The following is a 144,179-nucleotide window of genomic DNA, read 5'->3' on the forward strand; positions in this document are numbered from 1 at the left end:
GAGAAGAGAAGTTTGTGGCACAACTTGACCAGAAGAAGGGATCGGTTGGTAGGACATGTTCTGAGGCATCAAGGGATCACCAATTTAGTATTGGAGGGCAGCGTGGAGGGTAAAAATCATAGGGGGAGACCAAGAGATGAATACACTAAGCAGATTCAGAAGAATGTAGGTTGCAGTAGGTACTGGGAGATGAAGAAGCTTGCACAGGATAGAGTAGCATGGGGAGCTGCGTCGAACCAGTCTCGGGACTGAGGACCACAACAACAACAACAACATGATTACTGAAGTACATGGCACAGATAAAACAAGTAGAATGATTTGTACTTTCAGTAAACTAGAGAAAGTGGCAGTCTGTCATATCCCAAACAAGCTCTCAAAAAAAAAAAAAAAATAAATAAATAAATAAACATCTGGGGAGGAACAGTTAGAGGAACTGTGTCCCAAGTTAAAAAAAATGGTTTACCATGTACCTAGTTGAACAGTTTGTGATTGGAGGCCCCTCCATGATGTAACCACTACAAGGAAACTTCGAAAGAAACGTTGACTGCTGCATAACAGGTGTAAAACAAAGCATAGGTCTACAGATAGTGATATACTGAATGAAACATACCTGGTTGTGCAGAGGCCAACGCGTTGAAGCCGTTAATGATTACAGTAACAGAATATCGTGAAAGATCTCGCACAAAACCCAAAGAAATTCTGACCTGGTGTAAAAGCTGTCAGTGGCGGTGAGTTAGTGCTCAAACTGAAATTGAATATGGCAAATCAAAAGCAGAAATGCTTAACTTTGTTTTCAAATTTTACTTTACAAGGTAATGTCCAGGAGTATATCGTAGTCCCAATTTAACTCTTATACCACTGCAAAAATTAGTGAAAGTCATATTAGTGTCAGTGGCATTGAAAAAACAGACAAAATCGTTAAAATTGAACAAAGCTGTAGGGCCCAATGGAATCCTCATTGAGATCCTATACTGAATTTGAAGCTGAGTTTGCTCCTCTTTCAACCATAAAATACCAAAGATCTTGTGAACAAAACATTTTGCCCAGAGGTTGATAAAAAGCACAGATCACACATATCTACAGGAAGGGCAGCAGAAGTGATCCACAAAATCATCCAGTACCTTTGACAACTATTTGTTGTAGAATCTTAAAACATATTCTGAGCTCAAACACAATGACCAGTGTGAAAAAAACTACATATAATAAATGATGTGTAATTATCTATTTAATCAAGGTGTTGCACTTTTTTAAATGGGGTATCTTATTGGTGTGTTTTTGGTGCTGTTTTGCAAGTGAACAATTAAGCATCTCTTGTTTATTGCACTAGCCTTAACTGTTTTTTTTTCCTTTTTTTTATTTTTTTCCCCATGCAACCTGAAAAACACATCACGGGATGTTAAGCAATAATGTTGTCCCTCTCTTGCAGCTCTTATTTTTGCACTTTGTATTTTTCTACTTTCAGTCACGCCTTCTTGTAGCATCTTTCTGTAATTATTTTATCAACTATCTGGAGTAAACATTCCGTTAAGCCCTGAGGTTGCAAAAAAAGCTGTTGCTCTGCTGGAAAGTGGTTGCAGCTTGCTTTGTGTTGGAGAAGTGTTTTGAACAACACCTCCCATGGTTTCCAGAACCATAAAAAAAGTACAGGAAAACTTGGGCTACTCAAGGAAATGAGAACCAGGCCCAGGAAGAGCAATTTTAGCAAGAGGTAATCACTTCTTACAAATTCAAGTTCTCTGCAACCATCAGACCACTGCCTTCGAAGCACAAAAATCAGCTCCACCAAGTCTGAGGTGTGGATAGTAGTGAGATAACTTCCAAAGAAGACTGGAAGAAGCCAATCTTCAGTCAAGAAGACCAACCCCAGAACTCACCAGAGAGAATCACACAGCTCAACTATATTTTGCAAGGGAATTTTGCAGATGGCGAGTACAACATGGGAGCAACTGGTGTTCACAGATGACTAACGATTTAGCCCATGATCTGATGGAAGAAAGAGGTTATGGAGACGGCCTGGGAAAGGGTATTCCCCTTGCACATTCTCATCCAGGACACCTTTTCAGAGTGTTTCTCTGGTGGTGTTGGGAGGAATCTGTATGATTGCAAGGACGGATTTGGTCTCTTACAGCACTTCAGTATGTGGAAGAAATCCATTTGGAACATGTTGTGTCTTGTCTCCATTTATCAGTGATGTTTTTACACTAATGCATGCCCACATGCCATGAGAATTGTGCAAGAGATATTCGATGAAGTGAGATTCGTGCTCTGGCTTGGCCTGCTCAGAGCTCTTGATTTGAATTCTGTTGATCAAGTATGGGATGAGGTGGGCAGAAGGACCTGCCAGCATTACTTGGAGACCCTACAGGAAGCCCTCGTGAAAGTATGGGAGCTGATGCATCAAGAGTATGTTGCAGCATTAAGCAGGAGCATGCCTGCATGGTTGGATGTCATGACTGGTGAAAGAGGAGGTAGAACAAGCTATTGAATGTGTGAAGATAGATCGTAAGAAAACCAAAGCAAAGACGCACATACCTTCATGAACTTCCTCAAAATGTGCTTGAACTGTGAATCTGTTCATGTTATTTCCACATTGCTAGCATTATTTGTTTATAAAAGTCTTTTTTTCTATTAATACGCATGTGGGACCATATCAGAATAAATCATGAAATTGTATATTTGTGCCTAATGAGGAATTTGGAACTGAATGGCCTCTTCCATGCCAACCAGTGAGGATTACAAAAACATACATCCCATGAAACCCAACTACCACTTTTTTCACATGACATCCTGAAACCCATGGATCGAGATAGTCAGGTAGATCCATGGTTTCTTGACTTCCAAAAGGTGTTTAACTCAATACTACACGTACATTTATTATTATTGAAAGTACAATCATGGGTTAACAAGCTAGATTTGTGAACGGATCGACAATTTCTTAGTGGAGGGGACACAGCAAGTGATCTTGGATGGAGAACCATTGACAGATGTAGAAGTAACTTCAGGGAAGTGTATTGGGGTCTTTACTGTTCATGTTGTATATTAATGCCCTTGCAGACAGTATTAACAGTAACTTCAGGTGGTGCAGCTGTCTATAATGAAACATTGACAAAGTCTGCACAAATGTTCAGTTGGACCTTGATAAAATTTCAAAGTGGTACTGATATATCTAAAAACAAAGATGATGAGACTTACCAAACAAAAGCGCTGGCAGGTCGATAGACACACAAACAAACACAAACATACACACAAAATTCAAGCTTTCGCAACAAACGGTTGCTTCATCAGGAAAGAGGGAAGGAGAGGGAAAGACGAAAGGATGTGGGTTTTAAGGGAGAGGGTAAGGAGTCATTCCAATCCCGGGAGTGGAAAGACTTACCTTAGGGGGAAAAAGGACAGGTATACACTCGCACACACACACATATCCATCTGCACATACACAGACACAAGCAGACATTTGTAAAGCCCTCCTTGTGTCTGTGTATGTGTGGATGGACACGTGTGTGTGTGCGAGTGTATACCTGTCCTTTTTTCCCCCTAAGATAAGTCTTTCCACTCCCGGGATTGGAATGACTCCTTACCCTCTCCCTTAAAACCCACATCCTTTCGTCTTTCCCTCTCCTTCCCTCCTTCCCTCTTTCCTGATGAAGCAACTGTTTGTTGCGAAAGCTTGAATTTTGTGTGTATGTTTGTGTTTGTTTGTGTGTCTATCGACCTGCCAGCGCTTTTGTTTGGTAAGTCTCATCATCTTTGTTTTTAGATATATTTTTCCCATGTGGAATGTTTCCCTCTATTATATTCATATCAAAGTGGTACTAACATTGACAACTTGCTTTAAATGTTCAGAAATGTAAAATTGTGCATTTCACAAAACAAAACAAAAAATGTAAAATCCTATGATTACAGTATCAATGAGTCACAGTTGGAATCAGTCAGTTGATACAAATACTTGGTCAAACACTTTGTAGGGATATGAAATAGAACAATCACATAGGTTCAGTCATAGTTAAAGTCTCTTTCTTCCTCACTATGTCCAGAAAGTTTCCCCATATCTGGGGTTTTCTATAACTTACCACTTCCTTAACCTCATCAGCCTTTTCATTTCCCATTTGGCGCCAAGAGCTCAAACGTACCCATATCTTTGATGTGTGTTTTCTCTTGCCACCATTTGGTGGGTATATCTTTTTAACTGCACATATTATATTTCCAAACATTGACTATTTTCATTTCTGAATTTTATTTGTAATGTATGGGTACTTGAAAACCTGACAGACTTCAGGGCACTAAGTCCACTCACATGGATACACACCTTCACAAAAATTTTAATTACAATCGCAAGTAGGAATGAAGAATGATTAAAACATTGGTGAACTGGAATAAAGAATCTGTGAGCCACAATACTTGAATAAACAGTCCAATAAATTAAGAGATACTTTCAGAAGAAATGGCTACTCTGATAAAGAGAGAAATAAGGCACCATACTCTAAAATATTCATAGCTTCTTGTGAAAAAGAACCATCTAAAGGGAAAGCTTTCTTCCTTATCAAAAACAAAGATTCCATTTACCAGAATTGCAAGAACTGTGCTTTGTACTGACACATTGTTTAAACCAACATTACACGTATCTTGATATTTGAACACTGCAAAAGTGTTGGACCACAGCCTAGTGCATATACAACAAAAAGTCACCAAGGATTTAGTGTGTAGTTCTTGTTTCCCTGACATGTTCCATTTGAACATGTCACTTGCAACAGCAGGTGTGTAGAAAGTTCCTTGCACATGTGGTAAAGTGCAACACAAACTACAAAAAGGAACATTAACACAAGGCTTAAAGAATACAAGAGTAACCATCATGTGGACTACATGGTTAAATCAGCTGCAGCAGATCATGTACTGTGAACAGAAAACAACCAAATTTGTTTCTCTGATGCTTTAGGTTTATCAAGGTCCAATCATTACAAACTGGGACATACATAGTGGCCATAGAAATTCAAAAATACAAAACACAACTAAAAAATAAAAAGGAGAAGAATTGCAATTAGAAACAACAAACTCCATAGCACATTTATGCAACTTCGCAACCTTAGGACACGGTCTTGCGGTCAGTCATGTCATGAACCTGCTGTTGCATAGATTGTATAAACAATCTGGCTTGCTGAGCTTTTTTTAAGTCTTTGACAACAGACTGAGTCTTTATAGCTACTGGTGATGTCTTCAGCATTAGGAGATGAAACATTAGGCATAAAAATGTGCCTTGGACCATGTCCTAATGCCCCTACAACAAAATGCCACCAAGAATTTAGTGTGTATTTTTGTTTTTCTGACGTGTTATTTAAATTGCTCTTCAACACTTGAACTTTTTGTAATTCTCTTTTATAAAGTAGGTTTTTCTGCCTTCTTAACTCAATCTGTCATTTCAGTTTGGTATAGATTTTGCATATGTGAATATGAAGTAACAGTACAAATACAAAGGCTTCGTAAAGGTGCTCACTTTTAAGTACAAGCTTTACCTGATTTCCAATGATTTAGTCTTCCTGCAACAGGCTGTCTTTATTCTACTTCACAATTATAGGATATACTGAAAATCCAATGAACTCTGAGCAAGATTAACAAAGTTTTCTCACCAATGTTGGCATATACTGAGATTGGTCTAAATCAGGCATTTCCAACCTTGTAGCCTGTCTGGGCCACAATGGAAAAAAGACATATATTTCTGGGCTGCATATAACTTAGCAATAGCAATAATCATTGAGAAAAAAAGAACAGGATGGTCCAATGTAGTGTAGTAGGAGTAGGAGTAGTAGTAGGAGTATCAAATTGAAAATATTTAGTTTTTTATAACTTAACATAAACTTTTTTTCTGATAGTGTGATAAATGCTCACTCCTTTGGCTGCACTGATACTTGCTTTGGGTGGCCTGTGGGCTGTGGGTTGGACACCCATGGCCTAAATCATGTTGACTTGAGTTTATTCAAGTTCATTCATTGAGGCTCTTCCCAAATGAGTTACAATGTGTTTAAAAGAGATAATTGGGAGTAGTTTGTCGTGAACTCTTCAATAATTTTACTATAGTAACACCAATCAATAAAAAGTAGCAAAGTTCCTCAAACATTGATTAACAGTTATTAGTATTTGAAAAAGCATTTTGTGATCTCTGTGGACTGTGTAATGCCTGATAATGAATATTTATTTGGAAGACTGGGGAGGGTAACGCTTATTACATCCATGCCACTTAAAGGACTGCATGTGCCTCAGGAGTCATGCTAAATGGTTAGCATCTCAGGTAGCTCAGTCTTTGGTGTCTGGGTATGGCTTCGGTGAAATGGGGATGCTTGAGCTTGGGACTAATGAGTGCCAACAGTGCTCTGTAACCTTAAACTCTGAGCATCCTTCAGTCACCACCAGTGCATAGGTGGAAGGTTATGTGTCACAGGTAGTAGGGGTCTTGGCTTAACTGCCAGTATCATAAGCCTTGAACAGACTTCTAAAAAATACTCAATGTGAAGATTTGCCACACACTGATAAAATGGATGGTTGTTGAGGCATAACAGTTACTAGTGTGCAACCTGTAGGGAACCCTTTGGATTTGAGTACTATAAGACTTACCTATTGGAGCCAGATGGTGACAAAAAATTATGACTTCAGCAGGCACACAGCTAGAGGTGGAGTGGCCATGTGAATGACTTACATCAAGCAGTTGCTACAGAGGTAAACATTCCATATAATGCTACATTATATGACACTTATTTGCATCCAATGAAGCACTGAATGGAAAGACTTTCTCTGACCTAATTTTGCAACTCTCCCAATCATTCTTATTTGTGCAAGATTTTAATGCACAATGTGATCTACATCGACTTGCTCCAGTGGTTGACTTGTTGAAAGCTTCATTGTGTCAAAAGAGCTTTGTCTTCTAAACACTGGTAGTAGCATGCACTTTAGCACTGCAACATGGTCATTCTATACCATAGATCCCATTTTTTGCTCTCTTGCCCTTGCAGATGCACTTACAAGGGGAGGCCGCCAATTGTGAAATTCAGATTGCATTCATACTGCGCATAATAAAAGCTCATGGCCAGAGGTGTAATGTGGCAAAGCACCAAGATGCACTTCTCAGCCGTTGTCGAGAAAATCGACAGTTAAAAGAAACGGTTGCGGTGAAATACTCTCTACGATTAATAGATTTCTACAGCGTTGTGGCGCAGCGGTAAGCGCTGGGGTTCGTAATCCGAAGGTCGCCAGATCGAATCTCGCGCCATGCAATTTTTTTTATTATTAGTTTTTTGTAAAACTATTAATGAATTGCTTATGCACGCTGGATCGCTCTCCAATTGTACCGCCTCCATTTTTCCGTTTTTTTAACAGGGTGTACCAAAGCTCTCCCGTCCCCACTGATTTTCGACGATGTTATAAGTTGCGCTAGGGACCGCATCTACCTTCTTTCGAAGTTAGCAGGCAACTACGCTGTTATGCGGCGACTCGTTTCGGCCCATTCAACATCTGTCCTTCAAGTGTAACGAGCGAGTAACGGAGTTTATATTTCATACCTGCCACAGCGAATTTGTGTTCGTGGGGTCTCTATTCTAATTCGAACGTTTGACTTACGCTATACGTATTCGTTTCGGAATATCGTTTCTACGTCTTCCATTAACTATACGTGGTTAACATTATGAAGACAATTAATAACATTTGTGAAATACAACTTTGTTTGCGGAAAAAATAATGATGTTCGAAGTCGCCAGTTTTTCCACGACAAACGACTTTCAACAACTTATTATATGCATAATTGTTGCAACTGATTCCCAGGAATTATATATATATAGATTCGATCTGGCGACATTCGGATTACAAACCCGAGCGCTTACCGCTGCGCCACGATGCTGCTGAAAGTCATTAATCGTAGAAAGTATTTCACCACAACGGTTTCTTTTAACTGTCGATTTTCTCGACAACGGCTGAGAAGTGCATCTTGGTGCTTTGCCACATTACACCTCTGGCCACGAGCTTTTATTATGCGCAGTATGAATCGAATCTGAATTTCACAATTGACGGCCTCCCCTTGTTAGTGGAAAGCAATAGATGACTTGCACCCTAGTGATCACATCCCCATCTGAATCTACTTTTCAGACAGAGCAGTGGGTGGAAAGAAGTTACTACATTTGATTCTCTGCAGAGAAAACTTGGTGCTGTACATTCAATTCACTGTTTTTGAACACCAACTGAACTGAGTGTTGCATATTATGAACGTGATCCACCATGCAACTGATTAACTAATCCAAAGTCCTCAGGGTAACTTCAGAGGCCACAGGTCCCATGGTAGAACAATAAGTGTCACTCTGCAATCAGGACCAGGTTCATGGCTTTGTGACAGTTCAAAACTTAACCATCTGCTGTGAACCTGACAGCCTTTCAGGTCATGAGAGCAAAGGCACAAAGGACAACCAAAGAGGGCAGGAAGAGAACTTGCCAAGTGTTTTTCAACTTGATAAATTGTTCCACCATCTCTTCAAAAGTATAGCAAGTTGTGAGTAGAATATCTGGCAAACATGCCAGGCCACTAAAAACAACTAAACTAAAGAAGGGATGTTTCCAGTTTTCACCTGGAGCCATCCATCAGACTTGTAGTGGCTGAGTACTTGAGTACTTCAGTTTGATAACTGGCACTGAATACCAACATAGAAGTTTACACCACATCGAGCAGCAGAGAAACAACTGTATTTTCCATTCCACAAACGCTAGTAATAAAACTGTCCATTTTCCATGTGGGAGCTGGATTGTGTATTGTCTAAGGCCAATGATCATATGTGGTACTGCACATTACAAAATATAAAAAAGAATGCAGTGGAAAGTGTCCCACCTCTTTTCAGTAAAAATTGGATTACTGAAGACTTCCTCACCCTGTGAAGAGAAGCAATTTTGGCATGCCTTCTGAATTCAGGAAAAGATCACACCTCTTCCAGCAGATACCATTGTGTGATTCTCACTAGCTGCATAGGAAAGACATTGGAATTTATGGTCAGCTGGCATTGACCTGGGTCTTAGACCACTTAGTTGCCTTCAGTATGGGTTCAGGAGGTATTGTTCAACCCTTAACAACCTCACCCTGTTAGAGCTAGATATGCAACAATCTTTCTTATATAGACATTGCCTCATAGATATATTCCTTGACTTTGAAGGGGTCTATGACACTACTTGGATGCGTAATGTCATATGAAGGCAGGAGACGAGGCACTGGCAGAAGTAGAGCTGTGAGGATGGGTCATGAGACATGCTTGTGTAGTTCAGTCAGTGGAACACTTGCCTGCGAAAGGCTGAAGTCCCATGTTCTAGTCTTGGTCCAGCTCACAGTTTTAATCTTCTAAGAAGTTTCATGTCAGTGAACTCCACTGCATAGTTAAAGTTTCATTCTGGTATCATTGGGTAGTTCCACAAATCACGATTTTTATCCTTTGTTTCATTATGTGCTTTTAGATACCACATTGGTGGTGCTATGTCAGAGCAATGTGAGTGGGACAATAATGTTCATCACAGATATATTTGGGCATGACTCTGCTGTAGCAATCAACAGTATTACATCCAAAGTCAAATCTGCCATCCAATGTTCATTGTTTGTGGATGACTGCTGTTCTCTGGTCATTCTCTAACCTCACATAAATTACTTGTCAGTTGCAACTGATGGAGAAAGTTGGAGGAGTGGGCTAATAGTATTGGTTTAAAATTCTCTCAGGGAAATGTGTGGATGTTAACTGTAATTGTTCCTGACCTCGATAGATAATTAGGTAGATGATGTTAGTCTGTTTTCAGAGCACTGGGTTCATCCCATTTTTCACATTGATTAGCTAGTCGTGGTACCCTGTTACAATATTTGGCTATAGTTCAGGAATAGTACTTGTATTTTGACACAGGATTTTACAAATTAACTGTCGTCTGAGCCTAATGTATTTTATGCTTCTGTGTGAAAGTTTGATTGTAAAATAGTGATAAAGGGGCAGAGTGAATCAGATTCTCAGTCAATATTTTTATTTTCAAATGTAATTAAAATTTGCTGAACAACATTCATCTCAAATTATTTTAGTAGGGTTGAACAACACCAATAATTCCTATTCTGTATCATTATTGGTGATGAGAAATGGTATCTTTATATTAAAACAAGGAAAGGAAAGGAATGGTCGAGCCCAAACAAAGCAGCAACTCCCCATACAAGGACTTGTGCATGTCCACAGAAGGTAACATTATGCACTTGGTGAGACAGCGATGGTGTGGTGTACTAAGAATAGCTGTTGATCTTGTGCCCTTAGATTTCCACCTTTTTTGCTCTCTATCAAGCAGCCATCATGGAACTTCCTTTCTGGATGAAAATGCGCTCCAAGAACTTCTTGGCGAGTTCTTCACTTCAGAATCGCACGATTTCTGCAGCTGTAAATTCAAAAAGCTTCCCCAACATTGGTAGACTGATGTAAATGGTGAAGGAGGAGACATTAATGATGACTAAAGTCTTTGTATGCGTATGTTTTGTGTTTATTAAACTTATGGAGAAACAAGATATGGTTCCTTATACAGCCACAACTGAGAGGCATGATAATTAATTTAGAGAGATCTGCTTCCATTGTTTTAGTTATATACTATTAGTACAATTGAAATTGATCTCTCTAAATTCATTATTAAGGAAAAAATATTATGAACTTGTGCACCAACCCAATACATTTGAAGAACAGTATAAACAGCGATGCCATCAAATATGTCAGTTGGTAAAATATTATGAGCAATTTTTTATGCCTCTTTGTTAATTGAGAAGTTACATAAACAAGGGAAAACTACAGTTATATTTCCCAAGGAAATGCTGCTCTACCGTGAGGCATAATGATGATGGGCATCCTCCTTTGTAAAGTATACTGGAAGAAAATCAGTCTCCCATTTGGATCTCTGGCTCGGAGACTATTAAGAAGGACTTTATCAACCAAAAAAAAAATGGTGTTCTACAGCCTGGAGTGTGGAATGTCAGATCTATTAATCCATTAGGTGAGTTAGTTAACATGAAAAGAGAAACAGACTAGTTGAAGGTAGTGAAGTGTGGTGGCAGGAAAAACAGGGTATATGGTCGAGTGAGTACAGGGTTATTAACATAAAATAATATTGGTATACTGTAGGATTAAGTGTAATAACAAACAAGAAACCAGAAATACAGCTAAACAGCTGTGAACAGCATAGTGATGGATCATCACAGTGACGGTTCACCATAGCCAAGTAAATGAAAAAAGTAACAATGCACCACAGTGGTGCAAGAATAGAGGCTTATCATTTCTGCAGATATTGGAAAAATGAATGATGGCATTAAAGAAATTATTCCATATGTTAAGTGTAATTGTGATGATATAACAGTAATCAATAGAAGGAAAAAGAAGATAAGCAGGATATGGATTGGGGAAAAGAAATGAAGTAGGCTGTAATTTATTAGTATGAAATGCAGACTAAAGAAACTAAGGAGATATTTGGAAAAGGAATAAAAGTTCGGAGAGAAGAAATAAAAACCTCAAGTTTCACCAAAAACATTATAGTTCAATTAAAGATGACAAAGGAACTGGAGGATCAGTTTAGTGGAATACATAGTGTCTTGAAAAGAGGTTATAAGATGAGTATCAATAAAAGTAAAATAAGGGTAATAGAATGCAATCAAATTAAATCAGGTGAGTCTGGGGGAATCAGCTTAAGAAATGAGATGTTGAAACCAGCAGACAAGTTTTGCTATTGTGCAGTGAAAGTAACATGATAATGGAAGTAAAGATGATTAAAATATAGACTGTAAATAAGAAGAAAATCTTTTCTGAAAATGAGAAATATGTTAATGTTATATATAATTTAATTGTTAGGAAGTCTTTGCAGGATGTGTTTCTCTGGAATGTAGCCTCTTTCAAAAGCAAAATATGGACTATCTATGGATAAGAAGGCAATAGAAGCTTTCAAAAACTGGTGTTACAGGAGAATCTTTGATTAAATTGATGGATAGAATAGGCAATGAAAATATACTGAACTGAATAGGGGAGAAAAGCAAGTTATGTCAGAATTTGAATAAAACAAGAAAGAGATTGGTACACACATCCTGAAACATCAAGGAATAATTAATTTGGTAAGGGAGGGAAGTATGGGGGACTAAAAACTGTATAGGAAGACCAAGACGAGTATACAGTAAGCAGTTGCAAATGGATGTAAGTTGCAGTAATTATGTATAGACGAAGATTTTCTCAGAATAGACTTGTTAGAAGAGCTGCATTTAACCAATAGTTGCACTGAAAACAACAAGATGTTACGTATAAGAGGCAAGGCATATATTGCAATTACATAAAGACAGAAAATCTACAAACTAAGAAACAGCAGAGATGTGCACGTAAAAAAGATGGGGCACTCTACCCTTTGGAAAAAAAGCAGAAAATGTTGGCAGAAATTACATTAGTAATGACTGAAGTAGAGGAGAATCCCAGAAACCTCAGTAAACATGTGTCAGCAGTATATGGTGTGAGAGAATTAACTATAGTATGATCAAGAATTGTCACCGTTTTTGATGTAAAGGCCATTTAAAAACAGTTGAGACAACTGAAAATAAGAGTACAAGACCTGGCTCTTACATGGCTACAAGATGTATGGTATGAAAGACAACTCTACAGTCTCATATTGTGGTTTAGAGTTGAGTTTGCCGTAGTTCATACACTGGTCAGCCAAAACATTATGATCACCTATCTACAAGGGCAGTCTGAAAAGTTCTCGGAACAGAATACAAAAAAAGTACTCACATCACTGAAACTTTTTTATTTTTCAATGTAGTCTCCTTGTAGATTGATGCACTTGGTCCAACAGTGTTCCAGTGCCTTGATCCCATCTTGAAAATGAGTTTCCTCCGGGCCTGCAAAATAGTTGTCAACTCCGGCTATCAGTTCTTCATTTGAAGTGTATCCTCATCCACCAAGAAAAATTTTCAGTTTTGGGAAGAGATAGAAGACTGATGGAGCCACATCAGGTGAAGCAAGGTGGGTGTGGTAACAATTCATACCTTAGTTTATGTAATTTTGCCATGTCCATTCTCATGCATAAAGAGTCGGGGCATCCATCTTGCAGATAATTTTTTCATTTCTAATTCTTCAGTTAAAATGTGATATATACTTTTAGATGACATCTGGTATGCATGAGCAATTTCATGCACTTTCAATCAGTGAACCTCCATTACCATTTTGTGCACTTTTGCAATGATTTCTGGAATAGTGACATGTCTTGTCCTACCACTGTGTGAATCATCATCTAAGCTCTACCGACACATTTAAATTCATTTGTCCACTTGGTAACAGTTGAATATGAAGGAGCAGTGTCCCTCAGTGTATTCTGTAAATTGGCATGAATGTCCTTTGCTTTCATACCTTTCTTTATAAAGTACTTAATCACTGCTCGAATCTCGATTTTTTTCCATCTTCGCAAATCGCTACGTGGGAACAAGAAGAGAGCCATGTCACCACCACAGTTCCCTTCCAAGAGCACTGATGTGGCACAAGTTTACAGGCAACAGTCCAATGAATATCACATGAACAGCTCGTTGCACTAGTGCTGACATCTTGTGGTGATTCCGAGAACTATTCAAACCACCCTTATAATAGCTGGTATGTCCACCTTTGTCATGGAAGTAGTGAGGCCCTGATAGGTCACTATAGGGAGTTGGTACCACATCTGTACACACAAGTCACCTGTTGTTGTTGTTGTGGTGGGCTTCAGCCCTGAGACTGGTTTGATGCAGCTCTCCATGCTAATCTATCCTGTGCTAGTTCCTTCATCTCCCAGTACCTACTGCAACCTATATCCCTCTGAATCTGCTTAGTGTATTCATCTCTTGGTCTCCCTCTACAATTTTCACCCTCCACGCTGCCCTCCAATGCTAAATTTGTGATCCCTTGATGCCTCAGGACATGTCCTACCAGCCGATCCCTTCTTCTAGTCAAGTTGTGCCACAAACTTCTCTTCTCCCCAGTCCTATTCAATACCTCCTCATTAGTTACGTGATCTACCCACCTAATCTTCAACATTCTTCTGTAGCACCACATTTCGAAAGCTTCTATTCTCTTCTTGTCCAAACTATTTATTGTCCATGTTTCACTTCCATACATGGCTGCACTCCATACAAATATTTTCAGAAACGCCTTCCTGACACTTAAATCTATACTCGATGTTAACAAATTTCTCTTCTTCAGAAACGCTTTCCTTGCCATTGCCAGTCTACATTTTATATTCTCTCTACTTCGACCATCATCAGTTATTTTGCTTCCCAAACAGCAAAACTCCTTTACTACTTTAAGTGTCTCATTTCCTAATCTAATTCCCTTGGCATCACCCGACTTAATTCGACTACATTCCATTATCCTTGTTTTGCTTTTGTTGATGTTCATCTTATATCCTCCTTTCAAGACACTGTCCATTCCATTCAACTGCTCTTCCAAGTCCTTTGCTGCCTCTGACAGAATTACAATGTCATCGGCGAACCTCGAAGTTTTTATTTCTTCTCCCTGGATTTTAATACCTACTCCAAATTTTTCTTTTGTTTCCTTTACTGCTTGCTCAATATACAGATTGAATAACATTGGGGAGAGGCTACAACCCTGTCTCACTCTCTTCCCAACCACTGCTTCCCTTTCATGCCCCTCGACTCTTGTAACTTCCATCTGCTTTCTGTACAAATTGTAAATAGCCTTTCGCTCCCTGTATTTTACCCCTGCCGCCTTTAGAATTTGAAAGAGAGTATTGCAGTCAACATTGTTAAAAGCTTTCTCTAAGTCTACAAATGCTAGAAACGTAGGTTTGCCTTTCCTTAATCTTTCTTCTAAGATAAGTCACAAGGTCAGTATTGCCTCACGTGTTCCAACATTTCTACGGAATCCAAACTGATCTTCCCCAAGGTCGGCTTCTATCAGTTTTTCCATTCATCTGTAAATAATTCGTCACCTAGTTTCTGTAAATTCTGGGGAGTAGGGCGATGTGCTCTGAAGCCACATGCAATCACATCCCAGATCATCAACCGAAACTCACCACTGTGTTCCACAAATCACTCCATCACACTCCTGGCTTTGTTAAACGATGCATCTTCTTGTTGAAAAGTGCCACTGCTGTCAGGTAACATGATCGTCATGAAGGGCTGTACGTGGTCTGCAAGCAGTGTACGCTATTACTTGGTCATCGTGGTGCCTCACACGAGCTCCACTGGGCCCATAGATGTTCACGTGAATGTTCCCCAGAGCTTACTGGAGCTGCTGTCAGCTTGTCTCCATCCCACTGTACAGGTGTCAAGGAGCTGTTTCCCTGGAAGACAGCCGGCCGCTGTGGCTGAGTGGTTCTAGGCACTTCAGTCTGGAACCATGCAACTGCTACGGTCACAGATTTGAATCCTGCCTCAGGCATGGATGTGTGTGATGTCCTTAGGTTAGTTAGGTTTAAGTAGTTCTAAGTTCTAAGGGACAGATGACCTCAGATGTTAAGTCCCAGAGTGCTCTAAGCCATTTGAACCATTTTGAACCGGGGAGACAACAGATTTGCACCTTCCCATCAGCTTGAAGAAGAAGGTATTTGGATTCATCAGACCTTGCAACACTCAGCCAATATGCCATCACCCCGCGCCAATGATCATATGCCCAAGTCGTAGATGCTGATGTCGTGGTGTTAACATTGGCACATGAATGGGTCTTCAGCTGCAGAGGCCCATCATTATGAGTGTTCAGTGCACTGTGTGTTCAGACACACTTGTACTCTGCCCCGTATTAAAGTCTGATGTAACTTCCGCTACAGTTCACCGCCTGTCCTTTTTTACTAGTCTGCCCAACCTGTAACATCCGACATATGTACTGAGAGGTGACCACCCAACCCCACGACATCTGGATGTGGTTTCCCCATGTGTTGAAGACACTCACCACAGCACTCCTCAAACACGCAGCAAGTTGTGCAGTTTCTGAAATGCTCGTGCTGAATGTCTGGGCCATCAAAAAGTGCTCTCGCTCAAACTCAGGTAGATTGTGGGCCTTCTCCATTCTACACATGGGCAGCACACTCACACACACTACATGCAACGTGCATGTGTCTGACTAGCAGCCATTCTTCACCAGGTGATGCTGCTATTGCCTGGGTGGGTTTATATCGATAGTAGGTTGGTAGGCATAATGTTCTGGCTGATCGGTGTATGTAAAGCTGTTGAACAGATATCAAGGTTTTTTTGATAAAACTTATTGTTGGGTTTCACGATGAACTAAATAATGGATTATTGATAGACCTTGGGCTGCTGTAGTGGAACAGCATAAAAAAGGTGGAGAGACAAATGACTTCCTCACTTTGTGGAGATCGACAAGCTTCTTGGAGCTGCATCAAGGAAGAATCCAGTGGCAATGATGTCTAACCAACCACAGAATTGCTGTTATATAATATAAATGTAATGGTAACCATAGTGTTAGGATTATGCAGATAGAAGAAATTATTGGAGAAGTAGCCACAAGTGAAATACGAGTAACTTGGAAGAAGTTCTCAATGTTTGGGATCGTGTATCAAAATTGTGCTGAATAGAACTGGAAAAAAAATTACAGTAAAAGAAAATGTAACATGGTATATTTGGGTCAGATGAGAACCACATAATCTGGCACAAAAACAACCCAGATAAAGGGCAAACATTAAAACCCAACTTTGGAGTAAATACATTCAGCAGATTGTAATTCACACAATTCAGAAAATAAGGAGGCAGAAATATCACACATTCAGTTTGACAACTCACTCATCCAAGTTGCTGACCAGAATAATATATAAAAAACTGGAAATTAAAGTTGAGTTTACGTTAGTCATCTAACAGGAAAGGTGAAGTTCTGCTTTATAGTGGAAGCAAGACTTTAAGAAAAATCAAGATATTTTCATAGGGTTTTTCAAGCTAAATATGTCATTCAACATTGTAAAATGGCACAAGGTGTTTGAAATCATCACAAAACTAGCTATAAGCTACATGGAAAGACAGGTAAAGTACAAAGTGTACAAGAACCAAGATATAAGAATAAGAGACCAAGAAAGGAGTTCTTGGATTAGAATCGGTGTAAAGCAGGCAAGCAGTCTCTCTCTCTCTCTTCTACTGTTCAACCTGTATATCTCAGAAAAAAATTACAGTTCTTTGAGAAAGAAATTTCTAAGAATTATAGTGCTACCTCACAGCTTACTATAAAAGTGGACCAGGGTGCAGCAGTCAGTCATATGAAATCACAATGATGCCATCAAGGAAAGTTGATCATATTTCAGTTCATGCCAGAACATGGCACATAAACAGTCTGATATTCCTCAACTAAGGAAACAGTTGTTGGACTCCATCCATTGAGATTGCTCTGGCTTGAGGAATTGAGACGATAGGATGACTGTAGCCATGCCACCGCATCATTCACATAGAGCTGCCTGCAAGAGCTGTGTGGAAGGTCACTTCCTGACACTTATACATCATCAATAAATGGTTTGGATGAGTGGGTCTGGAGTTGGATTTTTAGAGTCCATCTAATGCTGCCGCATCCTAAGCTCCTGCTCTGCACTCTAATGCACAGCTGCTGCCAACATTTAGTCCCCAACCATTACCTGCATGGTTGATGTCAGTTGACAATCTTAATTATACCTACAGCCATATGGGATATTATAATCTGGTGTTAGAAGTGGCAAGAAGCGTCAGGTCTGGAGCTCCTGTGGAGATCAGCAGCAGCAGTATTTGCAGCACTGTCACAGTGCAATGGATGTGCTTGTATATTGCACTTCCCTTGGTTTTTTGGCACAGTCTAAATTGATTACAGAAATTAAGAAAGAATGCAGGCACTGCTGCACAGCAGGCAGTTTTGTAGTCATAATTTAACTTGTACTTAATGAGGTAGCAAGTCAGAAAGAAAGTGAGAAAGTGGAAGTTCCAGTTAGTACTGCTCCAAAAGCCTTACAGCTGGAGTGTTAACCTAGTTATCCTGTTCTCTATAATGCCCCAGGAAAATGCAATGTTTTTTGAGAATCTGCAAGTGACAACTACTTTGTGAAAATGGAATGAAGGTTGTTCATTTATCAGGTGCCATGAAAAACTGAGGGAAGCAGGCACCTTTGACAATTATGGGTAGGTCATTGGAATGCTATCAATTCGAGAACATGAGTTGGCAGTACAGTTCTACCAAGAATAGCATTGAAGGTCTTGAGGCAATCATGGATTACATATGGGGAGTAAATGCTAAGCTCTGTGAACTCGCAAATACGGAAGTGAGAATGACACTACTAGCCATGAAACAGAGCAGCGAGCATTTGATGGCTTTCTGATTTGATTGCCAGCAGAGTACTGCTCTAAGTAAGGGCAGAATCCCTACAGACTTCATCATTTGCGAAGACTGAGTCTTGCTCAAAGCCTAGGAAAAGGAGGAATGTTTTCCATGTAAAGGCAAAATACTACAGTAACAGATGAATGGGACACACTCCCCACTGCAATAGTTGTAGAAGACATGGCATGCCAAACAACAGTATGGGGGACATTTCCAGAGGCAGTGAAATGGATGTGAATGTGAAATAGATGTGAATGGCCCACAGATTGAGGTTGTTAAGATGGAATGGTGTCAGTCTGGCCACTGGATAGCACTCGCAATAAATATGACTACTACAGTGCTTGGTGGAAGTGGCAGAATTTTGTGTGGTGGGTGAAGGGTGAGGAATCAACTGTTTCTTAGATATATGTTCACAGATATCAATAATTACTACTCATTTGTTGTTTGGATCTGGCAATATGGGCCTACTCAAGTACAAGACATGTGGAGTGGGTGGAAGTAAAATAAGCACTGGGCTGCACATTGGCAGATACACTCCTGGAAATTGAAATAAGAACACCGTGAATTCATTGTCCCAGGAAGGGGAAACTTTATTGACACATTCCTGGGGTCAGATACATCACATGATCACACTGACAGAACCACAGGCACATAAACACAGGCAACAGAGCATGCACAATGTCGGCACTAGTACAGTGTATATCCACCTTTCGCAGCAATGCAGGTTGCTATTCTCCCATGGAGACGATCGTAGAGATGCTGGATGTAGTCCTGTGGAACGGCTTGCCATGCCATTTCCACCTGGCGCCTCAGTTGGACCAGCGTTCGCACTGGACGTGCAGACCGCGTGAGACGACGCTTCATCCAGTCCCAAACATGCTCAATGGGGGACAGATCCGGAGATCTTGCTGGCCAGGGTAGTTGACTTACACCTTCTAGAGCACGTTGGGTGGCACGGGAACATGTGGACGTGCATTGTCCTGTTGGAACAGCAAGTTCCCTTGCCGGTCTAGGAATGGTAGAACGATGGGTTCGATGACGGTTTGGATGTACCGTGCACTATTCAGTGTCCCCTCGACGATCACCAGTGGTGTACGGCCAGTGTAGGAGATCGCTCCCCACACCATGATGCCGGGTGTTGGCCCTGTGTGCCTCGGTCGTATGCAGTCCTGATTGTGGCGCTCACCTGCACGGCGCCAAACACGCATACGACCATCATTGGCACCAAGGCAGAAGCGACTCTCATCGCTGAAGACGACACGTCTCCATTCGTCCCTCCATTCACGCCTGTCGCGACACCACTGGAGGCGGGCTGCACGATGTTGGGGCGTGAGCGGAAGACGGCCTAACGGTGTGCGGGACCGTAGCCCAGCTTCATGGAGACGGTTGCGAATGGTCCTCGCCGATACCCCAGGAGCAACGGTGTCCCTAATTTGCTGGGAAGTGGCGGTGCGGTCCCCTACGGCACTGCGTAGGATCCTACGGTCTTGGCGTGCATCCGTGCATCGCTGCGGTCCGGTCCCAGGTTGATGGGCACGTGCACCTTCCGCCGACCACTGGCAACAACATCGATATACTGTGGAGACCTCACGCCCCACGTGTTGAGCAATTCGGCGGTACGTCCACCCGGCCTCCCGCATGCCCACTATACGCCCTCGCTCAAAGTCCGTCAACTGCACATACGGTTCACGTCCACACTGTCGCGGCATGCTACCAGTGTTAAAGACTGCGATGGAGCTCCGTATGCCATGGCAAACTGGCTGACACTGACGGCGGCAGTGCACAAATGCTGCGCAGCTAGCGCCATTCGACGGCCAACACCGCGGTTCCTGGTGTGTCCGCTGTGCCGTGCGTGTGATCATTGCTTGTACAGCCCTCTCGCAGTGTCCGGAGCAAGTATGGTGGGTCTGACACACCGGTGTCAATGTGTTCTTTTTTCCATTTCCAGGAGTGTTATTTAGATTACCAGGAATAGCTTCCAGGCATGGACAGAAGTACTTCCCTGTGTGAGGAGTGGTTATGACACCATTCTCAAAGTATATTTCATAGTACTATATTAGGACAGCTCATCATCTTAAGTTTCACTCCATCGACAGCAGTTACATCTAGGCACTTGGGGACCCAGCTAAACTATGAGCTTGGTTCCTTTAGCTCCCCACAAAAGTTCCCGTAAAAAATGGGAAGATATTCTGCATGGTTGTTGGCACCAAACTGCTAGCAAATGAATTATTTGTTGCAGACGTCCTGGCAGAAAATGAGGAACTGAACACAAGGAAATGTTTTGTGCGATGAAGTACACTTTGTGTGATTCCAGCTTTACGGGGCCTGGGGAGTTGACAATTCTGGTGAGGAGGACGTAAAGCTATCACATGGCCTCATTAACAGTTGGATCTAGTAGAAGTGGACTCACATTCCACAATGGAACTGCAGCTGCTCGTTTGTTAAAATTCTAAGAGATCAGACACATTCAGGGGCAAGTGCTAAAGCAAATATACAATTCGATGAAGACCTTTGATTCCTATCAGCTGATGAATAGGGCAAAGCCTGACACTGGAAGAAACATGCACTTAAAAGGAAGTGGGGGAAGGAACCAGATGGTGCAGGCTATGAAACACTCACTGAAGTGGAGAATGTTGTGTTGGGCAGTGTGCTCAGCAACTGGGTGGTCCAGCTGTCTATTGTCCATGGTTTGTCAATGGCCATTCATGTAGACAGACAGCTTGTTGGTTGTCATGCCCACGTAGAATGCAGCACAGTGGCAGAACACCACTGTGGAAGGGGTGGGACGGATAGTGGGAAGGATAGACATCCTCCCACCATTGCCTACTCCTGCCTGGCCACAAACATCACCTATCCCCTCAAGGCAGGACTATCTGCAAAAACAATCATGTGATCTACAAACTAAATTGCAACCACTGAGCTGTGTTCTATGTGGGCATGCCAACCAACAAGCTGTCGGTGTGAATGGCCACTGACACACTATGGGCAATAGACAGCTGGACCACCCAGGTGCTGAGCACGCTATCCAACACAACGTTCTTCACTTCCAATGACTGCTTCACAGCCTTTGCCATCTGGATCCTTTCTACCAACACCAGCTTTTCTGAACTGTGCAGATGGGAACACTCCACAATATACCACTACATTCCTGTAACCTGACTGGCCTCTACCTTCGCTAATTGCTGTATTTCACCCTTCACCTCCCCCTATCCCCTTATCCGCTCCCACTCTAGCACTACACAGCCTTCTATTCTAACAATGCACCCACAGAGCTTTTACTTCTCCCCCCCCCCCCCCCCCCCCCCCCGGCGTCTAACCTCCAGACTGCACATACCTGCCATTAATTACACTGCTGTCCCTCCCTGTCCCCACTCCAACCTCCTCCATCACCCAGATTGCTGCTCCCGTTATGCACAGCTTCTTGCAGTCCAGTGTGTGTGTGTGTGTGTGTGTGTGTGTGTGTGTGTGTGTGTGTGTGTGTTTTCTACTTCAGAAGAAGGCCTTTTGGCCAAAAGCTCACTTTGTTTAGCAACCTTTCTGTTGTGCCTGTCTGCAACTCAACATCTCCACTATATGGTGAGTAGCAATCTATCCTTTCATAATATTGTTATTATTGCATCACAGATTTTTCATTGTTTAAAAAATTTTTAGTTGATTTCATTACCAAATGATACATTCAAAAATGTACTGATTACATGTCATTAGACATTAAGGAGCAGTTAATAGAAAGGATATACATGTCACATATTTATTCACTGTAATTGGATGAATACACGAAGATATGCTCATGTCATACACACTATACAAGAAGTGGTCTTTGGAACATTGATGATGACTGACAGCCATTCAAAATTAGACTGAAATAAATTTGCTGAATGCGAAGAACTTGGTGTCAGCTATATTAGGTACAGATGTTCTACACGTTGGTGGCATATAAAAATTCGTTTCGAACTCGGACCTGGACCCAGATTTGTCGATGTCATGAGCAGTAAGCAGGAAATGCGATTTCGAGTCCCAGGCCATCACAAAGTATCACGATTTCGAATCCCAGTCCATCACAAAGTTTCACGTCATCAACAGGTAGAACATCTGTACCTGTGTGTGTGTGTGTGTGTGTGTGTGTGTGTGTGTGTGTGTGTGTGTGTGTGTACACACACATTGTTGATTTGACATTGACTTCATAAAAGTAGCTAGAGAACATAAAAATTTAGATAAACATTAAATAAGTGGTACTTCATATTGTCACTTCTGATTTAAATTGAAAACTATTTGAACAGTTTAATAATTACAGCAATACAAAGTCTGTTGGCCATCAAAGTCCAAGAACTAAAACATTTCTTTTTGCCGAGAGCCAATTTAGCTATTTCCTCCAATGTGACTTCTAAATCTTGGTTAAGTTTCACATATATTTTTATATTTAAACACGACACCTTTGTCTCCAAAGAGAAGTTAAGAGTATTTGAAGTGGGACATAGAAATGAAGCTATGATAAGGTAATTAGAACCCTAGGAATGACACGCCTGAAACAGAAACTATGATTCATTTTACACTCTCCTGAATTCACTTTCGTCTACAAAACTAGCAATCTTAACAACACATGTTACTAGGCATCATGCAATGAATTTGTACAGTTTATGACAAAATATTCAGTACACTGGGTCAGAAAATATTGTTATTAGAGATCTGCTTTCTGTTGACATGATGGAAAAGCAAGATCTGATGTCTGCAGCACATGAGAGTTTGGCAAAATTATCTAAGATAGAGCTGTAAAACATAGGTTTGAGGAGTAAAATAACGTGAATTGTTGGATTTTTTAAATATGGGAACTGTCATTCTTTAGCAAAGAAACAACTGAAAGTTATGACACCACTTGTGTGAAAATTCATTTTCTGGCCTGGTTTATGTGAAAAGTAAATAAAGGACAAGATTAAAAATGATTAACATAATTTCAGGTTACACTTGTAAGGAATTCAAACTGACCGTAGTAAGCTTGTTAATGAGATACAAGATAAATTTTCTCAATTTTTTTACCTGTAATACATGCAATCATCACCAATAACTTAACAATTTATTATACATCTATATTAGATGCAATGCTGTGTTGGATCAATAATTACCATCTCTGTTTTATTAAGGTGTAAAAACGGAACAATTGTATCCAAGGGTGATAGTTCTGGTTGTCTAGAATTACTAATCTTTCTTGTTGGTAGGACAAGGACATTGTACATTCAGCAGCCACCTTTTTCCTGTCTGCAAGCCAGCTAGAGTGAATTATATCCCACGTTGAATTAATAAATTTAAAAAACATTTGGAGCATTTACGAAGAACATTATCTGCATTATTTTTTTAGCAGGATGTTTTTTCTCCTGTGACTGAGTAACCCCAATAACAACCTTTTTGAATATTAAGATACATGTGTGGCACTTTGTACATTCGTTTGCCAGTTCTTAGTCATTTAATGTGTAGTTAGGTAAATGCAAAACAAAGACGACATTAACAAATAAGTGTTTATTTCATTTGTTTTCCAAAATTAATTACAAAAATATAAATACATAGATAGTCATAAATATAAATTTCATCACAGTGTAAACAGCTTTATGTACATATTCAATGACAACAACAAAATTATTTTAAAATCTTTGTACATAATTACCACCATATTACACTCTGTCTCTTATATTTATCAGAGTGATAAAAATTTATCTCAGTGTTACATTTTTGTACCAAGACACATAGTAGCCCTGCATGAGACACGCAGAGTTTAGTTATTACATTACATTTCCACACAAGAACACCAGTGAATACACCAATACACATAAGAACCAGCAGTATTACATTTTCTCCTGTGTAAGGAAAGTAAACAGGTTTTGTTCTCTCATTCCCAAGGAGAATAAAATGTTCTCGTTTTTTTAATAATGTTTGCCAACGATCATATGCTAGAAAAGTCTAGATCCAGATAAATTACAATAATATATACAGTGTACAACACTTAGATATACCTAAATCACTCATCCTCAAAATGTACATTGTGTTACAGGTCATATTAGGCTTCTGCTTCCTTTGAAATAGGAACAAAATCACTGTGCTATTCGAACAAACAAAGTGTGACACATTGTATAATGAATTCTGTGGACTGTTCCACACTTAGAAGACTCCATTTGAATCTTAAAGTGAATGGTACTGGGAGAGGGGAGGGGGAGAGTGAGTGCAAAATGTGTGTAAAAGAATGTATTACACAGTTAACAGACCATATAAATGGAAATAATTTTTGCATAACTCTATCCTTCTTCAATAAAATTATTTTTAATCCACTTTGTAAATCTCACAGACAAAAATGCAAACTGACAAAATTCACACATTTTTTATGCAGACAAAAGCTTTGTATTAAATGGTTCTGTGTCACTGTTGTTCTGCATGAACAGACTGTAATTAGTGAACTACTTTGCTGCATTTTATTTTTAATAGAGTAAAAAGATGATGCACAATGGAACCTTTTTCACACTTTAACGGTGTCTAATTGGTCTAGTCTCTGTGTACAAGTAGTGACTATGTTATAGACCTCCAAAATAATGTAAAAATTGTGGGTCAGTGCAAGGTAGAGGGAAAATACTGTAATTCTACTTGGAAATACTGTGATCCACTCATGTGTAGTGCATCATTCATAAAATGAATACACATTTTGCTTCTAAATGATATCTTATCACTCAAGGCTAAATCAAGTGCCACATAATTACTGATGATCACATTCATTGTAACTTCAATTCTTTCCACCATTCTCAACAATTTGTGGCTTGCTTATTGCTGTCCTTGTGCCACTTCAATAGTCTCCAAGCTTTTGTAGTTTTGAACCCTTACTCCAGGTGACCAAACTATATGATTCAGCATCCACAGTTGGTTCTGTAAAAGAAATAACATAAAAAATACAAAATCACCATTTATCAAAAATAAAATGAATGGTACATGATTAAAACATACAACCAGCACAATATTTTGACAAGTAGTATGTAAAGCCATGCCTCAATATACATTTAACTTGAAGAGCAATCACAGCCCGATTCTGAGAAATCAGCAGCGTGCATTGAAAGTTACTTCAGTTTTGTGTCTGATAAATTATGAAACATTAACCTGATGGTACTTTACCACCACATAATCATACATATAACTACAGCATCATTACTTCTAAATGTTATGTTACTAAGACAAGTGCTCTCTCATTATCCTCGCACTCTTCTGTATTAGAACAATATGGTTCATGTTAGTTTACCATTGTTAATGGTTACTAAGCTCGATGTATATGAATTGAATTATTTAAAGAAATACAGAAACAAGGCACTTTTTAAATAGCTCATCATGCCAAGCCATGTTTTGGGCTTTCACCTATCTTCATCGGAGAAATAAATTTATACATTCATCAATACAACTTTTTACCAACTGCATTCTGAATTCTGCAGCTGCCTTTTATTCTGTAATTTGTGGCTCCTTTCACTGACTTTATATGCAGAATGCAAACACTTTTAGGCTCAGGGCATTAGTGATCTTAATGGTAGATACTGCTCACAGGGGGAAAAAAAGCCATGTACATTTATGCACATCCCTTATATTACATGCACTTGCTTACCATGTATCTGTGCTACGAAAATGAACAAATATATATTTAAATAATTTTGAAACTTCCTGGCAGATTAAAACTGTGTGCTGGGCCGAGACTCGAAGCCGGGACCTTTGCCTTTCACAGGCAAGTGCTCCACCAACTGAGCTATGCAAGCACGACTCATGGCCCGTCCTCACAGCTTTACTTCTGCCAGTGAGCTGTGAGGACGGGCTGTGAGTCGTGCTTGCGTAGCTCAGTTGGTAGAGCACTTGCCCGCGAAAGGTAAAGGTCCCGGGTTCGAGTCTCGGCCCGGCACACAGTTTTAATTTGCCAGGAAGTTTCATATCAGTGCACACTCCGCTGCAGAGTGAAAATCTCATTCTTAAATAATTTTGTTTCACTGAATATTGGGTGAAACCACAGATGTGAAGTTCATGATATAAACTAAGGTGTAAAAATTCAAGTTCCAACACAAAAAGTGATAGATATGAAAGCTAGTTCTGTCATGTGTGGCTCTGTAAGAGCTCTCAACAAAGAGAGGTGTACTGAACATTGGAGTGTACTGGGTTTGAGTTGTTTAGTTGAACCACAGTAACATTCTCTGTTTAAAGAAACTTTGTGGTGATGGGAACAACCAGTTCTGTATGCTCTGAAATGTGAAAAACATCATAGAGGAACTGGCACTACCAAGTAATTCACTTGATTAACATGTTTTGCTATAGTATGAACAGTGCAGACCAATTTAAGTGATTAATAAGATTACAACAATTACTTTATTAAATTCAATGAAGTCATATTTGAGAAAGAGTGTTCTCACCCACTGTGAACTGCTAAAAGGAATGGTCCAACTCACTGCAAAATCGAAGGATGTGTAGAACAGTGGGACCATAATATGTGATTAAGATTGCACAGAGATAGGTGCATGTAGGACCAGCAGCTCAGTCTTTTGTGTGACTGTACCGGTCAGTGTTATGCCCCGCATAAACAGTGAAGAGCCGTCAAACCACGTGGAAATATGTGAGCAAGTGTCGGAATTACTAGTCAATGTCAAAGTGCACAATATCAACATGAGAGCGAGTTTGAACAGGGCAAAACGATTGGTCTCCAGGAAACAGGTTTTCCATTAATGGGACACTGCAGCTCCTATAGGGCATACTACTACAACAGTGATTTGTTTCTGGAACTGGAAGACAGTCCTACACATCAATGTGTGGGTACTTGAGCACACAAAGTGACCACAATGTAGGATAAAAACTAAGAGAACAGTCTCATTAACAGTGTTGACTTCATAGTGGATCACTGTAAAGTGTGTGGTCATGTCTGCATTGACAGTATACACCATATGCTGAGGAGTTGACTTGTGGAATTCATGCCATTATGTTGGCCCCTACTGAAAAGATAGCAACAACACCTAAGACTGCAATGAGCTTGTGAACAACAGCTCACTGCTGGTGGATCGAAAAACGAAGTGTTTCCTGATGAGTCCCACTTCAACTTGTCCAACAGTGATGGCTGTGTACGTGTTACAACACTAATGTGGTGAGTGCAACTGGGCGGACTGCATTTTGAGCAGTGTAGGAGACTAATACCTAATGTGATGGTTTGGAATCCCGTTGCTTATAACAAGTTACCTTGTCTCTTACTTTGTGAAGGCAGCTGGAACAGCATCCACCAGATCAGTAGATTTTATAGCCTGATGCACTACCCCACATGCAGGCAGCTTTACATGCCATATTTCAGCAGGACAAGGTCCAGCCATCTGTGGCATGTTCTTTGAAGAACAACAGGTACCACTGCTCTCCTGAGCTGCATGTTCACCCGACAAGTCATCCTTCGAATAAGTCTGGGTTGATCAGCAACTTGTTCCTGCCGTCACTGGTGTTGCTTTTGAACACGCCTACCAACCATGTGGCAGTGTACACTCTGGCAACTTTTCCAAGCCCTCTTTGATTCCATGCCATGATATCTGGAGGCTAAGATTGTAGCACATAGTGGCTTCACACTGTACTGCAGTCTAAAGTTCACAATGCATGTATAATTCTGCAATCCTAATCATCTGTGTATTGTCATGTCCCTCTATGGAATAAATTTCATTGTAACTGCATGTCGTGTTCTTGGTGTTCCAATTTTCATACACAGCAGTGTACTTTACAGCACCTGTTTTTGAGAATGTTGTGCAGTGAAAGAGTGGGAGACAACTAGGAGCAACCGTCAAGTGCTGCAGGTAGGTTTTTCCATTAGGCACCCGTCAGAACTACAACAGTAATATCCGAATGTAGTGTTGCGTCTAATGGTGAATGTAAGAACCTTCACAGTGTCAACCAGCTGGGTCTACTATAGAAAAGAAAAGTTACTGGAATAGAAACCCCATCCCCCTCCACCCCCCACCGAACCAATCACATGCAACAGAGCCAACTGAATAAAGTCTGATGAAACGAAACAAGGGTATCCGTTGCAGTATGTGTAAAAAGAGTTACACATTTCCACTTACCGTAACACCTAATGTCAGTGGCTGTCCATGAATTGTACTTCAGATAACAGCAATAAAGTCTTTGGAAGTGGCCTCGGCTGGGGGCTCAGTACTGTCAAACTTTGCCTTTCCATGTCAACATTTGTTCTGGAACACACAAAGAAGATATTTCAATGACGACTGAAATATATGCATTCAAGTACATGAGATTACAATTTAATGAAATTGGAGCATTAAGCACAACAAGATACTGTCTTTTACAACACATACAATGGTGTGCAAAACTTAAGGACAAAAATAACTTTTGCATGATGCGTCATTGCCAAGAATCGTTACAGTATGGTGCAAAAGACAACTGAAAGAAATATGCAATTTGACAAGCAGAAATGACATTTTTATTCAATTACAATAATTATACTGAGGCCAACTTGATTCACAATAGTTCTCTGGACATTACAAATGGTGTGACAGGGAGGGTGTGTGATCACCATGGATGGCAATGTATGCTCTGCGAAGTGCTCCCATGCTGGTCACAGGGTTAGTAAGGAGTTCTTGTGGTAGAGTGTTCCACTTCTCCAAAAGCATGGCTGATGACTGCTGGGTGGCCATTAGTGCATGTTGACATGCTGCAATCTGTTTTTCCAATACACTCCACATGTGCACAAAGGGACTTAAATCAAGGGGAATGGGCAGGCCAGTCCATTTTCAGAATATCTTCTCATTCTAATAGCTTCTCCACTAAAGGTGTTTAAAGTGGTCACACACTGTCACACATAAAAATGAAACCTGGGCTGAATGCACACAAGAAAAGATACACATGCAGGAAGAATACAGTGTCACAATAACACCGACTGGTGACCTAATGGGTTCAAAGATATGGAAATCATTATGCCCATCCAAAATTATGCCTCCCCAAATTATATAGCACCTGAACCACCAAAACTATCATGCTCAACAATGTTCCTGGGTGCGTTACTTGTTCCCACATCTAGTCAATATATCCAGGGTATATTCAGAATTTCATTTTTATGGATGACAATGCATGACCACATTGACCAGCACAGGTAGAGGAGCTCTTTGAACAAAAGAATATTTGGCAAAGGGACTGGCTAGCCCATTCTTTCGAACTAAATAGCATCAAACACATGTGTTATACATTGGGGAGATGTACTGCAGCAGATGCACATGCACCAACGACCATTCAGCGGTTGTCAAGCGTGGTGGTGGAGGAATGGAGAACCCTACCACAAGAACTATCTACCAACCTTGTAGCCAGCATGGGAGCATGTTTCAGAGCATGCTTTGCTGTTTGTAATTATCACATGCCCTATTAAGAATCATGTCTCACATTTTGTAATGCCCAGAGGTCCATCATGAATTGTGGTGACTTGAGGATAATTACTGTCTTTTAATAAATGTGTCATTTCTGTTTGTCTCATTGCCTAGTTCTTTCAGTTACCTTCTTCATTATACCGAAGCAGTTCTTTCTATGTAGGGTCTATGTGAAAGGCATGCTCAAGAGGGACAACACTGCCAGGTATCATCATCTAAAATTAGAAGAAGAAATCATTCTTTCATGCCTCTAAGGAGGGAAGGGAGATCAGAGTTTAGTGTTCAATAGATTAAGTCATTATAGATGGAGCACAAGCTTTGATTTGGAGAAGGAATCGTCTTATTATTTGGATTACAAGATTCACGAAAACAGAGAAAACACAAATCTGGATGACATAACAGTGATTCAAACCATCACCCTCCCAAATGCGAGTCACATCTTTATGATCTGTGCAATTCAAGACAGATATGGAACTTGGGAATGTTAGTTAAACAGCCAGTTTCAAATAAATTAATCTGATTATGAAGAGTATTTCTCTCATATCAGTTTTGGAAAATTGCATATCATTTATTAGTTCCATTTGCCATCTTCTAAAGTGTGTAGTTACTAGTTCTCTGGGAATGTTTCTTTCTTTAAACAATGGAAATGCATGTTGGTTATACAGATGATTTAAATGCAGTATCCTCCCTCCTTTAAGTACCACATGATGTCATTTTAGGTTATAAATTGTACCATGGCAAAAGACTAACAAATTTGTAACACATTATTTAAATTATCAACTTACAATATTATTTTTTAATTTTAGCCCTAAAATTAGTTGCGAGAACTTAATTAAATTCACTTGTGTCCAGAACTGACAAACTGGAACAAAGAAAACCAGTTTCATCTTTCCATCTTTCTTTAATTAGATATATTTAAGCACACATGTACAATACAAGATGTAATGTTACATTTTATATGTCAAAGGCACATTCACTACTACAAAAAGATGGATAAATATCAAACACGAGTCTGCTACACTTCCATAAGCCTGTAAAGAATACTAGCTCTTCATAATACAATATGCAAGGATGTAGTCTGGAAGCCTGTGACAAAAAAGTGCAACTATTGTATACTACTTGACATTTTAGTATGTTATTGCTGACGACTTAGCAAAAGTCTATTACCAAAAATTTTGGATTATGGGACCCACAAGGCCCAAGCACTTTCAAATGTGTCAAATGTGCTTTTTAGAAATACTTTATACTAGATAAAACTTTTTTATGTATTATTCACAATATAAATTGTCCACAGAAAATGTCAGCAAGAACCCAACTGGAACAACACTATCAGCAATGTTCAAAAAGGTGTCAAAAGTGTACGTGTTGTAACTATTTTATACTCTTTGAAATCTTTCTCTTTCTTTTTCTTCATTCTCAACAAATTATTATTATTATTGAAAAAAATAAATTAATTAAAATTTTCAAGTTCCAACAGTCAGCAACACCTAAAGCAAAAATGCATGCATGTTGTACACCAAACCTAAGTTTAATTGTTTTTTCATACTAAGTATTTTATTTATAAATACTTCGATTGTTTCAAACATTTATGAAGATAAAAAACATCTATTCTTAATCTAAGTTACTTTTTTAGTATTTGCAATGCAATGTTGGTACTATTAACAACATTTGTAATGTTACAATGTATATTATGTTAATAGTATACAGACTCCTGATTTTTTTCTATCAAAAATTTATATTGCTAAAAAGTGTTGGTATAAGGTAGTTTTCAGATTTTATATTTTACGACACGTTTGAAAGTGCACGGACATCATATGTCCCAATTCCAAACTTTTTAATAATAGGTTTTTGTTTGTTAAGTTGTCAATGACAATAATATTAAAATACTAAGCAGTATAAAATAGTTGCGTCTTTCCTGACAGGAGGCGCTCAGATTAATCCTTAAATTGCCTCCTAACAAATATGACTGATTTCTACTAAAATCTGAGCTTTCGACATGATCCATTATTACCTCGGACATGAAATAAACTGAGGGTCAAGTAAGTAACAAAATCACACAGATGTAAATGATGTAGTAGTGCTCATTGGCGCCAATGACGAAATGTTTCTGCACTTCAATTTCCAAGTCCTCTTTGTTGACTGAATCCTAAAGTTGAAGTGTACAGCTTGTAACTATTCATCAAGATACATTCACATGCACCATGTGTGTGTGTGTGTGTGTGTGTGTGTGTGTGTGTGTGTGTGTGTGTGTTTGTTCCCTTTTCTGAAGAAAGCTTTGGCCAAAAGCTAAATATGTAACAGTCGTTTTTTGTTGTGCATGTCTACACGTCAATGTGTCATCTTTATGGTGATTAGTGATCCATCCTTTCCCTTGTATTGTTAATATCTGTCAATGTTTACTCAGAACTCAAAACTCCTCGTAATAGCTGAACATCGTATACTGACAGCTTGGTTCTTCTGTCATGGACACACACTCCTGCAGTACCAACAACTCCACTGATCTACAGATCAGAACACTGATACAAACTAAAAAGTGGAGCAAAGGAAAGATGTTTCTTAAACGATTAGTACTCGGCGACGAATGGGGGTACTGATGTGGCAGACAGCTCAGACAATGCAGTTTCAGTTGCTATGGAGCATAGATCATCATGTATTTGCAGTCGAGCGGTTCTTTAGAAACAATGATTCCGTCATCATGATTCAACAGCTTTTTCTGTCAACTGTTGGACAGTGAGTTTCAGTCAAAAATTGAAACAATATACTGCAATGGGTTGCAGCATTTAGAAGTACTGCATCTGTGATGAAAAAGAAACCACTAGCCTTCCCCATTCAGTTCACACTCTAGAAAACATGGACAATGTGAGAACGGCAGTTCCTGCTAGTCCAAAATGATCTGCTAGGCGAGAAGCTGTATTGCTGAGTGTGTCACGTCATTCCCTTCTATGCATCTTACATGTGGGCTCAAGATTAAGAAAAAGTTTTGGCATAGCGGATGCTGTTTTAACAGAAGATACAGATGTCCCAGTATTCAGGAGTGATGAAGCCCATTTTCATCTGGATGGTTATGTTAATGTAGGGAACTGTCAATACCAGGCATCGGAGAACAAAGGACACCACCAAAAACCTTTCCACAGCTCAAAAGTAACAGTTTTGTGTGGTATCTCCAAGATAGGGATTGCTGGACCTCACTTTTTGGAAGACGGAGGAACCACAGTTACTGTTATATCAGCACACTACTATTTCAATATGTTAGACGACTTCCTTTACCCAGAACTTGAAACTTGTCGAGTGAACATGATAGATATGTGGTTCCAACAGAATAGTGCCACAGCTCACATGGCAAGAACATCCATGGAAGTGGTTCGACAAATGTTGCTTGGCCCCCACGTTTACCCGATCTGTAACTATTTTTACTGGGCCTACTTGAAATCAGAAATCGGTATGAACAAGTCCCGTACAATCGATGACCTCAAGGTTTCCATTCATCACGAAACTGAAGCTGTGCCAAATGAAATGTTGGAGAGAGCCATGTGTAGCTTTTAGGAGAAGATCCAAATTTGTGTCCAGCAAGGAGGACATAATCTTAATGAAATTATTTTACAAACCGAATTCAGGTATGTAGATTTCAAAAGTGCAATAAAAGTACTATTACTGAATGTAAGATTTTTTTTAAAAAAACAAAGCCGGTTTCTATTATTCAATACTTAGAAACATTCATTTTCTTTCGACCATTCTGTATAATGCTCCAAACATGTCTATCATCATTTTTCCTGCCAATATCAAACAACGGAAAATCCAGGATGGCACGTAAAAATATTTTGAAAAGGATAGTTGCTAAACACGACACAGTGGAGATGCTGAATCGCAGACAGGCACAATAAAAAGTGAGCTTGCTGCCAACATGGCTTTTGTCGGAAACACACACACACACACACACACACACACACACACACACACACAAGCAAACGTAACTCACACACATATGACCACAGTCTCTGGCGGCTTAGGCCATGTGGTCATGTCCATGTGAGTTGCGTTTGCACCAGTATGTATCTGTATGTTGTCTATTTCTGATGAAGGCCTTGTTCCACAAAATTTCGGGAGAACCGCTGGATGTTTGTAACTTCCTGCCACAATACTTCGGCGCAGAGTCTTATGGCCATCTTCAGGTGATAATGGCAAAAACGCACTGAGCTCTGGTATTTAAGGCCCACCGGCACATGCGTGGTGGATTCACTTGGCACTGCACGTGTGCTAGTTGAGCGCATTCGATTCTGCGGCACCGTGATCCCTCCATGGCGAAAACTCACTGCATCGATTTCAATTCGATTGTCTTCCTGGGGTTCCATCATAGAACTACGCTGGCTATGGAGGACAAGAAGTTTTTCAATGATTGGATTCCATGCCGAATTCAACTGAAAACCACTGTCTCCATTAATAAGAGACTCACTGTCAGACAGTCGTATTTCCATGGATTCATGAATAGAAGGACTCCAAAAGTTAGATATATGTGCCACAATATTTGTCTCACTGTAGTCGATGACATGACCAGTGGAAATACAGTGTTCAGTGATAGCAATCTTATAAGGCTGAAGATGGCGAGTATGCCGCTGATTTTCTACGATGCGATCCTGCACAGTACATGTCGTTTGCTCTATATAAGATTTGCCGCATTCACACAGAATCCTGTAAACATCTGCCTTACGCAGCTCTAAGTCGTCTTTGACAGACCCCAACAGCAACGAAATTTTTGCAGAAGGGCGAAAGATCGCTTTCACTTATATTTTCTTAGTATTCTGCCCATTTGCCCTGAAATATTACCAATATATGGTAAAAAGGCAGTCATTTTAATGGCCTCTTCCTCCTCTTTGCTCCGTCGTTTACAGGTCTGCAGCGCTTTCTCCACTTGCTGGGATGAATACCCATTCTTCAGAAATACAATCTACAGGAGCTTCAGTTCCGTTTGCAAACTATCGGTGTCAGAGATGACGTGGGCTCGGTGAATCAATGTCTTCAAACACCCATTGTTTGTGCCGGATGGTGGCTACTAGCGGCTTGCAAGTAAATGTCTGTGTGAGTGGACTTTCTATATATTGAATGACCACGTGTGCCATCACTCTTATGTCGCACCAAGACATCTAGAAACGACAGGCAACCATCCTTCTCCAACTCCATAGTAAATTTCATGTTTTCGTCTATGGAGTTCAGATATTGTAGGAACTCTCACAGACGATCCAAATTGTGAGGCCAAACTATAAAAGTATCATCAACATATCGCCAAAATACTGTTTGTTTAAAAGTGGCTGAGGCGAGTGCTCACTCCTCAAAATCTTCCAGAAAAAGATTGGCCACCGGGGGAGACAAAGGATTCCCCATGGCAACACTGCCTGATTGCTCATAAAACTCATTGTTAAATAAAAAATATGTAGAGGAGAGGCTGTGCTCAAACAGCACCGTAATGTCAGCTTCAAACCTACTGCCAATGAGATGTAGTGAGTCCATAAGAGGTACATTTGTAAAAATGTGAAACTACATCGAAACTGACCAACAAGTCATTACTTTGCAGCTGGAATAACATAAGTCTTGCTGTGTGTTGAGAAGAGCAACACGGCCTAAGAGCAACATCTCGCCTATGGAGAGGGCAGCCCTCCGCAACTTGCGAGCAGACCCGGATACAGTGGTAAATAAATCGGACAAAGGTAATGCTACTGTTTTAATACTACAAGAGGACTATATTAATAAGACCTAAGTTTTATTAAGCGACTCAACATATCGCAAAATTGATAAGGATCCTACGACTCGAGTGGTGCGGAAAACAGCAGAACTTCAGACTAACAGTTCCTTACCAAAGGAGGTGATTAATAAACTGAAACCAAATAGTTCAGTTCCATCTAGGCTATATGGTCAGTTTCGATGTAGTTTCACTTTTCACAAATGTACCTCTTGTGGACTCACTACATCTCAATGGCAATAGGTTTGGAGCTGACATTACAGCGCTGTTTGAGCACTCCCTCTCCTATAATTATTTTTTGTTTAATGACAAGTTTCGTGAACAGTCAGACGGTGTCTGCCATGGAGAGCCCATTGTCTTCCCCAGTGGCCTATCTTTTTCTGGAAGAATTTGAGGAGTGAGCACTCGCCTCAGCCACTTTTAAACCAACAGTATTTTGGCAATATGTTGATGTTACTTTTATAGTTTGGCGTCATGGTTTGCATTATCTGCGAGAGTTCTTACAACTATGGAGTTGGAGGAGGAGGGTTGCCTGCTGTTTTTAGATGTCTTGGTGTGACATAAGAGCGATGGCACTCGTGGTCATTCAGTATATAGAAAGTCCACTCACACAGACCTTTACTTGCAAGCTGCTGGTTGCCAACATCCGGCACAAACGATAGGTGTTTTGAAGACATTGATTCACCGAGTCCACGTCATCTCTGACACCGATAGTTTGCAAACAGAACTGGAGCACCTGCAGATTGTATTTCTGAAGTGGAGAGAGCACTGCAGACCTGTAAACGACGGAGCAAAGAAGAGGAAGATGCTTTTAAAATGACTACCTATTTACCATATACTGGTAATATTTCAGGGCAAATAGGCAGAATACTAAGAATATATAAGTGAAAGCAATCTTTCGCCCTCCTGCAAAATTTTCGTTGCTGTTGGAGTCTGTCGAAGATGACCTATAGCTGTGCAAGGCAGGTGTTTACAGGATTCTGTGTGAATGCGGCAAATCTTATATAGAGCAAATAACATGTACTGTGCAGGATCGCATTGGAGAACATCAGCGGCACACTCACCTTCTTCAGCCTTGTATGACTGCCATCACTGAATACTGTATTTCCACTGGTCATGTCATCAACAACAGTGAGACAAATATTGTGGCCCACGTGTCTAACTGCGCACTGAAGTTCTATTATTAATGAATCCATGGAAATATGACTGTCTGACAGTGAGTCTCTTAATAATCGAGACGGTGGTTTTCAGTTGAATTTGGTATGGAATCCAATCATTGAAAAACTTCGTGTCCTCCATAGCCAGCGTACTTCTATAATGGAACTACAGGAAGACAATTTAATTGATATGAAAGCGGCGAGCTTTCAATACGCAGGGATCGCGGCACAGCAGAATCAAACGTGCTCAAGTAGCGCACGTGCAATACCAAATGAATCCACCACGCACATGCCAACGGGGCCTTAAATACCACAGCTCAGTGTGTTTTCGCGAGTATCACCTGAAGATGGCCAGAAGACTCTGCACCGAAATATTGTGGCAGGAAGTTACAAACGTCCGGCAGTTCTCCGGAAATTTTGTGGAACAATATGCATGCCAAGGAAGTTTTAACTCTCATGAAGGTCTTGTTGGCTGAAAGCTCAGTTTCTGATAGTTCTTCCCACATCTATTTCATACTTGGTTCAGACTAAATGCCAATCACTGGATATTAAATAAACTAACTTTTATATGTGAACAGAATTCAACTCACCCTCTTCATCTGTCAGTCTATGTTATAACAAACTTGAACAAACATAAGGAAAAGGTAAGATTGCTACTTATCGTAAAGATGACACCTTAAGTTGCTGATAGTAACAATTACAAGATACTTCTCAATGACAATTAAGGTAGCTGTGCCTGTCTGTAGCTTAATGTGCCATCTTTACAGTACACAGCAATCTATCTTTCCATTACATTGTTGGTATTCCAACCTGGAGTTTCCATTGTTTGATTATACAGATTTGGTTGCTTGTGCAATTTTTTGTAGCACACAGTTTAAAAATTTACACACATAGTGCCCTAATACTTGCAGTCATTGTAATACAGTTTCACATCACATGCATTTCCATGTCTAATAAAATCAACACACACATGTTTCTATGGGTTACATTTCACAGCTGTCATCAAACAGCAGTCTTCTGATAGACCACATTCCACACATGAGCATTTGCATGGAATCTATAGGTGTTTCCAGTGATCTCCTATTGTTTCCACAATCTTAGCACAATGCTAAATGAATTTCCAATTCAATCACATCAATTGCAGTTCAAATAGTGTGTGAATGCAGACAACTCTCATTGTGTAGCAGCAGAACTGAGGCATACAAAAAAAGAACTATGATGTGGCAGCAGAGCCTATGAATCGTAATTACAATCTGCATAAGGTGCAAGCATGTAAGCTGAGTCACTTTATTTGCACATCCATATACTTTTCAATTGCTCCACAATACAGTGAGTGGTTGTCTCCATTATTTGTATCCACTTATGATTTTCCAGGATCACTTTAACTATGGTACACCTTTCTTCCAGTTTACCTACTACACTATTGCATTCAAACTACATGTACACAAAACAACATTAAACAACCTAACTCACTAGCCCTCTCATATTGTGCTCAGCAACTTGTCAGGCAAGTGATATTAAACGCATATATTCCTTACAAGGCAGCTATATTAGATACCTCACATCCCACTGGCCAACAATTTCTCTGGCAGTCAGTTACATAGCATTTGAAATATGGCAAATGCTGTTAAGCACTGTTACACATACAAGGACAACTCAATATAATTACCTATTGCCTTGGAGAGAAACAATCAGTAAATGCACTGTGAAATTTAACTGATACAGCATGTAACTGTTCTGGACCACAAGTAAGAGAATTTGCCACTCTGAATTTGTTTGACACCCTCCTAATATTCTGTAGTGTCAAAGGCATTGAGGTTAGTTACGGTTTAATGCTGTTCAATGACTTCCAATGTTGTCTTGTGTTAAACTTGAAATACTCAGCAAGCATTTCGAATGAAACTTGTTTCTGATTACACTATTTGTACTTATCAAACCACAATATAAATTTCTTCACCTCTTTAACTCTGCTATCATCATCTTGGTATTACTGCACATTTACAACTGTGGTTCAGAAAAAAAATCTAACTGAATTTTCCAGTAACATTTACTAACAACCAAATCAGATTTTTTCTTGGAAATACACCATTTAGAACTGTTTAATCAAGTTCGACTACAATATCATTTTCTTCAAATTAATGTAATTAATTATTAACTCTCTGAATAGTTTAAGTAAAGGATCTGTCCAACAACTAGTAAAGTCTTCATTATTTTTGTGTGCCTATCAATAACACATCATTTCTATTGTTTAGTCAGTTGTTACCTTTACTCGTACATTATTTACATTCTCCCAAAACTTTCCATACCACAATTATTAACAAAGTCTGACTTCGTAACACACTTCTATACTTACACACATATAAAACCTGCAACATTACTGTGAATGACATCATCATCTGTAGAGGCAGCGAAGCTAACAGCAAGCAAATGATGCAACAGATTAGGTCCTGAAAGCAAGAGATTTGCAATTTTATAAGTCCAATCTTACAACAGCATCAGATAACATTTTGGAGAAGGCTCTATATAATTCAAAGTTAATCATACTCTTATAGGAGGAGCACCTGGTCACAAAATTAAGTAAAGAATTAAATGTACTGAATGTGACTGTGAAAAGACATATACATTTCTGGAACATTTTGGCATCTGTATCTTTGTCCCTCTCTCTCCCTCTCTCTCTCTCTCTCTCTCTCTCTAAAAAAAAAAAAAAAAAAACAACCAAGTTGTAGCTTGTAAATAACATGTAATTGCTGTTTCTCTTTACTCTAGTATTTGAGTGTAATGCTAACATTTAAAACTCAATGCATTAGTATGTAAAATAAATTTATTGCTTTAAATTATAAAGTCTCTGGAAAAATAACTTGTGATTATTATCTAATAACAAAGTTTCTAGAATTCGCTTTTTTTCAGCCACACTCAAAAGTTACAGATTCTACTGTATTTTTTAAATTGTGGACGTCAGTCCTTTTTGAGTTTTCTGTTACATAGCTGCCCCTCTTCTGTATCAAGAATTGTTAACATTTGTTTCTGTAAATAATTTACAAGTAAAGAAGACAATTCACAGAATAGCAAAAGTATTTAGGTTTGAAAGGCACACACAAGAGAGAGAAAACTTGCTAGCTTTCGGAATAAATTCTGTCTCAAACTAGAGTGTGCATGCGCATGCGTGACCACACACACACACATATACACAGGGCTGCGATTCGGTAGATGGACTAAGGTGGGGTGGTGATTCTGTCAGTTGGGGTGAGTGGAGGGAGAGAGGTGGGAGGCAAGAAGTGGGGTTGAGAGTAGATAGCTAGCAGCTCAGTGGGAAGCAGCTTGTTTGCTGGCTCAGAATGTTGGAGGGAGATGTGGCAGGTGCACAACCTGCCTCGCTCCAGCACCTGCTGCTCCTCCCTATTGTATTCCTAGCCATCAAACCAGCTGCCTCCCTCTGAACTGCTAGTTATCCGGCCCCCTTCCTGCCTCTATCTCCCTTGCCTGTACCTGTGTGTGTGTGTGTGTGTGTGTGTGTGTGTGTGTGTGTGTGTGTGTGTGTTTTTTCAACAAAGTTTCCTTTCTCTTTTGTGTACACCTGTTGACAACTCAACACTTCCATTATTCGGCGAGTGATATCTTATGTTTAGTTACGGAGTTACAGCTACTAAAAGATTTTGCCTGAAATTTAGCAACTTTGCTAATATGAAGCCATCGGAAAACTGTAAAAGGCTAAAATAAAGCACGATTTCTATTTATTTTGCTGTTATTGATCTGATGAATCTAATAAAACATGTCCTAGATATATTTCTGAAGTAGTTTTCCAGAACATCCAGAAAAGCAAAGAAGTAATTTTTAAAATTTTTAATTTATTTACTACTTGGCCCAACTTTCTTTAAATTCCAGAGAATTGCACAACGTTTTCAACAGAAGTTGTAGAGAATTTAATTTTGGAAAAAATGATGGTAATAACATTAACTGAAACTGTATGAATGTGTCACATAATCTGCTTTTATTAATACCATAGCACATGTGAATTCATGTTACACCGGAAAAAACAAAGCTCAGAATTAAGGAAGTTGTACAGTGTACATACAATTTCACAATACATTAACAATAAATGTTCAAAAACGTCTCCACAGAGTTCAATGCATTTAGCTGCATGTGCATGAACAGATTTTGTTGCCTGTTTCAGTATCACAGGGTTCTTCTTAATTACTTAATGTGAGCAAGTAATGCCTCACATGTATTGACTTTGTCCTCATAAACTATGTCTTTCATCCATCGCCATACACAAAAATTCATTGGTGTTATAAATAGGGTGATCTGGGTAGCCACAGAAATGTAGTACCATGACCAATCCATTTCTGGAGAAAATGTTCATTTAAATGTGTACCTGTATAATAATCTTTGCTTCTCTGAATGTTCTGATAAACTACTGCAGATACACGTCTAGGACATGTTTTATTACATTCAGCAAACCAATAAAAATAAAATAAATGGAAATTGTGCTTTGCTTTAACTTCGTACAGTTTTGCGATGGCTTCATATTTGGGAAGCTGCTACATGTCAGGTGAAATCTTTTATTAGCTGTAACTCCGTAACTAAACATTTGTAGACCTATGTTTATATGAACATTTTTCTTTAGTATTACTTGTAGAATAACTATTGAAATATCTGGATATCTTCGTGAATCACCCTGTATATATAACATAGGTTTCTTTCATTTTACAACAATGACGGAACTTTCACCTGTCAGTTAACAAATACAGAAAAGTTTCAGATAACAGAAACAATAATCATATAGGAGTGACTTTACTACTTACAATATAGAACAATACTCCTTTGTTTTGTAAATAAACATTCCCTCTTTAGAGAAGAAAGAGGGGAGAAATTGGTTGAGTGAGGTTAGAAAAAAGGGATGGAGAGGTCCAGAAGATCAATCATATCCTCATTTAATGGGCGCCCACACGTGATAAGGAGTGGGGCAAAGACGAAAAAGGAAAAGGTGTCAAAGAGGGAGAGGGAGAAAGGTCAGATATAGTATATTATTAAGAATTATGCTACTTTCAGTTCAGAGATGATAGAAAGGGCAGAGTAAGAAATACGATTATAAGAGGAAGATAATATGAAAAGTGGAAAGCATAATGAAATTAAGAAATTTCCATTCCATCAGTAGAAACAAAATTGTCATTCTACAGCGTGGAACATTAAGCCCAATTCACACAGAAATGGTGTGGCATGGATGTTGATGGCGGTGAGTCAGGGACATGGTGCAAACAGGACATGAACAATGATCAGAATATATTGGTTTCATCAGACAAAGATATTGATGCAGTGGATCTTTTGTAACTTGTAAATGTTGAGCAAGATACTGGGTACATCCATTATTGATGAAAAAAGGGAAGAAATACGGCACAACCGACATAATGAAAGAACTGATTATGTATTTCAAATGTTTCCAGCATTTTACAGAATGTCTCAAACCCATTTCTATATTGTCTTAAACAAAGTGAAAGACAGTTTTCATAGAAAAGCAACAGGACTGGAATGTTTTGATCATAATACTTATTTTTCATATGATTTTAATTTGAACGTAAGCCTGTGCATAACTGACTTTGTGAAAGATGTCCCAAATATTCTGACACTTTTCCAAAATCTGATCAACTGTAAATATTTCACTGCTGTTGACCAGAAATTCCTCCACTACAGGGTAATGTTTCCTACCATGTGACAGAGATTTTGCCCTTACAGAGAGGAATAAAATATCCTTTCCCTAGAAAACTGGATTCTAGTTACTGCCAATGCCAGTGACAATGGATTTGTTCTGTGAAAGATGGAATCAGAGATTTCAGGGATCTTAGCACACTGACCACAAAGGCTCATTTGAAATAACTGAGTATGTCTGCCTATAGATTTCATCTCACAATCCTACTACACTACGGGGAAGGAAATATCGTAACATTCAACAACCTTGGATTTGTCAAAGCATTGAAAAGAAGCTGAGAGGTGCTGGTGAAAGAAATTTGCCACTAGACAACATCACAGTTTTCTCTACGCTGTGTTATACAATTCTAAGCTGTGTTATACAATTCTGTCAGTCAAAAGTGCAGGAAGAAAGCCTTACTTGACAGCACGTCCCATGGAATTCATATGAGCAAGCACCAAGTGAATAGTGGATTTGCACATCTGTCTCGCAAAATCCAATGATTGAGGACGGAAAATGTAATGCTGACTGTACCTGTTCAGTTTAATGGCAAGAGGAATAGAGTTAAATTTTTCTGTATCCTCTGCTGCTGTCAGTGCAGATTTGTACTGCAATGTTTTGGCCTGTGTTGTTGTATTTTCTCAAAATGAAGTTTCTATTTCTGTAATAAGTAAACACACACACACACACACACACACACACACACACAGATTCACGCACATGCAACTCTCACACGCATGACCAGTGTCTCTTGCTGCCGAGGCCAGACTGCAAATCAGCATTTCCATTATATGGTGCGTAGTAACCTATTTCCTTTTCATAATATTGTCAAAACTATCTTCAGAGACAGATGTAGCATTGCTTCACCTACATAAATCAATTTATTTTTGTTTTGTTTTTGACATTTATCAGATGACTTCAAATTAATCAAAACAGCTGCACATCATGGATGTCTCTGTCATGCATCCCTTTGGTGCACCACTTGTGATGTCAAACTGATGTAGCGCGGACTGAACCACACCATCTCCGTGTGAACTGTTTCACTTGTTACCATGGAGGTGCTGTGAAACAGTGCCATGTCCACACCACACATCTGTGCCATGCCATTTCTGTGTGAACCGAGTCTTAGATCACTTAATCAGACAGGAAGGTTAGAAAATGTTATACGGAAATGGATAGATTGAAGTTAGATATCATGGGAATTAGTAAAGTTTGGTCGCAGAAACGGGACTTCTGGTCAGGTGAGTACAGGGTTATAAATATAAAATCAGACATAGGTAACGCAGGAGCAAGTCTAATAATGAATAAGAAAATAGGAATGTGAGTACAGACACTGGACGGCAGTTATAAGAATCAAAGGGCATAAAAGGGAAGCAGTGGTCGCAAAGAGTGTGAGATAGAGGGGCAGCGTTTATCCAGTACCACATCTCAAAGTATAATGAGAAATATTAGGTTGGTGCATAAGTTCATAGTGTTTTTGTTCTGCATGTCGGTATTCCTGTTGCTATAGGTTTACCAATCGATTGTCATTTATTATTTGTATATCTCTGCTTTTTCGTCATCAATTGATTTGTCAACAACACCAATCATTCCTATCTTGTACTGTTACTAGTGACAAGAAATGGTGTCTTTATGCTAACATAAGGAAAATAAAGGAGTGGTTGAGTCCAAACAAAGCAGTAACGCCACATACAAAAACCTGCATGTATCCACAAAAGATAATGTTATGGATCTGTTGGAATAGTGACAGTGTGGTCTACTATGAATTGCTTGCACAAGGGTAAACATCACTGCTGACATTTAATGTCAACAATTGAGACATACTGCAGACAGTCCAAGTACAACAACCAGGAAGACTGTGTGAACCGATGCTATTCCATGCTAATGCCCAGTGGCATTCTGCTAGACTGACAAAAACACTAAGGTTCAATCTTAATATATAGCATGTGTTCTTTTAAATGTCTTTTTAACAAGAAGATGTAATAAATAAACAAACAGGTTGAATGGGGAAAAAAAAAACTCATGGAAGGAAAATTTAAAGAAATACCTGGTGTTACTGCAACTAGCTTTGTATGGTTATCTTCTGCTTTCATTCCCAAAGGCATGCACGAATCAGGCAATGCTGGAGCTCCGATTTTATATATTTTTAGTTCACTGAATCTCACATCAAAAGAATGTGGATACAATGGAGAACGAAGTCCATAGAAGTATTCTCTGACTCTGGAATCCCTCGCTTCAGCACGTTGACTTTGACTCCTCTCAACGACCTAAGAAAAGTATGGGAATAACAGTTAGTTCTATTTAGTCTATGCTTTTATATTATGTTCATGATAGTCTTATCAGTTTTCTATTATCAAAATCCTTGCACTTGTACGAGAGTCGTAATGTCCCACATTTTCTTAAAAAGCCGTTAACACACATACACAAACATCCTTGTTTGTGCTTCACATTCGATGCTTGTTCTGTGTGCTATTGAAGTTTCAAACCACTCCGGCAGATGGCAGAAACGTAGTACAGCATCAAAATGGTGTCTACATATGACTAACGTTACAAGCAGCATGCTGTTATTGGATTCTTGTGTGCAGAAAAAGAAACGGTGGTGAACATCCATAAATGTCTGCGTGCAGTGTATGACGATGCTGCAACTGCTAGTAGTACAGTTGGACATAAGGTAAAGAAAGTTACAGCCTCAGGAAATGCAGAAACAGAGCTCAGCAACACTTGGGACATCCTATCGCAGCCACTGCTCCAGACATGCTGGATCATTTGGATGCCATTATTCATGCCGATTGGCGCATCACAACTCGACAATTGGGGAACACACTTTGAAGATGACAAGAGTGTTAGTCACGCAGTGGAAATATGGCTAAGCCTACAGGACAAGAGCTTTTACCAGCAGGGAATACATACTCTTCCACTGTGATGGAGACTACACACAAAAATAGGACGTGGACAGGACATGTTGATTTATATTGTAATCAAATTCTGACTCTTAACAATAAATAATCTCTGAGAAAAAAAAATGTGGGGCAAAGATTGAATGATCCTTGTAGAATGCAAGAAAGTAATAGGATTTTACACATGCATGTTTGCCAAATAGTAAATGCCAATTGTATTATCCTGTATGGCACTGTATTCAGTGCTGGGGACAGCATACGTACAACTCATTCCATGAAAAGTATATACCCTTAGCAGATATCAATGGGGAAAACCTTATGTTTTATTCTGACTAATTTCCATCAATCTGAGCTAATGGTTCTAGTGATGACTATTATTATTAATAATAATCACTCACATCTTTGCCCTTATCCACTTTTCTTTTTGTAATCCTCTTCTGATGGATAGTCCTCTGTTTTCTACCATCCACCTCAATTTCCAAGTAAATTTTTTGTGTACGCATGTGTTCTCTGTCTCCTTTACTTGCTGTACAGAGTGCATATGGTGTCCCTTTCCATCACATACCACTTAGGGACAGGAATATTTCACATAGATGATGAAGTGAAAAGTGATGCGAAATGTACAATTTTTGGAAATATAACATGAAATCAATATTCTACAAAAATGGTTTTTCTCCCGTTCTCTGTAATATCAACACGAAACTTTACAGATTTTATCGTAAATTAAACAAAGGACTCCACAAAAACATATTTTCCATGGTCACAGCATCAGAGATTTAAACTGAATTATCACTGATAAGATTTTCGCTATCACGTGTTTCTGAACGATCTTTCCTATGAAGAGGGTCTCTTTTAAGGCATCAGAGTATAAAGCATGACTGCCATCATTATACGAAGGCTATTTAAGATTATATATATTACTGATAGGACGAGCACAGGGACAGTCACATTGTAGTGATAATGTTACAGAAAAAATTTATGGAAAAAACAAAACTTTTTCCCCTTTTGCGTTTATTATTTGTACTTGGCAACCTAACTGTACTCCATTACTAATCTTAAACTTATGAGTGTTTAAGGAAAATTTCCTATATTTGAAAAAAAATGAGATGTTGGATGTACTGATTCCAGTGGCAGGTAAAAATTTTTTATTTAAATACTATTCACTTCCATGCACCAAACAAGAAGTACAAATGAGAGAGTCTGTACTTCAGATTTACGAGGTTCAAAATTAAATCTGTATAATGAACATTCTTTTGATATCTTATATAAAAGAAGCAATACTTATAAAAATACAAATAATAAGAATGTTTTTGTGTAAAATATAAAATTGATTTTGCAGACACCAAACTGATGACAGACACTTATTATGTACTAATTATTCTATTGCTTTGCTATTCGCCATCTAGTGGTTAAAATGGAAACCATCAGTGGAGAGCATAAAAGGCTAATAACTCAGCAGTCTGACCTATACAAACAGACACAACCAATTGGCTGAAGGAGAAAGAAGAACAAATTTATCAGATATTAGAAAAAAAATTTTCCCACTGGAAACACAAACAGCAGGCATGAGGGGAATTAGCAAATCACACTCTTAAAGAAAAAAAACTAATAGGTGCATCAACGAAACAATAGTCAACAATTTCAGCACACTGAAAAGGAGCACAGCGGGGGGGGGGGGGGGGGGGGGGGGGGGGGGGGGGGGGGGGGGGGGGGGGGGAACACCCAGAAGAAGACGACGACGAAGAAGAAGAGTGCTGACCTTGATCAATGATGTAAAAGAAATTAAAGATCTTGTCACCAGATGATCGCGAGCAACAGCTCTTCTATCACATCAACGAACAGCGTATCAGATTAGGTACCACTCCTCTCATTGCAAATGCGATGTTAGAGGAGAACATGATACAACACAGCCAATTCAGTGCTTTTATACCTGACAAATGATCCACAACCCTATGGTTGTTATGAAGCCATTCCATGGGGTCCAACCCAAATCTTGGGCTGACATTTAGAAAATAAAGTTCATGGCTGGATCAATGGAAAAAGATGCAGTTCTATGGGCCACAGAAACGCCTGATACATGTAAAACTTACAAAGTGTTTGAACAGTCTTTCTTGGCCAATTATTCGTCAAAGGATGTCCAAGAGAGATCGAAAAAGAAAGTTTTCAACCAGGAACCAGTTAACAAATGATAAGGTAGCAAACGCCTCTACATAGAAAAATATGTCAACAAGATAAAATACTGGGAAAAAGCTATTACAACATGCGAGATATTGCAAATACTAAAGGAAAAATAACAAGTTGCATTATTTAAAAAAAAATTGCTAAGTACACCCAACAAAGCCACTGACAAGTCAATGTATGACAACACCTTGGTGTGAATGTGACTAGCTTCTAAAGTAACTGTATTTACTTGAATCTGAGCCGCAGTCGAATCTTAGCTGCATTTGAAAAATGAGACTCGAAATCAAGGGGGGAAAAAAAAAAAATAATTCCCTGAATCTAAGCCGCACCTGAAATTTGAGACTCTAAATGCAAGGGGGGAGAAAAGTTTTAGACTGCACCTTCAAATCGAAACGAAGTTGGTCCATTGTAATATGAGACACAATTTAGGTCGAATGGATGAAGATACAGCTACAGTAGTTTGGTTTGAGTCATAAGCTTAGCAGTTAAACTTTACCAGGTAGCCATTGCTATGCGTCATGCGCTCCATCCGTATTTATATGGGTACCCTTCCTTTTTCATATCCTTCGTCTGGTTTGAATTTATTGCTTATTTTGCATTGATCTGATAAGTGCTGTTCTCTTTGTTATAGGTGTTTACGTCACTCTAAGCTTAAAATGCATTATTGTACTGTGTCATGCATTGTTTGTCGCATTCTGATAATCAGTGTTTACGACCTGTCACTGTTCGCAGCACGGCTTGCTTTTGTGCGCGCTACTGCCGCTTACAATAAAAAAAAAAGAGAGGAATGTCTCATTGGCGAAACAATGGCAAGAGACTGCTATTTGTTGTTACTTACACTGCTGCTTTCTTTGATAATGACCGACAAGAACCAAATAATAGACTGCGTATGGTAGAAGATGTTCTGAATGAGAGTTTAATGAAAATTTTTCTCAGTCTGAAAATCTTTGCAGAGGCTTCTTTAGTACATTACACTCTGCACAGAAATTAGAGTCACCTTAGATTTAAAAATCTAGTCAGTTGTCATACTTCATTTCTGACTGTATCACTATTCAACATAAGAATAATACGAACATAAACATGAAATGATATGTATATTTTTCTGCGTTTGCTGTTGTCTCACTCTAGTTTCATAGTTTATTAGGCAGTCAGGATTTAAATGAGATAGCAGCAAACATGAAAGAATACACAGCATTATGTTTACATTCGTATTATTCTTATGGTGAAGAGAATACGGCATGTGATTCACGATTCATAAAAGTTCCTATTAGCAGCCATCTCTTGTCACAGGTAGGAAAAAATTCAGAACGGTAGAGTTGACCATATTGACATACATCCTAGATTTTTAGTGATGACTTCAAATGCAGAATGTGTTGTTGTTGTCTTCAGTCTGTGGGCTGGTTTGATGCAGCTCTCCACACTTTTCTATCCTGTGCAATGCAGAGTATCAACACTTCTAAAATAAGAATGAAAATAACTTAGAAATTAAAGGCTGAAATTTAAAACAAAATTTTATTAGGTTTGTAATACATCTTGTAAGAAATGTTTAAAATATCAGTCATGATTCTGAATCACTATCACTCGATTCTTTGTTGCTCATTTCTTCATACAGAGCATTGTCCTCCATACAATCTAGTGCATTGGATAGCGAACATTTTTTAAATGCTTGTTGCACAGTCTGATTTGGAACACACTTCCATGCATCATAAATCCACTGGCACACTTGTAACAAACTTGCATGTTTTACAGGTCCTGTTGGTGTCAGTTATCCGTTGCTTTTCGAAATCCAGTCTGTGTACATGCATTTAAGCTTGTCCTTAAATGGTTTATTCAAACAGACGTCAAGTGGTTACAGAATTGACATCATCCCACATGGAATTACTGCCAAGTGTGTTTTGCTTTCCTCTAATTTTTGTTAAACTGCAGATGTTGTATGGCCTGCATACGCATGTAATACCAACAGGCTGCATAAACCAAGCATTGCGCCAGGATGACGATTCCACAAACGCGTAATCCATTCCAGCACCATGTCCTCGGAAAACCACCCAGTTTCGTTTGCTCGTACAACTACAGTTTTTGGAAACATTTCCGATTTCGGTAAAGTCTTTCGCTTGAAAACTATGAATGGGGGTAATTTATGTCCATCTGCTGTGCAAGCAAGCATGATGGACATCATCAGCTGTTTTTCACCCCCTGATATAAGAACATTTACGTCTTTCTTTCCTTTGGCATCAACCGTATAATTTGACAGCATGTTAAAATATACGGGAGTTTGGTCAGCATTTCCTATTTGACCAAGAAGGTATTACTTTGGTAGAGCATTTGCCCGCGAGAGGCAAAGGTCCCGAGTTCGAGTCTCGGTCCAGCACACAGTTTTAATCTACCAGGAAGTTTCATATCAGCACACACTCCGCTGTAGAGTGAAAATTTCATTCTAGAAACATCCCCCAGGCTCTGCAATATCCTTTCTTTCAGGAGTGCTAGTTCTGCAAGGTTCGCAGGACAGCTTCTGTAAAGTTTGGAAGGTAGGAGACGAGGCACTGGCAGAAGTAAAGCTGTGAGGACGGGACGTGAGTCGTGCTTGGGTAGCTCAGTTGGTAGAGCACTTGCCCGCGAAAGGCAAAGGTCCTGAGTTCGAGTCTCGGTCCGGCACACAGTTTTAATCTGCCAGGAAGTTTAATATCAGTGCACACTCCGCTGTAGAGTGAAAATTTCATTCTAAAAATAACCTACTTCAAATGATCTCCGTTCTAGTAACAATTCGTCATTGACTTGATATTTCCTGACACTTCTGCAAGAACTATCATACAAAAAATGACTTGCTGTTGAGACATCTTTACTGCAGTGAATCAATTAAACTATCTATTTTCAGTACGAAAGCATATATATGAAAAATACCAAATATGGTGCTGTAATTGTGTAAATGCATAAATCAACATGGCATCTAACCTAGGCCCTGATCCACATGACTCACCACACTGCTACCACAAACATAATTTACAAAATAGTAAAAATAATATTGTATAAATACTGAAATAAACATTCAGTTTTACAGCCAGAAAAATGTTTACATGAGCTCATGTGTACTTGGTTTGACTCCACTTTTATTTACATATCTGTGAAACTTAAGTGATTTATTTGATGATTTTTGTATTCATAATTGCGCACTACAAAAATATGCAGTTTAATTGACACACCACATTAATGAACTCCCCAAACCAAGACATTTTTGCTATGATTTCTTGCACAAAAACATCGGGCAATTTCTCGTCACCAGCTAAAGCCATTATCTATACTCCTAGTTAAGTTATGGCCACAGGTCCATGTATTTGTCTATGTATATTTCTGTGTTCCTCCCTTTAATTCTTGTGATAATGAACTCTATTAATGCTGACAAGACAAAGATTCTGATACATGTATTTACAATAGCAAGTCTAAGTTGTGTACAATATTTTGAAGGGATACATATCATTTCATAATTAAATGGAAAAGCAACTTTTCACATCGTCAGCAGGATATGTGGATACTGTCGATTATCTGGTATTGTGCTGTTCAAATTCAGACACTGGGTGACAGTCTTCACAATTCAGTAAAGTACTGACAGAGTGGCAGCATAATGTTGCAGAAGCGAATTCTGAAATTATGACAATGCTTTCTGTTGAACTTTCAACAGTTTACGGCTGCAAAACTATTTTTTCCTTAACTGACTAGTTTTAATGGGATCCGTACCAGATAGGGTTGATAGAAGAGAGAGAGAAGATTCAACAGAGAGCAGCGCGCTTTGTTACAGGATCATTTAGTAATCGCGAAAGTGTTACGGAGATGATAGATAAACTCCAGTGGAAGACTCTGCAGGAGAGATGCTTAGTAGCTTGGTACAGGCTTTTGTTGAAGTTTCGAGAACATACCTTCACCGAAGAGTCAAGCAGTATATTGCTTCCTCCTATGTATATCTCGCGAAGAGACCATGAGGATAAAATCAGAGAGATTAGAGCCCACACAGAAGCATACCGACAATCCTTCTTTCAACGAACAATACGAGACTAGAATAGAAGGGAGAACCGATAGAGGCACTCAAGGTACCCTCCACCACACACCGTCAAGTGGCTTGCGGAGTATGGACGTAGATGTAGAATGGGCTTACTATAATTGTTTTCTTTTTTAAAATACTTCAAATAATGTGATCTATTATGTCAGTAAATACACTATGTAATCAAAAGTATTCGAACACCCCCAAAAACATACCTTTTTCATACTAGGTGCATTGTGCTGCCAACTACTACCAGGTGCCCCATATCAGCAACTCAGTAGTCATTAGACCTTGTGAGAGAACACAATGGGGCACTCCACGGAACTCATGGACTTCGAACATGGTCAGGTGGCTGGGTGTCACTTGTGCCATATGTCTGTATGCGAGATTTCCACTCTTCTACACATCCCTAGGTCACTGTTTCCAATGTGATAGTGAAGTGTAAACATGAGGGACACATCCAGCACAAAACCGTACGGGCCAATTCGTCTGTTGACTGACAGAGACCGATGACAGTTGAAGAGGGTCGTAACGTGTAATAAGCGGGCATCTATCCAGATCATCACACAGGAATGCCAAACTGCATCAAGATCCACTGCAAATACTATGACAGTTGGGCGGGAGGTGAGAAAACTTGGATTTCATGATCAAGCGGTTGCACATAAGCCACACATCACTCCGGTAAATGCCAAACGACACCTTGCTTGGTGTAAGGAGCATAAACAATGGGCGATTAAACAGTGGAAAAATGTTGTGTGGAGTGACGAATCATGGTACACAATGTGGCAATCCGATGGCAGGGTGTGGGTATGGCGGATGCCCGGTGAACGTCATCTGCCAGCGTGTGTAGTGCTGACAGTAAAATTCGGAGGCAGTGGCGTTATGCTGTGGTCGTGTTTTTCATGGAGGAGGCTTGCACCCCTTGTTATTTTGTGAGGCACTATCACAGCACAGGCCTACATTGATGTTTTAAGCACCTTCTTGCTTCCCACTTTTGAAGATCAATTCTGGGATGGCGATTGCATCTTTCAACACGATCGGGCACGTGTTCATAACGCACAACCTGTGGCGAGTGGTTAGACAACAATAACATTCCTGTCATGGACTGGCTTGCACAGAGTCCTGACCTGAATCCTATAGAACACCTTTGGGATGTTTTGGAATGCCAACTTCGTGCCAGGCCTCACTGAGTGACATTAATGCCTCCATGAAGAATGGGCTGCCATTCCCCAAGAAACCTTCCAGCACCTGGTTGAACGTATGCCTGTGAGAGTGGAAGCTGTCATCAAGATTAAGATGAATTCCAGCGTTACCAATGGAGGGCGCCACGAACTTTTAAATCTTTTTTCAGCCAGGTGTCCGGATACTTTTGATTACATGGCGGGTACATATTTTTTTAATTTTCAACTTAACACTGAAAAACAATTAAATTAGATAAAATAAGGAACAATTGGCACTTCAAAAATAACTAAACAGAAACTAACATAAAAATTAGCAAAAAATGATGGCAAAGGTGGCAGAAAATAGCACCAAACCTGGCAGAAAAATAATACCAAAACTGACGAAAAATAACACTCAAATTTGCAAAAAATAACAAAGAAAGTGGATATAAAATAAAATGATTCTTTTATGACCCTATCAATACTTCCGTCATAGAATGAGATTTTCACTCAGCAGCGAAGTGTGCTCTGATATGAAACTTCCTGGCAGATTAAAACGGTGTGCCAGACCGAGATTCGAACTCGGAACCTTTGCCTTTGCCTTTCGCGGGCAAGTGCTCTACCATCTGAGCTATCCAAGCACGACTCATGCCCCATCCTCTTGAGCACTTGCCCATGAAAGGCAAAGGCTGCGAGTTTGAGTCTTGGTCTGGCACACAGTTTTAATCTGCCAGGAAGTTTCAATACTTCTGTCATTCTATACACTCATACAGTTCCTCTGTGCACTTCGGATATAATGCTTTAGAGAAATGCATCAACAGCTTCTTTAGAGCTGGGGGGGGGGGGGGGGGGGCAGGCGATCAGCTCATGATGTCCACACATGTTAGTTCACTCAATTACATGTACACCTTGAAGTATATGTCCAACTTAATGAGAGTTTTTTCTACAAATCATACTTTAAAAAAGTTAAGCAACCAGAAGTAAAAGTTAAATTGCAGGGTGTCAACACATGATAGTGTTGGTAGCATGTGTAGAGCATCAGAAATCACATAAACAAAGGGAGAATGAGACATATGTTCCACGTTAGTATCAATATTTCACAGGTATATTATGTATTTCAATGTGATAGTCATAGTGACCTGGTCAGCCTGAACAGATATGTGAGGGTACCTGTTTCTGACAGATGATTACTAGCTATACCAAGGGAGATTAGTGTGTCACATTAGGGGCTCACATTAGAAAATGACATGAGCTAATAACATGTTACTGTAGACATACTACAAGCACATGTTTTTCCTCTCATGAAGGAATATTTGCTCCCACTCTAAGCCTCAGCAGCAGTGCATCAAGAACTGATACTTAGAGAAGACTTTCTCTGTGATTCTAAGTTAGAACCATCAGTAAGGCACAGCAGTACAAGTTGAGCATCTGATGTATAAGCTATGTAGATTTGAACCAATCCCATATAACAAATGCTTGAAAAAGTCTGTAGCAGAAATTCAGTACCAAGCTTAACTTCAGGGAGTAGAACCCACCTGATTCTCTAAGGCATAGATAACTAAAGTGTACTTTCAAATCCATGAGTAATTTATGCCTTGTGTACTAACCAAATTAGTCTCTCTCTCCCCCCCTTTCCATCTCTCTCTCTCTCTCCTGAATCCCACTACTTTGTTTGCACTGTGGACCAAAAATCGAAACCTGGTCTTCCCAAATAACCACTGAGGGAACACAAGATATTTAGAGATAACCAGCGCAGCTTCAGGTCAACTATCAGGGATGAGACACAGATCTGGTGGCCATGAAAGCCTCAGCACATAACATTCAGTCTCATATGCTTAGCAATATACGCAACAAACACCCAAGTACAGTCTTTCGACAAGAAATCGATTGTCCATGCATAGCCCAAGTATCAGGGATGAAGTACCTACATAACTAGTATAAACCTCAATCTGTCATCAAAAGAATATTTGTGGAATATGTTCACATACATGTCACTGACTATGAGCCATCCTCAAATAGCCCAGATACAAAAACGTTTCTTTTAAGACAAAGGTTGCGGGTTCGAGACCCTGATTAGAATACAATTCTAATCTGCTGGAAACATCCAACATTGTTACTATTAAATCTGCAATAAGATTTTGCAGATTTAAATTCATGTATCATTATGAGAGCAGTTTAAGATGCATAACTGACAGGAACATCGAAGAAAAACTACAAACTAAATTTTACTTGCATCGACAGAGCATTGGTAACATTAATAGCTAAGTGTTAGCACAATGCTACATAAAATAACAACAAAAATTACTCACTCCGCCACTCTTGGGAAGGAATACCACTTTTACAAATGGTGGCATGTCACGAACTAATTCATTATAAAGTCGTTCTTGATCCAGCACAATAATAATATCTACTTCAAATGCTTGGGCAACATGTGTCAGAAGTTTATAACCATCGCCTTTAACCCAACCACATGTGTTGATTATCACACCAGAGGCGTTTGCTGTGGACAGAAAGACAGCACATGTTCTAAACACTTTTTTGGACCAAAATCAGGTTTTTCAGTAAATACATATACAGATACTGCTAGTATTAGGCATAAGGTAAAGAACTAATTTTCAAAGGTCCCCCCCCCCCCCCCAAGTAATCAGGCCTGCCACCATTCTGCCCTGGCTGTATTCAGTGTTTGCCAGATTGGAGCTATGATGAATTAAGAAGCAGAGCTCTCTGATAAATTCTTTGCAGTTACTTCTGAACATAACCCCTGTTTACAATTACAGTTTAGATAGTATTTATTACATGTTTTTTTTTAAATTCTGAGTGAATTAGAAATAGACTGTCAGAGACAGAGTCATGTACCTCTTTTGTTGTCTTTCAGAAGTCACTGCTGCACTGCTTCTTTTTCTCAAGGTGATATGGTGGAGTAGTTATGACACTGAAATAATACTTGGAAGGACTGGGGTTCTAATTCGCATCCACACACACTGCTTCAGATGAAGACAGCGACTTGTTTTAAGAGACTAGATTGCGTTGTTATCAGTTTCCCAATTCTCTCAGAACATTCAGGTCATAATTACGACAGAAAGAAGGAAAAAAAGCAGTGTTGTTCTTCTGTATCAGAGATCTAGCTGCTGTGAAAATTAATGCTACTAGCCAAATTAGTACCATAAACAGTTTTGCTAAAAAAGCATGTTGATTCATGGAGGTCAAAAAGATAAGTAAATAACCAAAAAGATATATCTAAAAACACAGATGATGTGACTTACCGAACGCAAGTGCTGGCAGGTCGATAGACACACAAACAAACACAAACACACACATGAAATTCAAGCTTTCGCAACAAACTGTAGCCTCATCAGGAAAGAGGGAAGGAGAGGGAAAGACGAAAGGATGTGGGTTTTAAGGGAGAGGGTAAGGAGTCATTCCACTCACTATAAAACAGAATGCAGAGAAACTGATTTAGAAAACATAACAGCAACTCACTTGCCCGTAATAAGGGCAAAATGTGAATCCGACAACAATTTTCACAGTCAGACCTACTGAAAAATCTTTTAAAAAATCCTAAGATTTGGTGTATTGCAGACACCAGACAAGAAGCAGGAATATTAAACACCATACTAAAAAAATGTACCAATCTCTGGCCACTGCATATACTTGCAAAAAATTAGAGATATTGGCATAAACACCCCCGGTGTATATATATAAAAATTATGGCTTATTAAAGTGAACAAGGCACTAGGCCCTGATGGACTTCCAGTCATATTTTAATAAACCCCTTCCAAACTCATTGAGAATAACTTTCATAGTGAGACGTCTGCAATAACGGTGAAAGATGGATGCACAGAATTATTTACCAATATTTCTGACATCCATCTTTTGCAACTGCCAAGAGCATATTCTAAGCTCAAACTTTACGATATTCCTGGAAAAAAGAAAGCTTCTCTCAAAGAAGCAGATGTATTTAGAATACAACTTGCTCATCCAGAGAGAACATTTTGTAAACAACAGATCCAAGTGAATAAGCAGATTTCATCCTCCTAGAACATTGTACATTGTCAACTACTCACCAAGACACAGTCATATGAAGTATCTTCCCAGACATATGATTGGCTCTATGAACATTTGACTATTAGAATACAGTACATTACAATGGACAACATATGTTCTACAGTAAAGAAATTAAAATCAGCTGTGTCTTGAGGAGGTGAAATAAGATCTCCAATATTCTCAATATATGTATGTGATTTATTAGCTAGCAACAGCAGCACTATAAGAACATTCGCATACAATGCTGCTGTCTACAGGAAATTACCATTGTCGGGCACTCATAATAAAATGCAGAAACACTCTGACAAAATTTCAACTTGATGTAATGAACAACTCTATTTAAATATGGATAAATGTGTGATAATGCCTACAGCAAAGAGTTAGTTGTGGGAAAATGCAATGTACCTGTAGATGAAATGGCGTATAAAATACCAATGCAACTAATTCTAGGGTAATATTCAAATGTTTAAAGTCATTATCAAGTAGGCATGAACAATAGACACCAAATGAATTCAGACACATACCGCTGGGGCTGAGAGAGATCAGTATAGCCCATATAAAACGAAAATGCTCAGGGAACGCAAACTGGAGTTCTAGAAAGTAAGATGATGCAGTTCTTGTGAAACCCTCTTGGGTAAATTTAGAAAACTTATGCTGCTGCAATCACATTCCCCATACAAAGATTGTGGAACAACATAAGGGTGTATACAGAGACTTACAGAGCACCCCCCCCCCCCCCCAAATAAATAAATAAATAATCACTTAATAAAGATGGACTAGAACAGAAAATCGACAATACTGGTGAGAAATACTCTTCACCATTCACCTTGACAATGGCATGCAAAGTGTACACATAGATGAGATGCTTCAAATCATTCTTGGTGCTTTTACCAGATGGCTGCACACATGGAACTGAAGTTGATTTACTTTAAGCACAAACGAACATGGATGTTTAACAATGATACGCTCTACTAATAGAAGCCAGTAAAATTTGTAGTGGCTGAAGAGAATTAAGTGCTAAATGTGTGTCAAGGGATATCAGTATGGGGTGGAGGCATGAGGATTCTTGAGCCTCCAAGGCAAAATACTGCAGAGATTGTCTCTCCCTCCTTGTCATCTTGTGAATTACATCATAATTGTCTTTCTGACAATATGTTGTTTGATTTGTGGCACACAGCAGCAGAATCCACTACAACCATCTCAACAGATGTTTACTGCTTGTATTCAGTCAAATTAGTTTATTTACTCATGATTCTAAAATACTTACACACATTATTTACAGAAGAATAGAAAAACCGATTGAAGCTCACCTCAGCGAAGATCAGTACAGCTTCTGGAGAACTGTAGGAACACACAACGCAATACTGTCCCTACAACTTAACTTAGAAGATAAATGAAGAAAGGCAAATCTACAACTATAGCATTTGCACATTTAAAGAAAGCGTTTGACAAAGTTGTGAGGAAAACAATCTTTAAAATTTTGAATGTAAGAGGGATACAGTACAAAGAGCAATGGTTATCTACAGATTGTGCAGAAACCATATTGCAATTATAAGAGTCAAAGGATATGACCGGTGGCAGTAGTTGAGAAGGGAGTGAGACAGGGTGGTAGTCTACCATCTGTGGTTTCATCTCTCTTATTGCTGATTCTTGGATCAAGTACATCACAATAAATTCATATTGCTTCAGTTTATCTCTAAATGGATAATACGTTACATTAAACTGCCCTCAGAAATACTACATTTTAAGTTCGCTGAACTGGAGGATTGATCATACAATGTACCCTTTCACGGCTGTACTGATATCACTTAAAACATGGGTTATTAGACCATGGTTGATGTGTAAACCTTTCTCTTAATGTTTGCCATTTTACATCCATGACAGTTCTATCTGGTCTTCCGTAAGTTCATTGCACTTTCTCCAACCCTATTTATCTCATTTCATCTTATTTAATTCAACTCTACTAATCTATCTTTGAATCCTAGAGTTCAGCAATTTATTGTTTTCAAACAAAATATAGTGGAAGGAGTTGGTTTTTAAGATTTTTGTTATAGTAAATTTCTCACAGAAAGGTACAGATGCAGAAGTACCTAGGCATGTAATGTGGCATTAAACCACTTCTTGAGCCCTATCAGTTCACTAACCAGAATATTCTTTCATCCTGGCCGGAGTACCAAAGTCCTCGGAAATCACGTGTTAGTAGCATATCCAACAACTCTATCCAGTCCGTTGAGCCCCTTAGAGTTTGGTAAGACATGTAAACAGTGCCAGATCCGAGTTCCTTTTAGAACCTCAGAGCAATGGATCAACACAACCTGTCTGCATGCTGATCATGTGCCAAAAGAGCCCACGAGTCTCCAGAGCCATTAAGTAATGTGTTATTCTTTGGGGGCACCAGTAATACATTCAGTCCAAATAAGAGCAAACTTTGTCATCATGCAGTACACACTGTGGGTTGGTTAGCAGCCCAAATCATATTTGTTCCTTATGAAGGGATCCATCACAATTGTTACCTTAATAGTACGAGAGGAAGTCAAAAATTAAAGGGATTTTTGCAATTTCTTGTCCTAGGGCTTGGTAACACTGCTAGGGGCTGAAGTACTGTCATCTGCAGCAATTCAATACAATGTGTCACTCTTATTTCCACATTAGTCATCATTTAGTAGCACAGCAAGAAACATGGCAGCTCCAGCGTCGATCTGCACCAAGAAGGAAATACTTTAAATCTGCATAAATTACTTGTCAAGTGACAGTGTAGTATGATGACAGTTATTTATTACGAATGGATAAAGCACTTCAAACAGCGAAGAACTTCTCTCTGTGACAAGGAAAGATAGTGCAGACCATCAACGTCAACAACTGAGGACTATTTGGAAATAGTTGAAGCTATGGTGATGGAAAGCAGACAAATCACAGTGGCAGAAATCGCCAATACTTTACATGGTTCAATGTATTCCATCTTATACGACAGGCTAAATTTTCAGACTGTGTGTGAAAGGTGCATACCGAAAGAATTGTCAGTGCAGCATACAATGCAAAGGATGGACATCTCTTGTAGACATTTGGCCCATTACCACCAGGGTAGATGGATTTTTACAGCAAACTGTTACTGTAGACAAAATGTGGGTGTTCATTACACTCCAAGAGGTGAGACGGTGAATAGTGAGAACTATTGTGGTGTTTTCTGAATCAAACTGAAGCCTGCAATCAGATCCAAACATGGAAAACTGCGAAAAGGTGTCATCCTGCAGCAAGATAACACTCAGCCACATTCTACATCTACATATACATGGATACTCTGCAAATCACATTTAAGTGCCTTCTAGAGGGTTCATCTCTGTATTATTCTCTATTATTCCAATCTCGTATAGTGCACAGAAAAAACAAACACCTGTATCTTTCTGTACGAGCTCTGATTTCCCTTATTTTATAGTGGTGATCATTTCTCCCTATGTAGGTCAGTGTCTACAAAATATTTTCGCATTCAAAGGAGAAAGTTGGTGATTGGAATTTCGTGAGAAGATTCCGTCGCAATGAAAAATGCCTTTCTTTTACTGATATTAAGCCCAAATCTTGTATCATTTCAGTGACGCTCTCTCCCAATACTACAAAACGTGCTGCCCTTCTTTGTACTTTTTCGGTGTACTCTGTCAGTCCTATCTGGTAAGGATCCCACATCGCGCAGCAGTACTCTAAAAGAGGACAGACTAGTGTAGGCAGTCTCCTTAATAGATCTGTAACATTTTCTAAGTGTTCTGCCAATAAAACACAGTCTTTGGTTAGCCTTCCCCTCAACATTTTCTAAGTATTCCTTCCAATTTAAGTTGTTTATAACTGTAATTCCTCAGCATTTAGTTGAATTTATGACCTTTGAATTTGACTGATTTATCATGTAACCAAAGTTTAACGAATTCCTTTTAGCACTCATGTGGACGACCTCACACTTTTCATTATTTAGGATCAACAGCCAATTTTCGCACCATTCAGATATCTTTTCTAAATCATTTTGCAATTTGTTTTGATCTTCTGGTGACTTAGTCGATAAATGACAGTGTCATCTGCAAACAACCTAAGATGGCTGCTCAGATTATCTCGCAAATCATTTATCTATATAAAGAGCAGCAAAGGTCCTACCTATAACACTACCTTGGGGAATGTCAGAAATCACTTCTGTTTTACTCTATGATTTTCTGTCAACTACTACTTACTGTGACCTATCTGACAGGAAATCACAAATTTAGTCACATAACTGAGATGATATTCCACTACAAGCCACTTGTGTGGTACAGTGTCAAAAGCCTTTCAGAAATGTGGAATCAATCTGAAATGCCTTGTCAATAGCACTCTATACTTCATGTGAGTAAAGAGCTAGTTGCATTTCACAAGAACAATGTTTTCTAAACCCTTGTTGACTGTGCGTCAACAGACCATTCTCTTCACGGTAATTCATAATGTTAGAACACAATATATGTTCCAAAATCCTGCTGAATATGGATGTTAATGATATGGGCTTGTAATTTAGTGGATTGCTCCTACTACCATTCTTTAATATTGGCGTGACCTGTGCAAATTTCCAGTCTTTGAGTATGGATATTTCGTCAAGGAAACAGTTGTATAGGACTGTTAAGTATGGAGCTAACCCATCAGCATACTCTGAAAGGAACCTAATTGGTATACAGTCTGGATCAGAATACTTGCTTTTATTAAGTGGTTTAAGTTGCTTCACTACTCCGAGAATATCTCCTTCTACGTTACTCACGTTGGCAGCTGTTCTTGATTCCAATCTTGGAATATTTACTTTGTCTTCTTTTGTGAAGGCATTTTGGAAGGCTGTGTTAAGTAACTCTGCTTTGGCCGCATTGTCTTTGATAGTATCTCCATAAATATCATGCAGAGAAGGCATTGACTGTTTCTTGCCACTAACATACTTCACATACGACAGAATCTCTTTGGATTTTCTGCCAGGTTTTGAGACAAAGTTTCTATGTGGAAACTGTTATAAGCATCTCACATTAAAGTCTGCACTAAATTTCGAGCTCCTATGAAAGATCGCCAATCTAGGGGATTTTGCGTCTGTTTAAATTTGGCATGTTTCTTTCGTCGATTCTGCAACAGTGCTTTGACCCGTTTTGTGTACCAACGAGGATCAGCTCTGTCATTTGTTAATTTATATGATATAAATCTCTCAATTGCTGCCGATACTATTTCTCTGAATTCAAGCCACATCTGGTCTACATTTATACTACTAACTTGAAAGGAGTGGAGACTGTCTCTCAGGAAGGCGTTAAATGAATTTTTATCTGCTTTTTTGAATAGGTGTACTTTTCATTTTTTTTTGGAGGATTTGGGGGTTACAATATTCAATCTCTATGACAACCCTGTGTTCATTATTATATCAGTTTTGATGCTCATTATTAACTCAGGATTATTTGTTGCTAAGAGGACAAGTGTGTTTTTAAAACTGTTTACTATGAACTAACTGCTCGAAATAATTTTGAGAGTATGCGTTTGGCATGATTCCGGATGATGTTTTATGCGTACCTCCAGAATTAAACACGTACGTTTGCCAACATATCAAGGGTAAATTAAAGTCACCACCGACTATAATCGTATGAGTTGGGTACATGTTTGAATTCAAACTCAAGTTTTCCTTGAACCTTTCAGCAACTCCATCATCTGAACTGGGAAGTTGGTAGAAGGATCCAATCATTATTTTACTCTGGTTGCCAACAATGACCTCTGCCCATACTAACTCACAGAAACTATCTACTTCAATTTCGTGACAAAATTAACTACTTCTAATAGCAACAAACACACAACCGCCAACCGTGTTTAGCCTATCCTTTCGGAACACAGTTAGGTTCTTTGCAAAAATTTCGGCTGAGCTTATCTCCGGCTTTAGCCAGCTTTCAGTGCCTGTAATGATTTGAGCATCAGTGCTTTCTATTAGCGCTTGGAGCTCTGGTACTTTCCAAACAAAACTATGACAATTTACTAATGGTTCCTGTATCTACGTTCTTCCTGTGTTCGGCCTGCACTCTTTGTGACTGAAGCCCTTCCTGTGTTTTCCTGAGACCCTCTAACCTAAAAAACTGCCCAGTCCATGCCACACAGACTCTGCTACCCATGTAGCCAACTCCTGCGTATAGTGGACACCTGACTGATTCAGCAGAACCCAAAAGCCAACCACCCTTTGGTGCAAGTCGAAAAAACTGCAGCCTACACGGTCACAGAACCATCTGAGCCTCTGATTCAGGCCCTCCACTCGGCTCTGTACCAGAGTGCCAAATGGATGGCAGAAACAATAAAGGAGTTGGGATCTGAATTGTTGGAATGCCCACCACACAATCCAAACCTGGCTCCAAGTGATTTCCATATGTTTAGACCAATGAAGGAAGTGTTCAAAGAAAGAAGGTTTGCGACCTATGTAGTAGTCACTAATACAATGCGAAATTTGTTACAGGTGCAACCTAAAATCTTTTTTTCCAGCGGAATCAAACTTGCGAAACGTAGGTCGAAGTGTGCTGACGAGCAGGGATGTTATGTTGAAAAATAATATATGTTTCAGTTTTATATCATTAGGATAAATATGTCTTTTCTCAAAAGTCCTTTACTTTTTAATTTCCCATCGTACTAATATGCAGTTGCCGGGTGTGAATGTCTGGACTGGGCACTTGGATGTGCTCTGTTTCATCACCTCCCGTTCTTAGTAGTTGATGTTTGCAGCTGACCAAATGCTTGCATATGTATGGGACAATTTCATAGCATATCATCACTCACTAGGCATCCAAAGAGGGCAAAAAGTGAACATTTACGAACTTTATAAGAACTTTAAAAAAATAAAAAAATAAATAAAAAAAAAAATTACATTGAGCTGCATATTTTGAAACAAATTCCAATATCCTGGTTTAGAAATTAAAAATTGTATTGTGTCTTGATATTGTACAATTATTTTCAACACACCCTGTACTATTTACTCACCTCTTCTATTTGCCTGCATCCTCTCAGAGACAACTTCAGACAGTCTTGTAACTAGTATATTATATAAAGTCAGATTTGCAGCTGGACCACAGTGACCAAAGTGGTAGACCAGTGGGGCTTGCTGCGAGAAACCTTCTTCAACTGATGCTGGTCTTTCCACAAGAAGAGCACCTAAAAATAATTAAATGTAGAATAACAAGAAATACCACTTATCCTACTTTAATTACAGGTCTCTCTATTTTTCACAATGTTCTTGTACAGTGCAAACTAATTAAATTTTGAGTACATTAAGTGAAAGTTGCAGTACCTGTGAGGTTAACAGCATCTACAATCTACAACATAGTTTACTAAAAAAGGAGAATATAAACTAAATGGTATGCAGCTAGTAGCCCGGACATAATGTGGTTTTCGAAATGCTATATGCTTTAGACTGGATTTGCAGTATTTCTCCTTATGTATGTTCTGAAGCAACTACTACTAAATAATTTATATTATTAAGGTCATCTTCAATTATGGTCATTTGATAATGATCCCAACCAGGATTCAAAACCAGCTGCGTCGACAGGAGGAGGACTAGCATTCAGTATCCCATAAAGAACAAGGTAATTCCAGATGGAGTACCAGCATTGGTCAGAAAAGGGTGAGTAATGAAATCAGCCATGCCCTTTTCAAAGAAATGAGCCTTCCACATCAGTCAGTTTAATGCGTTCACAGAAAGTCTTAACCTGGATGGTGATCTTAAATTTGTTCTTCCCAAACATGAAGGCAGTGCTTTAACCACTGCTCCATCATGCTCAGTAGTGCTAAATCTTGCTGCACATTGATGTGGAGTCTTATAGGAACATTGTACAACAACAGTTTCGTAAGTCTCAAAGTACCATGTTCAAATTCACGATTTTGTTGAGAAAGAAACAAAATATCAATTCCTAATTTAATGGCAGAAACATTATGGAGCAACATGGTACATGAAATTGGTTGTCATTCATCACTTAATTATTATGACATCTTGCCATGTATAAATTGTAATTTTAAAATGTGCTTTTTATGCGATTAAGTTCTACATTCACACCTTCCATTAGAATCAAAAAGTGAAATACAGATTCAACAGAAAGAAACGACTTCCTGGATATCTGAAGGCTTCTCACGCTATGTTTTGACAGACTGTAAAATATGCATTCTGCATTCTCCTTATTAATGAATGCCTTCTACCTGCACTTATGACACAACATTTGGCAACATGCCAGCCCTTATTTTGTGGTCACTAGTAATTTCACTATTCTTGTTTGCAAATCAGCAGTTTTGCTTATAGTTTGTGCCTGTCTCTTGCATTATAAATCATTATTTGTACATGTTAATAATTTTCATGTAATTTACGTTCTGTGCTGTCACACCTGTACATTTTATCTTTCAACTAACTGAGAAATCCGGTGTTGTCTGGGTATTTATTTATTCCAACCTCCTATTAGTCTATCTCCTCCTCCCTCTTCTATCTGTTCACCTCTATCCTCCCCTCCACCCCATTTTGGAGGGCAGAAGGGAGTCAGTGAGCAAAAGTTTGTTAAGGTTTGAAATTATGTATTACATATCATGTATCATTTGTTGCAAGTTGCTAAGTGCACTCATTCACAAATACTGAGTAAATATAGCCCGTGCATTTGCACGTGGCGTGTTACACTTATTTTCCCTGCCACCCCTTATAGAGGTAGGTGGTTCTTACACCAAACAGTGCTTCTTTCCACATAGCAAGAGATATGTGTGGCAGTTTGATTGAGATTGATCCAGTATTTTATGAGGAGATGTTGAACACACATACATTTTTATAATATACAGTGATTCACAATGCTGAAACAATGACATAATATTTCTTGTATTTGACTGAACGCTTGACAATGAACAACATTTTTATATTGTATATTTAGGCACTTGCTTTTCTGTGAAGCCATGCTTCCTCTATATATAAGTATTTTTTATGAACATTTATGTCCTATCAAGCCAATTACCAGACCTAGTTCAGTGAGACATGAATACAGAACATCAAACTGGCATGTAGTGCTATGGCACATAGTGGATCAGGATGTCCAGCGCAGCTTGCAGCTGCATTTTCTACTGTCTGACAAGTGTCCTCTAGAGGCTATCAATGACCTGTGGAGGCCCTGTTCGGGCTAAGTCCTTCAGCCTAGAATGTTCGACACTTCATCAATCAGATTTAACCACTGACACAATGGCATGGACACAGAATCATTATACACAAGACATCTACCCACACAGAATGGTGCAGGCACACTACAAGTCCCTGTACTGCCAAGCCACATATGTCCCATTTTTCTCTGTTGTGCTGTCACAGTTTATTCTGCACAGCTTGGCTAGCAAGCAATGGTTTTTTCATGGATCTCTGAAACCCACAACTTATGGACAAGTGCGTGGAACATTAAAAAAATTCATAAGACTAACATGGGGCTTAACACGTTTGATAGCACTATGCGTAAATAATGTTAAGGTGTAAAGTCAGCGCCAGCATGTCAGTCAGGAACGACAGAGAAGAGACAGCTGTGACAAGAGGTAACCCAATTGCATGCTGACCAACCTCCCTACAGGACAACAAAGTGGCAGCAGCAGCCCCCAGGTGAAGAGGACATAAGCACCATCCCCGAATGGTGGCAGCCCACTTCGATAGCAGCTTCAATGTTAGCCACATTGTTAGCTGATGCATCGTAGACTCTTCATTAGAATCTCTACGTAGCTCAGTTAGAGACGAATAGTCACTGCAATGACTGATTATTTTGTATGTCGTCCTTTGCTTGCAACACATCTGTGTAATATCAAAGTTAAGTATTTGCAATTGTCCATTTATAATAAAACTCATTAATGTAAGTTGTTTGATTGTTTGTCTAGCGAACCAAGTATGAAGGGTTCCTAGACACAACAACATGGCAACGAGGTGAATGAATAACACGGCGAGGAAGATGTCCGAATAACATAGTGACAACCCGCTAAGGTTGAACCCCGAGCCGCCAGCGGCAACCAATTGTCTCTATTTTGTTTTGTCGTGGGCTTGTGTGTTTTGCTGGTGTCTTAATTATACCTTGTCTTTTATTTGCAGGGGTGTGTTTACATGTTTTAACAGTGTCTCTTATAGTGTTTTTTTCCTATTCAGTGTTTTCAGGTGGGAATTGCAGAAATTTTCTTTGGTTGTATGCTTATTTTTATTTCTTGCATTGTATGTTTATTGCATTTGCCTATTCCGAAATGAGCAACCCACATCTCCCATCCCCTGCTCAGGTGCTCCAGCTGCAAGCGATAGATACAACGCAACTAACACAGATGTTTCAGTTTCAGACGCAGCAGATTGCACCTTCTAAACATGGTACATCAGTTACTGGCCAACCAAGCGACCAACACAGTGTGCCCTACCAACAAACATGCTGCAACTGTAGCTCCCAGTTTAATGAAAATGAAGAGGAATGGCTCGAGTTGTTGCAACAGTATGAAGCCCACATCATTTCTCACATAGTATCAGGTACTCTGAAACTACATTACTTTTTGTCAACGATAGGAAGCGCAGTCTTTCGCCTCATTCATAAACCGTTCCCTAGGGCCACTCTGACTGAACTTTCCTATGATCAGGTTGAAGGTTCTCTAACTAAGTACTATGACCAACAAATGAATGTGGTGGCAGCTAGGTACCAATTATTTCATTGCAAGAAAAGGTCAGGACAAACTTATCGCAAGTGGATAACACATTTGCAGGGTATGAAGAGAAAATGCAAATTCAAATGAGCTTGTGGTACTTTATATACAGATGTTATGTTGTGTGATGCGATCGTGTACAATGTAACTGATGTCACACTTATAGAATGGATTCTGAAACAGCCAGATCCACCATATCAAATTCTAGATCAGTATGATTCAGGTGCCGTAGTGGCCGATAAATTTGAGTAGCCACCATTTGTCGCATTGAGTCGTCCCTTGCTCACGGCCAGCAGGCAGCGACAGCATGCAGGCGCCTTGCCATGTTAACAGTTCTCTAAACAGGTGGCCCCATCAGTGAACAGAATTAAGTCATGACCTTGGTGCTATTCAAGGCACAATGCCGAGATTGCCTGCCCCGACAAGCAAAGGGTTATGCTTGTGGCAAGAAAGGTTACGCACAATCTTTATGTTTGCAATGGAACAAACATAAGAATTCAGCCCACTCGCAAAAATCTAGTCACAAGGCCCATATAATACATGCAGTGTATTCAAAGCCTGCAGCAGGCATTAGCAAAACTAGCAAGCAAACAGTTTCTTCAGTGCTATGCCAGTCCAACATACCGTAAATACTCGAATCTAAGCCGCACCTGAAAAATGAGACTCGAAATCAAGGGAAAAAAATTTTCCCGAATCTAAGCCGCACCTGAAATTTGAGACTCTAAATTTAAGGGGAGAGAAAAGTTTTAGACCGCACCTCCAAATCGAAACAGAGTTGGTCCATTGTAACATGATACACAATTGAGGTAGAATGGATGAAGATACAGCTACAGTAGTTTGGTTCGAGTCGTAAGCTTAACAGTTAAGCTTTACCAAGTAGCCATTGCTGTGTGTCAGGCACTCCGTCCATATTTATACGGGGAATCCTTCCTTTTTCACTTGCTTCATCTGGTTTGAATCGATTGCTTATTTTGCTTTGATCTGATAAGTGCCGTTCTCTTTGTTATAGGTGTTTACGTCACTCTAAGCTTAAAATGCGTTAGTGTACTGTGTTATGCATTGTTTCTCGCACTCTGATAATGAGTGTTTACGACCTGTCGCCGCTCGCGGCATGGCTTGCTTTTGTGCGCGCTATCGCAGCTTACAATAAAAACAAGAGAGGAATTGTCTCATAAGTGAAACAATGGCGAGAGACTGTTATTTGTTGTTACGTACACTGCAGCTTTCTTTGATAATGGTCAACAAGAACCAAATAATAGGCTGCGTGTGATAGAAGATGTTCTGAACAAAAGTTGAGCAAAAATTTTTCTCCTTTTGAAAATCTTTGCAGATGCCTCTTTAGTCCATTACATTCTGCACAGAAATTAGATTCATCTTAGATTTAAAAATCTAGTCAGTTGCCGTGCTTCATTTCTGACTGTATCACTATTCAGCATAAGAATAATACGAATATAAACATGACATGATATGTACGGTATATTCTTCCGTGTTTGCTGTCGTCTCACTCTATTTTCGTAGTTTATTAGGCAGACAGGATTTACATAAGATAGCAGCAAACACGATAGAATACATGGCATAATGTTTACATTCTTCTACCTTTTCTTTTAATTTATTTACTGACGCAGAGGTCTTGGTGCCAGTATTTATCTTAGTGCGTGCAAAGCATGCCTGTGTAGCGCTACATATATTCGATGGCAGAAGTTAGTTGTAGCGGCACCTACCAATATTTTTCAGAACTTCCGCCTACTTTTAACTCGATTCTAAGCCTCAGGCGGTTTTTTGGATTACTAAAACTGGAAAAAAGTGTGGCTTAGATTCGAGTAAATACGGTATGTTTTGTTCATTTGCATCTTAATGGAAAACGTGTGAAATTTCAGCTGGACATGGGTGCCTCTGTTACATTGCTGAATCTTAACACACAAACTGTTAGGATCCCCACCCATCTAAAACTAGCACACACCTCACCGCTTGTAATGGACAATCACACAATTTTGAGAACATATTTGGCCTTGATTCATTTGATTTCCTCCGCTTTCACATTCAGGACAATGTGTTATCAGTGACTGCGTTCAAAGCCAATGACAGTGTAGCTCGCTTGCTGAAAGAATTCCCTGAACTCTCTTCTGAAGGTTTAGGCAAAGCTAAAATTTTTCTGCAGATGTTACTATGAAAGACAATGCTCAGTCAAAATTTTGCCGGGCCAGAACTGATCCCATAGCATTACAGGACAATGTGGCTGCTGAACTTACAGAATTGCAAGATAGTGGAGTTATTTTACCCATACAAGTTAGTCAATGGGCAAGTCCACCGGTTTTGTTCCCCTAACCTTCAGGCCGCATTCACCTCTGTGTTGACTTTAAGTCTACAGTCAACTCACAAACTGTGATTGATACTTATCCATTGCCACACCCAGAGGCTCTCATGGAAAGATTAGGTGCTGGTCGCTACTTTTCAAAAATTGATTTGCATGACGCATATCTTCAAATACCATTAGATGGCAAATCTCAAACCAATTGTGTTGTGAACACTCATTTGAGGTTGTTTAAATATTTGCGTTTGCCTTTTGGCAATTCTTCCGCACCTGCCATTTTCCAACGGTATTCAGAACAGCTGACTGCTCAAGTACCAAACTGTTCAAATTATTTGGATGATATTGTCATAGGAGGTCGTACACCTGAATAACACATTGCAAATTTGCGTGCTTTGTTTCGTGTTTTATCTGATGCAGGACTAAAGTGTACACAGGACAAGAGTGATTTTTTTAACCTGGGTTGCAGTATCTTGGTTATGTCATAAACAGTTAATGTGTACCTCATAGTCAGTCACATTTGTTAGCCAAATGTGACGTGCCAGTTCCTTGCAATGTCACAGAATTGCAGTCAGTTTTATGCATCACTTGCATTGCAGGAACATCCCCTTTGTTTGGACAGATGAGTGCCAAGAAGCTTTTCAAAAACTTAGAGGGACAATGGCTATCGTGTAAGGTGTCACGAAATTCTACCACTGTTTGTATGGCAGAAAGTTCTACTTAGTAATGAATCACAAGCCATTGTAGTCCTTGTTTCATCCGATGAAGCCAGTTCCTGTACGAACTGCCTAAAAATTGCAAAGATGGGCTTTGTTGTTGTCTCAATACCAGTATGGGATTGAGCACCATCCAACAGCTCAACAAGGTAACGCAGACACACTTTCACATCTTCCGATTGGCCTTGATACTGACTTTGATGCTTCTGCTGCATCTTGTTGTCACATCGATGCTCAGTAATCTGAATTGCTTCAATACTTTCTTCTGAACTACAGGAAGATTGTACAGGCCACAGATGCTGATTCAGATTTCTGCTAAAATACATTTGCACATATTGGCCTCACTCATTGCACAGCATAAAAAACTCAGTAGAGTGCTGAGACTTTGCGTGTCCACATAGCCTCGCTGTACAAAAAGATGTGCCCCTGTTCAAAATGACAGTGGACAGCCATGTGTGTTGATACCCAAAGCTTTGCAAAAAGAAGTGTTACAGATACTTCACCAAGGACACTGGTGGATTGTTTGTACAAAACAGTCAGCGCATTGCCACTTTATTTGGCAGGATACAGACACCCAAATAGAACAGATTTCACAGTGTCACGCATATGTGGAAAATCAGGTGGCTCTGCCACAAGAATTCTCTACTCTGTCTAAGTCGCAATCACCATAGGAACATGTGCACATAGACTTTGTGGGACCTTTTTGGAGTATTCATTGGTTGATTGTGGTAGATCCCTATAGCAAATTTCCTTTTGCTGTCCCAATGAACATGACATCATCATGTAGCACAGTTCAGGTATTGTCATCTATTTTTTGCCTCTAAGGTTTCCTGAAGTCATAGTGTCAGACAACGGCCCACAGTTCACACCAAATGAATTTGAAGCATTATGTGAACGCAATGGCATACAGCATCTAACTAGTGCATCGTTCCATTCACAGTCAAACGGCAAAGCGGAACATTTTGTCAGAATCTTCAAGCAACAGATGGTCAAACTTACACTGCACACACCAGGCATCAAGCATTGCAACTGTTTCTTGCCTTCTATTGTTTGCATTCATGAGATGGACCATCGCAAGTGGAATTGCTTCATGGCCGCCACCATCGAACACTGTTCCACCAGCTTCACTCTCCTCAACATCCAGCACTGATGGAAGGCCACAAGTATCACTTCATGCTGCACGATATTGTGTTTTTCAGGGTTTCTAGTGGCAGCAGATGGTGGGTGAGAGGCAAGATCCTTCGTCAACTTGGCGCATTCATGTTTCTCATTTCAGGCCCAGATGGATTGCAGTGCCAACACCACAATCAAATTTGCCACTGTCACATGCACTGTGATCCTTCTGCATCTCTTCCCCCAGATTCACGAACCCGAGAACAGTGCTGCCATAGCAGCCGCCAGATGGTGTCATCACAACACTGCGAGACCCCGTGGAGACGGAGCCTGCGCCTCCTCTATAGAGCTGGACCCGCCCACGCCGCAGCAGGCATGACCTGAAGTCTGACGTCCCATGCAGCCACAGCTTCCGGTCCATCAGAGCGTCCATGCTCCTGCCTCCCCCCCCCCCCCCTCTCTCCTCGTTGCCATGCTCCATATACAACAACGGTCTGTCACTTTGGGAGGGGGGAGGAATGTAACAGCATAAAGTCAGCACCGGCATGCCAGTCGAGAATGACAGAGAAGAGAGAGCTGTGAGAAGAGGTCAGCCAATCCCAAGCTAACTGGCCTCTCTCCAAACAGCAGCTGAAGAGGACATAAGTGCCGCACCCCGACTAGTGACTGCCCACTTCGATAACAGCTTCAATGCTAGGCACTTCGTTAGCCGACACATCGTAGCCTCTTCATTAGAATCTCTACGCAGCTCATTCAGTGAAACGCAGCCACTGCAAAGACTGATTATTTTGTATGTTGCCCTTTGCTTGTGACACATCTGTGTAACATCAAAGTTAAGTATTTGTAATTGTCTAGTTATAACAAAAGTCATTAATACAAGTTGTCTGATTGATTATCTAGCAAACCGGGTATGCAGGATTCCTAGACACAACAAATAACATACTTTTAGCATTTGCCTATGTGAAACACACATTTGGAAGATAACTTCTGGCTTTCTTAGCATGATTTCTGATTTTATTTTCTAGAATACATTTTGTAAACAACTCCAATCAAGTTACACAGTTTAGATATGGACTGGGCTTCACACAAAGCTTTGTACTTACAACCCACTTGCATTCACTTCTACCTTCACAATAATCACAGAATAATGCTCCAAACGTTTTTAAGTTATTTCCTACAAAACCCACAGTGCCTTCTCTTGTATGCCGAACCTCTTAACTCTTCTTGAAAGCCAACCATTTACTCCCAGTGTATATCTATTGTCTAGCTTAAGTAGTTTCCTTGCATGGTTAACTGGAGTTGTAAGCAAAACAATGAGCTTGCATTTGATACATCATGACACAACCAAGAAAAATTTCTGGCCCTGACATCAATTCAAGGAAACTATAGTTGCCAACTAGGTCCCAGAACTGTAAAGAGGTAAGTGTAGTAACATTTCAAACAGATATTACCTATACTTCCAGGCACAGATATCTGTCCCTGGCCAATGTCAAGGTCCACAAATACAGGCCTTCTGCCCATTCGAACAGCATAATTAAGAAGCAAACGACAAAGTGTTGACTTTCCAACATCAGTAGGTCCAACTATCATAGTGATGGGTCCTCGGGTATTTTCTTCTGCTGCTTTTTCTCTCAGTTTTTCTAGGCATGCGTGGGCATTTAGATACATTATCTAAACAGAGAGAAAAAACAGAATAGTTAGACAGAATCAAACAATGGAAACATCTAGGATGGAATAATGACAGTATTATGAAAAGGACAGATCGCAACTCGCCATATAGCCAGACTGGCCTCAGCAGCCAGAGACACTGGTCATATGTGTGCGAGCTGTGTAAGCACAGCAGAGAAGTTGAGTCGCAGACAGGCACAACAAAAAGACTACTAAACATGTAAGATATATATATGGTCTTTAAATATGTCTGCTTGTGTCTGTATGTGTGGATGGATATGTGCGTGTGTGCGAGTGTATACCTGTCCTTTTTTCCCCCAAAGGTGTCTTTCCGCTCCCGGGATTGGAATGACTCCTTACCCTCTCCCTTAAAACCCACTTCCTTTCGTCTTCCCCTCTCCTTCCCTCTTTCCTGATGAGGCAACAGTGTGTTGCGAAAGCTTGAATTTTGTGTGTATGTTTGTGTTTGTTTGTGTGTCTATCAACCTGCCAGCGCTTTCGTTCGGTAAGTCACTCCATTTTTTATATATATATATATATATATATATATATATATATATATATATATATATATATGACTCCCTACCCTCTCCCTTAAAACCCAAATCCTTTTGTCTTTCCCTCTCCTTCCCTCTTTCCTGATGAAGCAAAAGTTGGTTGCGAAAGCTTGAATTTTGTGTGTATGTTTGTGTGTCTATAGACCTGCCAGCACTTTTGTTTGGATTAGAGGGAAACATTCCACGTGGGAAAAATACATCTAAAAACAAAGATGATGAGACTTACCAAACAAAAGCGCTGGCAGGTCGATAGACACACAAACAAACACAAACATACACACAAAATTCAAGCTTTCGCAACAAACAGTTGCTTCATCAGGAAAGAGGGAAGGAGAGGGAAAGACGAAAGGATGTGGATTTTAAAGGAGAGGGTAAGGAGTCATTCCAATCCCGGGAGTGGAAAGACTTACCTTAGGGGGAAAAAAGGACAGGTATACACTCGCACAGACACACGTATCCATCCACACATACACAGACACAAGCAGGGCTTTACAAATGTCTGCTTGTGTCTGTGTATGTGCAGATGGATATGTGTGTGTGTGTGTGCGCGCGCGCGAGTGTATACCTGTCCTTTTTTCCCCCTAAGGTAAGTCTTTCGACTCCCGGGATTGGAATGACTCCTTACCCTCTCCCTTAAAACCCACATCCTTTCGTCTTTCCCTCTCCTTCCCTCTTTCCTGATGAAGCAACCGTTTGTTGCGAAAGCTTGAATTTTGTGTGTATGTTTGTGGGTCTATCGACCTGCCAGCGATATTTTTAGCCCCATTTTTGTAATCTTTCACCACAACACCACTCCTTTTAATACATTCACACGTTTCTTCGAAATTTTCCCAAATTTCTCCGTCCTTTAACGTGTTTTAGTGGCAACACAACCACCTAACCTTCATGCACATCGCTGTCTACCAACCCAAGTTCACCACAGGATCAACCTAACCAACACTTTTTCGCCTTTTTTCATACCAGATCTCCAGTTACTTTCTAGTTCACCCTTATATCTCCCCATATATTTTTATCTTTTATTTTCATTTCAACCTCATGTTACACTTTCCACCTTCTAATACCATGTCACCCTCACAACACCCCCACAACGACCCCATTAAGTTTTATTTACATTCCCTCCACAAACATGCCTTCACCCTAGCCAGATTACGCTCGCATATTTTATTTTCTCAGGCTTGTCTGACATTTGGCATAACCCCCAAAGGCCTCACACTTAAAGTTCCCATCTCTGGCTGCAACCCTTCTTTCCATCAGTCCCTATACCAGTTCCAAACTGAACAATCCATTGCCCTCACCCACCTAATCCTTCACCTACACATCAACTCAGCCAATGAACACACCCGTCAACTCCTATCCTTAATAAAAGTCCTCAATCTTTCCTCTCCCACATCCACACCGGCTATTCAGAGCATCCTCCTACAGGCCAACCGCAAATTAGAACAGCACGCCACCCTTCACCTCAAAAAACTATCCAATCCCCTGGTTTCCCACCTCCGGAAAGGCAACTCACTCACCCTTCACAACCTTTCCAGCAAACCTCAACCACCTCTCATTGCACACAAACCCAGTCTCTCCCATCTACTCAGTCTCCCACTTCCAGCTCCACTCTCTCCAAAACCTCAAAATTCCAATCAACACAATCTGGCACCACAACACACTAATTCAGTAGTTAACCTTTCCTCCAAACCTCTCTCCCAATCCGAAACCTCTCTCCTATCCAAAGGCCTCACCTTCAGCCCCACTCCCAGACTCAACCAAACAGCCCTCGTCAAAGATTTACTGTCCTACACTCGTACTCTCTGCTGGCAGTATCACTTTGCCACGAAGAAAAATGATCCTAATCCTACCCCTAATGATCCAACTCCCCAAGACACTATCCAAATTGAACCCTGCCTGGAACAGTTCCGTCCTCTGTCACAGCGGGACCCACCTCCTCTTCCTCAAAATCACCCTCTCCAAACCTTCCAGGAATTTCTGACTTCCAGCCTTGCCTCTCAATCCTTCTTAAAAAACCTTAATCCTACTCCCAACATCACCACTGCTGAAGCCCAGGCTATCCATGATCTGAAGGCTGACCGGTCCATCGTCATTCTTCCGGCGGACAAGGGTTCCACGACCGTGGTACTTGATCGTCGGGAGTATGTGGCTGAGGGACTGCGTCAGCTTTCAGACAACACCACATATAAAGTTTGCCAAGGTAATCCCATTCCTGATGTCCAGGCGGAGCTTCAAGGAATCCTCAGAACCTTAGGCCCCCTACAAAACCTTTCACCTGACTCCATCAACCTCCTGACCCCACCGACACCCCGCACCCCTACCTTCTACCCTTCTTCCTAAAATTCACAAACCCAATCATCCTGGCCGCCCCATTGTAGCTGGTTACCAAGCCCCCACAGAACGTGTCTCTGCCTACGTAGATCAACACCTTCGACCCATTACGTGCAGTCTTCCATCCTTGATCAAAGACACCAACCACTTTCTCGAACGCCTGGAATCCTTACCCAATCCGTTACCCCCAGAAACCATCCTTGTAACCATTGATGCCACTTCCTTATACACAAATATCCCGCACGTCCAGGGCCTCGCTGCGATGGAGCACTTCCTTTCATGCCGATCACCTGCCACCCTACCTAAAACCTCTTTCCTCATTACCTTAGCCAGCTTCATCCTGACCCACAACTTCCTCACTTTTGAAGGCCAGACATACCAACAATTAAAGGGAACAGCCATGGGTACCAGGATGGCCCCTTCGTACGCCAACCTATTCATGGGTCACTTAGAGGAAGCCTTCTTGGTTACCCAGGCCTGCCAACCCAAAGTTTGGTACAGATTTATTGATGACATCTTCATGATCTGGACTCACAGAGAAGAAGAACTCCAGAATTTCCTCTCCAACCTCAACTCCTTTGGTTCCATCAGATTCACCTGGTCCTACTCCAAATCCCATGCCACTTTTCTTGATGTTGACCTCCACCTGTCCAATGGCCAACTTCACACGTCCGTGCACATCAAACCCACCAACAAGCAACAGTACCTCCATTACGACAGCTGCCACCCATTCCACATCAAACGGTCCCTTCCCTACAGCCTAGGTCTTCGTGGCAAACGAATCTGCTCCAGTCCGGAATCCCTGAAGCATTACACCAACAACCTGACAACAGCTTTCACATCCCGCAACTACCCTCCCAACTTGGTACAGAAGCAAATAACCAGAGCCACTTCCTCATCCTCTCAAACCCAGAACCTCCCACAGAAGAACCACAAAAGTGCCCCACTTGTGACAGGATACTTTCCGGGACTGGATCAGATTCTGAATGTGGCTCTCCAGCAGGGATACGACTTCCTCAAATCCTGCCCTGAAATGAGATCCATACTTCATGAAATCCTCCCCACACCACCAAGAGTGTCTTTCCGCCGTCCACCGAACCTTCGTAACCTCTTAGTTCATCCCTATGAAATCCCCAAACCACCTTCCCTACCCTCTGGCTCCTACCCTTGTAACCGCCCCCGGTGTAAAACCTGTCCCATGCACCCTCCCACCACCACCTACTCCAGTCCTGTAACCCGGAAGGTGTACACGATCAAAGGCAGAGCCACGTGTGAAAGCACCCACGTGATCTACCAACTGACCTGCCTACACTGTGACGCATTCTATGTGGGAATGACCAGCAACAAACTGTCCATTCGCATGAATGGACACAGGCAGACAGTGTTTGTTGGTAATGAGGATCACCCTGTGGCTAAACATGCCTTGGAGCACGGCCAGCACATCTTGGCACAGTATTACACCGTCCAGGTTATCTGGATACTTCCCACTAACACCAACCTATCCGAACTCCGGAGATGGGAACTTGCTCTTCAATATATCCTCTCTTCCCGTTATCCACCAGGCCTCAATCTCCACTAATTTCAAGTTGCCGCCACTCGTACCTCACCTGTCATTCAACAACATCTTTGCCTCTGCACTTCTGCCTCAACTGACATCTCTGCCCAAACTCTTTGTCTTTAAATACGTCTGCTTGTGTCTGTATATGTGTGGATGGATACGTGTGTGTCTGCGAGTGCATAACTCTCCTTTTTTCCCCCCTAAGGTAAGTCTTTCCGCTCCCGGGATTGGAATGACTCCTTACCCTCTCCCTTAAAACCCATATCTTTTCGTCTTTCCCACTCCTTCCCTCTTTCCTGATGAGGCAACAGTTTGTTGCGAAAGCTTGAATTTTGTGTGTTTGTTTGTGTTAGTTTGTGTGTGTATCGACCTGCCAGCGCTTTGTTTGGTAAGTCACAGCATCTTTGTTTTTATATATATATAAAAAACAAAGATGATGTAACTTACCAAACGAAAGTGTTGGTATGTTGATAGACACACAAACACACACATAACATTCAAGCTTTCGCAACCCACGGTTGCTTCATCAGGAAAGAGGGAAGGACAGGGAAAGACGAAAGGATGTGGGTTTTAAGGGAGAGGGGAAGGAGTCATTCCAATCCCGGGAGCGGAAAGACTTACCTTAGGGGGAAAAAAGGAAAGGTATACACTCGCACACACACACATATCCATCCGCACATATACAAACACAAGCAGACATTTGTAAAGGCAAAGAGTTTGGGCAGCGATGTCAGTCAAGGCGGAAGTACAGAGGCAAAGATGTTGTTGAATGACAGGTGAGGTATGAGCGGTGGCAACTTGAAATTAGCGGAGGTTGAGGCCTGGTGGGTAACGGGAAGAGAGGATGTACTGAAGGGCAAGTTCCCATCCCCGGAGTTCTGATAGGTTGGGGTTAGTGGGAAGTATCAAGATAACTCGGACGGTGTAACACTGTGCCAAGATGTGCTGGTCGTACACCAAGGCATGTTTATGATCCTCATTACCAACAAACACTGTCTACCTGTGTCCATTCAAGCAAATGGACTGTTTGTTGTTGGTCATTCCCACATAGAAAGCTTCACAGTGTAGGTAGGTCAGTTGGTAATCATGTGGGTGCTTTCACAAGTAGGAGCCAGAGGGTGTGTGTGTGTGTGTGTGTGTGTGTGTGTGTGTGTGTGTGTGTGTGTGTGTGAAGGCCTTCTGGCTGAAAGCTTACATGTTTAGTAGTCTTTTTCTTGTGCCTGTCTGCGACTCAACATCTCTGCTACGCAGTGAGTAGCAATCTATCCTTTTCATAATGTAATAATTAGACTAAGAAATATTTACAAAATGTAACGTGTTTGAAATTCAAACAGTACTACTTTCCACATGTTGGCACCCAATAACAACATGACCATGGCTTCGTTAGTATTACATGACCAGGAAGTAGCACGGTCTATTTTATTGCATCCATGACGTGTAGTTATCAAAATATTTTGAAATTAACTTGCCTTCTATTTTCATTTTTTTTAATCCCATAAACTGTAACAGCATCAATTCTGTCTGAAATACCTTGATTCTTCACACAGTTTCCTCCGAAAATTTCTGGCAGACACCCTTAATGTAACGTAAGAATTTGACTTTTGCACAAAAATAAGGTGAACATGTAAACTATCAATTACTTGAATGTAAGATTAGGCTACAGAGAAAAGAGTTTGAGGCCGCTTCCTCCAATACTGTGAACATACCTTAGATCTTGCAAAGGACATAAATTTGCTTCTGGGAAAATTTAATGCAGACATATACTACAAAGCTGGCTTTGGATGATTACAGGGTTATTTCATGTGAACAGAGTATATATAAAAGCCAAATAGATGACATTTATTATCAAACATACACTATTTATTTTTTACAAATAACTTACAACAGGAGTTTCCTTTGCAATGTAGCTCACATCAACTTTGCCTCTCAGCTCCACAACACAGCCTTTCCAAGTAAAGACAGCAACTTTTGCTCCAGTGGTGAAAGTATATGCCTTTCCCTTTACAAGTTCAGTACCAAAAATTTCGGCAACACCATTTTTCAGCTGTGAACATAAATTTATTGTGTTTTAATTGAAATACTTTGACATAAGATTTTAAAAGAATACTGAAGAGACCATGAACACCGTTAAGCTAACAAAGAAACACAGCCAATTAATAACTTAATGTCCTGTAAGAACAAAGAGCATCCTGAGGTATAAATTCGACTGCAGCCCATAGCAAAGTAGTGGTTTTGCCATTCTTCATCTTTAAGAGCAGTAATCCCCCCGCCCCGGTCCCATGTCCAAACACTACCTTCTATTGAAACAGAACTGACAGCTAGGTCGTGTGATAAGTAATGCAGGTTTTGGTAATTAAGTCTTCCTCACCCATCATCAGATTATCAGGTGAGATGAGCACCATCCTTTGCATCATGTCAAGTATCCTCTGTGTCAGTATTTGATGTGCAAAATGGCAGTCTAAGGCGATCAATTGAAATCACAGTTGGGGAGACCAATGGCAAGGAGAGGTCCCCAGTGGTGCAAATCAAGTTTTTGCAACCACATATATGGTGGTGCAGGTTAAGGATCCAAGTATCACATCCTGAAGCCATACACCCAGGTGGGCCCTTGTTTATGAGGAAAAAAAAACAGCCTGTTTCTATAGAGCATTAAATTAATACCACACTTTCGATTACTGCCGTAGTGTAATGGGCAACGTAACAAACTGGAAAACAGAAGATGGCGGTTACAAATCTTGTCACATTCCTATAATTTCTCTTTTATTTTTAAATTCTATTTTCATTCAGTTATTTGCTTCAAATTTTCTAATCCTCTGCCAAGTCGTTTCTATCATTGTATTAAGTTCCTTGTTTGTTCTCTTTCCTCCATTGGGCTCAAAATCATTGATTGATTTGCAGTTACCAATCACATATCAGTTCTTTTTTGCTTCTTTTTCGCATTTGTTTTATGAGTGTGCAGCATTTAAAATGTTCAGCAACGCAAATTCATCAACTGGCAAATGTCATGATGAAAGAATAGCGGAATTTGATGAAGAACCTACGTGAAAGTAGAAAGACAGCTTTTATAGTCTGTCCATTGTGCGAGAACAATCTGTTTTTCAAATGACTGTATGATGATTACCATATAAAAAAACTGTAAGTCGCTCAATGAAAAATAAATTTTTGTGACTGTTGCACAATCAATATGAATACTGACAACTATTTTTTTTTAGTTGCTTTATCAGTATTTTTAAATGATTAAATATCACAATAGGGTCATTCCATGTTAAAGAGACTTCGTGACAAAAAAATTAAAATGACAATATTACAAATATAACCTTGAAAATTACATTTGTTCACTGCAAAATAATCATGAATATGAAAAAATTAAATTTCTACCTTCACTAAGTGTTTAAAGTGCACTACTCTATGGCACCACAGAGAGGTATGTTTTATGCTATTTCCAGATGAGCATTGGTTGTATTATCTATGGCTGATTGTTCTATTGTTGCAAAGAATATTGAAGTCAACATTGTTATAGCTCATAATAATTCGTTTTGTTGAGGTAAGCTAATTGCATTTCTTTATTTTGTTAGTTTTATAATATATATGCAGCTTGTAACACCCGTAACAAAAAAGATACAAAAGTTTAATTTGTAATCTAGTAAATTTGTTCTGTACAATACCTTTCTGTAAAAGTGAGGTTATGCAAATGTTTTACAATATCATACCATTACATGGCATTTTGAAATCTTATTTGACACTCTTAGAGCTGTTACGGGTGTTACTAATTTTTGTTTCGGGTGTTACTTAACACATGCGTAACACCCGTAACTTTAATTGGAAGGTTTAATGGCACCTTCATCTTTAGTAGGCCTATGCCCTACATTTAAATTATAACCAAAGGATAGTATTAAGAATGAAAAAAGTTTTTTAACTGTGTTTATTACGTATGAAAACAGTTTTAAGCATGAAAACTAAAATTTTTATTCCTCTGTATACATTTGTATACAGGTATTGAATAGGATTGGGGAGAAGAGAAGTTTGTGGCACAACTTGACTAGAAGAAGGGATCGGTTGGTAGGACATGTTTTGAGGCACCAAAGGATCACAAATTTAGCTTTGGAGGGCAGTGTGGAGGGTAAAAATCGTAGAGGGAGACCAAGAGATGAATACACTAAGCAGATTCAGAAGGATGTAGGTTGCAGTAGATACTGGGAGATAAAGAAGCTTGCACAGAATAGAGTAGCATGGAGAGCTGCATCAAACCAGTCTCAGGACTGAAGACCACAACAACAACACATTTGTTTAAGCACTATACCTGCATTATATAAAAGTTAATTAGGGCATTAACATGACTCAACTGACGTTCTCCTAAAAAGTTAATTAAGCCCAAAATTCTTTGATTACATATGGTTTATGTTTTCCATTCTAACTTTTCCAAGAACAACAATATTGCTAACCTCAGTTTTAAATTTTATATAGGCCCAGTAAACTGCTTATTGAGGCAAATTGTAGTCATTCATAGGAGCCCATGTTTAACAATGTCTTTTACTTTTATCTCTCTGCACAGTGTTATGTTTATACACAAATAGGCCTACATTATCAGGATTTCTGTCTTCGCAGACCATGGCACCAGTACCAGCAAGGGAAAGAGTGAAGAAGCACCGAGAAAAGATGAAAGAAAACCAAGAAAACAGAGAAGCTTACTTGAAGAAAGAACGAGAAAGAGACAAATTAAGAAGATTGCAGGTTAAAGAAAAATTGAAAAATAATCAACGTCTTAGAGATGAGAATCGAATAAAAACAAGAGAGAGAGTGAGAGCATTCAGAGAAAAGAAAAAACTAGAAATGGCAAGATCAAAAGTTCCAAATGAATCTTCTCCTATTGGGACTTATAAGTGTAAACAGACATTTGGTAAAGCTGTGAAGAAAGTGTTGAAGGTACTTCCAAAAAGCCCCAGTAAAAAATCTGCTGTTATTAAAAAGATAGTTTCCAATATAATTGGCTCTGAAACTTTCATATGTGATACAAAACATAACAGAACCCCAGTCTTAAGTGAAGAGGAAAAACTAAAAATTCATGAGTTCTTCACTAGGGACGACATTAGCCGCCAAGCTCCTGGGCGTAAAGATGTTGTAACTGTATGGAAAAAGGGAGAATGTAAACAGAAATTCCAAAAGCGTCACTTACTTCTGACTGTAGGAGAGGTTTATGAGGAATTCAAAAAACTCCATCCAGATATTTCTGTAGGAAAGTCCACATTTTATTCACTGCGGCCACCTTTTGTTCTCCCATCATCATATACACCACATAATGTATGTGTGTGTAAGTACCACTACAATTTCATAAGCATACTTCAGTCTTTGAGCAAAGCTGTTCCATCTGTTCCAAGCAATCACAAGGAATTATTGAACGAATTAAGTTGTAATTCACAGAACGAAGACTGTGTTTTTGGGTCATGCCAGGAATGTCAAATTAAATTGAGCAAATTTATCCCAGAAGGCTTTGACTTAACTAAAAAGATTGTCTGGAAGCAATGGGAAAATGATGCGAAACATCGTCCTTGTCTTAGTGAACATTCAGGGAGCTGCAATGATGCGTTAGCATCACTGGTTGACAAATTGCCTCAGTTTAAAAAACATTGCTACGTGAAGATAAAGCAGAGTGATTTCTTCCAAGGAAAGAAAAACAGCCTTGACGTTGAAGAATGTGTTCTTCAAATGGATTTTGCAGAGAATTATACTCTAATTTCACAAGATGAGGTACAGAGTGCACACTGGGCGCATTCACAAGTAACTATTTGCACTTTCTGCATTTGGTTTGCAAGCCATGAAGTCAGGTCCTATGCAATCATCAGTAACGACCTTTCACACACAAAATATTCTGTGTGGACTTTTCTTAAAACTGTTATAATGGAGATTAAAAAAGTGTTTCCTAAAGTCAAAAGAGTTTTTATATTTTCTGACAACTGTGCTGGGCAGTTCAAAAATAAATATACTTTGTCCAATCTATGTTATTTTGAGAGAGACTTTGGATTGACAGTTGAGTGGAAATTTTTTGCCAGTTCACACGGTAAAGGAGCCATGGATGGCATTGGAGGTGCACTGAAGAGGAGTGTGTGGACAGCTGTTAGATCTAGGAAAGTTATTATTAACAACGCAATAGACTTTTATGACTACACTCTGAAGAATTTTTCTAAAATTAAGGTACTATGGGTGGATAAGACAACAGTGGAGCATAACATTCCTATTTTGGATGAAAGATGGAAAAATTTACAAGCAATTCCTCAAATCCAGGGCTGCCATCACTTTCGGCCTTATAACACATCTGATTTGCTGGTTTCAAAAACAGCAGAGTCATTAATGACAAGAGTGTCAGTATTTATTAGTGAGGAAGCCAAAGTTAAAACATTACATGCAAAAAGATGCATAAACTTCTATGAAGTTTGCAGTTCTGATGATTCTGATCAGGAGACTGTTTCACTATCTGAATTACAATACAATATTGGAAGTGCTTGTGAGTTAAGCCTAACTAATAAAATTGAAAAGTCTGATTTAAAATTTGGGTTATTTGTCTTGGTTGATATTCCAAGTGACAAAAAGAAGCCAACCCTATCCAAAATTCAATACCGTTACTTGGGAATCTGCCAGAGTGAGGTTGATGAAGAGGAGGATGTGCAAATAATGTTTCTGAAGTCAGTAGGAAAAAGTAAAACACTTTTTAAATTAGATGAAACTGATGTTTGTTTTGTGAAATTCAGTCAAGTACTATCTAAGGTAACAACACCAGAAATCAGACAACAAGGTAACCGTTTGTACTATGAGTTCAATTTTGAGTTGGATGTTGCTGAAAAAGATTATTAAATGAAGTTTTTAAACCTATCAATAATAAGAAAACATTTTTGTCATAAATTTATTAGACCTGCAAAATGAGATAAATGTTAAGTAAGTAACGATATTTTGGCCTAGTTGTATTATTAAATTGTAACAAAATTTTTTGTTTAATAAATAGCTTTATCATTCAAATATGTTTTCTTAAGTACATACTTTTATTCCAAATAAACTACAATACTTCTTTTCTTTTTATGCAATTGTAAGAGGTGGATTTATTCCTTCAAGAATCAAATCTGATACATCTATGTAACACCCGTAACATTTAATGTAACACCCGTAACAGCAAAAAACATATATATACTGAGTTATGATGTCCAAAAAAATAAAAATTTATATTCCAAAATAAAATTTGGGGCAATATCTCTTAACAGTTGTTTTACAAGAATAAGAGCTTCATCAAGTTTGCAGAAATTAGAGAATTCCCTAACTCATAACAGGAGCCAGGTCTACTTTTGGTAACACCCGTAACACTACTTTTTTGATTAATAACCAGGAGAACAATAAAACAATTCCAGCATCAACATTTCTAACATGAAATATAATGTAAGACTTAAAAGTTTTCAATATTAAATTCAATAAATATTTTTCCTTAAATTACTTTTCCTGATTTTAAGGTGTGTACATGTAACACCCGTAACTATGGAATTGCCCAATACATAAATAAAAAGAATTAAAACCACATGGACAAAGATACCAAATGAAAAAAGAATGACAGGAAGACAATATGAGAACAAATAAGAAATTTATATAATGGTTAAAATGACTTGGCAACAGATTAGAAAATTTAAAAACATTACATTTGAAGCAGATAACTGAATAAAAATAAAATAGAAGTTATATGAATATTACAGGATTCGTACCTAGCACTTTCAGTTTTCCAGTTGACACACTGCCTATTCTGCTATGGCAGCAGTCGAAAGGCTGGTGTTAATTTACTCTATGCAGGAACAGGCTAAATTGTTTTTTGGCTTTTATTCATACACAAGAGCCCACTGGAGTGAATGACTTCAGGGTGAGATACCTGGGTTCTTAACCTACACTACCATATAGATGGTTACAAAAAGTTGATTGCAACACTAGGGACCTCTCCTTGTGGGACCAACTTTAAATGTCTTTTTGACTAAGAAATGTATGTTGTAGAGCACGCAGTGGATGCAAAGGCTTGTACCCTGTGCCTCGTCTGGCAGATCTATTCACATGTGCAAAGTACAACAAATATGAAAAGGTTACTAGTATGATATTATCTTGAGGCAGATTGACTGAAGCTGGCAAATGTGTGAATGTAACTGTTGAATGAAGCATCAAGCATAGATGAGCGTAATTCACCAGCTGACTGAATTGGTCAGCCACTGACCAGTTCTGCCCCTGTAGCATTAAGCTTTTCCTTGATAGTAGCATGTAGACCCAAGAGTAGAATGGATAATTTGTGGCACTGGACACAGAGTTGAATGGCATTGTAAACATTCAATTAAGCCTTTTCTGACAGACAGAAATCTGCTGTTGAATAAGCTTCATGCTTAACAAAACAAAGTGATTTGAATATACCTGACTTGAGCAACCTGTCTTGGTCAGACAGGCACTCCAAAATGAGCAATCCATCTATAAGGAAATGGGATGCCAATCATTTTAGCCATAATAAAGAGGACCACTGTTTCCAGCTCAACCATTTCCGAATATAATGAATTTTTATGGGAAGATTCTACAATGTTTTGGTTGGATATGTACAAAGTTCCAGCACAATATCTACTTTAGTTTCATTTTTACAGCCTCTCATAGCTTACACCACCCAGGCACCTTGCCAAACTTTGATGACTTTTACGAAAAGTGCTCTTAACTTACAAGTGCCTGCTTTTGTATACTTAAACAACTTTTTTTACTTAATAGTAATATATTATTGATCAGGTTTTCAAAACATCTAGTGGCTACTGTACTACTCCAAAAATGATAGCTCATTCATTGTGCAACTGGGAGAGCTCATTTTTAACCAGCCAAAAATCATTATTTTATGGACTGATTCAGCCAAGGAGTCCTAATACAACACCATGCTGTCTTCTTGTGCTTTTTGTATAACAGTGTCTGCCCTTCTCTTTCAAAATATATGCAGCCGCAAATCTGATGAAACAGTTTTAGGCGCCAAATTTTACATTTCTTTGGGGAGGACTATATCTCAACTGTATGTTTTTTAGTGTTTTTTAGCTTGATACACCCAGAAATAACATTTTTTAGGTTTTAGAAGCTATCTACTTTAATTTTGGACCCATGCCAGCTTATACGTGAAATGACTGAAAATTTTTCCAAATTCACCACTGAAATTTGTTTCACAATTTTGAAACATTATGGAAAACATTTCCAAATGTTTTTACACCACCATTGGAAGAACATACATATTCTCTGAACTATCACTTCCTCAGTGGCGTTGATCTTGTGATCAGCTTACTCTGAGAAAGTTTCGTGACTGAACCAGTTTGAGTGTTCTGTGAAATGAACCATGAAGTGCCTGATGCTTCTTTCTTCAGCGACTGAGGTGGTAATGATTGTCATATGACTTCACCATTTTATAATGGTGAAAGTCAGCTTAAGCCTTTGAAAGAAATGTCACAGTTGGAATAGAGCTAGTTCTAGATACAGAAAATTTCCAGTGATTGTGTGTACAGCAGCATTATCTGCATAGTGAAACACACACAGGCAACAAATTTGGTTAAGTCATGAGTAAAGGTGACGAATGGCACCAAACGCTTAAAATGATGCAAAATGTGTGTCCCATCAATATTGTATAAGCCATCACTTTCACCGAATCCTTCTGACACATCGTACCTCGTTACCTTTGAGTTAAAAGTCACTAAATAAGGAATCATCTGTAATGTTCAGCCAAGGCTCAAGTCTGTTCTACTAACATTCTTACTGCAGTCAAATATCACTATATCTCAACAATCTTAACCATTCACACTTCCTGCATTCGCAAATTAACCAAATTACCCAACCAGCAACTCTGTTGCACTGAATGTTGATGTGCAATGTACGTATAGGTCCACATTTCTTGTAACCGATTTCAATTTTAAGAAGTAAAAAAAGCTTTAACTAAATGTTGTGGCTAACTGATTCATATTCAGTTTTCCAACTGAAACCTGTTGGTAGACCTGCAGTTCATTGTATCTGCTACTCTATTCGTAGTCACAAAGTGTTGAAGGAAATTTAATCCAGGACTCCTGCAGCACATAATATAGAGGAACTACAAGTATTTCCGGTGACCATTTGTAAATAAACAACGAAATAATGAGTAATGTTGCTGCAGGTAAAACGTAAGTGTTCAAGCTTATGACTGTAATATTAGGTTTCTGCTGCACTATCAAAGCATCAATTGAAAATATGGAAACTGATTCATGATGAAAAGTGACAGTAACAAAAACTTATAAGCTTAGTACAGTCTATAACGGAATAATAAACCATACAAAACACAAAACCTACCTCCAAGTTCACTTTCTCGTTCTTGCTTTCGACCTCGAATCTCAGTTCGCAGTCTGGGTCTAACTTAAATTCTTGTGTTGGTACCTCACTCATTTCGATTTTTTTCCGGCGTCCGATCAAATATTAACTACGTTCAGAAGAGTATCATGCAACACATCAGTAAATCACAGAAGTGTTAACTTTTGCTTGTACACACTTGATTCTAGGACTTAAAACATAAACTGCAAAGTACAAACAAGAACAAGCTGTGACACAACCAAAGATACTTGTGGTCTTGAGCCAGCGCTAAAGATAGTCATCAAAAGACAGACATACTCGCATTCCGTCGATTCGAAATGGAAATTTCAGGCCGATTCACAGTAGATGTCAACGGAATTGAACTGACTGACACTTCACGTCGCCGTTAAATGGTGAAGGATTCACGCTAGATGAATCATCAACACGACATCAATTCGTTTAGCCCAGTGCGGAACGATGAGAGTATGGCATCAGAAAATGGGCGCTGATGACCCCGCTGTTTAGCGCCCGTAAACCTCAAACCCACACCCACCGGCATCAGAATTGAGGTGCTAAGAACTTATTCTTAATCAGTGTAATATAGTAAATTGGTGAGAAGGGAAACAACATTTTTATCTGTATGTAATGGAATACACAGAGCTTGTCTACCTTATCCAACATTTTTCCTTGAATGGCAAATGACGTACTTTTCAACAGACTTTACTTTTTTCACTTCATAAAAGATTATTTAATGGAAATGTATGTCCTTATTTATACACAGTACAGGAGTCAGCCCAGTTCTGTTATTGTAAAACCTAAGCATTTTCGCTTTCAAATATCTGATCTCACTTATGGAAGACCATTCAATGGAAAATATATTCAAATCGTTCGTCACGGAACATTTATTACTTTAGGTTATATTAGATTAGATGTGCTTTATGTGCCTATTCATCCACAGTGAGGGGATCCTGTGGGATGTGGAATGTGTCAGAAAACAAGAATACACAATAAATGTTTACAAAATAAGAGCAGATAGCTAATGTGTCTTCCACAGATCCGAAATAAAAAATACGCTTGAGCATATTTGCATTTAAAAGATATAAAACTTGTCATCAAATATTAAATGATCAGTACACTTAGGGGCACATGATAATTCTTAGGCTGTTGTCGCCACACATTATCAAATAAAAAAGAAGAAAACAGTTATATCACTTATTTACAATGGTCGCTTTACTGCTCCGAATTTGTACAGAAGTCAGATTCTACGCAATATTAGCATTATGTGATATTATTAATAGCATACACACATTAGTCAGGTATGTTAAGAAATTCGCCAACACAGTAGAAGGAATTGGCCACCAGCAAACCCTTTAGACTCTTATGTAGCTGAACATTATTGTTAGTTAAACTTTTATGGATGCTGACATGTTATTGAGAATGTCTATTGCTGGATAGTGGGAACCTTTCTGAACTAAAATAAATGACTTTATATCTTTGAGGAATTTTTTCTTATTTCTAGTATTGATTCCATGGACTGAACTATTGATTTTTTTTTAAAAAAAGATATATTTCTAATGATAAATGCAAGTAAGAAATAAATATATTGGGAAGCAATCATCTGCAGGACATTCTCGAGTTCACACCACAAATAATTCATACTGCACGTTTTTGGGTTCAGAAAACTTTAGCTTGGCTTGACGAGTTAGCCCAGAAAATAGCCCGTATGACATTATAGAATGAAAGGAAGCATAGTACACTCGCTTTTCATTTTTATGCCAACTATATCTGGTAACTCAGGAGAAACAAAACTGGCGTTCTGCAGATCGAAGTGTGGAATGTCAGATCTCTTAAACGGGTGGGTACGGTAGAAAATTTAAAAAGGAAATGGATAGGTTAAAGTTAGATGTAGTGGGAATTACTAAAGTTTGGTGGCAGGAAGAACAACACGTCTGGTCAGGTGAATACAGGATTATAAATACAAAATCAAATAGAGGTAATGCAGGAGTAGGTTTAATAATGAATAAAAAAGTAGGAGCCCCGGTAAGCTACTATGAATAGCATAGTGAATGCATTATTGTAGCCAAGAGAGACATGAAGCCCACACCTACCACAGTAATACAAGTATATATGCCAACTAGCTCCGCAGATGATGAAGAGATGGAAAAAATGTATGATGAGATAAAATAAATTATTCAGATAGTGAATGGAGGGGAACATTTAATAGTCATGGAGGACTGGAATTCGATAGTAGGAGAAGGAGGAGAAGAAAAAGTAGTAGGTGAATATGGAATGGGGGTAAGGAATGAAACAGGAAGCTGTCTGGTAGAATTTTGCACAGAGCATAACTTAATCATAGCTAACACTTGGTTCAAGAATCATGAAAGACTGTTGTACAAGTGGAAGCGGCCTGGGGACACTGGAAGGTTTCAGATACAATATATAATGGGAAGACAGAGATTTAGCAACCAGGTTTTAATTTGTAAGACATTTCCAGGGGCAGATGTAGACTCCGACCACAATCTATTGGTTATGAACTGTAGATTAAAACTGAAGAAACTGCAAAAGGCGGGAATTTAGAAGATGGGACCTGTATAAAGCGAAAGAACCAGAGGTTGTAGAGAGTTTCAGAGAGAGCATTAGGGAACGATTGACAAGAATGGGGGAAAGAAATATGGTAGAAGAAGAATGGGTAGCTCTGAGGGATGAAGTAGTGAAGGCAGCAGAGGATCAAGTAGGTAAAAAGACGAGGGCTAGTAGAAATCCTTGGGTAACAGAAGAGATATTGAATTTAATGGATGGAAGGAGAAAATATAAAAATGCAGCAAATGAGCCAGGCAAAAAGGAATACAAACGTCTAAATAACAAGATCGACATGAAGTGCAAAATGGCTAAGCAGGGATGGCTAGAGGATAAATGTAAGGATGTAGAGGCATATATCATTAAGGGTAAGATAGATACTGCCTACAGGAAAATTAAAGAGACCTTAAGAGAAAAGAGAACCACTTGTATGAATATCAAGAGTGCAGATGAAAAACCAGTACTAAGCAAAGAAGCGAAAGCCGAAAGGTGGAAGGAGTATATAGATCTATAGAAGGGCGATGTTCTTGAGGGTAATATTATGGGGATGGAAGAGGATGTAGATAAAGATGATACCATGTGCAGAGTTTGACAGAGCACTGAAAGACCTAAGTCGAAACAAGACTCTGGGAGTAGACAACATTCCATTAGAACTACTGATTGCCTTGGGAGAGCCAGCCATGATAAAACTCTACCATCTGGTGAACAAGAGATATGAGACAGGCGAAGCACCCTCAGACTGCAAGAAGAATATAATAATTCCAATACCAAAGAAAGCAGCTGTTGACAGGTATCAAAATTACTGAACTATCAGCTTAATAAGTCACAGCTGCAAAATACTAACAATAATTCTGTACAGACAAATGGAAAGACTGGTAGAATCTGACCTCGAGGAAGATCAGTTTGTATTCCACAGAAATGTTGGAACATGTGAGGCAATACTGACCCTACGACTTATCATAGAAGATAGATTAAGGAAAGACAAACCTACGTTTATGGCATTTGTAGACTTAGAGAAAGCTTCTGAGAATGTTGACTGGAATACTGCCTTTCAAATCCTGTAGGTAGCAGGTCGTTCCAATTTATGTCGGAACTGAGCATAAGTCGGAGAAAGACATACCCACCACCTTCTGCAACCTATGTAGTAACAGAACGACCTGACTTACTGCAACAGGACTGTGTTTTGACCATTCAGTGGAAATGTGCACAATGTGGTATGTCTCCAAACTAGATACAGATACTACAGCCTGAAGGAGATCCGCACCCATTCAAATCAGTCAGCCCAACATTCTTATTATTCTCTATGATTACTAGGTGTAGACCTTGTGGTGAACACACTGTTTGACGCCATCTTGGATAACGGTACTTGCGTCATCAGCTGATGTCTAGCTGCCATCTTGGATTACGCACAGAATGGGCAACAGTGCCCTCTGGTGGTGGTACTGTGTACTAGGTCAGTTGGAGTGTGGACCTCCTGGTGAACACACTCGATGGTTGGTCTGTATCTAACCGTTTAAATAAAGACTGGTACATGATTTCGACAGTTGACCATCAGCAAGCATGTTTCCAGAGTTTTTTAGATGGCTTATTATTTTGACAATTTACGAGTTGTTTGGCTCTCTGGGCATAAATGTATTGCATTATTTGCGAGTGTGTAGTCTGTGCAATGTGTTATTTTTGACGGTATTCAATTAGCAAGTGTGTGTGTGTAGAGCATTATGCATGAGTTATGTAGGAGTAGTTTGCAGGTCTGTATGCTGCAGGGCATGTCAGAGCATGTGTTCTGTATCGCTGTGATATAGTCGATCCCTAAATAAAATGCTCCAAAGTAAATAAAGTACACTCCTTCCTATCTCCATGAGCCTAGTGCAGGCTGATTCCGTTTCCCACCAACACCTTAGGATGAGGTGGTAGTTGGGTGACTGAGGTTGGTGCAAATGTCCTTTCTTTTGTGCCATCTTCTTATATTAGTAGCGAAACCCCAAGTGACTTATCTTCCCATCAAAATTCAAACTTGGCGCCAGTTCATAAGAGGAAGTGGCGGTTGGGTGACTTAGATTAGTGGAGGTATCCCAAGTGACCTATCTTCCTGCGATTTTCTTTGCTTAGTAGAGATTATTGGGGTGTGATGAATTATCCTATTGGAATTCGAACTTCCCGCCATTTTTCTGGGGGAGGGGGCTTAGGTTAGTGGAGGTAGCCCAATTGACCTTCTTCCTGCCAAAATTCAAACTTCTCACCAAAATCCACCATCTTGATGACGTTATACCGCCATCTTGGATGACTTCATGCACTGTTACCAAGTCTACACGCAGCCATCTTGGATGACGTCGTCGCCGCCATCTTGGATACATCTGGCAACAATGCAGACTGTGCTCATAAAGGCTTTCTCCCAATACTGACGGTTCTTTCCCTGTTTTGTATGCCATTCGGATGTCGTCAACATGATTGGTGGCATCATTGTGGCCGTCGGTATTTTTAACTGCAATTATTTTCAGATCGTCTTCAACAGGTTTCTCAACAGATACCACGTTATAAGAGTCACAATCAAGACAAATGTTTGGGCCGCAAGTAGTTGTAGAACGATTAGTAAGAAATTTGTCAATTTCGGTAAATATTTTTAAACTCTCTTCTTTTGCCTGACGTTGTTTTTGCTTAAACCCACCACTGGGTTTCTTTTTTTATCCACAGTCTTAGTTGACTTCAACAAAAACTTTGCAAAGTAAACAAACAGTCCTATTGCTTGATTACCCGTATGTGTTCGAGTCGAATACTCACTGCACGGCACTGACTTTACACATTGTTAAGAATAATTCTGATATAAACATTGTGCTAAACATATTACAATATGTCAGCTCAGAAAAAGAGCAGGTGAAGAATGTGAAGCCACTGAAGACAGTAGGCTACTTACAGTTATTCGTTCATCTGTTAATGTTTTAACTCTCTCAACATCTGTAACTGATGGATACAGCCATACAGGTCACCACTGGAGCTATTATTTGCTACAATGATGAGGAGACTATCACTAGTACAATCTTCAAAACCATCCACGACCAATATCCTCATTTTCTCTTCTTCTTTTATGAAATTTAGAGTGCAATTGGTTACAACAATTTATCGGCATCTGTAATTAAGGATCATTCGTTTTTTTAAAAAAATCTTTATTTCAATAACAACTATAATAGTTACACAAATTAACCCACCACGTTAGTGATTAGTGGGTCCTAATGTTAATAAAATATTATATGTTATCAGCAGCTATTACAGTTATTACAATGTTACAATTAATTTATGAGCTACTGACAGTGTGACACGGTACATGTTAATAGGCAGATTACGATTGTTAATCTGTACACTACTACATAGCTGTTAATTTTCCTACCTACTTGTTAATTCCTAACTGCCTGCAGCGTTACAGGTGTGTCAGCCTAGATATAAACCTACTTCAAGGCCTTGCTCATCGAGCTAATCCCGATGAGCGTGCCCCTGACACTGGGCAGGCCAAAATTTCTTGTCGCTGCAGGTTCCTAATTTAGTGTCTACTTCTAATGCTACTAACTACTAATAACCTACGTCAAATCCGGTGCTGTCTTAGTCGAGAACAGGTGTACCCCAGTTCCCCTAGCCCCGCACGTGGTGGATTCCAACTAAAATTCGACCTGTCCACGCACAGGCAGTACAGGATTAGGGTACTAGGACACGTTCAGTGGTTGGTTCTAGTCGCGAAAGTGCCTCAGGTATGCAGTCAGAACTTTTCGCGATACCTCATTTTCCAAGTTGTTCAGAGTTTTGAATGTCTCTTCGTGTCTTAATAAGTCTTATGTGTTGTTGTTTGGAAGTTGTTGTCTTAATGTAGCTGCTACATCATCGAAAAGGGGGGCGAGAATCCGAAGGTTCTTCTGCCAGATTCATCCATTTCCCAAGATTCCTGCCATAAGTCCTCACCCCTTCTTTGTATTTCTCCCTTGTCCCTAGCCAAAGCTCCCAGCATGTTCTCTATTTTCATGTCGTTCCCTTTCTTGACCCAGTACCATGCTGATTGTTCCCATATTTTAATATCTAGAGGACAGAGCCCCATTATCACTAATAGGGCACTTCCTGAGGATGTTCTGTAAGCCCCCACAGATCTTAACAGCATGTTCCTTTGTAATCTTCTCACTGTCATGGCAGGCACCACCCTTGTGAGCCTGTGCGCCCAGACTCCCGATCCGTAACCCACTACTGAAGTTAGTACACAACTTTATTAGGTGTGGTGGAAGGTGAAATCTTTTGTGTTCTATGGAGATGAAGTTATTGAGTACTTGTAGTGCTTTTTGGGTTACAGACTCAATGTGCCTTCCGAAGTTCCACCTTTCATCGATGATGACACCCAAGTAGCGAGTCTCTTGTCGTCTGAGAACTGGTGAGCCCCCAATTCTAACTGTAGGGTTTCTTACTAGTTGTCCTTTCAGCAATAGGTATGTTGATTTAGTTGGTGAAATTGACATTTTAGTATTAGTACACCATAGTTGCAATTTTTCCATAGCTCTTTCTATTTTTGGTTCTATGTCTTCACGGTTCCGGCTGCCGACCAGCAGAAGGAGGTCATCTGCGTAGGCTATCACCTCTAGCACCTCTTCACTCTGTTGCAAACTGTCTAGAAGTGGTTCCATGTGAATATCCCAGAACAGGGGACCTAGGACAGAACCCTGGGGACATCCCTTAGTTGAGGTTTTTCCAACTCTGCCGCCAGGGGATGATAGCCAGACCTCCCGCCCTTCACAATAGCTCCTCAGGCAATCATATAGCTGCCCTGGATACTCTTTCTCCCGCAGGCAGGAGAAGAGCGAAGGCCACCACAGGTTGTCAAAGGCGCCACTGATGTCAACCATTATGCCGACAATGTACCTGTACGGGGTAGAGCCACAGACCTCGGCCGCCAGAGCGATTGCGTCAGTTGCTGATCGCCCTGGCCTGAAGCTGAACTGCCTGCCGCTCATCCCACGCAGCACTCGGTGTGCAGTCAGTCTGTCAGCTAGCAATTTTTCGAATAACTTCACTAAGATGTCTAATAGGCACATCGGTCTGTAGGACTTAGCTTCAGCTGGGTCCTTATTGGGTCCTTTTTTAATAATCACTACGTTGGCTACTTTCCAAATTTTTGGGAATTTTTCCTGTCTGAGACATTCATTGTATAGATGGGTAAGTGGAGCTACCAGTTGGGGCGCCAGGAACTGCACTACCTCCGCCACAATGCCGTCTGGGCCGGGGGTTTTTCCTGTCTTCAATGCTTTAATGTGGGCAGCCACCTCCCCTTCAGAAAAGGGGTAGACTGCCCTATCGTTTGTCATTCTGTCAGGATCTTCGTTTTGTAATTGAGACTGATCTTCGGTGTCACTATCCACATCATCATCAGGCAGCAGGGACTGGAGAAGGTTCAAATGGCTCTGAGCACTATGGGACTTAACTGCTGAGGTCATCAGTCCCCTAGAACTTAGAACTACTTAAACCTAACTAACCTAAGGACATCACAAACATCCATGCCCGTGGCAGGACTCGAACCTGCGACCTTAGCGGTCGCGCGGTTCCAGACTGTAGCGCCTAGAACCGCCTGGAGAAGGACCTCGGCAGTTTCCTGCCAGGATTCCGTCATCCCATCCCTATGCCTGATCGTTGATAGCTCATTGGGGAGCGGATCTTTCCCCTAACTAGTTTATAGGGTACACCCCATGGGCCCAAGGCCAGCTGGTCCAATACAAATCTCTCCCAGCTCTGTAATCTGACCTCTTTAAGTTCTTTTTGAAATTTCTCTTTAGCCTCCCGGTATTGCAGTAACCATCTTTGCTTTTCCCACCAGACGACACTGCGCTGGTAGTACCTCCTCAGCCTTCTGACAGACTGACGCAAATCCTCTAGTTCCGCTGACCATGGTGACGGGGAGGCCGCCATGGCCCTCCTTCTGGTTGGAACAGCTGCCTTCACCACTCTGGTAACTGCAATCACCAGTTCTTCAGCCCTCTTTCCCAGGTCCTGTTGCACGTCACCTTTTGGCAATGGAGGAATGTCGCACTCTCTCGCTAGTCTCTCCCAATCTGCTCTCCTGTAATTCAGTTGCAGCTCCCACCCCATGGCCCAGTGGCACTCTCTGTCTCCTAGGCCAAAAGTAATGAGATTGTGATCACTTGTTGTAGCATTTTCTTTGACTTCCCAGTTTTGGATTATGTTGGCAGTGTTTGTTGTGACAAGGATCTTTCGTTTAGGGAAATTCCCTACACAGACAGTTGGGTTACCATACTCAACGCCATATTATTGCTTGTCCGCTACGACGTGCCTCCTCGCTGCCGCGGAGAATTCTAGGATCGTGCGGAGCAAGGCCTTGGCAGACGCAGGGAGAAGATGTTGGTGTTTGGCAGGGCCTGCAATTTCGCGCGCAATACCGTCGCTTTCGATGGTAAAAATGACACGCGGCAGCAACAGCGTTCCGCACTAATATATTGTAGAGACTTCATATTAAAATGTGGTCACACACTGTCAAACCCACTGCTAGTAATTCATCGCCGCTCACTGTTAGTTGGAAAAGATTGGCAGCCATGGTAACTCCTACTTCAATCGACAACGCCCGACAGGCGGTAGCGTCCACGTCTTAGCGGAGAGCAATACACGCTGTTTTGTTTATGCTCTTGAGATGGGAGAAATTTTTGTGATTTCAGTTCGTGCCATTCGAGCTTTGTTGGTCAGGGTCCAGGAAGTTAAAATTCGAAAATTCATGATTCAACTAAGGTATTATGTAACTTTTTCGAACGTAGTTCATGGAGATCGAGGGGCCCCTTGAACTTGGGGCCCCAGTGCATTGCCCCGCTTACCCCTATGCTAACTATGCCATGAATAGGGCAAGCAGAATAACACAGTATGCTAAATAACACACAGGAGCTACACTCTGCTACCAAGGAGCTCCACCAGCTACTCACCGATGCTATGTATTTATTCCCTTTATTGTCATTTCATTCCCCTGCACGGGTGGGCTGCCTATACTACGTACAACACGACTACCTAATATACTGAGAACAGGCATCAGCACAACAATGATTGAAACACACGTGGGCACCAGAGAAAGACACTGTCCGCTTTCCTAACAGGTGATGTGCATATACGGCTTGGCTTCGCTCGGTGTTGACCGTTGTGACTCTCCACACGCTGGACAGGTCCATGTTCTAGACCTTTCTGGTTCCGTCTCCCTCGCTGGCCGCAAATGACCTCCGCCATTCCGCCAGAGGACGGTCCGAGAGGTGCTAGCGTCGAAATCCGCACACAGCAAGAGCCCTCTCGCGGAAAGCGTCACCGAAAGCCACCGTAATCTCGGCGCTGTTGACGGAAAGTCCAAATGTGCCGCTTCGCAATGCACAATACGTACCATATTAAATGCAGGTTAACAGCTGTGAGCATGTGCACCCTGTTAGACCGTCAGTCACAATATAAATACAAGATAGTGTTGGGGTTAGCAAGATTTTATTGCAGAAAAGGCCTACAAACTGCACAGTCTTATGGCCTAAATGCTCCACAGTTTTGTGGACTATGCACTGTGTTCGTCATATATACTGTCCAGTCACGAATTTGATTACCTGTCAGAAACCTTTCGCAGCAGGACGTGCAGGAAGAGAGTCAATGAGATTCTAGGAGGTGCCGACAGGGAGAGATTTGGAGCGATGACGGCTCCACTGCCGTGGTCATCTGTGCTTTGTTTCTCGGTTGAGAATCCATGTCGCGAACAGGCCGATCGAGGTGGCCCCAAAGATTTTCGATTGGGTGTACAGCAAGGGAGTTTGGTGGCCAAGGGAGTACGGTGAACTCATCCTTGTGCTCCTTAAAACCATGCACATTCACTGCAAGCTGTGTGACACAATGCATTGTCCTGCTAGTAGATGCCATCGTGCCGAGGAAAAAACAAACGGCAAGATCGGGTTGACATGGTCCCCAAGGATAAAAGAGTAATTGTTTTGATCCATTTCTCCTTCCATAATGACAAGCTCACCCAGGCAATGACAGGAAAACATTCCACATACCATAACGCTCCCTCCTCTGGCTTGGACCCTTCTGATTGTTGCAGGGCCGTACACGCATGAATGATTCACCTGAAAAGGCCATCTGTCATCACTCCTTGGACATTCACTTGAGATACTGGCGTGCGAATTCCAGCCTTCGTCGGCAGTGAACAGCAGTCACCACTGATGCATGAGCCAATTGCCTGCTGCGGAGGCCCATACACAGCAACGCTCGCTGAACGGTTATTAGGAGGCACTGTTGGTAGCCCCTTGCTTAACGTGGGCGGTCAGTTGCTCAACAGTCTATCAGAGTACATCCCAGTTGCCTGGGCGGCGGTTTTGGATAGTGCCATTTTGCCATGTAAGGTATACTTTAACCACGACATCACATTAACAGTTTACAGACTTTCGTTTCCGAAATGCTTCCACTCTGCCCCGAAACTCAATGACCACCCGTTTGGACGTCAGATAAATCTCTTCATTTCAGCATTACGAGAGCGACTGCACTGTTTTCCACCTCCCCCCCCCCCCCCCCCCCCCCACACACACACGTTTTGTATACCCTCCATTGCTAGTGCTGTCACCTGCTGTCTGTTAGTGGTTATTGCACTTTGACATCGAACGTAGACGATGGTCACGTTAATGTAATTGGACCGCGTACTTTTGGATGAATCATGGCACTGTCATTCGTGCTAAGCGGGAAACCTTCACAGAACGATCCAATATGTCATGCCACAAGCTCTGCTGCATTCCAAACTCCGCTCAGGTTTGACTAACTCCTTGCCATCTCCACAGCTGCTTTTCTGACAAGCTGCGTTTCGAACAACACCATCAGAACAGGTGTAACGGACATTTTGACGTTCCCATAGTCAAGTTGGAGCCGGCGTCATGCGAATCAAGTAACCTTGAAGTAGTGTAAAGTGACGATATCTATGATGTACTCCAAAGTCTCGTTACATTATGCTTTACTCATTGAAAAACGTAGAACTTTGCGTATGCAAAGTATGATACAAAACAAACCTGAAGTCAAAGACAACACGAGTTAGAGGCTCATGTAGAATAATGCACAAACCAGAAAAGACAATTGCCAGCAATAAGTGCTGAAATATCGTTGTAATGGTTGAACACATATTGTGAAAGACGTGGCAAGACGTGTGGCTGGTGTCAGGACCGTACCAGAAGTGTCACACGAAACATACTGGGTGGTTATTTTAACTGAAGACATCGAAATATCTCGAAAACTATACATAGGATAAAAAAAGTTATAATTCCAATTTGTTTCTCTCAACGATACCATATTCTATCTGCCATCCAACCCCGTGCATGGGTGTCGAGGGCCAACTTTGAAATCAATGAGAACCCCTATTTTTTTATTGCAGATCACGATTCTACGGCAAAATCTACATACATTTTGCCTGAATCATTTTCTTCGTTCCGCCGTACATCGCGCTGTAATTAGAGGAATAGAAATGGGGATACAATCGTAATTTACGACGTGCATCTCAATGGTCCTTGAATATCCAATGACACGTGGTGAAAGACCAGTATTTCCTAACTTCTAATTGAAAACCCTATTCACGACGTTGTGTTCATCCGAGATACCGGACAGGCAACTATTCGAGGTGCCACCGTGGCTGTGGGCGACCGGAGCTCACGTATCATGCAGACATAGAACAGATAAACGGCTCTAAACATTGTCATATTTGCGCAGTGTTCATTGCCAGCACACCTACCTGTCATTTGGAGAACACACGTACAAGTGGACGATTAACGCTGCAGCCAAAGAATAAAAAATTAAAATGATCCTGGTTTATGGAGAATGTAGGAGGCTGCTGTTGCTTTGTATGCCGAGCGTTTTCGTGGGAAAGCTTGCTCTAGTTCGTACTTTTAAAAGGTTGTGAACGCTTTTATGTCTCATGGCAGCTTACAGAGCGGCAAAATGAAACGAATCAAACATGTTACAGGAGAAGCTAATGAAATAACTGTTAGCGGCAGTGCGCCATAACACAAGGGTAAGCGCCCGGCAATTATATCGCAAGTCAGGCATGTCACAATACTGCATCGTCAGAAGTATCACCCATACCACTTGTCAGTGCATCAACAACTTCATGGCGCCGGTTTCAATAACTGGGTAGTGTTTTGTGAATGGGCACGTCAACAAATGCATACGACCCTCACGTTCTTTGCCGAGGTACTATTTTCCGATAGGTCTACAATCACAAACCATGACAGCGTTAACCGGCCTAACATGCGTGGCTAGAGTGTAGACAATCCTCACTGGAGACGGCAAGTTGACCATCAACGTCCTTGGTCGGTTAACATATGATGTGGCATCATGGGGAACAAACTCATTGGCGCTTATTTTATCGATGGCACGTTGAACTGATGGAAATATCGAACGTTTTTGGAACAGGAACAAACTGTAACTACTGCAGGGTGTTGCCCTGGACGTTCGACAACACATATGGTTTCAGCATGACGACTGTCCAACACAGTACGCAATTGGAGCATGGGAGGTATTGAACAGTGTTTACACTGGTCAGTGTTTACACTGGTCAGTGTATCGGCAGAGGTAGCCTACTAATTGGCTCTCTAGGTCACCGAATTGGCGGATTTAAAAATTTTGCGCCCCTAGGCACACCATATCATATGACGCCCCCCAAAAAGAACATGTTTTAAATAATAACTATTGCCCGATCATTTCAGAATCGCCGTTTTGGTTGGGAGCGCTGTGAGCTGTTTCCGTACTCTGCTATTCGTTGTTCTGAAGACCGCGCCAGCGGTCTAGTCGCACTCAATCAAAGTGTAATATTCCTCCTGAACTGTACTTGGTGTACGGCAGTGGATAAAACAAACTTAAAACTGCATTGTGCTAACACATTCTTCTTTCTAAAGTCAACAGAAACGAACACAAGGAAAATAGCTTTTCATTTATGGCCTAAAAATTCAGCAGAGAGTTAGCAGACAACGGATTTTTGTTATACATTCACTTTGAATAGGTTCTTTTACACGAAACCGTTGAAAATGAAAATAAAATAGTTGTGTTACGACCTAAAAATTAAAGCGAACGAGTTATACATTAGAAATTAATACGTACTTTTACAGAGATGCTTTCAAAATTAAAATTAAATTGTCGTTTTACGGTCTAATAACTTGAATGTATAGCAGATAATAAGAAATATGTGAATCTACAGGAAAGCGTAAGAAGTGTAAATGAAATAGAGATTACGGTGCACGAACTAATAACTAAGTACAGACGAACAATCATAGAACTGGATTTGCTATTACACAATTTTACTGATTATAGTGGAAAAATTAAATTTCTTTTATAATCTAATAGTTAACGTGTAAAGATTTAGGGTCTGTGTAGCTAGATGCCGCATAATAAGTGTATGCAATACCTTTAATCCATGTAAGCGCTAAACAGTTTTGTACTGCAGTTACTGCTCTCACCATAGCTGTTTCTAATGGTATTAGCAAAGCTTTTACGTATTTATCTACAGAACTGAACTAAGTTATTTATTAACACTTTTTCATCTGAGCGTACTCTCCGATAGCGTATATTTCCGCAATTATACATTTCAGCAGACGCCAAGAATACGCATCAGTTGTAATTTACTACAGTATCAATCAGTATGACTTGAATGTACAACGCTGAGAGCCTGGGTCATTCGGGTATTGTTCAGTATTAACGGGCGCCTTCGGTCACGTCTGCACGTAAACGACGTTTAGTTCCGCGTTGTGCCATCGGTTATTGTAAAATAAACAGGTAATTCATAGTTTGTAAATCCAATGCATGTGCTCTTAGTTATAATAAAAATCACATTATAATCTTAAATTTTTAAAACTTATGTGATTAAATAAAGAAACTCACCAGTCAGCAAAGTTTGCATCTTCTTTGACGGCAGAAAAGTCGTTGATCATATCTTACATAGTTCAGACGGTTATCAGTTAGGAGGCCGGCTTCGATGTGAAGAATGGACAAGGCGTTCAATCTCTCCTCAGACTACGTAGAACGTAAGTACGATTTTAGTCTTTTAAGAGCCGAAAACGAGCGTTCTACTGAACAATTTGTAGGTGCCGAACATAGAAATATTCTAAGAGCAATGTCAGCATTCGAAAACACGGACTGTAACCTGTCGTTTGGTAAAAATTTACTCCTTTCGACTAGTATATCACTAATCTCAGAAGATTTCAAAAGTTCCGTAAAATGTACACATTCACTAGGGAAGGTAGGATCTAAATTTGTGTCATATGACGCTTGGAGTTTTGCTGCACCTTCAGCAATATCGTCAGGTGAACTGTTCTTAAGGTTACTGAAAACTGTGAAGGAGTCCAACAGTGTTCTATAGCTTTCCTTCCTCCTCACTACTTCGGCGTACCAAGTTGTCGAGTACGGGGAGAAATGTTTCACTTTAAATTTTTCCCTTCCAGTCAGAAAAATTTCTTCAGAGTCCGCTTCTTCCTCATAATGAAGTTTGCGTTTTCGTGATCTTTTATAGGTGCATTCACAGTCTATGTCAGTCACAATTTCCATGGATTTATTTTCATAATAGTCGAACATGCCATGAATAGATGCAATAAATCCTACAAGTGATAATTCATGCACTATTTTAGTATCAATATTTACACCTTGAAATTTCAGATTTACACTATTAAATCTCTGGAGTATATCGTTCCCAACTGTCATCATGAATACTGTTTCTATTATGTTGAGTTGATTCAATAAAGCTGAAGACACATTTCGCAAAAGTGGTTTTTTCAAATGTATTATTGGCAATATGTGTGAGGGCATTGATATCGCCCTCCCAGTTTTCACACACTTCCTCTCTTGCTGACCAATGTGTTTTTGATAAACATTTTACCGTTTTGCTTCCTGGTTTCATGAAAGAAAGGAGTTTATTCCAGCGCTATGTAGAAGCAGAGAAAAAATTATTTTGCACTACATTGAAAAATGACCATGCTTCCCGACAACATCTTGCAGCATTAGTGGCGACTAAATTCAAAGAATGTGATGCACAGGGCACATAATGCGTTTTCGGATTTCGTTCTTTAAAGTGTGCCTGCAAACCAGTGTAGGTTCCTGATATATTGCTTGCGTTGTCATATGACTGGCCTCTACAGTCACTAATATCAATGGAATTTGTAGACAAGACTGTACAGCCTCAGCTAAGTTTTCGGGCTTGTGTCCCGGGTTTGGTAAAAACAGAAGGAAAAGTTCAACAGGTTCACCATTCTTGTTCACGTATCTTAATATGAAAGATAATTGATCAGTATGTGAAATGTTTGCAGTAGAATCTACCATTACAGAGAAATATTTGGCCTGTTTTATTTCACTTACGATATATCTTTTTATTCGTTTAGAAGATTGTTGAAGAAAGATAACTTGTATGTCCCTGCCCTGGATTTCCTTATCGTTCAATGTGCACTGTGGGAAAAGGATCAAACTCGGCTATAAGTTCAAGAGACATTATAAATTGACCATTATGTAACGAATGGAATCTTTCTACGTGTCTAAACAGGGGAAGTCCACGACTTGTTAGCTTCTTCACTACTGCAAACAACTTTCTCAACACACTGCGTGTAACGTCTAGTAAGAAACAAAAACAACATATTATGTAGTAACGAGAAAATTATATGTATCATATTGTGTTATTGTATAAAATTATGTATTTTTTTTATTATTTATTTTTTAGAATATCTGCGTCGGCGAGTAATGAAACCGCCACAGACGATAAATGTCGAACAAAGATTAAAATAAGTAACTAGTATATAATACGTGACGAATAGCAATTTCTTTGTCTTCTTCATCTGGGAGTCGAGCGAGTAAGATATCCTGTGTCGTAGTAGCGAACGCTAGTGTAGCATTCTTTTGTCGAGACTAAGAGATGTACGCCATTACGTGTGAATTCATAAAGGTGTGTAACAATTGATATATTTAAATGGTTTAATAGAGTTATGTAAATGAAAACTTGCGTTATTAATTGTTAAAGCTTGCTTGCCTATTATCCCATCCTGTTGAGACATTTTTCAGTTATATAAATATTATCTGTGGTGCTGAGCTGCGTGGCGAACGAAAGAGCCGCTGCCGCGGCGTATTCAAACGACTTCCAATATAGTCTATCATACCGCAAGGAAGCGGTAAAGTAACAGTAAAATAATATTATTTCTTTTAGCTTCCGGACTTGCAGTGCAGATCAACAAATTTTATGATGTGTTGCAGGTTGACGCGGGCTGCTGATAGTATATAACTCACAGTACAAATAAGTTAATGTACCGTCAAAATCTAATAGGAATCTTGCTGTGCTCCGTTCTGGTCTGGCAAACTTTATAGTGAAAACGTATTTTTTTAATAAGAGTCATGTTCTTGTGCTAGTCGTGGCATTGAATGGTGTTTTACCGAGAAACAAAATCCACTGCAAAATTTTGTTGTTGAACGATCATACGAACTGTAACAGCAGTGTTCATAACCAAGTAATTTCAATTTTCAATAACTATAAAGTAGGGAAGATATGTTGATTTTTAGAATGAGTTACAGTCACGAAAAAACGTTCCTTTAATTGTAGGCCAGATACAGAACAATAAGATCTCAATATATATATTTTGCTTTGTTAAAAGGTAATGATGATAAAGAAATTCAAAGCACGGCATTATTAACAGATATTTCGCGGCTCTTTTTGTATATGCGATATTAAAAAACGCGAAACTGTCGCCCAAAAACGCGGGGCCCGAATTTGCAGTGGCCACAAAAATTTTATGTATTTTCCTTTCAGTGTCTATTGTTATATATGTATATATATATGTATTTATTGATAAATGTATGTATGTGTATCATGATTAATGCAATGTATTAATGAATGTGCAACCACTCTTTCATGAAAAAACGTACTACTGCAAGCGAGTCAGAGAAGACGATCCTGATAGTACTGAGAAACTGTAACGACTACGTAATCCGGGGGCAGCCGAACCCCGAGATCAGATAAACTAAAGGTAAGACTACAGTGTAGTTGTCCTGTTTGTAGAAGCTGAGCTCCAGTGAAGTGATCTCATATCGCTAGTGGTGTGCATATTGTGCGTAGTTTGATGTTAGTGTTATGACAGGACAAAGTTGATGGTAGATAGTAATTTTTAGTGGGCAGTGTAGTGTAGATAAATTAACGTATTTTGTGTGCAAGTGGCAAAACTGTCAAATCTTGTGTTCGAGTAGGTAATTTATGAATATGGTTAAGTTGCGTAGTCAACGTCCGAGCAATATGGATACTGAGGAACAGCAATTAGTTAGTGCAGGAAATGTAGAACCGGGTACCTTAAGCAGTAGAAGTACTCTTTTTGAGGATATAACATGCGAAAATGTGGGGGCGGGGGCACAGGAAGTGGTGCCACCGCCCACTAGTGCTCAAGGAGATGTAGATAAAGAAATTACACCACCTCCAGAAAAGCAGGAACCAGAGAGTGGTAATCTTCCTGGCGGGTATTCACTTCAGGCTATATTAGAGCGGGTGCTAAATTACCAGGCAGAATTTGCCCAACAGCAAGCGGAGCGAGATCGCCAGCAAGCTGAGCGAGACCAGCAACTTGTGCAATCGTTAGAAAATATGAAAAAAGAGATTGCAGATATGAAACAGAATTATGAGTCGATACCTAAGGCCGTGCAGGAGTTGACGGTACAGGTCAATAACCTGCAAGTAGCAAACACTAACAGGGTAGATGAGATAGGTGTATTAGCCAACCGAGTAGAAAAGCTAGAAATAGATTCCACACAGCTTGTAGAGCAGAAGTGGAACGAACAAGCAACTAAAATTGAAACCGAATTCAACTCATGGCTAGAAGTGAAGGAGAGTGAGATCGAAAAAAATATTAATTCTAAGGTACAAGCAGCAATAGCAGATAGAGATTCCGAATCGTTCAGTACCGCAGTAAATAGTCAGGTACAGAACGATGTGCAAACCATCAAACAAATACTCAGTGAGGATATTCCGCAGTGGCAAGTGAACATTAACAAACGGATATCCGACTTGGAAAAGGGTTTAACACAAAGTAGCAAACATCTTGAACATGAAACTATGTCGCCAACAGCCAATGTTTTTGGCAACGCACAAACTTATACGCGACGCAACAATGGTGAATCTGTAGTCGATAATGCGAAGAGCTGTAGCTTCGGTTCGGAGCAGACAGCATATGTCCCAGGAGCAAATTCATATACACTCCTGGAAATTGAAATAAGAACACCGTGAATTCATTGTCCCAGGAAGGGGAAACTTTATTGACACATTCCTGGGGTCAGATACATCACATGATCACACTGACAGAACCACAGGCACATAGACACAGGCAACAGAGCATGCACAATGTCGGCACTAGTACAGTGTATATCCACCTTTCGCAGCAATGCACGCTGCTATTCTCCCATGGAGACGATCGTAGAGATGCTGGATGTAGTCCTGTGGAACAGCTTGCCATGCCATTTCCACCTGGCGCCTCAGTTGGACCAGCGTTCGTGCTGGACGTGCAGACCGCGTGAGACGACGCTTCATCCAGTCCCAAACATGCTCAATGGGGGACAGATCCGGAGATCTTGCTGGCCAGGGTAGTTGACTTACACCTTCTAGAGCACGTTGGGTGGCACGGGATACATGCGGACGTGCATTGTCCTGTTGGAACAGCAAGTTCCCTTGCCGGTCTAGGAATGGTAGAACGATGGGTTCGATGACGGTTTGGATGTACCGTGCACTATTCAGTGTCCCCTCGACGATCACCAGTGGTGTACGGCCAGTGTAGGAGATCGCTCCCCACACCATGATGCCGGGTGTTGGCCCTGTGTGCCTCGGTCGTATGCAGTCCTGATTGTGGCGCTCACCTGCACGGCGCCAAACACGCATACGACCATCATTGGCACCAAGGCAGAAGCGACTCTCATCGCTGAAGACGACACGTCTCCATTCGTCCCTCCATTCACGCCTGTCGCGACACCACTGGAGGCGGGCTGCACGATGTTGGGGCGTGAGCGGAAGACGGCCTAACGGTGTGCGGGACCGTAGCCCAGCTTCATGGAGACGGTTGCGAATGGTCCTCGCCGATACCCCAGGAGCAACAGTGTCCCTAATTTGCTGGGAAGTGGCGGTGCGGTCCCCTACGGCACTGCGTAGGATCCTACGGTCTTGGCGTGCATCCGTGCGTCGCTGCGGTCCGGTCCCAGGTCGGCGGGCACGTGCACCTTCCGCCGACCACTGGCGACGACATCGATGTACTGTGGAGACCTCACGCCCCACGTGTTGAGCAATTCGGCGGTACGTCCACCCGGCCTCCCGCATGCCCACTATACGCCCTCGCTCAAAGTCCGTCAACTGCACATACGGTTCACGTCCACGCTGTCGCGGCATGCTACCAGTGTTAAGGGGATACGGAATCACCTATCCCCGCAATGTTAATATATGCCTACTATAGGGAACATTTTCTCACAAACTACTGGAGACAGAGAGGTAAAAATTTTACTGTATGTGCATTCATATGTTACAACAATACTGAAACAACAGTTTATTGTCAAAGTATTTTCTTACAGAGATATTGTACATTTATTTTTAAGTAAATTTTTTCCATCGCTTTTTACTAGACTATCACCCCTAAGTCTTTTGTAAATCAAGTAATTAAAAAATCGTTGTTTCAGTATGTAATAGGGACCTATGTCACTACGTCATAAAAATTTCAGACTTCTAGGTTGACCAGTACCTGAGATAATGTTCCTAGATGAAGTAAAAAGTAAACTTACAGGAAACGGAGAAAGAAGATTAAAACATTCCTGATCCGTAGCTAATACCCCCTTCACAGTCTTCATAATCATCTTCAAGTCTTCTTTTGGCACCCCTCTGCACCTGTCTTGCTTTTTTCACTAATGTCTTGATTATATTATCAGCATGCCTTAGTCTGTGCTGATCTAAAAAGAACATAGCACGTACCGTACGGGAACCAACACACATACCCAACTTTTGAAGGACCTGGCATTTAGTTATATTTCCAAGATTGAAGGTTGCCACAGCATCATACACACCAAAATGTAGTGTATTAATTCCGACAAACACTGTTTTTGGGAGACGATGCCATATCACACTATTCAAGCACTCGTTGGGGTTCTGCGTTTTTCCGTGAAGACATTTCATCAGAAGACTTCTGTCAGCCAGATCTCTGAAAATGGGCTTTATTTCTGCCATGATGGCTGATGGTAGACTGTGGTGGTGAATGTATTTCTCTCCTGTTGTTAGTCCCCTATTGTATTTACACCAGCTGTTTTCACCTTTGGGGGACAAACCATGTTGTGGATGCTCATCCGTGGATGCGGTGTGGAAATATAAAGCCCATATAGCTCTCCTCATTTCTTCAAGATTGCCTGTATTTTGCCTGATTGCAAGGCCATAGCAGTTCTCAATGTGGTCTATTATGGAATCAGTCAATCTTCCTCTGCCATCCAAGGTTTTCCCATCATCTAGTTTTTTCCCTTTCATAACTGATTTTAACCTTCTCAGCCTGGCACCCATTCTCTTCTGCACATGTCCTATACATTCAAGTTTGCTTATATTTACACTGTTCCCATATGGTTTGCTTTCCAAAACTTCTTTGAATGCTTTAGAGTCACCATCTCCCAGATATTTGACATAGCGAACATTATACCACTGTGAAGAGCGATGAAAAATTTTCTTCACCCCAGCAACCTCCATGCCACCACTACTACCATAATAATTAGCAATACAGTCATCACTGTGTTCATTTTTCAGCCTGCCTGTGCACCTACAGTATTTAGACATTATTGCAACATCAATAACCTTGCCAGTATCAACACTAGTTGCTGTTACAACACCATTGTTGGAGGTGTGGCCCCTTTTCTGCCACGTGCCATCAAACGCCACTGTGAGGTCACGACTGCCGTCATTTTCTTCCACTGCTTCTTCCACAGCAACCTGCATTGACTTCTGTGCTACATCTTCAACTGCAGATCCTAGTACATAATTGTAAGCTTCAAACTTTGAAGGTGCACTTGGAAGATTTAGAACACCACATAGCATATCACCAGCTGCTTTGCCCTTACCAATTGCTCGCAATCCATAAACTAACCTAATATTTACACTATAAAGTTCAGTTTTCTTGTATCCATTATTTACAGTTACTGAAACCGAACTTGGAAACTTACAGCTGTATTTACAAACACTGCATATTAAATTAAACTGGGCAGCCAGGCCAACATGGGATTCTACTTTCAGAGAAACGTTTCCATGACATTTTTTGCAGCACAAACTGTTTTCAAGAGCTTCACACAATATATTCGTATCAATGAGTTCAAAAACTTCATTCCCTCTATCAAGTAAATTATATTTCTCTTCCAAATCTCTTAGTTTTTTATGAGAAGCACTGTTTTCATTTGGTGTAAGTTCGTTCGGCAAATCAGTAATAAGTGGATTCACATTTTCCAACAGTGATGATGATGAACTGCTTTGCTTTGCTAATGAATCATTATTTCTTTTCTTTTGCCAGTTCACACGCTTTTTAAATACTTTTGCTTTAGCTCTAGGCATTTTCACTGCGAAAAATGAAGCACTAAATACGAAATAACTCAACAACAACTACTTTCTTATATCACACTGTTTACAAAACAGTCCCGCCACAAAGTCCAAGAGTAACTTGAGGAAACTAGAGAGAAACATTTTCGGGCAACTAGTGTATAAATAGTCGCTGGAAACCGGGATATTTGAATTCATGTCACTTTAAAGGTACTGCCAAAAAGTTCATGGTCAGCCACGAGAGACGTGTATAACTAAAGCGCAATACCCGATCTCACAAATATATAAAAATAAAATAGTTATAATTGTAGTAGAGCTATGTATGATACGTCATTTTAAAGAGGAAACATGGCAGAATATAATACGCCAATAAAAAAAAATTCGATTTTTTAACCCAAAATCCGATTCCGTATCCCCTTAAAGACTGGGATGGAGCTCCGTATGCCACGGCAAACTGGCTGACACTGACGGCGGCGGTGCACAAATGCTGCGCAGCTAGCGCCATTCGACGGCCAACACCGCGGTTCCTGGTGTGTCCGCTGTGCCGTGCGTGTGATCATTGCTTGTACAGCCCTCTCGCAGTGTCCGGAGCAAGTATGGTGGGTCTGACACACCGGTGTCAATGTGTTCTTTTTTCCATTTCCAGGAGTGTAGTTCAAAAATATTAGTTGAAGAAAGTTTAATCAAAAATAGGCAGTTTCAAACGTTTACTACTGAACGGAAGTCAGTACACCCAGTAGTATTCATAAAAAGCTTTAAAAATATCTTGCCTAGTGTGTGGAATGAAGCACAGAAAATTCAATACGTAATGTCATACATTCAGGGTGATGCAGCGTTGTGGGCTACGGAAGTAGCAGACAGCTGCGTGACATATGAACAGTTCGAAAGGGCGTTTCTGTCGAAATACTGGTCGCCTTGTATACAAGAGCGTCTAAGAAAAGAAGTATATAATCCCGAACCGTACTCACCCCGTCTTGGGAATTTGAGACGGTATTTTGAAAAGTATATAAACAAAACGCGCTACTGGGACGAGCCTATATCACCAAGAGACATAATAAGACTACTAAAATAACATTTACCCATTAATATCAAAGAGACATTAATACACGTACCAGAAAGCGACATGGAAAACTTCCTGTCTGTTCTAGATTCAATAGACTTGATCCAGGAAGACGCAAAATCAGCGTGCGATCACTCGCGGAATAATGGATCAGGGTGTAAACATGACAGAAATAATAGTGCACAAAATCACAACCATGGAAATGGTGGGGGTGGTAACAAGCGGCAAGAGCATTCGCAAAATGGTAGTAATGGTAGAAGCCAGAACGGGTATGGGCAACCAACTTATAACAAAAGGCGTCGATTTGACGACCGGTACAAATCCAGAATGTCAGGGACCAACCGCTGGAAAAATGCGCGAGGTCAGTGGCATAGCAATTATAGTGATAGTAATCGAAATTGGCATCAGAATGAGTGAACAAGCCCAGAGCGACAGGGTAATGACCGGTATGACAACAATAGACCACCACCGCAAAACGCGCCTATTGCGCAGCCGTGGCGGCCTACAAATCAGAATGTACACATAGTGGAGGTCACGGACAATAGCCGTCCAAGTACCTCACAAGTAAGCAATCCAACAAACTAGGATCGGCCTCGATATGCTCTCCATCGCTGGCCGAGGGGTGGAGTGAGAGCAATACGAATGATAATAATATACCTGGAATATGTATGCTGCGATACAACGACGGTATCAGTATGGATAAAGATCTACTGAACGAACCGCACGAATGTAAGAAAGATAATAACGAAAATGTGCAAGCCATAATAGAAGCGAAAATCAATGATGTTGCAGTGAATATAATCATCGACACAGGTGCCTCAGTAAGTGTAATGAGTATAGAGTTATTTAAAGCACTGGGAAAAGGACGTAGCATACCGACTTTCCCGGTTAATAATTGTAAGGTGTCGGGAGCCATAAGTGCACAGAGCCAATTAGTTAAATACCAGGTGCAGGTAGAGATTTGTAAGGAGGGCGAAGCCATAGTGAGCTCGTTCCTCATTGTTAAAGGACTAAAGGTGGCCTGCATTCTGGGAGTAGATTTTCTCCGTGAGAGGGACGCAGTGATCGACCTCTCCTTGGGGAAACTAAGCATAGTTAATAAAGGTAGGAGGATTGAGTTGTCTATGATGAAATCGAAGGAGGTACTTGTGCCATGTTGTAATCGAATTAATATCAAATGTAGGAACCCCTGGGTACTACACCTCGATGATTTTTCACATGTAGCAGACCTCTATTACCCGAATTTAGAGGATCGAAATTTTGAAACAAATGTTGAGACATTTCAAACCAAAGTGCAGGAATCTGAAGGTTTAAGCGATATACAAAAGCAATAGTTGACGCAGCTGCTATCGGAATATACTATGGTATTTACCGACCGACCAGGAATAGTCAAAGGGTACCACTATCACATAGAGGTGATGCCCCACAAAACATACTGTCGCGCAACTTACTCCATACCATGGTCGAGGAGGGAAGTAGTGGCTAAAGAGATTCGGAAGATGTTGGCACATGAATGTAGCTATTTGTTAGCACATCTCCAGACGGGGAAAATAAAAGGACTGTATCCACATAAAGATGTAAAGTTATTTATTCAGTGAAATGTCTGATGTAAATAGTAGTGGTAAGAAGATTTCAATTGTGTTTTAGAGTATAAGTATGTTAGTTTTAAGAAAGAATTTATGTATAGTTACAATTTTGAGGAAGTAGAATCAGTAAACTGAGCAATAATATGCAAATGGAAGACTTGGTTTACAGACAGTTAGTGTCATTAAAAGACTACAGGCTCTTCAAGCAATGAATAATCTTTTGTTGATAAAATAAGGATTAATTTCTTGAATCATTTTGTAGTAAGTAAGTACAATTAATGATGAAATCTCATATAAATATGTAGCAGATGTAATTGTGTTAGAATCAAGGAACCCTGAGAGAGAGTCTATACTAGCCAAAAATTGACTTTGTAGTACGAAATAATTATGTGATGTAATGTTTACTGCCAATAGTGATCTGAGAACGACACTGGAGCAGAATCCAATAAAAAACCACCTTTGTATGTATTAATGCTTCAATTGAAGCCTGTGTACTTGGCACACGTTCTTGAATATTAATTACGCGGTACGCGAATCAAGTTACGCGGAAACTACACTGTAGTCCTGTGGGACGGACCGTTAAAAATAATACTAGTACTAAATGAAGTATTTATTGAACAATATGCCCAAGTCAAGCTGTCATGCACATGGTAAAATCTGTTTGCTAGATGGGTGATAACCTGGCAAGCTACACTAAAAGAGGAAAAGAAAGCTATGTACAAAAAAAATCACACATCTTTAAATAATTACAAAAAAACAATAGATGCCTAGTAATAGTATTAAAAGTGTGTAATGAGAAGGTAACACAATGGACTCAATGTAGATGAGAGTGATTATGCTAAGAACAGTTGTTATGCATTAAAAATAAACTGTGTGCATAAACAACCTAGGAAAGGACGGAATATTGTGTGTAGTAGGGACAGAAAATGACTGTTGTATCTGCACCAATATATACGTCGGTATAAGTTAAGTGTTGAGTGACTAACTGTCATAGTGCAGTGCTCAACGAACAGTAGTACACTGTGAGTAAAAACGGTAGTTAGTGATCCGGTCGGAGTCGATTCAAACAAACATCGCTCGACGGAGACATTTAGTATGTGTGTACCGAAATATTTTCGCGTGTTGAAAGACGCTCTGGCAGTGTATCAACCGTGAGAACAAGTGAAAGTGTGCAGTACAATGTGCGTGTGACGAACCCTGAATACCAGTGTCACAATGCCACAAGAAACCTGTTATCATGCCAAAACATCCTGTGCATACCAGCGAAGCGACGGCGTAATGAACAATAAACACTTTTAAACAAGTTGCATTTTCTTCCACAGCTAGTAATCTGTGTCCTTAGAGACAGTACACCGTTGTGGAATGTTTGTTTCATGCACTACGACGGGGAGCCATGCGGAGAAGCAGAGACGAGTGTCTTGCCGCCAACCGGCCGGTCGCGGTAAACCACGGCAACTCGCCGACATCGGCGAATGGTTCGGCGCGGTTCGCGACTGCTTGCGCCACGTCAGCACGACGTCGCTGTTACTGAGAGCCGGTCGTCGAACCCAGCGGCCGTCGGCACGCGGCGTTCCAAACGACGCGACTCAACAATTGCTTCGCGACGCCCGCTCCGTACAACATTGTTGTCATTCAAATGAACTATCAACTATGTGGTTAATGCACTAATATGAAAACGGTATATTGGACACGAAATGACGTGACAAACATTGTGTTTTTCTTTAGTTACTCGATGCAGACTCAAAGTATTCATCGGTTCAGTGATGTATAGATATAATATGTTTTCGTCATGTTAATGAAGTAAACTTGCACGAATGCTAGAACATTTTAAAACAATTGTCGTGAGTAAGTGCAGAGACGATTCATTATACCACTGTAAAACTGTTTAATGAGTGACTTTCATTGCAATACAGAACACAAATGTGAAAAAGGGTAGAAGGTATATTGGTAACAAAGAGACTAAAAGTTTAACACGTTGTCATAAATAGCCTTTGTTATCTGTGAACATTGGATAGAGTCTGAACTTTTTGTGATCAAACTGGGTATTAAAACAAACCAGGCGAGATGACTATGGCTCCGGCGCAGTTTTCCCAGGTTTTCTGATCGCATCTAGCCCGAATGGGGGAGCCAGATAAATGTAATGACCCTGGGACTAGGTTTATGGTCACCTCGCAAAGTGTAAGAACAGTATAAAAACTGTAATTAAACCTACAGTGTAAAAGAACTAAGAAGTTTAAAGTGAATGTTCCAACCAAGGTAACAGACAATAACCAAACAGACGTTAGTGGCAGCATATTGCCGAACATTCTTAACGTTAGTCAATTGCTGCCAGGGGGCATTGTAACGTCTAGTAAGAAACAAAAACAACATATTATGTAGTAACGAGAAAATTATATGTATCATATTGTGTTATTGTATAAAATTATGTATTTTTTTTTATTATTTATTTTTGAGAATATCTGCGTCGGCGAGTAATGAAACCGCCACAGACGATAAATGTCGAACAAAGATTAAAATAAGTAACTAGTATATAATACGTGACGAATAGCAATTTCTTTGTCTTCTTCATCTGGGAGTCGAGCGAGTAAGATATCCTGTGTCGTAGTAGCGAACGCTAGTGTAGCATTCTTTTGTCGAGACTAAGAGATGTACGCCATTACGTGTGAATTCATAAAGGTGTGTAACAATTGATATATTTAAATGGTTTAATAGAGTTATGTAAATGAAAACTCGCATTATTAATTGTTAAAGCTTGCTTGCCTATTATCCCATCCTGTTGAGACATTTTTCAGTTATATAAATATTATCTGTGGTGCTGAGCTGCGTGGCGAACGAAAGAGCCGCTGCCGCGGCGTATTCAAACGACTTCCAATATAGTCTATCATACCGCAAGGAAGCGGTAAAGTAACAGTAAAATAATATTATTTCTTTTAGCTTCCAGACTTGCAGTGCAGATCAACAGATTTTATGATGTGTTGCAGGTTGACGCGGGCTGCTGATAGTATATAACTCACAGTACAAATAAGTTAATGTACCGTCAAAATCTAATAGGAATCTTGCTGTGCTCCGTTCTGGTCTGGCAAACTTTATAGTGAAAACGTATTTTTTTAATAAGAGTCTCATGTTCTTGTGCTAGTCGTGGCATTGAATGGTGTTTTACCGAGAAACAAAATCCACTGCAAAATTTTGTTGTTGAACGATCATACGAACTGTAACAGCAGTGTTCATAACCAAGTAATTTCAATTTTCAATAACTATAAAGTAGGGAAGATATGTTGATTTTTAGAATGAGTTACAGTCACGAAAAAACGTTCCTGTAATTGTAGGCCAGATACAGAACAATAAGATCTCAATATATATATTTTGCTTTGTTAAAAGGTAATGATGATAAAGAAATTCAAAGCACGGCATTATTAACAGATATTTCGCGGCTCTTTTCGTATATGCGATATTAAAAAACGCGAAACTGTGGCCCAAAAATGCGGGGCCCGAATATGCAGTGGCCACAAAAATTTTATGTATTTTCCTTTCAGTGTCTATTGTTATATATGTATATATATATGTATTTATTGATAAATGTATGTATGTGTATCATGATTAATGCAATGTATTAATGAATGTGCAACCACTCTTTCATGAAAAAACGTACTACTGCGATATTAAAAAACGCGAAATGCGCCAGTACCTTTTTTTCTGTCTCAACATATGACTCGAAATGGTTATCTATTGTTCCAAGTGACTTCTTTCTTGTTAAGAGGGATAACTCATAATTTTTATGTTCAAGTGAATTCTCCTGATGAGATAAAATATTAGAAATATTTTTCCAATCTGCAATACCATTATTAGCAATTGCGGGCCACGTCCGGTGCATGGTGCACATAAAACAGCACCGCTGGTACAGGAGTATACTAGAAAATGACGCACAGTTGATTCACCACTTAAAAGTTTACGGTAAAATACTTTTTTGTTCAAATATCTGGTTTTATCCCCTACTGATCTTCTTGAATTGGAGAAATCACCGTTACAGTTTTGGTTAATGCCACGTTGTAAGAGAATGTCGATTGATGGTTTATTGACAACATTCTGCAGGATCATCACTACCGAGGTTATTTCTTTTTGTAATGTCTCACTCGACACTTAGTTTTTCGTGAAACTCGAAATCAGGAACAATTTGCTTTCCTTCATTTTGTTTCGTATGTATTTATTTCTTTTACAACAGCTGCAGTCCCAGAAATATCATCTGTACTACTTGAACACTTTTTGCGAAAAATTTATCTACTGTGCCAAGTGTTTTTAGAACATAGGCTTCTCGTACTCGCCCTTCCTTCGATAATTTGCGAAATTGCACGTTTGCTTTTTTCACTGTTATTCATGTTAAGGCACTTACAAAATTGTCAACCAACAGTCAAAACAAAAGGGAAAAAAAACTGTAAAAGGAAAGAAAGAAAGACTGTATCCAGTTCCAATCGTACTACACTGCACATGAGCACAAAGCTTTTTACTTTAAACACGGCTCACGAGCGCAAATATTTTTCATTTAACAGCGATGAACTAACCAACTCGGATTACTCGACATAACTGTGCTATGAAAGAACGACAATGCAGAATAATTTAATTTCATTGTCGCCTGTTTCTGTGTTGTCAGTGAGCAGTAGAAGCACACCTGCCGGCTGGAATTTGTCTCGTAAAGAAAACGGGACAGTCCCTTTTTTGCTTTTGTTTCCCGCGTCGTTTGAATTTTAGCTGGGTGGCAAAAATATTCTGAATATTCCTGACACTGTCTTTCTAATTTAAAAATCAATTAATTTTTGCAATTTCTTGCAGTGAGATGTGCTGGATCGACTCGTATCCCACTTATTCTTATAACATTTTAACGGTTTCGGTTGGCACAAAAGACAGACTACAAAGTTTAAGTAGTCTTGTTGGCAGTTGATGTGGTGTGTTGTCATTTGTGTGTACAGTGCTGTTATGTCTACAAGCAAATGCACCTTCTGTTCCAACATAAAATAAAAATAACCTGTCCTCAAAGAAAAAAACTTTAGTTAAGAGGTTTAATATGAAATTTACAATGCCACGTACTATTCGATTACACAGAGTGGGAACTTCGATATCGCGCAGGCTGCAGCACAATAAATGAGGCAAACGAAAGTTGGTTTCTTCTTCCTTTTTTGCCAAAAAAGTAACTAAGTAAATAAATAAATAAATAAAATTTTTAAACTGTTGTGAAGTGTATTTCACACATTATTAGATATTCTGCTTATGTTCTTTTCATATAAACATGTGTTTAAAAATGTAAAACATTCCCCGTATCAACATGTTTTGTTAAACTGGTGTCATTAAATCAAAGCCCAGATACTGAAGACCAAAGAGCTTTCGCATTAATTACAGTAATGGATGGCTGACTTGATACTTCCCCGTAATTTCTGCAAGAAATTTCAGTACAGTCGGGTTTTACATACTGAGACCCACGTATGTTACAGTATTTAAGAAACTGCTGATCAGTTTATTACGGCTTTTCAGGGGTCCCAGTATTTTCACAGGGAAAATACACTCCTGGAAATGGAAAAAAGAACACATTGACACCGGTGTGTCAGACCCACCATACTTGCTCCGGACACTGCGAGAGGGCTGTACAAGCAATGATCACACGCACGGCACAGCGGGCACACCAGGAACCGCGGTGTTGGCCGTCGAATAGCGCTAGCTGCGCAGCATTTGTGCACCGCCGCCGTCAGTGTCAGCCAGTTTGCCGTGGCATACGGAGCTCCATCGCAGTCTTTAACACTGGTAGCATGCCGCGACAGCGTGGACGTGAACCGTATGTGCAGCTGACGGACTTTGAGCGAGGGCGTATAGTGGGCATGCGGGAGGCCTGGTGGACGTACCGCCGGATTGCTCAACACGTGGGGCGTGAGGTCTCCACAGTACACCGATGTTGTCGCCAGTGGTCGGCGGAAGGTGCACGTGCCCGTCGACCTGGGACCGGACCGCAGCGACGCACGGATGCACGCCAAGACCGTAGGATCCTACGCAGTGCCGTAGGGGACCGCACCGCCACTTCCCAGCAAATTAGGGACACTGTTGCTCCTGGGATATCGGCGAGGACCATTCGCAACCGTCTCCATGAAGCTGGGCTACGGTCCCGCACACCGTTAGGCCGTCTTCCGCTCACGCCCCAACATCATGCACCCGCCTCCAGTGGTGTCGCGACAGGCGTGAATGGAGGGACGAATGGAGACGTGTCGTCTTCAGCGATGAGAGTCGCTTCTGCCTTGGTGCCAATGATGGTCGTATGCGTGTTTGGCGCCGTGCAGGTGAGCGCCACAATCAGGACTGCATACGACCGAGTCACACAGGGCCAACACCCGGCATCATGGTGTGGGGAGCGATCTCCTACACTGGCCGTACACCACTGGTGATCGTCGAGGGGATACTGAATAGTGCACGGTACATCCAAACCGTCATCGAACCCATCGTTCTACCATTCCTAGACCGGCAAGGGAACTTGCTGTTCCAACAGGACAATGCACGTCCGCATGTATCCCGTGCCACCCAACGTGCTCTAGAAGGTGTAAGTCAACTACCCTGGCCAGCAAGATCTCCGGATCTGTCCCCCATTGAGCATGTTTGGGACTGGATGAAGCGTCGTCTCACGCGGTCTGCACGTCCAGCACGAACGCTGGTCCAACTGAGGCGCCAGGTGGAAATGGCATGGCAAGCCGTTCCACAGGACTACATCCAGCATCTCTACGATCGTCTCCATGGGAGAATAGCAGCCTGCATTGCTGCAAAAGGTGGATATACACTGTACTAGTGCCGACATTGTGCATGCTCTGTTGCCTGTGTCTATGTGCCTGTGGTTCTGTCAGTGTGATCATGTGATGTATCTGACCCCAGGAATGTGTCAATAAAGTTTCCCCTTCCTGGGACAATGAATTCACGGTGTTCTTATTTCAATTTCCAGGAGTGTAGTTAAGTAGAAGCCAACAACATTCTCAGAATAATAATGTTTCAAACATTGTATTGTAGACTGCTGTCCTGACAGCTTAGTTCAAAATATTTTGAAGAATCATGTAGATGAATTTTAAATTTCCATTGAGTCACCAAGTAAACTATGTATATTTACAAGATTGTATTGTCGAATTTCTTTCATAAGGCTTTTTTAAACTAGCAAGTTGTTTAACAATATTAAAGATTTTTGTCTTTTGTAAGCGCAGTTACTTTAAAATGTAACAGATTAAAATGAGTATCGAGCAAAAAATGCCGTCCCCCTTAAGGTTCCACCCCTAGGCCTGTGCTATATGTAAATCTGTCATTGACTGAACATTTATTTTTTCTTTTTGCTAATGCCTTGTCCCACAGTTTCGTGGGGTCAGCATGGTTAGGATCGAATTTGGCAAGGTTAATGTTTTTAAGGGGTGGCCGGATGCCCTTCCTGACGCCACCCTGTATCCACCGGGACAGACTTAGTATACCCCAGCTGTCTGCATCTAGTCTAATCCATGTAATAGTGCAAACGTGTTCAGATGTCTGTGAGTCGTGTAACTGAGGCGGAATGTGGGGACCATCCCGGCATTCACCTAGTGGGATGTGGAAAACCGCCTAAAAACCACATCCAGCCTGGCGAGCACACTGGCCCACGTCGGTAATCCGCCGGGCGGATCCGATCTGGGCCGGCGCGACTACCCGAGTCCAGAAAGCAGCGCATTAAGCCGTCGGCACACGGACCGTGCTGTCGAACGTTAACGTTGAGTGTGCCAAGTTCAACGTGCCGCTGAACGCTCAGGAACGATGCGACTTGTGCATACGGTAAGTGGGCCCCAACGTGGTATATGCGATCGGAACGCTCTGCCGTGGCAGTTAAGGGATGTTTCTAGTTCGTAAATCACACTGTTTACGAAACGGGCGCGCATAAAATTCCCGCATTAGCTCTATTAAAACGCAAACTTCCTACATCGTCCACGAATAGGAAAGTACCATGTCCAATCAATAAGGACACAGGCTTATAAAAGTTCCATTACAAACAGTGCGCTACACATTTGGAAGACTTCTCTGCATAAGATGAACATTATTTCATAATTCCCACATTTTAGTAAAACCCCAAGGTCAGCTAAAACAAAGAAGCAGAAGTACAACAATCTAAGTAAACGAAAACAGTATTGTGGACAGTGTCATAAACATATATGTACACACATTCAGAAAAAATTGTGAAGTGTGTCTCTTGCCTTGAAGTTGAGGACTCAGAGTAGTCTATTGTATATGAACACATCTGCATTTTGTATTGCAATATGTCAATTTTTTATTCACTCAACCCAATATTTATAACAATTAACAACATTTATAAACCGATGCCTTAGTTAAAATACATAAACCATTTTGAAAGTTGTAATTTTTCGTCAGTAAACTTATTTAATACCTGTGGGCTCGCCGAACCCCCCGCCCCCCCCCCCCCCTTTAGGCATCCAAGTAAGAAAAAAAGGCTTGGGCGTCCTAGGGTTAACTTTCGTGTCCGGTATCGGCGAGCCACGGACCTCGTAACAATGGGAACAGCCTCTCATACTCCATCGCGCGTGGACGCCGGCACGGGCCCCGGCCAAACTACGCGCCGCGGAGATTTCCTCGCTGCTCCACGCCAACCGACCAACTGCCCAGGCCCGGAAACGGTGAAGGACCAAATATACGTCGGCCGATGAGACGACCAAACGAAGGACCAACCAACGGTCGTCTCGCTCCAATCTTCCTCCGTCGGGCAGTGCATGTGTGTCGCCAGCGGCTGGCGAGCACTGGCTGTCGGCGGCTCACCGGGGATCCGTCCCCGACTTCACTGCTGCTGCGTCGCGACTGCACTCCTGGTCCGTCCGAACCTACTGCCAGACACACGACGAGCCGGAAATACTATCGGTCGCTCCAGAGACGGTACGACAGTACACTTATCGATACGCGCTGCTGCTGCCAGTCACGAGCAGGTAAGGCATGAAGTTAGTGACGCCAGTAAATGGAATAAGAAAACGAGGAGGCAGTACCGTAATAGAAGATGACAAACAATAAATGGGATGCGAGCCGTGCACGGCTCCATCACACCATAAAAGGTTATGAAATGGACTCCTACGATAGGCTGCAATATGTACACTACTGTGAAACGCCACTCAAATGTACGGCGTAGTCCAGGGTTAAACAGCTATGTGACCTGACTGCATGTTGTTAGCGGCAGCTCCGGCGAGGTACACGAGTTACCGTCTACACGGACACTTCTGCTCATATGTCCACTAGGTACTGTAGTTTCGCGTTGCGTTCTGTGGCAAAAAGTCGACATGTATTACCGCTATGAGTAGCTGTTGCTGGTACGTTTTCAGCTTTATGTTTCCACTTTCATGGTGGTGTACACTTTCGCGTGTCGTTGCCGAATTTCTTGTGGTACCGGCGCAAGTTTTGTGCCGATGTCGAGTGGTTACGACTTCTTGAGTACCGGTGGCGCGGTCACCGACGTGTGTGCGCCGTTTGTAATGCGGCTACTTGCGTGGTAAGCTCAGCTAATTGCGATTGGAGCTGTGCTAGTATCACTGCACGCGTGTTCTCTTGCCGTGACACCTGTGTTGACACGTTAGTTGCGGGATACATCTAGACAATTCTGTCCGCTCTTTGCGCTAGTGCATTTAAACCACACGCCCATACAGTCAGAATTTTTTGAGTGTCAGAGGGTAATAGGGACAACCCAATACTGCGAAGCACGTCGTCGCTCACCGTGTTGCTTGCCAGTGTGCGCAAACGGCGTAAAAGTTGTGACGGGGTTCGATCGCCGAGCTCCTCAGTCCGTAAAAACTTTCTTCGCTTCCAATTGTGACAGGCGCGTCATTAACACTTTCTAAACTGACGCATACCGTTCGGCGTTGGGTGGTGCAGCAAGGATATGCTGTACCTCAGTGGCCAAGTCTTCTGTTAGTGCTACGACTACATAGGTATGCTTCAGCTGATACTTGCTTTCAGGCTGCGCAAACCACAACACCGGGTTGTGCTGCCAGAACGGCGGGGGTTTAATTGCAACACTTTTAACTGTGTTGCTCGTAGCTGGCTCTGTGGTGACTGACTGACTGTCCATTGTCGTGCGAGAACGAGCAGGTCGCGGCTGACGCGGAAGTAATGAACGTTCATGTTAACATTGCGGCGCAGAACGCCGAGCCGACGCGGTCGTCTTGCGTTATCATCGAGGTCACCAAATATGTAGTATCTAATACAATTGAACATTTATTTTCACATAAAACACGTCTATACAAGGTAGTTTACAAGCGTGGAAGGCTTAACAGTGACTGTAAAGAGCGGCAAGGAATTATCTATATCTCTAACGTCGAAGAGTAAATGTTGTTGTTGTTGTGGTCTTCAGTCCTGAGACTGGTTTCATGCAGCTCTCAATGCTACTCTATCCTGTGCAAGCTTCTTCATCTCCCAGTACCTACTGCAACCTACATCCTTCTGAATCTGTTTAGTGTATTCATCTCTTGGTCTCCCTCTACGGTTTTTACCCTCCACGCTGCCCTCCAATACTAAATTGGTGATCCCTTGATGCCTCAGAAAATGTCCTACCAACCGATCCCTTCTTCCAGTCAAGTTGTTCCACAAACTCCTGTTCTCCCCAATTCTATTCAATACCTCCTAATTAGTTATGTGATCTACCCATTTAATCTTCAGCATTCTTCTGTAGCACCACATTTCGAAACCTTCTATTCTCTTCTTGCCCAAACTATTTATCGTCCATGTTTCACATCCGTACATGGCTACACTCCATACAAATACTTTCAGAAACGACTTCCTGACACTTAAACATATACTCGATGTTAACAAATTTCTCTTCTTCAGAAATGCTTTCCTTGCCATTGCCAGTCTACATTTCATATCCTCTCTACTTCGACCATCATCAGTTATTTTGCTTCCCAAATAGCAAAACTCCTTTACTACTTTAAGTGTCTCATTTCCTAATGTAATTCCCTCAGCATCACCCGAACTAATTCGACTACATTCCATTATCCTTGTTTTGCTTTTGTTGATGTTCATCATATACCCTCCTTTCAAGACACTATCCATTCCGTTCAACTGCTCTTCCAAGTCCTTTGCTGTCTCTGACAGAATTACAATGTCAATGGCTAACTTCAAAGTTTTTATTTCATCTCCCTGGATTTTAATACCTACTCCAAATTTTTCTTTTGTTTCCTTTACTGCTTGCGCAATATACAGATTGAATAACATCGGGGAGAGGCTACAACGCTGTCTCACTCCCTTCCCAACCACTGCTTCCCTTTGATGTCCCTCGACTCTTATAACTGCCATCTGGTTTCTGTACAAATTGTAAATAGCTTTTTGCTCCCTGTATTTTACCCCTGCCACCTTCAGGATTTGAAAGAGAGTATTTCAGTCAACATTGTCAAAAGCTTTCTCTAAGTCTACAAATGCTAGAAAAGTAGGTTTGCCTTTCCTTAATCTATTTTCTAAGATAAGTCGTAGGGTCATTATTGCCTCACGTGTTCCGATATTTCTACGGAATCCAAACTGATCTTCCCCGAGGTCGGCTTCTACTAGTTTTTCCATTCGTCTGTAAAGAATTCGCTTTAGTATTTTGCATCCGTGACTTATTAAACTGGTAGTTCGGTAATTTTCACATCTGTCAACACCTGCTTTCTTTGGGATTGGAATTATTATATTCTTCTTGAAATCTGAGGGTATTTCGCCTGTCTCATACATCTTGCTCATCAGATGGTAGAGATTTGTCAGGACTGGCTCTCCCAAGGCCGTCAGTAGTTCTAATGGAATGTTGTCTACTCCCGGAGCTTTGTTTCGACTCAGGTCTTTCAGTGCTCTGTCAAACTCTTCACGCAGTATCATATCTCCCATTTCATCTTCATCTACATCCTCTTCCATTTCCATAATATTGTCCTCAAGTACATCGCCCTTGTATAGACCCTCTATATACTCCTTCCACCTTTCTGCTTTCCCTTCTTTGCTTAGAACTGGGTTTCCATCTGAGCTCTTGATATTCATACAAGTGGCCCTCTTTTCTCCAAAGGTCTCTTTAATTTTCCTGTAGGCAGAATCTACCTTACCCCTAGTGAGATAAGCCTCTACATCCTTACATTTGTCCTCTAGCCATCCCTGCTTAGCCATTTTGCACTTCCTGTCGATCTCATTTTTGAGACGCTTGTATTCCTTTTTGCCTGCTTCATTTACTGCATTTTTATATTTTCTCCTTTCATCAATAAAATTCAATATTTCTTCTGTTACCCAAGGATTTCTACTAGCCCTCGTCTTTTTACCTACTTGATCCTCTGCTGCCTTCACTACTTCATCCCTCAAAGCTACCCATTCTTCTTCTACTGTATTTCTTTCCCCCATTCTTGTCAATTGTTCACTTATGCTCTCCCTGAAACTCTGTACAACCTCTGGTTTAGTCAGTTACCCAGGTCCCATCTCCTTAAATCCCCACCTTTTTGCAGTTTCTTCAGTTTTAATCTACAGTTCATAACAAATAAATTGTTGTCAGAGTCCACATCTGCCCCTGGAAATGTCTTACAATTTAAAACCTGGTTCCTAAATCTCTGTCTTACCATTATATAATCTATATGAAACCTGTCAGTATCTCCAGGCTTCTTCCATGTATACAACCTTCTTTTATGATTCTTGAACCAAGTGTTAGCTATGATTAAGTTGTGTTCTGTGCAAAATTCTACCAGGTGGCTCCCTCTTTCGTTTCTTACCCCCAATCCATATTCACCTACTACGTTTCCTTCTCTCCCTTTTCCTACTGACGAATTCCAGTCACCCATGACTATTAAATTTTCGTCACCCTTCACTATCTGAATAGTTTCTTTTATTTCTTCATACTTTTTTTCAATTTCTTCGTCATCTGCAGAGCTAGTAGGCATATAAACTTGTACTACTGTGGTGGGCGTGGGCTTCGTATCTATCTTGGCAACAATAATACGTTCACTATGCTGTTTGTAGTAGCTTACCCGCATTCCTATTTTCCTATTCATTATTAAACCTACTCCTGCATTACCCCTATTTGATTTTGTGTTTATAACCCTGTAGTCATCTGCCAAGAAGTCTTGTTCCTCCTGCCGCCGAACTTCACTAATTCCCACTATATCTAACTTTAACCTATCCATTTCCCTTTTTAAATTTTCTAACCTACCTGCCCGATTGAGGGATATGACATTCCACGCTCCGATCCGCGGAACGCCGGTTTTCTTTCTTCTGATAACGACATCCTCTTGAGTAATCCCCGCCCGGAGATCCGAATGGGGGACTATTTTACCTCCGGAATGTTTTACCCAAGAGGATGCCATCATATTTTAACCATACAGTAATGCTGCATGCCCTCGGGAAAAATTACGGCCGTTGTTTCCCCTTGCTTTCAGCCGTTCGCAGTACCAGCACACCAAGGCCGTTCTGGTTAGTGTTACAAGGCCAGATCAGTCAATCATCCAGACTGTTGCCCCTGCAACTACTGAAAAGGCTGCTGCCCCTCTTCAGGAACCACACGTTTGTCTGGCCTCTCAACAGATACCCCTCCGTTGTGGTTGCACCTACGGTACGGCTATCTGTGTTGCTGAGGCACGCAAGCCTCCCTACCAACGGCAAGATCCATGGTTCATGGGAGGGGGGGGGGGGGGGGAAGAGTAAATATAGTGACAAATACTTGTTGTTGTTGTGGTCTTCAGTCCTGAGACTGGTTTGATGCAGCTCTCCATGCTACTCTATCCTGTGCAAGCTTTTTCATCTCCCAGTACCTACTGCAACCTACATCCTTCTGAATCTGCTTAGTGTATTCATCTCGTGGTCTCCCTCTACGATTTTTACCCTCCACGCTGCCCTCCAATACTAAATTGGTGATCCCTTGATGCCTCAGAACATGCCCTACCAACCGATCTCTTCTTCTGGTCAAGTTGTGCCACAAACTTCTCTTCTCCCCAATCCTATTCAATACTTCCTCATTAGTTACATGATCTACCCATCTAATCTTCAGCATTCTTCTGTAGCACCACATTTCGAAAGCTTCTATTCTCTTCTTGTCTAAACTATTTATCGTCCATGTTTCACTTCCATACATGGCTACACTCCATACGAATACTTTCAGAAATGACTTCCTGACACTTAAATCAATACTGGATGTTAACAAATTTCTCTTCTTCAGAAACGCTTTCCTTGCCATTGCCAGTCTACATTTTATATCCTCTCTACTTCGACCATCATCAGTTATTTTGCTCCCCAAATAGCAAAACTCCTTTACTACTTTAAGTGTCTCATTTCCTAATCTAATTCCCTCAGCATCACCCGACTTAATTAGACTACATTCCATTATCCTTGTTTTCCTTTTGTTGATGTTCATCTTATATCCTCCTTTCAAGATACTGTCCATTCCATTCAACTGCTCTTCCAAGTCCTTTGCTGTGTCTGACAGAATTACAATGTCATCGGCGAACCTCAAAGTTTTTATTTCTTCTCCATGAATTTTAATACCTACTCCGAATTTTTCTTTTGTTTCCTTTACTGCTTGCTCAATATACAGATTGAACAACATCGGGGAGAGGCTACAACCCTGTCTTACTCCCTTCCCAACCACTGCTTCCCTTTCATGTCCCTCGACTCTTATAACTGCCATCTGGTTTCTGTACAAATTGTAAATAGCCTTTCGCTCCCTGTATTTTACCCCTGCCACCTTTAGAATTTGAAAGAGAGTATTCCAGTCAACATTGTCAAAAGCTTTCTCTAAGTCTACAAATGCTAGAAACGTAGGTTTGCCTTTCCTTAATCTTTCTTCTAAGATAAGTCGTAAGGTGTTCCAGTGTTTCTACGGAATCCAAACTGATCTTCCCCGAGGTTGGCTTCTACTAGTTTTTCCATTCGTCTGTAAAGAATTCGTGTTAGTATTTTGCAGCTGTGACTTATTAAGCTGTAATACTAATGACACGAAATGTTTATACACCGCTGTACACTCGCGTTTGCGGGGACAGAATGAGATGCTAAATATTGCCTCAAATTCCTCAACATGTTACGGAAAAAGCAGAAATACAAAGGAAGCAGGTACATCAGCAAATACATCAGCAAAATGTACCTTACGCGCTTCGATCTAGAAGTAAATAGCGTAAGTTCTGGGATACTATGCGCTTATCACATTTGTTTATTCCTTTGGTTATTCTCAATCTACCTTACTTGTCATATTCTGTGGTTGTTCACTTGTATAAAGGAGGGAGGGGATTGATGGCTCATCACTTTCTCTCATGTGGTATGCCGAGATGCTGACTAGAAAACTTTTTCTGAGCACAGCGCTACTAAACGTACGAAGACTGGAAGATAGGCTTACAGCTTTACAAAACGAAATAGAAAAAGGTGTATTATTGGAAGATATGCAGAACTAGTATCAGGAATTAAGACTCTCGTGTGAAAAACTGAGGACTCAGATGCAGCAGATAACGGACATGTACCACAAACGTAAATAGGTAAAAAACGTGGTTGGTTAGATGCCGAAGGGAAACTATTAAAAACTGTGTTTAGAACAGTGGATAACGAAGATATCAAGAATTTGAACAGCACAATCGGAAATGTAAAAGATTTATCAGAAGACACAAGAGGAAAAGTAGATGGCGCACAACATGTATAGGGCCCATGGAGCACAGAATCCTCATTGTTACTAAAACAATGCGGTACTTAACAATGGAATTAGAGCAATATGACCATAACACCAGGAATGTCTTAAATTTATTAGTTTCCAGGCAGAGAGGTGCTCATGTCGTAATGTCTGTAGCAGATTTCAGAGATTGTGTTAGAGAAAATGTTATTTATCCAACAAAGGTGATACAGACGAAAAACAAAATCATGTGAAATACAATTGTTTTGGGGGAAAATGGAAGGAGGAGAGTGCGAGGAATAAGTCTTAGCACCCCAGACAAAATTTTAGAAAACTGGACATCACTGGTTTTATCCATATTTGCGCCAGAAACAGTACTCATCACTAGCTATAGAAACGGAAAACCAACTGGGATAATGAAACTAGAATTACGAGGCAATGGATTGCTAATCATAGGGACTAGGTGTGAGATAGCTGGAAGACAATGTCATCTCCCAGCTATCATAACACGCCTTATAACGCTTAGCGTATAGGGGACCATTGTCGTATTGGCCGAATTAAACACCATACATCTTATCCATTCAAAACCTAACTTTTATTAACGATACCTCAGATTCAGCTTTGCTATAATCAATAAGCAAATTAATAACTTCAGAAAAAGGACAAATCTGAGTCAATCATAACCTTGGTTCTAGTATTTATTTGTGCAACTCAGTTTTGTATAAATCGTTAAGATAACTCGTTCAAATGAGGCAACTAGACACCACATACATGTAGAGTGGCTACAGAACAGTAATAAGTAATAGAAGAAGAAAATGAAAATAACGAGCCGGCCGGAGTGGCCGAGCGGTTCTAAGCGCTACAATCTGGAACCGCGCGACCGCTACAGTCGCTGGTTCGAATCCTGCCTCTGGCATGGATGTGTGTGATGTCCTTAGGTTAGTTAGGTTTAAGTAGTTCTAAGTTCTAGGGGACTGACGACCTCAGAAGTTAAGTCCCATAGTGCTCAGAGCCATTTGAACCATTTGAAAATAACGCAATTAACCAGGAAAATATGACAAGTAGATTAATTAAACTAACTAAGATTCAAGACTTTGGTTTCGAAGCAACACAGGAAACAGATGTAAATTTATTTTTTAAAATATAAGGCAGGTATCGATTAAGTAGTAATAAGTAAAGCAGGGAAAATTCGGGACGAATTATTAAAGAGGAGGGATGTGTTGTGACACAGAATAGTAAGAGGTTGAAAAATAAAAAAAAAACTTAGAAACTAATTCACATTACTACAAGAAAAGTGCGGTCACGCCAGAGGAAGAGACAGAACAGGAAATAAGTGAAATGTCGCAAGCGAGTCAGGCCCCGGCGCGTTACAACACCGCGACGAGAAAGAGAGAGGACGAACTCAGCAGAAAATAGCACGGGACAGGAACCCAGCGGAAACGTGACACGCATATCTGTTAGGTCGTACGAAATGTCGAAAGAAACCGCACGTATTTCAAAAGAACCCGTATCAGAGAACCTGCACAGCAGTTAAGAGCCTGTTAAGCGAATATAGCAGAATAAGAAGGACACATGTGGTCATTGCGGACCGAGTATCGCATCATAGCCTCACGTTACCTCCCTTTAGGTATTCGAGCTCTGGAGCTCTCAAAGAGTTGGTGATTGTGATCGATGGCGTTCACAGTAATAGCACTCGATTCCATGATTACGATACTGTAGCGAATCTGTATCTTAGATACTCCAGAACAGTCTATGGACCACCCGAAGATGCACCCGAGACGACGGTCTTCGCTAGGTGAACTTCGAACTGTTCGCCGCTTACCATTACTGATGGAGAAGCTGACAGTCTTCCAACAACACGACATCGCGGAGTGCTGGCAGCACCCAACTTCAGCTCAGAAACCGTCAGCAGGGCCTCGTGGGGACCAAGTTCCTGTTCAACACTTAGGTGCCTCTGGGTGCTGAAACCTACTTGGCCGGTAGAAAGGAGATCATCTGAACACACTACATCGCGGATGGGTCACTAAAGATCAACAAAGAATCCTGAGTGGGATCGAACACACTCCAGTAGCTAGTACGAGACCATTCGTGTTGGACCGTAGCCGGTCCGGCAGTGCTCCGCGGCTTGAGGTCACTCACTCTTCGCCTGGGCCTGCAGACGAGGAGCTGACTCGGCAGCCGTCAGCGGAAGTCCAACATGCAGCTAAATGAGACATCAGCTACAAGGCCAGTGTGGAACAAGACTACTGTAAACATGGTTCATAAATAACTGAACTGTGTTTTACTAGAGTCAGAAATGCTTCACAGGTACCCAACTGCTATCCTGGCATCATGGAGAAGTGTCTCTGCTTGACCCCTCAGCACTACACCGCTCTCGCAGGTATTGTTGGGTTTCTTGACCTTGGAACTGCTACTAATCGGTCGAGTAGCTTCACAGTTGGCCTCAAGAGGCTGAGTGCACCGCGTATCAGTTTCCCTACCCCCACCCAAGTAAAACTCCCTGTCCGTACCGGAAATCGATCCTCTGGGGTCCTCCGTATGTCAGCCAGCCACACTTACCACTGAGATACAGAACCAGACAATTAAGAGGAGTTACATAACACAGGATAACACTGATTCTGCGGCATGGGATTTATTAATCAGGTTCAGAAAATTTTGGTTTACTGAATACGAAAATAATATTATTGTTAAATTGATTCTACTTTATGAGAGAAAGGCAGTCTGCTTATATCGGAAATCAAAATATAAAAAGAGGAGAATCTTTTTTAAAACGTTTATTTTAAAGTTATCAGATAATTCCAAACAAAGTGCTGTAAATGATACAAATAATATCAAAATTGCCGGCCGATGTGGCCGAGCGGTTGTAGGCGCTTCAGTCTGGAACCGCGCGACCGCTACGGTCGCAGGTTCGAATCCTGCCTCGGGCATGGATGTGTGTGATGTCCTTAGGTTAGTTAGGTTTAAGTAGTTCTAAGTTCTAGGGGACTGATGACCTCAGATGTTAAGTCCCATAGTGCTCAGAGCCACTTGAACCATTTGAACCAACAACAAAATTAAACATAACAAAAAATATAAATAAGAATTAAGAAAAACTTTTTGTATGAGATTTTTTTCGGTGGTTTTCGTCTGGACAGTCTCTCTGAAAGCAGCAGTAGTCTGCCATCATACGGTGATCCCAACGGCCTTGATATTTTTCCTCCACAGTCTTGATGTCTTTGTTCTTCGCTATAATCGCCCAAGCTGTCAGGAAATTAATCTAAATGACTGTGCAAAAAATTCAATTTAAAACTCATAATAGCTCCTAGTTTTTGGAAATTCTAGAGCATTTTGTCTACTATTTCGGAATATTTTTCAGCTTTGTGATGCCCCAAAAATTTTGACAACTGATACAAAGCTGTCCACGCTCCCAGTTCAACTTGAGTCATGTGGTTTGCGAAATCATCGTTTATAAGAGTACGGATTTATGGCCCATCAAAAATTCCTGCTTTTAACTTTCCTATACTGAGATCAGGAAATGACTGACAAATATATCTGCAACAATCGCCATTTCTAACTAAAACTTTAACAAACTTTATAAGCCTAAGTTTAATATGTAATGGTGGAAGAATGATTTTTCCCGACTCACCAACGGTTCATGAACGATGTTATCTTTTTCTGTAATCAGGTTCGTTCTCGGCGACCAGTCTTCCCTGCTTCAGTGTTCATTTTTCGCACGACTGTCACACAGAGAAAGAAAACAGGAATATTTAGTGTATTCACTTTGCTGACCCGAAGAAAAATTCACCATTTTTAAATCTACATACACTGGCCATTGATGCTGATGAAATAAAATTGTCTCCAAAACAAGTTTAACGTTTTGATGTTATTCCTTAAGAGTAGTTGAATGAGCTATCGAGATCGAAGTTAATTTATTTCCGTTATGCAATAACACAAATTTAAAACTTTTTTGAGCTGTCTAGGAAAAGTCGCCAGTCTTTTGGATGGTATACTGGAAGATCCATTAAATGTAAAAGCCCAGGAATATCACTAAAGAGAACAATATCATTCGTCTCGTTAAAATATGGAATAATGTTGCGTTCTCTAATTCGATAGGATATTATTGATGCGCCAGGCTGAAGGCAATGTTTTTCTTTTAGTCTTGACGCAAGAAGCTCAGCTGATTTCTTAGATGAATTTAAATCTCGAATCAAGTCGGTTAGCTCGCCCTGAGAAAAGCCTTCCAGTGTAGGACTGCATTCTCAGAATTCACTTTCACTATTGCTTTTACTCTGACCGCCTAACATCGATGTCACCGCGGTAATCGTCTGATAAGGAAGTAAATACCACTATTGACAAATCTTCACTATGCAAGATTGGTGGCTTAGCGGATTGTACGTTTGGGTAAACCTAAGAGCCCTTTTTGTATTGATTCATACGTTTTACATTCAGAGCACAAAGGTAACAATGATCGAGGTGGTTTCTTGGCTCTGTCCATATCACTTGTGTTGCAAACGGAAGCCCTTTTCGTCCTCCATCACTGCAATATCGAAGTAGCTCCACGCAAGTTTTACAAATGTTGTGTGGGTCTCAACATTTAACTTGTTGTGCAAGTTATTTTCCAAACTATGCCCGATAGCTTTGTTTTACAAAATCATTTATATTCCGCCGTTGCTATTCTAGACAATATTTACTACATATACAATAGAAATGGTCGGGGTTATTAACAGAAGACTACCTCGAAGAACTCATTCTCTCTGTATCAAAAACGCCCAAACAGGACAGTTGAATGAAGTAACTGACACAATATCACGTTTGTAGAAAAATTGTAATTATTGAGTAACGCAAGAAGCTGACCTGCACAAAATAATGACTAAAAGGCAAATAACAAAAGCTCATCTGTGAAATGGCTGATAGTCACAGCGCTTTCGATGAGAAGCAGAGATAGTTAACGTAGTTTGCCAAATGTGCATGAGGTGCCATCTGTCGGATTACCAAGAAAAAGGCAGTAGGCCATATTGAGTCACAGGATATATTGAATACAGTTACTTTGCTTCGAAAAAAGCACATTAATGAAGGTAAATTAGTAAGAAACGTGTATTTTTTATATAACGGTTTGTCACGAGAACCAGAGTCTATTCAAACAAATTAATTTATAGGCTAAGTACTTCATCATCGTATGTATCTAAATAGACCCCGTAAACTTATTCCGCAGAATTTTTTTTTTTTTTTTTTTTGTTCTCCTGTGCAATTTATAGTGACCGAAGATAAGGGTGACATAAATTGTAGAAATAAGCTAACTGGGTAATAAATTATATGTGACATGCGTTACTATGCTTCAACCTATAGGACAACACCACTTTTGAATTTCCTGCCATTTTTACACTAGCCAGTTGACATAGGGGCGTGGGGAAGAAACGAGGAAACAGCAGCTTGATAGATCACAGTTTTTTTACGTCAAGAGTAAAAAGTTGCACTTGTGTAAATATAGCTTAAGAGCTCGTGTGCATGATCTGGTGTAAAAGCCAAGTGAAGTCACTGTTTAAAGTGGTCCTACAGGTAAGTGAGCGTTTGGTTTATATTAGAGCCCTAAACCAGACTTTCATGAACATAAGTGATGTCAGTTTTAATTTTCGGGCGCTTGGCCAAAGGGAGTGGTTTAGAGGTCCAGCAATCATGCTGGCTGGGTTCGTGTGCCAAATCAATAGGACAAAGCTCTTACGAATTTGCCGCCCTTTTTAAGTCAAAGAATTGGCTTCTAGAAGTGGGTAAGTCCGCAGGGGAAGGGGTTGGGGGCAGGCGAGAGGCTTGAGGGGGAGGGTTGGGACTGACATTGAATGTGACGCGTGTCTTTGTTTACATAAAGAGATCTAGCGACAGTGCAGAGTGGGCTCAGATACAATCAGTCTCACGACTCGCATCCTTTGCCAGTTGTTCCTCTATACGCCATGAAATCGAAGAACTTACCCCCACCATCTCACCAATCCCATCTAAGGCTGGGCTGCTGCTGCGCCTGTACTAATATGTCCCTCCCTTCCACGCTCTTCATATCCTATCTCAAGTCAGTTTCATCAGATTCCTTCTCCCTGACCCAGAAATACGCATTGGTAGCTGTCCATTCTAACAGTAGTAGCATTAAAATCAATATCCTTTCTTTGGATCAAGGCTTCGATTAACTCTCCCAGCCTTGTGTTCCACCCCCGCTTCTTCTGCAACATTTGCTTCCTAGTCCCACATCATCTCATACTCCATTTATCTGTATTGTCCTCTGTCCCTCCAGCCTTCCTTCCTACCCAGCATTTACTGGGTTAGTTATCATCGTATTGGCACCAACGACACCAATGCCATCTGTGTTCTATAGTAGATCATCAAAATAAATGATATTTTATTTTAGTCCCCAGTTAGATGAGGACTTCCTAAAAAGTTTAAATTTCAAATAAATTTGTATTAAGTAGGAAAATGTGTCATACGGAAGTCTTTTGTGGCTTGTAACCGCATATGGAGAATTAATTATCTCTTAAACAACTCCTTTGCGGATCCATGTTTTTCTGGATAGTTTTTGCTTCTATATCCATGAGAAATCAAGTCAATTTTCACAGTTAATTGTGATACACTGCGTATGTACACTATTTTTTATTTGTAGAGTAACTGAAAATGACTAATCAGTCGAAATAGATTTAGCCATTAAATAATTTACTTGAGCACTGGACAAAAATAAACGTTGTCAAAAGAAATTGCTGGCTCGTACTTTCCGCCAATAACATAGCAAATACGCACGGAGCATGATAAAGGTTAAACATAGAATGATTAAAATTCCAGTCATTGAGGTCACGAGAGGTGTCCACAGAGATCATGGTAACGGTTCCGTCACCTAAGGGGGACATCACCTGTAAGACTTGACATGCGAACACATAAGTCCTCTCCACTCACACCACAGAATCCATCTGTGATAAATTCCAACCCTCAAGGATATATTGGGCCCAGAAAAACACAGAAATGTGACTGACAATCGTCCAGAAAAACGCAAAAAAGGTGCCTGACAATCACCCTAGGCACTACAGCTGCATCAGACTCCATCAGTTTTTTTTTTTTTTTTTGGTCATCAGACTTCTGACTGGTTTGATGAGGCTCGCTCCGAATTCCTCTCCTGAGCTAATCTCTTCATCTCAGAGTAGCATTCGCAACCTACGTCCTCAATTATTTGTTGGATGTATTCCAATCTCTATCTTCCTCTACAGTTTTTGCCCTCTACAGCTCCTTCTAGTACCATGGAAGTCATTCCCTCATGTCATAAACAGATTTCCTATCAACCTGACCCTTCTCCTTATCACTGTATTCCACATATTCCTTTTCTCTTCAAATGGTTCAAATGCTCTGAGCACTATGGGACTTAACATCTGAGGTCATCAGTCCCCTAGACTTAGAACTACTTAAACCTAACTAACCTAAGGACGTCACACACATCCATGCCCAATGCAGGATTCGAACCTGCGACCTTAGCAGCAGCGCGGTTCCAGACTGAAGCGCCTAGAACCGCTCGGCCACATTCGCCGGCTTCCTTTTCTCTCCGATTCTGCACAGAACCTCCTTATCAGTACACCTAATTTTCAACATTCGTCTGTAGCACCATATCTCAAATGCTTCGATTCTCTTCTGTTCCGGTTTTCCCACAGTCCATGTTTCACTACCATACAACGCTGTACTCGAGACGCACATTCTCAGAAATTTCTTCCTCAAATTAAGGCTAATATTTGATGTTAGTAGACTTCTCTTAGCCAAGAATGCCCTTTCTGCCATTGCTAGTCCACTTCTGATGTCCTTCTTGCTCCGTCCATCATTGTTTATTTTACTGCCTAGGTAGCAGAATTCCTTAACTTCATCTACTTCGTGACCATCGATCGCGATGTTAAGTTTCTCGCTGTTCTCATTTCTACTACTTCTCATTACCTTCGTCTTTCTTCAATTTGCTCTCAATCCATACTCTGTACTTATTAGACCATTCCGTTCAGCAGAAGAATCTTCTTCACTTTCGCTCAGGATAGCAATGTCATCGAATTTTAATTCCACTCCTGTCCCTTTCTTTTATTTCCTTCATCGCTTCCACGACGTACAGGTTGAGGACCAGGGGCGAAAGGCTACATCCTTATCTTACAACCTTTTTAATACGAGCACTTCGTTCTTGGTAGTCCACTCTTATTATTCCCTCTTGGCTGTTATACATATTATAATGACCTGTCTCTCCCTATAGCTTACCCCTACTTTTTTCACAATTTAGTACATCTTGTACCATTTTACATTGTCGAACGCTTTTTCCAGGTCGACAATCCTAAGAACGCGTCTTGATTTTTTTCGTCTTGCTTCCATTATTAACCGCAACGTCAGAATTGCCTTTCGTGCCTTTACACTATGTGATCAAAAGTATCCCGACACCTGCGTGAAAAGGACTTACAAGTTCGTGGCGCCCTCCATCGGTAATACTGGAATTCAGTACGGTGTTGTCCCGCCCTTAGCATTGATGATAGCTTCCACACTCGCAGGCATACGTTCAATCACGTGCTGGAAGGTTTCTAGGGGAATGGCAGCCCATTCTTCACGGAGTGTTCCACTGAGGAGACGTGTCGATGTCGGTCCGTGAGCACTGGCACAAAGTAGGCGTTCCAAAACACCCAAAGGTCTCTATAGGATTCAGCTCAGGACTCCGTGCAGGTCAGTCCATTACAGGGATGTTATTGTCGTATAACTACTCCGCCACAGGCTGTGCATTATGAACAGGTGCTCGATCGTGTTGAAAGACGCAGTCGCTATCCCTGAATTGCTCTTCAACGATGGGAAGCGAGAAGATGCTTAAAACACCAATGTAGGCCTGGGCTGTGGTAGTGCCACGAGGAACAACAAGGGGTGCAAGCCCCCTCCATGAAAAACACGACGACACCATAACACCACCGCCTCCGAATTTTACTGTTAGCACTACACACGCTGACAGATGACGTTCACCAGGCTTTCGCCATACACACACCCTGCCATCGGATCCCCACATTGTGTACCGTGATTCGTCACTCCACAGAACGTTTTTCCACTGTTCAATCGTCCAATGCTTACGTTCCTTACACCAAGCGAGGTGTCATTTGGCATTTGCCGGCGTGACGTGTGGCTTGTGAGCAGCCGCTCGGCCATGGAATCCAAGTTTGCTCACCTCCCGCCTAACTGTCATAATACTTGCAGCGGATCCTGATGCAGTTAGGAGTTCCTGTATGGTGGTCTGGATAGATGTTTGCCTATTACACATTACGACCCTCTTCAACTGTTGGCGGTCTCTGTCAGTCAACAGACGAGGACGTCCTGTAGGATTTTGTGCTGTACGTGTCCCTGAGGACGGCCTGTGGGCTTTTGTGCTGTACGTGTCCCTTCACGTTTGCACTTCACTATCATATCGGAAACAGTGGACCTAGGGATGTTTAGGAGTGTGGAAATCTCGCGTACGGACGTATGACACAATGAAAATGTATGGTTTTGGGGGGTGTCCATTATTAGCCGTAACGTCAGAATTGCCTCTCTCGTCCCTTTACTTTTCCTAAAGCCTAACTGACCGTCATCTAGCGCATCCTCAATTGTCTTTTCCGTACTGTATATTATTTTTGTAAGCAACTTGGATGCATGACCTGTTAAGCTCATTGTGCGATAATTCTCGCACTTGTCAGCTCTTGCCGTCTTCGAAATTGTATGGATGATATTTTTCCGGAAGTCAGATGGTATGTCGCCATACATTCTACACACCAATGTGAATATTCGTTTTGTTGCCATTTCCCCCAATGATTTTAGAAATTATGATGGATTATTGTCTATCCCTTCTGCATTATTTGATCTAAAGTCTTTCAAAGCTCTTTTACTTCTGATTCTAATAATGGATCCCCTATCTCTTCTAAATCGACCCCTGTTTCTTCTTCTATCACATCGGACAAATCTTCCCCCTCATAGAGGTTTTCAATGCATTCTTTCAACCTATCCGCTCTCTGCTCTGCAATTAAGAATGGGATTCCCGTTGCACTCTTAATGTTGTCTCCCTTGCTTTTAATGTCACCGAAGGTTGTTTTGACTTTCTTGTACGCTGAATCTGTCCTTCCAACAATCATTTCAGTTTCGATGTCTTCACATTTTTCCTGCTGCCATTTCGTCTTAGTTTTTCCGCACTTCCTATTTATTTCATTCTTCAACGACTTGTATTTCTGTATTCCTGAGTTTCCCGGAACATTTTTGTACTTCCACCTTTCATCGATCAATTGAAGTATTCCTTCTGTTACCCATGATTTCTTCGCAATTATCTTCTTTGTACCTATGTTTTCCTTCCCAACCTCTGTGATGGCCCTTTTTAGAGATGTCCATTCCTCTTCAACTGTACTGCCTACTGAGCTATTCCTTATTGCTGTATTTATAGCCTTAGAGAACTTCAACCGTATCTCGTCATTCCTTAGTACTTCTGTATCCCACTTATTTGCGTATTGGTTCTTCCTGACTAATGTCTTAACCTTCAGCCTGCTCTTCATCACTACTATATTGTGATCTGAATCTATATCTGCTCCTGGGCACGTCTTACAATCCAGTATCTGATTTCAGAATCTCTGTCTGACTATGATGTAATCTAACTTAAATCTCCCAGTATCACCGGCCTTTTCCAAGTACACCTCCTCCTCTTGTGATTCTTGAACAGAGTAGTCGCTATTAATACACTCCTGGAAATGGAAAAAAGAACACATTGACACCGGTGTGTCAGACCCACCATACTTGCTCCGGACACTGCGAGAGGGCTGTACAAGCAATGATCACACGCACGGCACAGCGGACACACCAGGAACCGCGGTGTTGGCCGTCGAATGGCGCTAGCTGCGCAGCATTTGTGCACCGCCGTCGTCAGTGTCAGCCAGTTTGCCGTGGCATACGGAGCTCCATCGCAGTCTTTAACACTGGTAGCATGCCGCGACAGCGTGGACGTGAACCGTATGTGCAGTTGACGGACTTTGAGCGAGGGCGTATAGTGGGCATGCGGGAGGCCGGGTGGACGTACCGCCGAATTGCTCAACACGTGGGGCGTGAGGTCTCCACAGTACATCGATGTTGTCGCCAGTGGTCGGCGGAAGGTGCACGTGCCCGTCGACCTGGGACCGGACCGCAGCAACGCACGGATGCACGCCAAGACCGTAGGATCCTACGCAGTGCCGTAGGGGACCGCACCGCCACTTCCCAGCAAATTAGGGACACTGTTGCTCCTGGGGTATCGGAGAGGACCATTCGCAACCGTCTCCATGAAGCTGGGCTACGGTCCCGCACACCGTTAGGCCGTCTTCCGCTCACGCCCCAACATCGTGCAGCCCGCCTCCAGTGGTGTCGCGACAGGCGTGAATGGAGGGACGAATGGAGACGTGTCGTCTTTAGCGATGAGAGTCGCTTCTGCCTTGGTGCCAATGATGGTCGTATGCGTGTTTGGCGCCGTGCAGGTGAGCGCCACAATCAGGACTGCATACGACCGCGCACACGGGGCCAACTCCCGGCATCATGGTGTGGGGAGCGATCTCCTACACTGGCCGTACACCACTGGTGATCGTCGAGGGGACACTGCATAGTGCACGGTACATCCAAACCGTCATCGAACCCATCGTTCTACCATTCCTAGACCGGCAAGGGAACTTGCTGTTCCAACAGGACAATCCACGTCCGCATGTATCCCGTGCCACCCAACGTGCTCTAGAAGATGTAAGTCAACTACCCTGGCCAGCAAGATCTCCGGATCTGTCCCCCATTGAGCATGTTTGGGACTGGGTGAAGCGTCGTCTCACGCGGTCTGCACGTCCAGCACGAACGCTGGTCCAACTGAGGCGCCAGGTGGAAATGGCATGGCAAGCCGTTCCACAGGACTACATCCAGCATCTCTACGATCGTCACCATGGGAGAATAGCAGCCTGCATTGCTGCGAAAGGTGGATATACACTGTACTAGTGCCGACATTGTGCATGCTCTGTTGCCTGTGTCTATGTGCCTGTGGTTCTGTCAGTGTGATCATGTGATGTATCTGACCCCAGGAATGTGTCAATAAAGTTTCCGCTTCCTGGGACAATGAATTCACGGTGTTCTTATTTCAATTTCCAGGAATGTAGATGAAACTTGTTGCAGAACTCAAATAGTCTTTCTCCTCTCTCATTTCTTGTCCCAAGTCCATATTTTCCTGTAACATTTTCTTCTATTCCTTCCCCTACAACTACATTCAAGTCCCCCATGACTATTAGATTTTCATACCCCTTTACATACATCTACATCTACATCTATACTCCGCGAGCCACCTTACGGTGTGTGGCGGAGGGTACTTATTGTACCACTATCTGATCCCCCCTTCCCTGTTCCATTCACGAATTGTGCGTGGGAAGAACGACTGCTTGTAAGTCTCCGTATTTGCTGTAATTTTTCGGATCTTTTCGTTGTGATCATTACGCGAGATATATGTGGGCGGTAGTAATATGTTGCCCATCTCTTCCCGGAATGTGCTCTCTCGTAATTTCGATAATAAACCCCTCCGTATTGCGTAACGCCTTTCTTGAAGTGTCCGCCACTGGAGCTTGTTCAGCATCTCCGTAACGCTCTCGCGCTGACGAAATGTCCCCATGACGAATCGCGCTGCTTTTCGCTGGATCATGTCTATCTCTTCTATTAATCCAACCTGGTAAGGGTCCCATACTGATGAGCAATACTCAAGAATCGGACGAACAAGCGTTTTGTAAGCTACTTCTTTCGTCGATGAGTCACATTTTCTTAGAATTCTTCCTATGAATCTCAACCTGGCGCCTGCTTTTCCCACTATTTGTTTTATGTGATCATTCCACTTCAGATCGCTCCGGATAGTAACTCCTAAGTATTTTACGGTCGTTACCGCTTCCAATGATTTACCACCTATGGCATAATCGTACTGGAATGGATTTCTGCCCCTATGTATACGCATTATATTACATTTATCTACGTTTAGGGAAAGCTGCCAGCTGTCGCACCATGCATTAATCCTCTGCAGGTCCTCCTGGAGTACGTACGAGTCTTCTGATGTTGCTACTTTCTTGTAGACAACCGTGTCATCTGCAAATAGCCTCACGGAGCTACCGATGTTGTCAACTAAGTCATTTATGTATATTGTAAACAATAAAGGTCCTATCACGCTTCCCTGCGGTACTCCCGAAATTACCTCTACATCTGCAGATTTTGAACCGTTAAGAATGACATGTTGTGTTCTTTCTTCTAGGAAATCCTGAATCCAATCACAAACCTGGTCCGATATTCCGTAAGCTCGTATTTTTTTCACTAAACGTAAGTGCGGAACCGTATCAAATGCCTTCCTGAAGTCCAGGAATACGGCATCAATCTGCTCGCCAGTGTCTACGGCACTGTGAATTTCTTGGGCAAATAGGGCGAGCTGAGTTTCACATGATCTCTGTTTGCGGAATCCATGTTGGTTATGATGAAGGAGATTTGTATTATCTAAGAACGTCATAATACGAGAACACAAAACATGTTCCATTATTCTACAACAGATTGACGTAAGCGAAATAGGCCTATAATTATTCGCACCTGATTTATGACCCTTCTTGAAAATGGGAACGACCTGCGCTTTCTTCCAGTCGCTAGGTACTTTACGTTCTTCCAGCGATCTACGATAAATTGCTGATAGAAAGGGGGCAAGTTCTTTAGCATAATCACTGTAGAATCTTAAGGGTATCTCGTCTGGTCCGGATGCTTTTCCGCTACTAAGTGATAGCAGTTGTTTTTCAATTCCGATATCGTTTATTTCAATATTTTCCATTTTGGCGTCCGTGCGACGGCTGAAGTCAGGGACCGTGTTACGATTTTCCGCAGTGAAACAGTTTCGGAACACTGAATTCAGTATTTCTGCCTTTCTTCGGTCGTCCTCTGTTTCGGTGCCATCGTGGTCAACGAGTGACTGAATAGGGGATTTAGATCCGCTTACCGATTTTACATATGACCAAAACTTTTTAGAGTTCTTGTTTAGATTGTTTGCCAATGTTTTATGTTCGAATTCGTTGAATGCTTCTCTCATTGCTCTCTTTACGCTCTTTTTCGCTTCGTTCAGCTTTTCCTTATCAGCTATGATTCGACTACTCTTAAACCTATGATGAAGCTTTCTTTGTTTCCGTAGTACCTTTCGTACATGATTGTTATACCACGGTGGATCTTTCCCTTCGCTTTGGACCTTAGTCGGTACGAACTTATCTAAGGCGTACTGGACGATGTTTCTGAATTTTTTCCATTTTTGTTCCACATCCTCTTCCTCAGAAATGAACGTTTGATGGTGGTCACTCAGATATTCTGCGATTTGTGCCCTATCACTCTTGTTAAGCAAATATATTTTCCTTCCTTTCTTGGCATTTCTTATTACACTTGTAGTCATTGATGCAACCACTGACTTATGATCACTGATACCCTCTTCTACATTCACGGAGTCGAAAAGTTCCGGTCTATTTGTTGCTATGAGGTCTAAAACGTTAGCTTCACGAGTTGGTTCTCTAACTATCTGCTCGAAGTAATTCTCGGACAAGGCAGTCAGGATAATGTCACAAGAGTCTCTGTCCCTGGCTCCAGTTCTGATTGTGTGACTATCCCATTCTATACCTGTTAGATTGAAGTCTCCCCCTATTACAATAGTATGATCACGAAACTTCTTCACGACGTTCTGCAGGTTCTCTCTGAGGCGCTCAACTACTACGGTTGCTGATGCAGGTGGTCTATAGAAGCATCCGACTATCATATCTGACCCACCTTTGATACTTAACCCAGATTATTTCACATTCGCATTCGCTAATAACTTCACTGGATATTATTGAATTCTTTACTGCTATAAATACTCCTCCACCATTGGCGTTTATCCTATCCTTGCGGTATATATTCCATTCTGTGTCTAGGATTTCGTTACTGTTCACTTCCGGTTTTAACCAACTTTCCGTTCCTAATACTATATGCGCACTATTTCCTTCAATAAGAGATACTAATTCAGGAACCTTGCCTGGATACTCCTGCAGTTTACCAATATTACGTTAACTTTTCCTGTTTTTGGTCTCTGAGGACGGACATTCTTTATCAACGATGATAATGTCCTCTCTGGTAAGCCGTCAGGTATTTTATCGTTTCGCCCAAGGGGGGGTCCCTCTAACCTAAAAAACCCCCGTGTGCACGCCACACGTACTCTGCTACCCTAGTAGCTGCTTCCGGTGTGTAGTGCACTGTATTACCCTTTCAATATCCTGATTACTTTCTCTATCTCTTCATCTTCAGCTTACGACGTCGGCATGTATACCTGAACTATCGTTGTCGGTGTTGGTTTGCTGTCGATTCTGATAAGAACAACCCTGTCACTGAACTGTTCACAGTAACACACTCTCTGCCCTACTTTTCTATTCATAACGAATCTATTCCCCTTATATCATTTTCTGCTGCTGTTGGTATTACCCTATACTCATCTGACCAGAGACCCTTATCTTCTTTCCACTTCAATTCACTGACCCCTACTATACTTACATTGAGCCTTTGCATTTCCGCCTTTGCATTTTCCCTTTCAGATTTTCTAGTTTGCCTACCACGTTCAAGCTTCTACGATGCCACGCCCTGACTCGTAGAACGTTATCCTTTCGTTGATTGTTCAATCTTTTTGGCAGTCCCCTCCCGGAGATCCGAATGCGGGACTATCCCGGAACCTTTTGCCAATGGAGAAATCATCATGACACTTGTTCAATTACAGGCCACATGTCCTGTGAATACTATACTACCAATACTATTGAATACGTCCATCACCTACCACATTTAAAATAAGAATGTATCAGGCTGCGCAGAGGCAAAGACTGTGCCACAAAAAACTAAAGGTTGTTTAACTGTAACATAATTTGCTCTCTTCGTGACGTGCACATCGATAA

The 144,179-nt window shown here is 40.7% G+C and overlaps 1 protein-coding gene across 1 annotated transcript; it reads right to left on the reverse strand.

The window, feature by feature from the left end:
• Positions 1 to 23,813: 23,813 nt before the first annotated feature.
• Positions 23,814 to 88,115, reverse strand: LOC124544797 (protein CLP1 homolog). The gene is made up of 9 exons (XM_047123483.1): positions 87,854 to 88,115; positions 79,395 to 79,556; positions 72,853 to 73,072; positions 63,578 to 63,748; positions 54,862 to 55,052; positions 44,332 to 44,551; positions 38,955 to 39,048; positions 28,403 to 28,528; positions 23,814 to 25,217 (listed from the first exon to the last, which is right to left on the reverse strand). The coding sequence occupies exons 1-8, from the start codon at positions 87,944 to 87,946 to the stop codon at positions 28,417 to 28,419; spliced, it is 1,263 nt and encodes a 420-aa protein (XP_046979439.1). The 5' UTR covers positions 87,947 to 88,115; the 3' UTR covers positions 23,814 to 25,217; positions 28,403 to 28,416.
• Between the last annotated feature and the right edge of the window lie 56,064 nt (positions 88,116 to 144,179).

The sequence above is a fragment of the Schistocerca americana genome, chromosome 1, assembly GCF_021461395.2.
Source record: "Schistocerca americana isolate TAMUIC-IGC-003095 chromosome 1, iqSchAmer2.1, whole genome shotgun sequence".
In the NCBI taxonomy this organism is placed as follows: domain Eukaryota; kingdom Metazoa; phylum Arthropoda; class Insecta; order Orthoptera; family Acrididae; genus Schistocerca; species Schistocerca americana.

Coding starts and splice junctions, on each gene's coding strand:
- LOC124544797 (XM_047123483.1), bottom strand. CDS start 87,946: ATGAGTGAGGTACCAACACAAGAATTTAAGTTAGACCCAGACTGCGAA. Junction 63,749..72,852: donor ATCTGTGCCTGGAAGTATAG/GTAATATCTGTT, acceptor AATTATTTTTAG/GTGCTCTTCTTGTGGAAAGA. Junction 28,529..38,954: donor GTTGCAGGTTTTATATGTGT/GTAAGTATAGAA, acceptor TGTGTGTTCCAG/AACAAATGTTGACATGGAAA.